Consider the following 121,896-nt stretch of genomic DNA (forward strand, 5'->3'; position numbering starts at 1 on the left):
TTGGAGCAGCAGAGCAAGCTTCAACATGAATATGACTATTTGAGTCTTAAGACCTCTTCTGCTGCTCTGTATCAGGAGTGGTGGCAGTGAAGCCCCCAAAATTGGTTTGCTGTATTGCCCTCTATGCACTACTACAGGCTAACAGGAGCGGATGTCGTTAAATCTAAGGATTTTTCATGTTATTGTTAGCTGATTCAAAGTTTGGGTCAGTTCGATTTTTGAAGCTTGCAAGGTTGTATTTATTTTATTAAAAATACTGTAAAAACAGCTATATTGTCAAATATCATCACAGTTTAAAAGTTGTATATTTAAATCTATTTTAAAATGTAATTGATTTCTGTGATGGCCAAGCATAAGTTTCGGCATCCATTATTCCAGTCTTCAGTAGCACATGATCTTATGAAGTTATGGGATCGTCTTGCCTGTGATGTTTTGCACATGCCACCACATGCCATAGTTATCTCTGTGATTTAAAGATTGTTGCAAATGTTCTTTTTGTAAGTGATTTAAAAATGATAATAATTGGGGCCATTATCTTTGTTGTTTGGAATAACGTTTCTGTTTCTGGGCAAACCTCTTATAAATGCCCTAAAGTTAACCATAATGGAAGATGGCTGCTGTAGCTTGTTGTAATTAACTTGTCCTGATAATGTCTGGTAACACTGAACCTATGCCAGTGAGCAGACCGCTCTCTCCTCTGATGGTGTCCACTAATGCTCCCGCTGTGGCGGTAACACTAACCTGGCTAACACAGCCTGAACCCCAGCGCCGGCCCGCTTTCTACTTCATCAATCCAAGGTGATTATTATCTTTCTCTATTTGTGAGTGTGAGAGGGAACAGGTTCACAATAGCTCCACCAGAAACGCTCTGTATGTGTGTGTGTGTTGAAGAGGTACAAAGGCTCCTTACCTCAGAGCATTGGCATTCCCTGAGCGAATAAGCAGGATACAGAAAGAGAGAGAGGGGGGGGTGCACAGTGGGGGTATTCATGGGCTTCGTCCCCACGGGAAGGAACCAAGGTCGAGTATTAGCCCCTATTAAAAAACAAAGCCAGATCTGCAAGGGGCTGGAACTCACTGCATAGAGAGAGAAAGAGAAAGGCAGAGTACTGGAAGACAGAGAGGAGAAGAACATTAAGGTTTAGGGCTTCAGAATTACCTCCTTAAACAATCCCAAGTTTTCTTGAAACCTCTTGAAACAATCATTCCTATTTGGTTGTGTTGTTCAGCACAAGATATGGCAAAATTGAATAGAAATTGATTTTTCTGCCAATAGCGGCACTGATTGGACTTGCAAAAAGATTGACAGTTACATTGGTTAATCCAATGTTGCCAAACCAAGGAAAGCCACAGGAAATGACACCATGACAATGCTGACACTGCAAGACCTTTACTGAGCTTTGTCGTCTATTTCATGCTTTTAAGAACCACAAAAACAATCAGGCACTGTAAATGTTAAACTGAAGAAACTGTGAAATGTTGCAACTAGCTGAAATTTATATATATATTCTAGGATGGTTTTAGTTTCAGTCAACTATAATAACTCTGGTCCAGTGTTGTCTGGACCGTAAAGTCTTCTTTGTTCCACAGAAAGTCATTAAAGTTTGGAACATCAAAAGTTGAGTAAATGATGACAGAGTTTTCAGTTTTGGGTGAACTGTCACTTTGTAGCCACATAATGAATTTTCCTTGGATTTCGTTATGAAGATGTACAGTGTCTTACTGAAACTGTTTGTTTCACCAAAAGGCTTTTTTTAGACAAATGAAGGCATGAGTTACTAGATAAAATACTATAAAAAACATATTTTTATCTCAATCCTGAAATATTTTACAACTACCTCCAGCTTTTCAAAAATGTTCCCATCTACTAGAAATGGAAAACATGTGTTTATATGTAATCACAGCCAACATCTCTTCTCCCGTGTAGCAGTTCACTTCTCCATGGCAACAGTAATTACCATTCATGTCTATATCGATGAAGTGAAAAGTGCCATTTCTGTAGAATTATGCACTTTTTATAGTGAGAAAAGATTCACTGTTTAGCTTGAGAATTAACAGTTTTCTCCTCAATCAGAGGTGGTGACAGTTACAGTTCTTCTCCCCTCTTGATTAAAAAGCGGAGGAAGAAAGTCTGGGCAACTTCACAACAATTGCAACCACAATGGCTCGTTACCTTCAGAACAAAACACTCCATACACATCCCATGAGGGTTTTTTTTTTTTTTTTTTTTGCAGATACTCACAGTAACGTGTAATAAATCAGGCCAGAAACTGGGAAAACAGTTGTTTAGCAGCCTCATTGAAAGTTAGATGTTGTCTTTAGTCTTGAGCTCTACAGCTTAAGTACCGGATGAAGCAATGTTATAGTCATTGCCCCTTCCCATCCCATCGCACCTGCACTTTCCTCTCAGGCAGGTTTCCTCCTCCTCTCACATCTGGTCCCCTCACCTCAGATTCCTGGCATGCATCGACATCCTACAGCCTGTCTTGCGTCAGGATCAAGTAACATAAATTAGCGTGTCCTCAGACAACCCATGTACATTTAGACTTGGGTGTCTCATGCTGGCAGGGACTTCAACTCTATCTGCCAGCACTCTGCTTGCAGCTGCATTGCACTTAGACTGTTTGTACGTACCAGCCTCACCCCCACCCACCCAAATCGAATTCCATTCATATCCCCCAAAATAACTCTGCTTAATTGCCCACTCTGTGCAACGATGAGAGGATTTATCCCTGAGATTGATTTTATGTGCAATGAGGCCGTCGGTTAAAAGAATCAATTGACTGATATCGTTGAAGCCCGCATTAGTAGGACAATTAGAGGTCTTGATGGGACACTCTATCCTTCTGTCTCTGCACGCTTGAACCCATCTTTTGTCATCAGCGTCACAACAACTTGATCGTATCACACAGTGTCTGCAGTTCATGTTTTGTTTTTTTTATAATTGTGATAAAAATTCTCTGGAGAAGCACATTAAATTTGCACTTTATTGCTGATTCTGGGTCGGCTTGTGAAGGACCAGATCGTGGGAATGTGGTATCAGACTGTGACTGGCTCTGCCCAGGCATGACTCTAGAGACCCAGTGTTTGTTTCATGGCATGTAACACTTGATGAGCAGCTCAGTGCTTTGCCAGATATGTAAGAGCAATCAGAAAGTCCATCATTTATAAAGTTCTACACATCCTCGCACCTTGGTTCTTTGTTTATTATATTTATGACTCTGTTTGAGTATGCTTTCAGCTGCCAGTAACAGTAGCAGCAAATTAATGCATGATTGTATTCTGCAGCGTCTACAAAGTCTGGACAAATATTTGTTGTCACAGATAAAAAAAAAAAAAACAGACACTTACAAAATGTAAAACTACAAAAAAAAAAAAAAAAAAAAAAAAAAGAATTCTAAGTGTAGATCCTACAATTTGTTTGAATGACTGGAAACACTAGTAACATACACTGTACTTTAAAATCTGTGTAAATGCATTATTTCTAGGTTTATATTGCCATTCACAAGGATACAATGATCAAAGGTGAGAATTAAGACATTTAAATTTCCAGAACAGATTTCAACTTTAAATAAATATTATGTTTATTTAAATTTGAAATCTGTTCTGAAATTTTAAATGTCTTAATAGTCTTAAATGTCTTAAAAAGCATTAAGCACAACTGTTTTAGACATTAATTCTAATAATAAATGTAATATAGTATTAAATGCAATAATAATATAATAATGAAATGGTTCTTGAGCAATATATCAGCATATTAAAATGGTTTTTGAAGGTTCATGTGACACTAAAGACTGGAGTTATGCTGCTGAAAATTCAGCTTTGCCTTCACAGAAATAAATTAAATTTTAAAATATTAAAATATTACTTTTTCTAATTCAAATACAATGTAAAATGTTTTGACTGTAAATCTTTCTCACCCCAAAGTTTTTAAAGATAGAAAGGTACATTATTTCACATTGATTAACTGCATATATAATATATCCTAACCACACATTTAATATCTTAAAAAAATATGTCATTAGAATTGAATTGAAAATCAAGCAAAGGCTAAAATTATTATTGTTTTATTTATTGTGCCTTTATCATTCAGTGCTAATCACTCTTCCTATTAGAAGTATAAATGTGGTGTAGAAACCTTGCTTTTAATGATCAAATTTGATATTTAATCTTTCATTTTGTTACAAAATTGGTTTTAAATTATTTATAAAATATGCATTTAAAAAGTCTTAAATTTCATTTCCTTAAACATAAATATACCCCAATAACTACCTGTCTAACCAGATGTGGGTCGTCTTTGTGCTCAAAGTCAACCCCAGAACACGCACGTATACTTGTTACTTTTTACCCCCACCCCCCTATTCTTTATATATTTCTTAAGCCTTCCTCATCCTGATGACTTTGCGGCACATCTTGCTTGCGATTGCAATTCATATCCAGAAATAAAAACTTCTTGGCAGAGCTTCAGACAAATACTGTGTGAATGTCCACTCTTGATTAGAGCGAGGCCGGGTGAGGGGATCAACTCTTGACAGGACGGCTGTTTGATATATTTACAGCGCAAGAAAAACAGAAGACTTTTGAGATGCATACTTTGGTGACGTTTTGAACAATTTGCCATGTTCTGTTAATTAATACATACAATACATTTCCTTTTCTAATAATTTTGTTTACAAGGCCATGACATGTCGAGGGGCTTGTAAGTGTTTTCAACTCCAGACAGATGTTTCTTATGGTCATTATTAGATAAACAAAGGCTTCCAGCCAAGGAAATCACCATAACCATATCTGTGAGATCTACTGTAACAGATGAGTTTTGCTGTATTTCTTTGTCTGAACACCCCGTTTAGTACAAGCTAGCCCGGCTGCAGTATATTTTACAGATCTTAAATCTTTTCATAAATCAAATGATTTCAAGTTATTGGTCATTTCTGACTATTTCATTAAGTCATGATGAAGAACTGCGTCCGGCCTTCTCTGTTCAGAACTTTAGCAGGAGAAAGAGAGGGAGTTGAGGGGTAGTTTGTGTGTGTTGTCTTTTTCTAATGCTGCAGACAGACTGGGGATGTCAGGTGCATGATGGGAAGTGGGTTCGCAGGGGACAGCAGCGTGGCGTAGGGCCAGAATCAATTGGCGGTGTAATGAGATGGCTTGGTGCCAGGTTTCCATGGAGCTCACTTTTCCTGTCCTTCACTGGAGGATTTGTAAATTAAATGGAGAGAGAAAGCTTGGGAGGGAGGCAGGAGAGAAAGGGAGAGAGGCAAACCGAAAGAAAAGGAGGGAGTGGGTGGCAGAGTAGCAGCAAAAGGGCACAATCAAAAGAGGGGGCACGGAGCTAGACAGAGAAAGGTGAAGCGATTTACAAAAAAGAAAGAGGGGATGCGAGACAGAGCCTTGGAATGCTGTAGCTCCAGAGAGTTCGGCACAGCACAATTCGCCAAAGATGACTGGGTTTCGTAATACGTAATGTCTTTCAGATATTTTTTGGGTTTTGATGCTGAACTCAAGCTTAGGATCTCAGAGATAGGGTGAAATTGGTGTAGGGATGAAAAGAATGTCTTTCCTTTCGATTTCTGTGCACCGCACTGATATGTGATTTTCATTTCTGCCCCCTTGAGCCAAGAATGTGATAAAGCGTAATGAAATCAATGCAGTGATATGCCTCTCTTTAATCTAGCAGAGAAACGATTATGCAAGAAATGGCTGATTAGCATTATAAAACATCATTTCTGTTGAGAGTAATTCATTTTGTGACTCTATTATGAATAGCCTTGCGCAAGAAGTTCTTCTTTCTTATCATTATCATAGCTACATTTTTGAATACAGTATGCTTCAAAACTGAAGGTTTTCTCATGAACAAAGGATTCTCGTCTTGTGCGGTTAATGAAACTTTGTTTGTATCTACAAAAGGCAACTCTTTTCATTTAGGTGAGTAATTCTTCCAGTCCGCGGGTGATTCGTTCCCAAAGATTCGTTCTTCAGTTTGACCATTTTGAATTTACCACCAGCTTTCCCGCAGGAGCCACAATGTTTTTTTGGCATACTGTTTATTAATTTACATCATAATTCATCTGTTTATCCAGACTTGGATAATCCTTTTTACTCTGATGAAAAATTTACAGCATGCATACTTTATGGGCCTTAAAGTCTTTAAGCTGGTAATTTATTTTAAATTAAACAAATTTGCAGAAGTAGGAGCTATCCTTGTCTTGATGCCCAGCGTTTCTGGATTGGGGGATTGGTGTGGACGTTGAGGGTGCTGGCTGGGCCCGTGAGCCTGAAGTATATTGACAGAGAATGTGAGGTCAGTTGGGGACACACAAGACTGTAACCCTCTGAGAACCAGAGAGAAAACGTCTGAGTCATGGTCTCAAATCAGTTTCAACCAATCCGGGAGGGTGTATGCGACAGTGGTGGAACAGAGTGGATTGTGTTGCAGTGGTTCACGGTTGGACGGGAACAAAGAGACTCTTCATGTCCTCTGAGTCTCACATGCATCATCTTGCATAAAGCTTGTTCTGGCTATACTGGGATAATATCCTCTTATTTCCCAAATACATTCTTAAGATGTGGAGCACAGATAACATGAAGCAAAGGAGAAGATGCTTAAACCGTACCGCTAATCAGAGCCAAATGACACTAATTGATCCACCGACGCTGTTTTCTCTTGACTGCAGACCACATTGTGATGAAAACATAAACCCCCACTTGGGAGCATTTTCTTTCCCACGAGATTAACAGTAATTAACTGGTATCACTGCTGGGCAGCAGGTGATGTCTCAGCCAGGGACAAAGGGCTGAATGGTCACGCTACAGTTTTGGATGTAATCGAGAGACAGTTTATTTAATATTTAACTTTTGTCAACAGTGTCATTTTATTAATAATTTATTTAAAATGCTGTGACTTCATCTAATGTAGAGGCCATGGTTGTGTAGTAGAGGCAGAAAAAAATAGTAAATGTGGTGGGTGATGTACTGTAGTGGGGTACAGAATCTGCTTCTATCTTGCATTTTTACATTATTATTTTTTTTTTTTTTTTAAATATTAAAAAAATCATTGTGTGTCACAAATCATGCTATTTGATTTAGTCACCTAGAAATGATGTAGAATCTGAAATGTATTTTTTTTAATTTTACATCAGAACTTTTCCAGTGTAAACCCTAGATTTTTTTTCAGAGTTTTAGACCTTAAAATCCCACTTGATACATTTCTGGTGCAGTTTCTAGCTCTGGCTTTATATCCGGCTGGTCAGGAGTGAGACAGAGAGACCGCTGGCACGTTTGTCTGGGATTTTGGTTAATGCAACGGATTGGTGGAGCAGTGCCGCAGCAGTGCGTGAGTAGAATATCAGAGACAGAGAGGGAGAAGCACAGAATTTGGAGGGGTGAGACATGGTGCCTTCATGGAGTCTGAAGGCATATGCTTATCACAGACAAGCTGCAGAATGTACACGACTCACCCTCTCTCCCTCTCTCCCTCCCACCTCCACGCTGAGAGTCGAGTAGAGTAAGAAGCACTGGAGGTATTGCTTACAGTAAGCACTCCGGGGGAAATGCCACAGCGTTTTCACATGGCTTCTCCCCATCCCCTGAGATATGGCACATACCTGCCAGGCATTCAGGTCTATTAGGATGTCAGCTTCAGTCTGCTGAGTAGAACCGGCATCTTAAAGTGTGAAAGCTTGAGATGATGGGACGGGGTTTAAAGTGCTGTGCTTGGCCTTATGCTAACATCAGTGCTGAAAACATATTCAACTGCTACCTCCTTTCACCACTGCTGCTGGTGTTTTTATATATATATATATATATATATATATATATATATATATGTATGTATATTTAGTTTTGTTGCACTGATTTATGTAAGTCTACATAGCTAAGTGCTATATGCAGACTGCTGAGCCTTAGAATATATACCACAATAAGACCCTCTATTCTTAGCGGGCAAACATTGATACTCTTTGCTGTCGCCCATGGCCCACTAGTAGTCAGCTGTTTTGCAATAAAAAAAAAAAAATCCAATTTCACTATAATATGTTGGGATAGATTGCTAGGAAGATATCAGACAAGACAAAAAAAAAAACAAAAAAAAACAAGGAAACAGTGGCTTTCAATCATGTACTGAAAGTGTCAGTGTTTGCCCGAAACGGCAAGTCCACCACGAAACAATTTCGCCCCAGCAAACAATGGCACAGGGCCAACGAGCTTTCAGAAGCTGTACTGAACTGCAGTTTGTATTTATTTTTGGTGCAGAGAAGTCTTCCAAGAAGTATATGTGTGTGTGTTTTTGCGAGGTGTGTGTGTGCTAGGGTGGGGGGGTTTGGTTGGGCGGGCGGGTGGTCTGTCAGTCGGGCGGTCTGGGAGATGGGAGCGTGAGGACTGCCGAGGAGTTGATACCTGGGTTGCTCCTCTACAGCTGGGGGAGAGAGAGAGGCAAGCGGAGGAGACGAGGTTAAGGGGTGACTTGGACTGGTACACAACTCCATTTTCCTTTTTGCTGAATTTCCACAGTGTTTTTTTTTTCTTTTCTATTTGCTTCATTCAAGCAGAGTGAGTGAAAGAGAGGGAGAGGGCTATAGATAGAGAGTGAAAGAGAAATCAAGCCAATTTTTTTAAAGACTCGATCTTGGCTTTCTTACAAACAGATGTTGTCTGTCATTTGGTCGTGAAGCAGGCACATAGATCGTACAATACTGAGGTTTTAATAACTTTCTTTCTCTTATTTATGGTTTTATTACAAGGAAAATCGATCTCTTATTAACATGGGAATTATTTTTTTCCCAATCCATTTGGTTTTTTAAATCATGTATTTTTTCCCTTGCTTAGTCTAATCCCTTTGCTTGTTTCTATTTTTTCCTATTTTCTTAGTTGCACATTTGTGTTTTGCACTTTCATGGGCCCCAGTGGACGTTCTCCATACGTTCTGCCAGTGCTGTAAGTACAGTGAATACCTTTTTGGAAACAGTAAACAGACAGGCGGTAAGCATTTGATTCTTTCTTTTTGGCATATTTGTTTACCACATTGATACACTATTTTTGTCTGTGCATAATATTTGCCATTTTTATCGTAATCGTAGCGAACAGTGTTGTTGCTCATGGAATGGTGCGCAGGTTGGTGAGGCCTGGGCATGTTGTTGTCTTATTCTATATAGTTGATCTAATATCAAATTCTTCCTCACTTTGGTTAAGAAACCTGACGTTTAAGAAACGTTTAATTCTCGCTCTTGCTGACCCTTTTTCAGCTGATTATGTGGAGTCTTTCAACTTCTTAGTTAAAGGATCTTGGCACCTACTTCAAAGTCAGTCTGTTCATTTGTGTTCAAGTAGTGGGAAACGGGAAGGGAACACGAACTGTCAGAAGGTCTTCACCGGAGGTGCGGTGCCAGTCCAACTGGACCACCAAATAATTTCACACTGAGCCACGTGTTATTAATGGCAATGGGTTTGGCTTTGCGGGCCAGACTTACTTCACACATCTTTATTATGCTCAGGACGGGCCTGAAACATTTCGATGCAGAAATCTTCCCAGTTTGAGAGAAATAGCATCTCAATGTGATGAGACAGTATACTAAATTTAAGCAATGTAGATAATTACTTTCATGCACAGGTCCTGTGAATGATGCAGCATTGAGGGTTTCAGCTTAAATTAGTTTTTAAATATGTAAACAGGGTTTTTAACTCTGTATTTCAATGCTTGATTTTCTTAAAAATATTATAAAAGCTTGACATCAAGCAGTTTTTAAAAGACGTATTTGAATTGTTGTAGAAAATTGTCAAGTAATCTGTATATACATCGCTGTGTGGTCAGCTGTATCAGGGGAAATACAGATGTTTGGCCTGTAGATGTACTGACAGCTCTTCGAGTTGATGCTGCTCAGCTGTTGTCCTCTGTGGATTGGGCTTAGCAAGCCCATGAAACGTAAGAAAGATGGTCTGATGGAACGAGAAGCTAGAAAAGAAAAGGTTTAGGCATGCTTTAGAGGTGGCATTCTCAATATAGTGTGTTTTGTTCATTATTTTTTTAAACTTCTCTTTTTCTTTTATTCAAGTTGAGCAGGTGCTTGAAGTGTCCTTAATGGTTTAGCATGGCTGTGTGCTTAAACGGCTTGACGACTGTACGTTTGCAATGCAATATTTTATTGCTTTGTGTATTCACCTTTACCTTTACTTTATTAAACATTTTGCCACGTGTTACAGTGGCAATGGAAAAACACTTTTTTAGGTAATTAAATAACTTAGTCATTTAATTATTAAACATGCCAAAGCCATGATCTATAGCTAAGGTAGATCTACAGCATAGTTCAAATTTTAAATAAAATCTTTAACGAATATAAAAATATTGTAAACGAGCTCTATAACAGCTAAACAATTTGTTCAAAGTAAATCAGTATTTTGTATTTTATATATTTATAAACTATGAGCGTTATCTAAGTCCTCTCTTAAAGAGAAAATATAATAATAATACCCTTATTCTCTTTAAAAGCAATTTATAAAAGGCATTTGAATGTGCATTTGCGATTCTATTGTTGTCATTTTCATATTTTCATTAAACAAGGCTTTTTACTTCTTGTTCGCATGCTGTTCTTGCACTGTTGACTTGTCTTTTAGATTCATGTCCCACATGTGAGCGGTGAAGACTTGTCAGGAGTCATTTACGAGAATATGGTCCAGATATCTCAGTGTGTGTTCGATTGTCCCAGATGATCTTGCCATTGTGGGGATATTTGCAATTGTATCCAATCATAATAGAAAATAAAGAAGCAGAGGCTTTTACTTTGGACCCATCAGTTTTCTTGATTGTTTGTTAGCTGAACCGTAAAACTGCAAATATGTCCTGCACCTCAGTGAATGAGCTGCTATTCCTATTTAAATATGCAGTAGTCTCAGTGTTGCAGTATGCAGCCTGTTTGTGGAAACAGTACCTTTCTATCATTGAAATATCTTTTATAATGGAATAGCTGAAGCTGATGGACGACTTCTGAACTTGTTTTTCTTCAGGAAGAGACCTGCCTGCTGACACAAACCCGTAGATCCGAACTTGTGGTGACTTTCCACACAAGCTGGTATCTATAGGTATCTGTCTGTGTGGCCTTCACACCTACTATTAAGGGCCCCGTTTTAAACCATCTCTTTAGGTACTGTAGGGTTTGTAGGAGTCTCATCAAAATTAACACAGTCGATTTTCTTTCTCTGATTGATAGAGGGTCAAAGCTGTTCATCTCTCTGGGTCTCTGCGGTGCCCCCAGGCTGAGGTAGTAGGTTGTATAGTTTAGAGGAACATCACAGGAGATAACTGTACAACCTCCTAGCTTTCCCTGAGATACACACGCTCCTGCCTCAGCACCCCGACAAACAATCTCACTATGAGCGACATTTTCCCACCTCTGCAGTTTTTCATACTAAGGAGATATAGAAATAAAAAGGAAATAAAAACCATGGCATAAACAAAACATCTCATTTTATTTCCTGTAAAATTATTGAGCTGAAAAGTTCTGTTAAACCAAAATGAGTCCCAGATGCACAAACTGACCAGGCACACAAAATACATTGCTGAAGTCCTGGTATAATAGTTGTGCTGACAGTCTTTATTTTCTCAGCAATCATATATATATAGTAGTACATATATATATATATATATAGTAGTACATATATATATATATATATATATATATATATATATATATATATATATATATATATATATATATATGTAATATAGATAGATAGATAGATAGATAGATAGATAGATAGATAGATAGATAGATAGATAGATAGATAGATAGATAGATAGATAGATAGATAGATAGATTCATTAACATTATAAATGTTTTTAATGTGATTTTATTTCAAACTGTAGTGTTAATCTTAAATTTCTAACTGATCTAACCATTAAAAATGACTTCTGTTGATGTCAGGTTTATTCAGTAATAATGTATTAATCATAATATTTATAATATATATGTATATTCTTTTTCAGTTTGAAAAAAGTAGCTAATTAGCTAAATTTGATGTTGAGCAAATTTACATTAAATTTACATTTACATAAACATTTTTATATAATTTTAAAAGCACTCTTAGTTATATTAGCTTCATGACTTAGTGTCACTTTTATATTCATGCATTATAAACTACAACCAATTTCATTTTTTTAATCATTTTTTTATTTTGCAAATTTTATTAAACTAGCAAAACCTTCAGCCATAATGTGCAGATCGTGTCTACATAAAAAATAAAAATAAAATAAAACAATATATATTTCAGTCTTCCTTTACTCCTAATTAAACTTAGAAACTGTCTTGATGCATCCTAAGGGTTTTCAAACTGTCCACAGTGTTATATTAATTACCCAGTACCCAGTTATTCAGAATCACTTTGAATTAAATGCATTTTTTTTCTTCACACTCTCCAAATTCATGTACAGTACAATGTACTTAAGGTACTTAACACAAATTTCTTGGTTGCATTTAATTAGAGAATCATGTTATTTTTGGAATATATTACACTTGAACCAAACTGTCCAATATACTGCTTCCTAAAAAAAAAAGTTTTGTTATCAGATTTTTGGTAAAGAAAATAAGGATCTTAGGGTAACAGCATTAAACCTGAACATATACATTTACTAGTAGAGGGGATTTTGATTAATCATAGTAACTCAAATCTTTTGATTCTTTTCACCAGGTTTGCTTAAATTTTAATTTAATATTGCACTAAATGCAGCAAATCAAATAACTATGTCCAAAAGACACTACAAAGTCTAATGTTTGTATTAACAGTCAAGTAGATATGTGATGCTTAAAAGCACACTTTAGATGATAGCAGCATTTTCTGGAGCGAGAATGAAGTACTGTACGTCACCTCTGAACCCAGAACAATGGAGGTTTCTATTCATTCCTGTGCTACTGCTAGACCCGTCATCGTCTTACACCAGTTAAAAAGACAGATCACACTGCGTCTCAATAAATTAGAATGTCGTGGAAAAGTTAATTTATTTCAATAATTCAACTAAAATTGTGAAACTTGTGTATTAAATCAATGCGTTGCATTCAGACTGAAGTAAAAAAAAAAAAAAAAACACCAATTCACTATTTCAACAAATTAGAATACTTCATAAGACCAATAAAAAAAAAAAGGTTTTAGTGAATTGTTGGCCTTCTGAGTATGTTCATTTACTGTACATGTACTCAATACTTGGTTGGGGCTCCTTTTGCTTTAAAGGGTTAGTTCACCCAAAAATCAAAATTATGTCATTAATAACTTACCCTCATGTTGTTCCAAACCCGTAAATACCTCCATTTATCTTCGGAACACAGTTTAAGATATTTTAGATTTAGTCCGAGAGCTCTCAGTCCCTCCATTGAAGCTGTGTGTACGGTATACTGTTCATGTCCAGAAAGGTAAGAAAAACATCATCAAAGTAGTCCATGTGACATCAGAGGGTCGGTTGGAATTTGTTGAAGCATCGAAAATACATTTTGGTCCAAAAATAGCAAAAACTACGACTTTATTCAGCATTGTCTTCTCTTCCTTGTCCGTTATAAGACAGTTCAAAACAAAGCAGTTTGTGATATCCGGTTCGCAAACAAATCATTCGATGTAACCGGATCTTCTTGAACCAGTTCACCAAATCGAACTGAATCGTTTAAAATGGTTCGCGTCTGCAATACGCATTGATCCACCAAGGACTTAAGCTGTTAACTTTTTTAATGTGACTGACACTCCTTCTGAGTTAAAATAAAACAATATCCCAGAGTAATTAATTTACTCAAACAGTACACTGACTGAACTGCTGTGAAGAGAGAACTGAAGTGAACACCGAGCAGAGCAAGATAACAGCAAAAGATTGACTCGTTCATGAGTAAACGGTTGCAGTGACATTGCACCCCAAATCATCAAAGACTGTGGAAACTTATCACTGGACTTCAGGCAGCTTGGGCTATGAGCTTCTCCACCCTTCTGGACCCAACTGTCAGATCAGCAGTCTTCCCCAGGATTGTGTAGCCTAGTGAACCAAACTGAGAGACCATTTTGAAGGCTCAAAAAACTGCTGGTGTTTTGAGTTGATTAGCTGAGTGGCATGTCACCCTATTCTTTTAATTTGTTGAGATGTGGGTTTTTGTTAAATGTAAGCCAAAATCATCAAAATTAAAAGAACCAAAGGCTTAAAATACTTCAGTCTGTGTGCATTGAATTGATTTAATTTTCCATGACATTCTAATTTATTGAGATGCACCTGTATGTATAGATAGCTAGATAGATTGCTAGATAGATAGATAGAACTTATTGCCTGGCGATTTCATGTGAACCCTCCCTCGCAGCCTCTACTGGAGTTCTAGAGCAGAAGGCTGCCCCCCAATGGTGCAGATTTTCACTGCCACACACACACACACACACACACAGTACTGAACACACTGGAACAGACAGCTGTACATTGCTCAGCATCTGATTCTAATACCCTTCCAGGGTTTAAGTATAATCTGAAAATGTAGTCTTTGATGTCGCTTTATTCCCCATCTTCCCATTAATATCTTTTTTCATATCTCCGCGGCGATACTACTGCAATAACGTGTCTCTTTTGAGAGTGCCTTTAGTTGGCCAGGAGGGTCTGTGTGCTGCATTATGTCAGCCTTGAAGCACAAATCCAAAGAATATCAGAGAAGGGAAGGAGTCAAGAGCACAGAGGTTTGTAGTTCCCTGCACCTCTCCTTGCTAATCGCTGCCAAAAGAGCTGTGACAAACAAACAACTCTTTCAGCTCACATTCACAAATCTTTGTTTACTCTTTCTTCTATTAAGAAAGCTCTCTTCACGGACATGCTGCCTCACTCTTGTGCTGACATTCTAAAATACACAGGTTTAACTTAATCAGAAATATTTGTGTCTTTTTCATCAGCGTAATATCATTTGGACTTTTGCATTTGGTAATTGTGAGACTATGCAAGGCTCTAAAGTACAGTATATGTTCTCAGGACAAAGAATACTTACGATATGATCATCTTAGTCTTACATGGTCTCCTATATTGATCTATTTCCTTTTTAAATTGAAAATTCTAAATTTTAAATAAAAAAATAAAAAAATTGTATTAAAGTTTATTATTATTAAGTTACTTTAGAAAATAGCCAGTAGACTTCAACGAACATTTGCAACTTGCTAGTCAGTGGTGAATGTTATTAGGGGGAGGGGCATTCTGAGAGAGAGCATTTGATTGGCCAAACATAAGTGTAGTGCTGGATGAGTCATCAATATTTGTACTTTTCACTAGAAGGAAAAGAGATTTAGGATTACACTAGCTTTGTAAACTCAAAGCTAACACATACAGACTAAATGCCACAAAACTCTCATTTTAATTTTATGGGGTCTTGATATACAATGCAATTATTCAAGTTGATAGTGAGTAATGAGTATTATTGTAGTCATAAGTATTATTAAATCAAGGGTTTATGTGGTTCCTATAGAAGTACACCTTCCCTCACTTAAAGTCCTCATTAGAACTTCAACCACAATGTTTGTTATGCAAGGTATGAAGCACTATAGTTACACTGCTTTGCTAATGGCCTTATATTTTACTTCTCTGGAGACATGTCTGCTAAACATAGCTGAAGTCATAATCTTACAGTGAGCACTTAGCAGTTTCTACAGCAGGAATGACTGGATTTGGTGTTTGAAATACTCTACAATTTTGCCGGGGTGGGCTCATAAACAGTGTTTGGATTGCCACGAGAAAAACAAAATGCCATATCCTCTTGAAGTACACAGTAGTCTGGTTGTTCCATAAAGCCCACACAGTGAACAAGTGCTGATCTCATTCAATATTTTTTTACAAGCAAACAATATAAAAAACTGTGACAGATTTCAAAAACTGAGATATATCTTAAATATCCATTGTAATGAGCAGACACAGTATATACTGTACATGCACACAATTACACAAGCACACTAAATACCTGTAAAATCATAGTATATTTGCTTTCTTTCACAGACTTCTTTGCATGGTTGCAGGGAGTAGCTGTGCCTTTACTTGACCTGCTCTTCAATCTCCTGACAGTCAATCAAACTCTTTTGTCACATGGAGTTGTCTTGAATGCATGTGTGCATGAACAGCTTTTCCCCCATGCATTTTATGTTTGTGTTACTCTTTATGCAGCAAATATGCTTTAATATGCTTTGCAAAGTCTTTAGCATGCATGTGTAATTGTGTGCACGTATAAATGCATGTGCGCGTGTCTGCTCACTATAGGCTCTAGGCAGCAGCCGGCGCAGTCAAAGCCGGTCTAATATTAGCACCTCACTGATAGCTAGCTGTATCTGGACGAAAGAGGGTGATAAATGAGGATAGCAGTGGTGGGGCCATGGAGCCGAGGGGGAAGTTTAAAAGGGATAGCATCTCCGTTTTACAGCCGAAAAGCCTACATGCATGTCCCGTCTGCATCATAAAGGATATAATGCTCAATCTACATGTGACACCTAGAGATTAGCCAGAGACTACGAGATCATGAAGCAAGTGAAGGATAGAGAGGAAGAGGGCAGTATGGTGTTGGTTTGCTTTCCCTCTGCTCCGGTCATTTATTTGATCCCATGCAATGTTGTCCGTCGCAAGCCTCCCTACCTGCTCGGCTTGTCCCTTCCCCATCGGCTCGGGCTCTTCTCCCCCCTCGCTCTGCCCAAGCCTGGGGGAGCCAGTGGAGATTAAATGTAGCCTCTATGAGCCAAACACATCATGTAGCTGTGTTTCTAGGGCCTCTCTCTCTCTCTGTCTTTCTCCCTCACTTTCATTCTCTTTTTAAAGGATAGTGTTTATGATGCTGGGCATGTGATAGAGAATGTCAGTGAATTCCAGAATGTCAGTGTCACTGGAAATACCAAATGTAGGAATATTTGACAAGTAAAAATGACCAAAAAAAAATAAAAATCAAAGAGCACACAATTTCTCTGTCTCCACCAACATCCTCCCCCCTTTGGGTTGATACTGAGGAGATGTGGGCCTCTGGCTTTAAATGATCACAGCTGTGCGAGCAAATTAATGGATGATATTTCTATGTTTTCCCGCCTTTCTACAACTTTTTTCAACATGGATTTATAAAGACGCAAAGCGGGACCAGGGGTGTCATGCTTCTACGTTTCCCCCCTCCTCTTTCCAATTTTGCATATATCTCAGTCTGCTCAACTCAGAGAGAGAGGAAGAGTGTGTATTTGTGTGTCCTGAGAGAGAGAGAGAGAGCGAGAGCGAGAGAGATGGCGAGGGAGGGAGAAAATGAAATGTAAGACAGATACGGAGAGTGAAAGAGAAGAAGGGGGTGTGGAGAGAGCAAGCTAGCGAGTGTAGAGAGCCTGTAACACGGTGCATTGATGCATTAGCTGTGTCTCAGACGTGCTCTTTCGGCAGGACATAGCCCAGGGTTTTTGGCTGCGGCAGGCTGCCTGTTTTCCAACATCCATTCGAGCCAGACCTGGAATAGGGATATACATGTGAGCGGAGTTGCCGTGTCTGAGCAGCGCTGGACGAGTGAGGTGAAGTGAATGAGTGAGAGTCCTGTGCAGTGTGTGTCTGTGTGTGTGTGTGTGGGTGTGTGTTCACCCCCTCCTCTCCTGAGATCCAGCAGACAGGCATGATTTGCTGGTGGTGTGGCCCTGGCTGCTGCTCGGACTGTCTCTCATCCTCAGTGCCATCACACCACCCCTCAGCTTTTTCTCATCGGCACGCTCTCCATCTCTGCGGCTTTTGTCGGCAAGCTGTAATAAGGACATAAGGACCTTTGCTTTAATATTACCATCCATTCATCTCTTCTCCTGTCCACCTCTCCTCTCTTTCATTCTTCCTCTTTCGTTTCACGCGAACAGCCCTCCAGTCAGCATGACTGTTTGACTATCCCTTTTTCTAGCCTATCAGATCTGCATGATTTTGTCAGCAGGGGCTAGCAACAAAAGTTGAAATCTGAGATTTCTCTGTCTTTCTTTCTCTTACCCACTTTCTTTGTTGAGCAGGCTGCGAGAGAACTGTGATCGGCTTCATACTCATCCTCATCCTCACACCAGGGTGAGTTTAAAACCATTTTCTGCTTCTCCCCACCCACAGCTGTAACATCTGTTAGTGTGTTCATTACCTTTGTCTGAAGCTGCTTGTATTGGGCTTGCCAGTTAGACGTAAGCAAAATTGTCTTGTATTATCTTGTATTAACGTATCATGATTTAGGTAGTGTTACAGTTCAGTGGTTTACGTTGGGGAAACTAGTAGTTCTGTAAGTCGCAGTGACTAGAAAGAGAGCTTTTTATGATTATCGTTGAATGCTTGTACAAACAGCTTAGCAATACAAGAGCTGGTGAAGAGTTTACCTGGAGCTAGGGGCAAGTGCTGTAATGTTCGATGTTAGAGACTGAGTTAGGGTGTTGGGGAAAGAGAATGAGAGAGAGAGCTTGCGGAGTGAGGGAGAGATGGGTCAATGTTGTGTCTAGCTGAAGGTTGCACTTGTTGTGTCACAGACAGACAGACAAACAAGTGTCGGGGGGATTGGGGATGCACAAAAGCTGTGAGTAGATGGGCCTCTTATAGCCATACACGTTTGATTTTTTTGTTTTTGTGGGACACATCAGTGTGCTCGAATCTTGTCACAGGTTGGCAGTCAGTCTGCAAATGTGCCTCTCACAATCCCTGAGACCCTAACTTGTGACGTTTTCCTGTTATGTGCACGGGTTAGGTTCTTGGGAGCTGAGAGGGGCACTCTCTCATCAGCCTGTCGGTGTTGGAAACGACAGACATTTTAGTCAACAGTGAAGCACAACTGTGAGAGGAGAGAGGAAGCAGCTAGCCATGTGTATAAAGGGACAGTGTGCACTGGAGGATGGGGGGGAGGGGGGCATTGAAGAAATGCCGGCATACAGGTCATGTGATGCACTAGTGGGTAGGATCAGCTGAGAATTAATTGTTAGAGGGATAAGGTTAGAAAGAGGAAATGATTCCTTTGTATTTCTTGAGTTTAATTTCAAAAACTGCCAGACCAGGGCCTTGAACACATGTTAAAGGGATAAAATGAAAACTATGTCTTAGTTTAGTCACCCTTATGTTGTCTGTATGATTTTTGAGTGGAACACAAAAGAGGATATTTTGAGAAATGTCTCTCCACACAGTGGAAGTCAATGGTAACCAAAACTGTACCAACATTCTTCAAAATATCTTCTTTTGTGTTCCACAATAAAACTTAATAAAGGCCTGGAATGATATGAGGGGGACTTATGTTTATGTGTGAACTATCCAACCAATATCTTACATTTATCCCGATTTAATTCCACATTTTTATTCATTTGAGAGCAGCACAAAGTACTATGGAGAGCGTCATGCTAAAGGCTCAGTACACTTGTGTTTGACCTCAGAGAGCCCTCAACTGCTCACTTTGTAGATGTGAACGTCATCTTTTTAATGTGTGCTGAGTCATATGTGAGTTTGTGTGTGTGTTCCCCTCATGTCCCTCATGCTATGTGATATGGCTTTAGCATGTAGCATGGCTACTGTGGTATGCAAGCGCTGACAAGGCCTTGCTTTTTTGGTTGTTGGCTAACCTAGATGTATATCCCTTAAGTCACTGGATCTTAAATATTTGCAACTGGAATACCACCAGAGATCCCTACTACCAATTAATTAAATTTGATGAGAAGCATTGTGTTATGAGCACAAATGTCGAGAGATGGGGTTGTCTAGAGTTCACCCATGCTCTTTCATGATTCGTTCCTCTTCCGTTGTGTGTTGGCGGAGCATTTGTCCAATCTTGTGGCACGTCTGACTGCTGTTTAAAATGACACTGCGGCAACATTACAACAAAGGAATGATGAAAACAAGCACCTTTAGAGTTTAAGACCTTTTTTGGCATTTAGAGAGACAATGAGAGGCTGCTTAATGAGATAATGGCTTGCCTATAGATCATGGATAATGCATTGCTGCATTTAAGGCATCAGCCACTGCATCGTACGTATAATGCATGGTGCCATCACACCCACATCCCTGTCTGTCTTTCTCTATCTACCCACCATTACACCCACAAGATCTCTCTCTACCTCTCTCTATCTATCTGTACCCACTGCCGCATTAAAAAAAAACTCTCATCACAAACCTTGTTGCTGCTATTGCAGACATCGAACACTTTGGAGTTTGAGGTGGGATATGTGATACTTTGTCTTGGTACAGGTCCAGGTATCTATGCTCTTGCTCTCTAAGAGGATTTGTCAGGTACATTCTGCTTAGATTGCTTGCTGAATTTCCGATGGAAATCATCAAGCTTTCGTACACATTTCTGAGGCTTTCCAAATGAAAATGAAAGGCTTGCAGTAGCCGGTCACCTTTATAGCATAGCATGGCTTAATATTGCTTTACCCCTGTCTCTGCAGTACTTTGCTCTGGAGTCTAGGCTGCAGCTCTATTGTTCACTCCTGTCTTTCTGCACTCACGTTGCACTCCACTGGCACTGGGACAGCCTCCCTGAGCCTGGCCCACTTTTAAGGTGGACCGGTAAATGTGAAGTAAGCCATACAGTCGAGTTTAAGGCGGACTGTGACAGGTTTACTGGCTTGGAACAAAGGCTGCCGCAGTGAGGAAGGTTGTGCAGGTGGAGTGTTAGATAGTGCCAGTGTGGGTGACGCCCATGGCTAAGCAACACCGGGCCGTCTCTTCCAGAACCATCCAGACAGGTCCATTTGATCTGCTGAGGCTTCATATCCATCGTCCCACCATAAGAGTGTCCGTAGATATCCTTCTGAAACGCTAAGGCCCCCCAGGTCTAAAATTAGTGCAAAGGCAGCCATTTTGATGGAAAGAGATTATTACTTATTATTGAACTGTGGAAGTTAAAAGTTGCATATGTGAGTTCGGTTGGTACAGTGACTGTTGCTACTACAACCACCCAACAACGATTACTCTGATTGTGTTTTCATGAAAAAGTGTCTGGACTCATGATGGTGCCCACGTTTGTTTGATTGTTTATCACAGGGTTCTTTTTTTTTTTTTTTTTTTTATCATGGCAAAATGGTGTGGAAAGCTCACTGTCTGCCAGAAGCAACAATATTTTCCATGCCCACAGGTGGTGTTGCTAAGTATTTGGTTGACATATAAATGGAAGGAGAGACTGATCCAAATTCTATCCTGAGACCTAAAATAATAGTTCTACAGTGCTCAATAATGTAATAGAGGTCGTGGCTGAATGCCTGCCTACTGAGCCGTCACATGGAGAAGGTATGTACAGTACTTGTCCATGCTCTCCATTGTTCTATTGGACTCTCTGGAGTCAGTGGGCAGACTGAATGTACATGTATAGTCAGTAGTGATGTGCAGGTCATCTCATAGCCCACGGACTCTACGGTTGGAAAAAAAACCTGACCCGAGCATCACTAATATTCAGTAGTGAAGGATGCATTTCAACTATTTCTACTAAGCACGCAATAGATGATCATGTGTGTGTCTGTCATACTTTCATCCACATTCGACATTCCTGAATACTTTTACCCCTTGGGACAAGGGTAGGCCACAGCTAATGCACTGCTGCTAAAGAGCACAGCTGTGTGTGTGTAGAGAGAGAGCGTGTGTGAACATAGTAATAATATATCAGCTATTCTGAATAACTGACCAATATTTGACCATTTTGACATTATCTGCATCAGCTTTCTGATAACCAGAAGTGGTACATTTACAATTAGTCATTTAGCAGATGATTTTATCTGTGTCAGTTCCAAAATCAACCAGTAGCCCTATCAAAAACATTTTCTATTTCAGTTATTTCATTGAATATTTGTTAAATACTGTGTACGGATTGTATGTCTTATTAAACATCAAGTTGTTTTATGCATATATCAGCATTATATTGACTACCCCTCCAGGTTTCAACATGGATCCATATGTTTTGACCACTAGTGTACCTGTATGATGGAGAATGGCTGCATCTAGTAGTGGCACAGGCTCAGCTGCTTACTTCCTTCATGATGAGCATCGAGTGAGCTTGCTATTTGCATGGCCATCTGCACAGACAGGCAGGCAGACTGGCTCCTCGGACCTCAGTACAGGTTAGAGCAGCTTAAGGATTACCAGCACAGGCATAGGAAGATTAATCAGCTCACAGGCCTAACCTAATTAAGCCAGCGGGGAAATGTCACCAGTGTATATCAACAAGCCTTTCTCTTTCTCTCAGCCCTGCCCAGCTCAGGAATGCACGGATAGGCCAGCCCTCTCGTCCTCTGTCCCGGACTATCCGTGGAGCTCACCGAGCAGAACAGTATTCCTTTCACTGCACCCAGGTCAGTTGGTTCATATGAAGACGGCCTGGAAATTCCCTTGGTTACAGTGGGAATATACTGTTGGGTCGGACCTGTTCTGGCTCATCTTATCCGGCCTTACTGAACTCAGTAGCCGCGCTGGCTAATGGTGTGAGATTACCTGTGTTACATTCGTATTCATTAACTTTTAGCTAGTAACGGAGTAAAACTTTTGAATAACTGATTAAACTAAAAGGGATGTAGAAAAGATCTGAAAAATTACTGGGACACAGAATTTAGTTTAGGAGCCTGGTGAGCCATGAATATTAATTAGGGGATGTACTGTAACATTCCAGCCGTATTAGGATCGCTGCTTTCCAATTGCACTTCTACTCAGCTGACAAGGTCGTTTTATGTGTCTGGCTGCAACAAAACATAAAATGACAAGCTCTTAAATTGTAATTATTGCTCTAAAAGTGGGTGGGGACAAATCTTGAAATGTCTAAAAATGGAAGAACATTAAACTGTAGCAGCTGTACTTAAGGTTGCCAAAATTATGCAGTTGTTTTGTGATCTCATCTGAAACTTTCTGAGTAATGTTATTAGTGGAATGCCTTATCATATCTGTTTAGTGATTATCATTGACTTAATCAATAAAACACTACCATTGAAAGGTCTGGGGTCGGTAAGATTTTTAAATGATTTTTTTTATTTAAAGAAGTTTCTTATTGCTCACCAAGACACATTTATTTTAATGAAAATAAAGTGAAACAGTAATATTATGACATTTAAAATAAAAAAATATATATATTTCAATATATTTTAAAATGTAATTTATTCCTGTCATTACTCCAGTCTTTAGTGTCACATGATCCTTCAGAATCATTCTCATATGCTCACTTACTACTCAAGAAACATTTCTCATTATTGTTATTTTTTTATGTATTTTTTTTTTGCACTCAATCAGAATTTCTAAGCATGATAATCAGTCTTCGCCTCTATGTACTGTACGCAAGTCTCTCAGTAAGCACACATGGTGACTGATTAATTTGTCATTAATAAACATTGTCTCTTTTGGCTGTGGCCCTGTTCCCTCGGGAGCCAGGAATTGTGTCGCTGTGGTGACTGTTGTCAGTGCGATTTGCATGACAGTGGTTGACATTTTTTTTCTCAGCGATTTGCCAGGGGCAGCTAGTGGCCAGGTCTCAGAGTGCCGAGAAAAGCATGGTGGCAGCTCCGTCTCTCACTCTGTCATCAACGGCAGCACTGCATGTGTGTGTGTGTGTGTGTGTGCTGCCATCAAATAAGCCACAAAGGAACATTCAAATCATGTTTCTCACACTTCCACAAGCACCTTGAGGAAATAATGGCCCCAGTGCTGTTAAGAGCAATGCTCATTGGTAACGGGTATTACCGATTGCCAGAGCTGTATCCTAAAGCCTCCCCAATTATATGGCACATGACATACAAAGCCTTCGTTCCCACTGGAAGTCTACGCATATTATAAATGTGTTCAACTGTCAAACTTATTAATTCTTTCCTGCAGTGCGATCGTGCCCACGTATTGTGATGTCTGGCACAGCATGAGACGCTTTCCGTTATTTTGTTGTTTCAGGACACAGTTCAGTCTCTCATATCTCAATCTCATTTGATGTTGAATTAGTTTGGCATCAGCTTCACATGACCTTATAGGATTGGAGCTGCCGTGCTGCTACGGCCAGAATATTGATAACAGATGTTCAAATGGCTTATCAGATCATTGCTTGCATGCCAAAGTGATCTCTCATTATTATTTGAGTTATTGTTATAATAAGCTGTTGTTTTTGTTTGTGTATTTGTATTTGTGTATTATTTCAGAGTTTATTAAAGATTAGCATGGGAGATTTTTGATTTATTGATGCTATATTGAAGCCGCATTGTTTAATAAAAGTATGTTTTTATATTTTTAAAATGCATTTTGTCAAAAATATATGGAGGAGGATTTTATTTTACATTGTATTAGATTTACATATATATAAATTTTCTATAGATGTTTGTGAAATTAAAACATAAAATAACATTTCATTTATATAGTAGCTTCATAAAGTAGCTTTTTTTTTTTTTTTTTTTTTGCTTGATTCATTTATTGTCAAGAGCCTTTTTGAATTTGCCTGAGCATGTTCAATTTTATTTAAATGTAGTTACTTTTTTTAATTAAAAGCGAAAAAGACATGCGCATTTTCAGCAATAGGATTGAGAGGGTGCTGTTGAAATGAACAGCAGCACAGGGAGAGATGGTGGGTGCTGATGGTGGGGGAAGACTGTCACTGTCTGTGTTTGTGACTGTTGACTAACCTGAACAGAGAGACAGAGGGCAGGCTGGGTGTGAGCCATCGGCCTCAGACTGTCCTTCCTGTCCTCTACTTAGAAAACATGTCAGACATGCATCCAGAGATCCCTGCTTTGGATGGACAGCACGTCTTCTCCTTTCCTCAACCTCCAGGACAACATAATACACAGTGCTGGCTTGTCCTGACGTTAAGAAAAACCAATGCATCCAAAAATACAGAGAGATAAAATAAAGGTCTTTAGAGGTTTGAACCTTAGACCACCTTTTCAAACACTGCTCTAATGACAAATTGAACATGCTTTTCACCTTAATGAATATTTTCTGTTTAGGCACATACAAAGAGTATTTGAAAACACTTTTGAAAATCCCTTCTTATTTTGCCCAGGAAAGCTCCAGCTCTTTGACATTAAGAAGGAAATGTTGTCACACTATACATATAGGCGTATTGGTTGCCATTAAACATCTTATTATTCGATTTTCAGTCTAATGTAACAAAACAAAAATAAACAAAAATGTGAAGGTTAAAATATAAAAATATCATAACATTTTTATGGGCAATAAATATTGACAGATTAATAAATTGTGTAAGTGCATAACACTTTAAAAACATGCCTAATTTTTTTTTACATTTCAATTTAAATCTGAAGCTATTGTATAGCTAAAACTTAGTTTTCACTTGTTGATCCAATAATATTACAATATGGTTATTCTACGAATTAAAATGTAGATTTTTAATTAGCATGGCAAAAATTAAGAAACTAGTTGGAAAACAATTTTTGGTTAAAAGAAATTATTTTGGAAACCAAAATGAAACAAAATCTCTGCTAGGATTAAAATGGGTAATTGTATTTTTAACTCCAGCTCTTAGTCGATTGGTAGACTGTACAACTCTGGTAGACTGCTATCCCCTTTTTGAATGGCTATATTCACAGTACTAATTCTGAAGCATTTTTATGTTTTTTTAAAGACATGAATCAGTGGTGGAGGTGTGTGTATGTGTTTGAGTGCAGTTGCAGGTCGCAGAGAAGATGTGTGTGAGGGGAATGGTGAGATGGCTCAGGGACTAAGCCTGCTCTTAGTCTGCCATCTCAGTCAGGAAAGCCTCTGTAGATTATCCTGGAGCTGACAGCAACCAAAATAGAATGAGCCTGGTTCTCTCTTTTTTTGTGTGTATGTGTGCACGCGCTGCCCTTTTTCTTAGTCTCTGTCTGTCAGTCTCTTTTTCTCCCACTCAGTTTCACTCCTGCTGTCACGTTTTATTCGCACTCCCTCCGAATCCTGTCCTCGCATGGCTTTTGGCCTACTTATTGAATTATCAAGCGTCAGTGTTTCTGGGTAAGTGAACGTGTGAATGCCGTTGTGTTTGCATGTGAACGAGTGAACACACCCCATTGATTTGCGAAGAAATCAGCTCCAAACCCTAAACCCACGATTGGCGCGGCGTTCCTTCCAGGGCTCAGCACAAATGTTTGTCTGCCTAATGGTTTTAAAAGCATCCAGCAACTGTCTTTATGTAATTGTCACCTCCATGATGTACCTTGTTTAGAATTGATCTCGAATAGCAAGCAATCCCAAGGCCACGTGTGTGTGAAAGCTGTTATTTTTCCAGGCCACCATGAGCGATAGCTCCCTGCGTTTGTCAGTTTAAGACCCGGAGTGATAATAAGCCCTTTGTCTGTAATTTACAGTCCTTTTGTTTTGAATATAATGTGCTTTTTTTAAAAATTGTTATGCATTGAAACCTTGTACGTTTTCAGATAATATGTGAATCTAACAGCCTTCATGTCAGACACGGACTTCAGGTCACAGAGTTTAGGCTCCGCAAGTTCAAGAAAACACTTCAACAATGCCGTAGCAAATGGCTGTTACATTATCAGACCCCAAGGAGGCTTTTCTGGGTAAACCTGCTGACCCCACGCAGGCACAACTGAATGTCTGACTGAATAAAAACCCCCGTAGGGCCTGGATGTGAGGGCCCGAGTCTCGCTCTCTCTCACCTTCCTAAAACACTTCCAGTTGCTGGCTCTCCTCTCTCTGCTGCGGCTCTGACATCGGTGTCAAATATCCTGACTTTGTCTTGATTGTATTAAATCTGCAAAACACAAATTAAAATCAATGTAAAAGAAATAATCGATGACATACTTTGGCTTTCTGCAGCTCCTTTGTTTTCTCGGCTCACCAGGATGAGTGAAGGCAGGTTAACGGGGACAGTGGGCCGAAAGCCATGGGGGAAGGGCTTTTTTCACGCAGGCTATAGCAAAACTATCCATTTCAAATTTCCTGCTTCATAATCATCATCTCCTTTGAGGGTATTTAAAGAAGCTTTGTAATACAGAACATGCCTGGACCCGAGAACATGTGTCAAGACAAATATTTTAGATGGTTAGAAGCATTATTCAACAAAAGTTGCAACCATTTCAAAGTTTACGATTTGAATAAAGTAACTCATTTCATTAATGATTAACTAAATGAAGCATTTGTACAATCATTTATTTGAATATATTCAGAAATTCTGAATTTACATTAGAAAGTTGTATAAATTAACAGCAATTCCAAAAGAAAACTGCCAGTTCACAATAGTTATCAATAGCTTATTTTCTAAATGTAATCATGCCGATGGACCACATCCACAGAGGCTTTCAAATGCATTCAGACGTTTAAAAACTGATGAATGTCTTTCTGTTTTGCAAAACATTTCACAAAAAGTTTGTTAGGTTGCTTGGACACTTTCATCCCTCCACGTTCAGTATACCTAAGCAATTATGATTTTGAAGACAGCATATTTATTTAAGCGATAATGAGGGTAATGGGCTGTTTTGCGTTTGTGCTGACTCGAGTTTTCAGTCTTTGTTTTAGTTTAATGTGTTCTGTTTGTTTGTGGTCAATTCCAGGGCACTTATGTTTTCTTTCAGCAGGGGTAATAAACCAATAATGCTGTCGGCCACATTGATTTAGTTTTAATATCCTCCGCTTCTCATTTTTCTTTACTAATCATTATTGATGTTGCTTTGATCTTCAGCGACGGGTTTGTTTTGTGAATCTACAGCACTCTGTACCTATTTCTAATTATTAATCGCTTTTATTAGCCACTTTAATAGCAAGGATATTTTCAGAGTGTTGCTATAGAAACTATACAAAAGTTATCTATATAACAGTTATCTGGGTTGATTTTCAGGTTGGGTTTTTTTAAGCATATTTGTGAGTGGAAGAATATACTTTGAGGAAACCGGTGGTCAACTATTTTTAAAAGTCTCAGATCTCTATAAACAAAGCTTGTATGTCTGTAAAAGTTCCTCCAGTACAACTTTAACAGTTTTTCTCCCTTTTCTCTCCTGCAGTACATAACAAATCATCAAAGCCGGGATTACAATTTCGTGAAGGAGCAGCTTTGACTTCTGGAAGACTTAAGCGTATTAGCTTTAAAACCAAGATGGGAGTTTCAAGTGATGTATGGCAGACTTCAAAGATGTTTTAATCTGTCAGTAGGCATGCACTTGCAGAGGCAATTTATATTAGGACACAGTGTTTCTTCTGCCTGCAATCAGTGGCTTCTTTGGCTAGACCCAGCCTGATGTTGATGTTAACCTTTTATTAAACAGCTGCACTTGTTTCCTCTGGCTTCATTTAGAGTCGTCTTTAGAGGTATGAAATATACTGATTATGACTCCCGAAATAGTTGGACAGTTAGGTCACACTTAAAAATTTACATTTTAGTTGCATTATATCAGTATATCAAACCAAAAATAGGAAAAAAAAAAAATGATATGATCAGTAAGTCATGGCAGCTTATGTTTTTACATTAAATCATCAACTTTTTATATGTTATATGAATTTATTATTTTTATCTTTTAAGTCGGTTTAATGTCATTTATGTTGAAATGACAACCAAGTTGATTATTCAAAAAAATGTAAGGCACCAACTAAACGTTTTTACAGTGAATATTGGTGTAAGTGTAAATGTGTAAATATCCACACCTACTGTATAAAATGAAATAATATGCAATTACCTAAATAGCAGAATTTATTTCTGGAGCTCTAGCATCATTGGTTTACAAATGCGACTTGGTCTCGCAAATGATTTCTGAGGACAGTTTTTTTTAAGGTTCATTTCATGCAGAAAATTTGAACATTCCTGCAAATAAATTCCTGTTTTCCTTTTTCTCGTCACTTTGTTGGCTGTCTTTTTATGGATTGTCAGACACTGTTCATATTAAACAATAGGAACTATTTCTAGATGTGTGCACACACACACACACAATTGAATTTACCCTTTTCCAAACACGTTTCTGTTGGGAATTTTCAAATATTGGCTTGTGCAAACCCTACAGGTATGCTGAAAGGAGAGCAGTGTTTTCCGAGAATATGGCCATGCCTGAGGTGAGGGTTTTTTTCCACTTTGAGATTATTCATCTGCTTTTTGATCTGTTTGTTTGTCATCAGCATGACTTCCTTAATGTTCTGAGGTTTATACTAAGAAAATATAGAGAAGACAAAGACAAAACATTTCTATATTGAAAAGTTTCTCATTTAAGCACTACAGTAAATCATTGTGAAAAGCACACTGTGAATCTGCTGCTCTGTTTTACCTGAAAGTGTTGCAAACTGTTGGATGTCACGCCTGCATGATTTTTGGAGCTGAATGTCACTGTGTGTTTGTCTAAGACAGTGATGTCACTCTCCCTCATTTAATGTGAAATGTTGCAGTGTGATTTCATTCAGGAAGACTCTGAATGTGTTTTCTTTGCTTGACTATAAATAGCAGATAACGTTTTTTTTCCGGTTCGATAAATAGGTTCTCTGGAATCGGATTCCAAGCCAAGCAACGCTTTCTTTTTAAACAAGCAAATATGCAGGACATGTATTACCATGTTGAATTAAGAGTGCCACTTTTCAATAGACTTGGAGCTCTGCCACGTCTACAAGAAAAAAATTCATTACTTTACAGTAAAACACGAGGCTCTGGATCACACATTTGACATAAAGTTTTTCTATAAATAACAGAAATGACTCATCTTAAGGAGTTTAAATTTCACTGCTGAAAAATAGTTAGGATTAATCTTGTGATTCTAATTATTATCAGTTTATTTTGAGAAAGGCAAGACAAATAGCATTTGTCTTAGTTCTATTAATTTATGTTGTATGAGCTTTGGGAGAAATTTCATACTAATTTCAGTGACAATTAATTTCCAGCAAACAAAGGCATCGGTTAAAGATACTTTCTGTCATTTATTTATAGATACAATTACTGTTTCTTTGAAAAAAAAAAAAAAGAAGAATTCCCAGATGTCTCAAACTGTCAACTGATCAGTCAAAAAATATATATATTTTTAAGCCACTTGTTGAGTGTACTTTTGTACAAATTGCACACATTTGTGTACATTTTGTTTTACTCAAATTTAGTTAGAAAATTTTAAATATTGCATTTAAATTGTAAATATTCAATTAACATTTCTGCATGCATTTGATATGATCTAATAGTCGTGGTATTGTTTATCTGTAAAACTGTATTGATTTAATAATTTCCCATAACAGAAATCCCCTTTTAAAAAATATCAGTCCTTGATTAGACTTTTCTGCTTCATAAAACCGTTTTCATACTGTTTGTTTCTCTTTAATTAGATCAAGATGCACAAGGAAAAATAAATGATTTTTTTGGTTTAATTAGTCTGAAAACTTTCCCCCCCCCATTCTTTCAAGTGCAGTTGTTTCAGTGCAAGGCTAATTTAGGGTTTATTTCAATTTTATACTTCAAATTCTTTTGAAAAGGTTTATCACACGTCATATGCAAACTAAGTATTTTCCTGCTGTGTCAATAGATGCTGTCCTCACCTGTAACTGTTCAAGGGCATTAGAGATCTGCTTGAGCTTACTGTACATTAACACACACACATACATACGATATAGCAGAGCTGTGTGTGGTGGCGGCGATGCGGCTTTGATCTGTTCATTTCCCTTGTCCTTTGTCACAAGCAGTCTGAGAGGCAGAGATTTGTGTGTGCTGAAGTACGAGGCTCCATTGAAGTGTTAAGAGTGCGCATCTTTCTTCCTCTTTTCTTCCTTCCTTCCCTACCGTCCTTTTTCGTATTATAAGAGTCTTTATTATGTGTGCAGAAAGTGAGGGGGGAAACGGGAGGGTGCGTGAAGGGGGCTCTCTCTATTAATATAGGAGGCAGGTTCCCACACGCGGAACAATGCGTAGTCAAGCGAGGCGGTATTGTCGGAGCGGCATAAACTACTACACCATGCTGGAAGTCATTAGAAGTGTTCGACCTGAAGCCGCGCTGCGCTGCGCAGACCGACCGACCGAGCGGTGTGTGACGTCACAGTACCGCGAGAGCGATTCGAACGCAGGAGCGTCTGCTCTTTACAGCTCTCACGGTCTTCAAGTCGAACACACCTAATGACTGAGGATCCGCAGAGATGCACGTCATGTGTTTCTCTGTCCACTCCTTAGTCACCGTCATACTGTTAATTCAGGTTGTTCTAAACACCCTGTGCGCCGCGGTCGTGAATGAAGCCGGCAGACATGCTGATAGAAAGACTTGCACGGAGTCAGAGGAAATTGCAGATTGTATCTGCCAAGTTCAAATGCACTTTCACCCCCCCGTCCCTCATCTTCCCTTCCTGCCATTCTTCTCGCCGCACAAACGGCCGTCAGCTAGGTATGCGTTCATTCATTGTGTGCGGCAGGGGGTCCATCACTTCAAACCGGCCCGTGTAAAATAGGGCTGCGAAGTCCCACGGAGTCCCCTGAGCCGTGAGCGGAGCAGACAGGCGTGACTGGACCGGCAGACATCAAAGAGGCTGAAGCCCTGCCCCACCATCCTGCCCTCTCAACCCGACCGGGATAGCCTTCATTAGGACAACGTTACATGGGGCAGAGACATCGAAGATGCCCGGGATAAAGAAAGGGGAAAATTTGTACTCATGCTAATATGGTTTTACACAATTTTCGAGACAAGTTTCAAATAAATGTCTCCGAAATTGTGGTAAGCTATAAGCATTAAGTAAACGGGGTTTTTTTTATAAGGCAAAAAAGTTAATTCATAAGTATCATTTTACAACTTTCACCAAACTTGCCTCGTCATAAAAAAGGTAAAATTTAACCTGATTAAAAAAAAAAAAAATGTTATGTTATGTTAAGGTAAAATATTTTCCATACAGCTTGAATTCATGCATGTGCATGTCATTATAAAAATAAAAGGTTTTACACTTATTTTTCAAGGTAAAGGTATTTTTTTGTTATTTTGTCCCCCCATAAATGGAACAGTTACGTAACATTTAGATGGCCTTTGTGTGTTGACATTAGCATCAGTTTCAAACATTAAAGAAAGTACAAGAAAAAAAAGTAGTTATAATAATAATAAAAAAGCAATTATTAAAGGGATTTAATATTTTCTATTTACTTATTTCATGAGTCATACATCAAAGTTATTTTCTGTTAAATTAATTTTCTTTTAATAGATCATAATATCATTGACAGATACAATATATGCTACATTATCTATTAGAGGTAAAACACTTGAAAAATGTGTAGGATCTTCACTCATAAATAACGAATAAATCAAGCAATACATTATATTATTTTAAATTATCTACATAATTCATCCATTAACATATTAAATATATTTTTGTCAACTCTTTACAATAAGATCCATTAGTTAACATTAATTAATTACCATTAACACTAATTACATTAATTACCATGGATTTTAATAATGTATTAGTAAAATGTTGATATTAATATAAAGTTTTCTTTGATGAATTGAATTGTTATTTTATTAACATTAACATTCTGAAAAGACTGAAATGTGAAAACATACTCCAATAATCTTCATTGACAACATAAAAATGACATGAAATTAAAATGCATAGGTAGTGGAACTTAAACTAGAACTTGATTCCATGAAGCTTTCTAACCACTTCACATGTCAAATATCAATGTTTCAACAGGTCCTTGTCTACTATAAGGCCTCTTTGGACTGGTCGAGAGAGATGTGGAAAGTCCCAGGGTCCCCCAGGGGATACCATCAGGTGAATAGGCTTTGAAACATCTCCATGGATGAGAGCATAGTGGGTGGTGCTCCCCCGAGAGGGACGGGAGCAGAGAGCCCCTGCTCTTATTCAGTTCTCTCCGGGTTTGCACACAGCTTCTCAAGTGGCCCATGAAAGCCCATTACCTCCTTGTGGGAGGGCTTAATTGAAGCTGAAATGCAGAGAAACAATGGTGCACAGAAACCGGAGTGAACGTAAGTATGAGTGCAGCACTTCCCTATGGTATTAATGGTGGCATAAATGACAATAAACTGCTTTGTAACACAGCGATATAGCCCTATATATCTGTCATGAGGCATCTGTGAAGGCCTGCCTCATTAAAGAGGCCATACACAAAGAAGCCAATCAGTCAGGAGGTACACGGGTGACTGCCACAGCTCACATCATTAGCCGTCCCACCGATGCCATGTGATACATTCTAGCTAGCACCTCAGTCACCGGCCATACCATAAAAGAGACGAGACCAACTATGGAAGAAGAGCTCAGACAAAAACACTTTGCAGAGACTGTGAGGCGAAACATTATTAGTTTATTCACTGTGCATGTGCTGAGATCACACAGCACAGAGGGAAAAGAGATGAAAGGAATATCCCAAGGATGACCATCATTGAATAAAGCGTAAAGTGCTTATTCTTTTCATTTTAAAGCAATTCTATTTCGAGGTTTTTTTAATTTATTTTTTATTTATTTTGTTGCGATGGTGAAATAAACTCTTGGCATAAAATGCAACGGCACTCACAAAGTTGAGTTCCTTGAAAAGCGCAAACTTTGTCAGTTTTATTTGCACTTTTTAAAACTTTTTCCTAACCAAAATGATTCAGCCAATGGCATGTGTGGCATTTACAGTTGTTGGGGGAAACCTGTTTGAAAATAATTATTTGTATAAATTCAATGCATTCCTTTCTTCTGTGAAATACAAAAGAACAACAAAAAAATAAAAATCAAAGTTATAAAAAATATTATTAGATTAAGTTTTATAAGAAAATACAATTTCGACTTCAGTTTTGCATGTTTAATTTGATGTTATTTGCATTCCTTTATAATTATTTGTGAAATGTTCTTCCAATCTCTAAGTGAAAATTGTTTATACACCAAATTTTTTACAGTGAAGATATTTCAAAAAATGTCTTGTTTTTTTTTTGTTAATACAAGAATGTCAGTGGGGTCCTTTGTCTTTTTTTCACTTTTGTGTGAACTGTCCCTATAAGCCAAAAGATAATGAATAAATTAATAAGTAAATTTTAATTGGCTCTAAATTAACAGCAAAAACATTCGATGCAGATGCAGTTTTTTTGCCTACAGGGGAGTGTGTTATACTGCATTACCCAGCCCTCCCTGCATCACAGACTGTTGCCGTGGAGATACAAACTGTGCCACTGCTGTATGAGCTGCATATGAACCCAGTTACTGCAGACAAAAAAAACCTGCAATCACACACACACTTCAGTGCAGCATGCTGCACTCATAGGACACTTATTCTGGGGTTTTATGCTATTTTTAATTAAACATTTTATTTTTCACTCAAGGCATACAGACATTTTTTATGGAATTTCCTGAATTTTATATGAAAGAAAGAGCACTATCTTTTTCAGTAGAGTTGTGCTGAAATCAGTGCAGTGATTGCTGATTACTGATTGCAGATTGTCTGTGTGTAAATCAGTTATGAATCGGGTAGGGTTGAGTGCAGGACAGAGTTAGCCATGGTAACATTCAGTAACTTTCTCCATATGAGTCTTGTTTCATATTATCAAAGCCCCCCATGCTCTGTCCCGTCCCCTTTAATTCCCTCCAAACATCGACCCCCCCACTTTCATTCTTTTTCCTTTTAAAACTTCCACACATGAACTCTGCTGCTTCCCCATATTTTATCAGTTCATCTTTGCTATACTCCCCAAACATTCTTATGGACCAGCTCTATATGTTTAACTGACATTCTTCACATATATCTGGGTTTGTTGCCTCGGGATAATAAATCTGCTGAAAACCTCCCTCAGAGTCAAATACCACAACAGTGAAGGTACCACTGAAATATAACACAAAGATTTTGGTCTAATGTATGTTATGGATCATTTGGATTAATAGCATAAAAAAATATTTTTTTTTTCCTAATAGAGGTTTCAATTTTATACCAAAAAATTTATTTCTAGGCTAGTGAGAGACTATGCTCAATGAAAGAGATAAAACAATTTATACATTTCAAGATGCAAATTGTTGTGGTAAATGTGGTATTAACAGAAATTATGTGTAATATCCAAAAACAATGACATGGAAAACTATATCACAGTAGGAGCATTTTAGCTAAATTTAGACTAAATTTATACATTCAGGGTATTTTCACTGTTTTTTATGTTTTAGAATATGTAGATTGATTTTATCTGACTGCTTTGATATAAAAATGTTTTGCCATATGGCAATATTTTATACTTATGCTATGTGACCAAAAGCTTCCATTGAAAATATAAACCTATGTAAGCTCAACCAAGTTTATGAATAAGAACATGTCTACAGGAGTGTTGTTTGGACATTTTGTACTTGGAATCGAAGCTTTAGACCAACAACCCTTAAGTTAATCATTCAGGCTTATAGTGAGATCTCACCAAGCATGATTTCTTTGTTAGTCAACAGCACAGTGATCGTGCACTTGTTCTGCTCAAGAAATGCAAGAAGAACACCTGTACCATGAAAAAAGGAGAGTTTCTCGCCAGAAAGAGCCTCACCTTGGATGTGTGATTTCATTGTGTGCAGTGAGGCAGTCAAATCTGAAGGCAATTACCATGGAGAGTGCACACTCCTGAACTAGCCAGCCTATGCAAGCATGCTGTGTCCCCTAATGAGGTGTGACCAGACTCATGAGTTGCCATGGAAACTCCCACCAAGCCACTGCAATGCCATCAAATCTGCTGTATGATAACTACTAACTGTCTGCAGTAATGGTTACACGCCTGGAGGAAAAGTTACGGGTTGATAGTTCAGCTGTGAAAACAGATAATGGAATATGATGCTTTAAATCTGACCTAAATGCAATAATGAGATATTTAACAGGGGACATTATGCATTTAATATATAACCATGAATACAAACAAAACATTAATCTCATAGAAAATGTATTATTTAAAGTGTTGACAGTTGATTTGGTTTGGTATGATGCAGAGGGTTTCAGATTCTTAGCAGTGTCGGAGATATTTACTGCTAGTATGTCTCTTGAAATTGCCAGGATAAACCAAGATAGGTCAAGATTTCTTGGGCAAGAATATTATTAATAAAACTCTAATCTTCATGGATTTATGTTGATAAAATAAATCATTTTACAGTTTGGCATGACCTCCTCTATTACCCTTTTAAGTGTTTTTTTTTTTTAACTGTTTCAAGATTAATAATGTGTTAAATTGAAAAGTCACTCCACCCTATTTTTTTTTTTATAATTCCCATAATAGCTGACAACTCAATACATTACATGCACAAAAATACTGTTGAAAGCAAAATCAATGGCACAATTTGTTACATAAATTTTCTTATTAGATGTTGCAACTTTCCTAAAAAATTGATTTCTGGGGCAGTAATAGATTATGCTCAATGACAGAAAACAACAGCTGTCAGTGGCATAGTACCCTTCTAAAACCGTACACCTTTGTACCTTATTTATACCCAAAAGGGTGCATATTAATGCCTTGAATATATGCACCTAAAGTGTATATATTAGTAGCTTATAAAAAGTTACTGTCACGTGTCAAAAGCTGTATTTTTTTTTTTTTAGTCTCAAATTATCCTAATTTGAGAATTATGTAAATAATTGTTTCACTTGATTGTTTTATAATGTTATTATTCCGACAAAATCAATGGAAATTTTGAAGTATTTAAAAATCCATGGAATACCTTTTTCACATGAAGCACAAAAATAAACTTTTTGATTTTGACAAACACATAATTTCCAGAACTGCATGACAGTTTTCCAGCTCCTGAATGAGACAGAACTATGTGGGAGGTATGTCATTCAGATGCATTCACTCGTCATTCAGTCCGCTGCATAGAAGATGCCCATCGGCCTTTGAGAGCAAAACAAAATGGCAGAACGGTGGGTGACAGGCTGTAGGTCCTGAGCGGCTCGTTCTGCATGCCGAGCACTGTCCGGTCACCGCTCAATCGTTTTGTCCACTAGTGTGGCACATTCCTTCCTCTTGGCCAGTCTTGTGTTCATTTCCAAGGAGCAGTCTTTTTCCCAGGTCCCTCTTGGCCTCCGAGCGAAGGATTTTGGCAGAGATCCACGTTGCACAAAAGGCCCGGGCATTCCAGCTGTCTGTCTCTAATCCCCAGTGTCAGCTCGTGTTAATGTTGCAGCGTGAAATCTGAAGGCGCAAAGCGGCGTAGGATATTAAAAAAAACATCGTCAGAATTCCTCTGGAAAGGCAACTAGTCTGCTGGTGGCATTAGCGAGGGCTGGTGCGTTGCCATCTTGGAGATGAGGGGTTCTGAGGCTTTTGCCTGCATTAGAAGTGTTTGCTGCAGTGGTTTAAGGTATCAAAGGAGAGGAAATTGATGAATGATATTCTCTGAGACTTGCTCCGGAGCAAGAAGAAAAGGGAACACAGGACTAAAGCAGCATTTCCATTTTTGTCTCTCTGCATCCTCAGCCTGGAACAACAGACAATAGGCGAATGACATGGCTCTGTGGATGGCTGATTGTCTCACATCCCTTCACCTCACACACTCCCCTCCTCCTGCTCTCTGAATCGCCACAAATGTCCAATACATTCTAGACTGAATCAACCTGTGTGCTCCTTAAATCACAGTGCAAGAATGTGCACTGTACAGCATTATAAGGTTTATCTGTTGTCTATACTTATTGTGTATTAATGATTTATGTATTTTGTCTTTTTATTGTTGTTTGTATTAAGTCAGTGCCGTGTGAATATATATATATATATATATATATATATATATATAATTGTATATTTATATAAAAAAGTAAAAAGATAAAATTACGAAATTATTTGAAATTATTTGAGTAGCCCCACCCACAGTGAAATCTTATAGGCTTATAAACCTCATAGGCTTTTAGAGGGAAGTTGTGGCCTAGTGGTTAGTGAGTTTGATTCCCAACTCTAAGGTTGTGGGTTCGAGTCTTGGACTGGTGACACCATGACTGAGGTGCCCAACCCCCAACTGCTCCCTGGGTGCTGCAGCATGAATTGCTGTCCACTTGTGTGTGTTTTTGGGTTAAATGCAGAGCACGATTTCTGAGTATGGGTCACCATACTTGTCTTTATGTCATGTCACTTTCACTTTTTTTTTTTATATATATAACTGCACATTATACTTTAAATAGCTCCTGAATGGCTGCATGTCATGAAGTGTGGAGCAGAGAAATTACTCATGGCTTAAAACTAAAAATTAGGTGTCCATTTCCATTCTCTAATCTTTTATTTTAATAAAACATCAAATAAATGATAAAATACAAATCTAATTAAAAAAAAATGTATTATGATTAATAATTATCACAAAATTGTAAAATGATATTAGATATTTATAGTTATTTCTCTAAAATAAGCTAGTGAGAAATCACGTCCCTCCTCTCTCACAGCAGACAGAACACTGGAGTGCAGCTGACTTGACATTTTGTTTTATTGGCTGTTCGTTGATAGTGGAGCTGTGTGCAGGATGATAAAAGAGGGCTGCTCAGGGTGGTCAGCTTGAGGCAGGTGGAGGGGAGTGTGGGGCGCTAATGACATGCAGGAGCAGGGCAGAGAGAGAGAGAGAGAGAGAGAGCGATTTCACCTGAGAGGTGGTAGAGATGCCGGTCTGCCGCTGACTGCTTTCTGATGACTTGTCAGTTTGGGAAGGACAGGCTGTTTGTCTGTGCAGTTGGGTGGGTCTCATTATCACATCAGTGTCATCTTTCTCTGTTTTCATGCAGCAGGCAGATCACACCACTCTGAGAGGATCAAACCTGACACACACTAGTGGCGTGTGTTGATACATGTACATTTTCTCTTTATTCATTTCCACTTTAAATCTTTTCATTGCCTGTTAATTTCCTCTTTATGCATTTCCCTGAACGTTCAGGGGACAGTGCAAGATGTGTCAGCAGGTATTCATGTGCATTAATTTGTCACATGATCAATAAGAAAGGGCTGTGAAATCCAGATTCTATACAATATCTACAAAGTTCCTTTATTTTTTGCATAACAGTAATAATATTTTGTTTCATGCCAAAGCATATATGTGCAGTTCTGTAAATTACAAAATGTATCAAGTTTGGATCAATTAAGATTTTTATTTTTATTTTATTTTCAACAGAAGTCTCTTAAAGGCTGCATTTATTTCATCAAAAATATGCCTCAGGGTAAGATATGCCAGTGGCTCAACTAATAATAACAGTAAGCTTTGATTCAAAATGCTAAAGATAATAAAAAATGTGAAACTTGATGTTGCACTACATTCAAATAAATGTAACCTTTTACTTGCGAAAATGCAAAAAAAAAAAAAAAAAAAAATACAGCAAAATAAACAGAAAGTCAGCTTTTCCTTTCCAAGAAATTTCCAAAATTTGTAATTTTGCCATCTTTGAGGTTTGAGGTGTGTTCACAGCAGGTTAACGCACACGGACAGATGTCAGTTGGAGGGAGACTTCCCAGCAGTCTCAGGCAGGACGAGGGGCGTCTCTGCTCCGTGAGCGAGATGGCGCGCAGCTTTATCATGTTTCCCTTCGGCTCCAGGTCTTTGTGTGGGATGTTAAGAGCCCGAGTCTAGAATGCCATACTGTGTTCTTAACAGTCAGCTATCTGTCTCTCTCATCTGTGGCCTAGATGCGAGCACCATTGCTACCTGTTCGAAAACAAGAAGAAAAGAGGGGGGAAGAGAGAGGCAGGGCACAAGGACAAAGCTGGGAGCGGAGCAGCAGAACACAGTGTCTGTTGTATATGGGTGCAGGCTTGGCACAAACAGTGGCTTTTCTGTAAAACTATCCCACTCCTCCCAGGCCTCTGACTGGGCTCTCAATACTGCCTTTGTCCTTTCACATCACCAGTGACATTGAGAAGCCAAATCTAGCAACACCTGGCCCCTCGCACCCTCTCTACCAAACTCAGTCCGATGCACAGCCCAGGTTCATGCCGTAAAGGACATATGGAGTTTATTTTGTTAACCAGCTGAGATGTGGGAATGGGATCAGCTCTGAAAAGCGATGTTTTTCCCTGAAAAAGACTCACTAATCTTGTTTTCCTTAAGCTATTTTTGCTGCCTCATCTTAAAGGCAGGATGTGCTGCATAATTGATGAGCAACTCTCTTTAAATCTATTAAAAGAAATGATTCCAGTATTGCTAAGGGAGTCCCAGTCTAAATCAAATATTTGATGCCGTCATTAGGTTGCTCGCTGAGACACTTTGCAGTTTGGCTGAAAGTATACTTGCATTTTGAATGTCTTGAATTAACCGTTTCCTTAAAAAACCTTTCCACAAACGAAATTCAATGACATTTTATCAGTGCCACTTTTTTTTTTTTTTTTACAACAAAGAGTGCCAAGAATGCCTAACATCAAGGCCAAGAACGTATTAAAGTCCAAGGTTGCTTGGAAGAAGAAGAAAATAATAATAATAATAATAATAAAATATCTTTTTATTCTGTACAGGGAAGAACGGCACAAGGGAATAGATACCTTTATTTTCTTTAAAAGGGCTATTTTCCCCCCGAAAGAGACTCAGTGGAATGTGGTGTAATGCCAGATGTTCAGCATTCCTGAAACTGTTGCATCAGTCTCTGCATGTAACATATTTAGGGAATGCCTACACTCCTAAACTCAATATAATGGATGAAAAATTGGAACACAGTCTGCACACAAACTGTATTCTCCTTGATTAACAAATTAATCTGGCCTAATAGCCTAATAAATTGCAACAGCTGCAGTGCGAATGTAAAGAATTTGCGATTGTAAATCTTTTAGAAAAATGTTCATCTAAAAATAAAATGATTAATAAAGCAATGAAACAAAATTCCTTTAAAATAGATTTGTTTTTTGTTTTTTGTTTTTACTTCATGTCCTCATCAGACTAGAATGGCTGCAGGAGGAAAAGGGAGAGTTAACTGCCGTTTTTGCTGTGCGATCCGATCTGTTGAACATGTAGGGAAGGAAAGATAAAAGGAAAGAGAAGCTGTTGGAGTCTGTCTACAGGAAGAGCCTGATTAGAGGTGAGCCTGCAGCAGGCACATTGGCTGAGGAAGCAGCCAATCACGAGGGCAAACCATCTCTCTGCATGTCACTTCACTCTTGTTGAAAACAGTGTGTCACTATCAACCATGCACTTGATTACAATATGAATTTACGTCTTGTATTTCATGTCATATGAAACATTACAGGTCACATACTCTCAGCGCATGTATTATTAATGGATTTAATGGCTCACTGGTGTTTCTTGAAATATGCATGTTCATGAACATTAATAAAGTTTGGGAATGTACTTGAATTCTGCAGGAATTAAAGACACAAGGGTCCCTGTATATCATGCAGTTTTTACAGGGTTTTCAGACATAATTAGGCAGTTATGAGCATTTCTTTAACTATGGTCACACATAACCAGGAATTGATTTTCTTTTATAACAGCTTTATTTATTTATTTATTTTTAATGTAAAGGTTACATTAAAACTTTGATACTTTTTTTACCATGAAAGCATTGTTTGTTTTATGCATTTAAATAATTAGATCTAAAAAAACATAATAAAATGATTTACTTATTTACTTATTTATTGTATAAATTGTAATAAAACCATTGTAACATTTTTATAAAAAAAGCAAAGCCTTTGTTGATTATATATTTTTTTTATTACACTTAATGTGTAGTAATTTAAATAATATTAATTAAAAAACAATTGTAGTATTTGTGTTAAATTATTCATATAAATGTGTACTTTTTTGTGTTACATACAGTATAATTACTAAACTAACATTAATGTAAATACAGTCACAATGGTCATATAATTTCTATCACAAGAAACAATTGTGTCCTTAATAAAGGGTTAATAAAGGATTCAAAGTTACTTTAGATTTATCGAGATACTATTCTAGTTTTTATTCATATTTAATATATTTTTTCATTTTTTTTTCTGTTTAATTATAAAGTTTTAGTAATTCTATGTTTTTGTCAGTTTTTATTAATTTTAATTTAGTTAGGTTTTAGCTTTAGTTATTTTAGTACATCAAAATAATGAGACAGTTTGCCTTTAAAAATAAATAAATAACTTAAATAAAATAAAAATTGTAAAATATATATATATGAATAATTGCTTTTTGGTTTTAGTTTACAATAATAACCCTTCCAGGATACTTAAAATACAAACTATGTAATTAATCAGAATATGTAAAACATTTTTAAAATGATGAAATGGGATGGAAATGACAATGTGGTCATGACTTTCAGAAACACAAACATGGCAGAAACCTCCTGTGATAACTGTATGTCCACTGTAGGACGTTGTTAGTTTACAAATTAAATAAACTGAGTCTGGGAAGTGCTTCAAAAGAGTTTCATGGTTTCTGAAAATAGCAAATGTCTGCTTGAACACTTAAACAACGTCACATAAAAAAATGCTTTTCTAGTCTGCGAGGATATTTTTGTCAATCCTTTCTAAGAGTTACATAATCTCTCTTTCATTTATTGTGTATAATGTTGTCCAGTGTCCCACTCTGCTTTGCCAAGAGGCCACCGAAAAGCGTTCCCTTCCAGCTTTGCCATCTCAGAGTGGGAGCTTTGCTTAGGGCCACAGTACACCCATTCATGTGGCAACCGAAAGTCTAGCCAGCAGACTGTGTCGGCCTGTATCACAATGCCGGAGTGAGCACACATGTCAGCTATCAGTCTCCTCTCTCTCAGGCTCAGAGTTGGCAGTGCTGAGCGCAAGGGTCAATTTGCTGCATTAATGCCATCGGAAGCTGGCGCACACTCATATGGCTCAGACCCCATTCACTCCCCGAACACTAAGCGGGCTCGACCCACCCCAGACGTGGCCTGCTCACTGCTTCAGCAAGTCGCTGGAATTAGGGGATCAGGGAAGGCAATTTGGTGTTTTCCTAAAACTCGGAAGTTGGCAATAAAGAGCTGATAAGAGGAGTACCGGAGATATTAGTGAGAGCGCCGGCGAAGCAGTATCCTCAAACACAGGTGTTGTTACTATAGATACACACTCCTGCTCACCTTACATATGACAGCCAAGGACACTGATGGAAATGGATAGTTATGAAAACATTATGAGTGTGGTTTTACCCACAGTTCATTTGGAATCGCATGACCTCTTCTGGAGGTTGAGACAGGCTACTCTTAAATAAAAAACTAAAAATCCAAGGAAAAGTGGAGCATATAGACTATATAAGAAATACACACACACACACACACACACATTTCACTAAATTACAACTTTTCTTGTAAATGGTGTAAAACCAATATGAAACCACAATGTAAACTTAATTGGGGTTTGTGTGTGTGTGTGTGTCTGTTTGAAACAAGATTTTCAACTTTTTTGTTTTTTCTCTTCACCCTCTATGTATCATGGACTCTCTCATATTTATCATTGGTCCCCTGTACCAGACCTGAGCTAAACCTGCTGAACAGACCACTTAACACCATCTGGTCCAGCTCTTGGACTACCGTAGCCATGTCAAATAAAAAAAATTAAAAAAAATGGATAAAACGCTTCAAACAGATGGTTTGCTTGTTAAGCTAGTTAAGAAGCCTAGAACACCAGCATACAAACATCTGATGTATCAGTATCGGTTTCCTCACAGCAATATTTATCAGTCACCTTCATTCATACAAACTGAGATGTTTCCAATGGCTCTGTCTTTCCAATCTCACTTTCATTTGTTCTCCTTTTCCCGCTCAATGCAAAAGGCTTTGTGTTGCAGGGAATCTGAAAATAAGCAGAATCGCAACGCGAATGCTACGCGGACTTCAGAACAATGGCAGAACATGCCACGAGGGTTAAAACAAATGTGTCTTTTATGAAGTGAGGGTGTCGTTTCTACAGTAGGGTGGGGGAGATGGAGCTCGGTGGATGAGGAAATGACAATATCCAGTCTGTCCCTGCAGGCAGCAGCAGCGGTGCTGAACCAGGCGCCTCCACGGCTGAGCACCGAGGAGCAGCGACTCAGAGGAAACATCCATCTTCACCTTCACTGAGAAGGGGAAATAATTATGTTTCCTATGTGTTGCTCATAATGATTCGGCAAAGGATGGAGGAAGCTAGTGAGGACTGTGGACATGTATGTCTTTAAACACTTTTATTCAGGGGAATAATTTCTAGTCTTTCATCAGTACTGGGGCACAGGCCACCATCAAAAAATTGTGTCCCAGTTTAGATACTGCTATATGGATATAATTATATAAATAGCTTTTGCAGTACAAAGTCGAGCTGCTTCACTGATTTTAAGGTGAATTTATTTTTGTTTTCTTTCTTATAAAGTGCCCTGATACTGATGTGGTGTGAGAAATCAAAAGAAACGTGTGAGTGAACTGACCATGTGAATTAAAGGCCACGTACACACTGCAGCTAAATGTAGTAAATTCACCTCACACAATCCTGTTTTGTACACACACATTTCAGTAATTCACGGGAGTGACGAGCGTTTTCCAAAACTGAATCAAGTAACAACCACATTTACAGAAATTTGACGCTGTGTACTGATCCAAACTAAACTGGTGGTTAATGATGTGTTGAAATGTGTATGAGAGTTGAGGTGTAAGAAATCACAGGGATTTCTGTACATCTTGACCCATTAGTACTGACAGATCTTGCTATACAAAAAATGCACCTTCCTACTTTATTAAAGGATTAGTTCACCTGAGACTGAAAATCCATCCATCTTCTATTCACCCTCGAAGCATGCTATGTGTGAGTGACTTTCTTCTTTCAGAATAACCCAATCAGAGTTATATTACAACTTGCTCCTTGCTCTTCCAAGTCTTTCAACGGGGTAGGCAGGTGTTTGTTGTCAACAGGTCAAAAGATGTGAAATAAAGTGCGCACATATGTAATAAAACGTCCCTCACAAGGCTTGGCGGGGAAAATGAAGGCAATCGGAAAAGTGGAAAAGTTCTGTTCAGTACGCACACAAAACTCTTATTTACTCTCGTATTTAGATGCGAGGTTGTCATTAATGAAACGGTACTGAACCGCAAACAAATTCTGACCTTTCTGCAAACCCAAATAGTATGGGTTTGAAAAGTGTGATTTATTGGCGAATGTGGCATCAATAGTTCTAATTCTAAACAGTGTTTAGTAAACACACACGACATGATTGCTCAAATATTAACTGAAAAAAAATGTATTCTCAAATCAGTATAGAGTAATCATTCCCAGACAAAGATTTATCAGTGATAAATGACTGGGTCTCATGCCCCAGTAAAAAGAGTCTATCATTTCCCCTGTATTTATCCACATTAAAAAATATTTTTGAATGCATCGATAATGCGTGTTGCACATTCTGGAAGAGAAACAGAATACACCAAAAAAAAAAACTGACAGACACAGCGCAAGTGTTGATTTTGTTCAATGTAATGTGCTATAAGAGGCTGAAAGTGGCTGGGGGTATTTTTGGCACCACTTTACATCCTCATACTGCGTGTTAAAGAGGTGCTAACTATACCTCCATTTGCCAGAAGTCCTCTGTAAATATTTACAATTAATAAATGAAATGAAAAAATCTGCCGCCAGCTCAATAAACACAAGGTGCCTAATACATGGGAAAGGCTTACAGAAGATTAATGTTCTCCTGAAAAAGTGTAAATAGCAAAGAGGCGTCCCTTTCGTCTGTTTGTTTGAGATGTCACGCCAACGGTCCAGAAAAGAGGATGGAACTGGTATCAGGAGAACAGGCTCTTGTTTGTCTTTCTCATGCTTGTCGGTGAGCTAAACGTCTGGACTCATTCGACTGAATCTAAAGGGGACGAGTGACAGGGCATTGTGGTGGCACTCGCCAGTGTTATTTTTGGAAGAAGCAGGTAAGGAACACGGGCGAAGTGACATCCGTGGTACCTGTCGGCACTTCAGACGGGATGTCGGGATGCCACGGCCTGATTCAGCAGCTGGGCTGGAGGTGGTAAGCCAGCTCAAATGTGCCCAATGTTTGTGGAGATTTGGCTAGTGCTGATGGAGACTAGGTGACACCTCTCCCAAGCTAAACATAGCAACCTGAGCGCGGCCACGTGTAACAGGAGACAGAGCAACCCTGTGTGTGTTTCAAAGCTTCGCCATATGTCTGAGAGGCCTGCAGAGGGAGAATCCCGAATTTGTGTGTCAACAAACCTGTTCATCTACGGCAGACGAATTAAAACTGATTTTGCCCCAGTGGCCTGTTCAGACACAGATGGTTGCCATGTCGCTGAGCTTTGTCCTGGCAAGCATTCACCAAATCGACAGGGGCGTTGGGAGTGAAAGCAGAATGAGAATTAAAGGGGGCCGTGTGGCACCTCCATTGTTTGGGAGTGTTAAGTTTTTTTTTATTAATGATATTTTCCGTAAGCTCACAGTTATCACTACTAAGGAGTCCTGTTGCTAGGAGAGGAACAGCACCATTCACTTTCATTGGCTGCGAGGACCTGCATGATTGGCCAATAAAAAATGACTAAGAGACTCGGACAGTGCTGGCTTTACAGACCCAATTATATGCAAAAATAAGTCTTTAGGGGCAAAACTATTTTTTATTTTATTTATTTTTTCCATGCACTGGTCAATTTTGAGATTTGGGGGGTTTGTTGGCTCTCAAAACAAGTCTTCTTTTAGACAAGAAAAGAAGACATCCAATACGTTACGTTAAAGCCGCTTACCACCAAATATTCCACCAGTTTTATTTTATTCCTGCCATGAAAAACTGGTGTAGAAACAAAGAAAGACTCAAAATGACAAGTTTAGAGAAATGACAATCAACACTGCATTTAAACCTTACATTCTGAAAGACTAAAATAGGATTTCTTGTTAAATATACTCCAGTAATATTTTACTGTTTATATATTCTGAAGGGTTTTACAGAAGGGTTTGATCATATCATTCCCCTGCTTTATATAATATATATATATATATATATATTTTTTTTTACTTTAGACAGTATTTTTTGATTAATGGAGTGATACAAATCAGTATCAAAAAAAAAAGTATCTCCTGTTTAAAATAGGAATTTTGAAACTGCCTTTATACAATGTCCAGATTTCTGATTAGTGCATATATAATTACATAAAGCATAATTTGCATATTTAATCATAACCTATAATATATAAAAAAAAAACTGTCTTAATGTGCTGTGATTAATCAGCTGCGAAATATGTTCACATGTGGTGTCTTGGATTGAAGGAGAGACTCTGACAGATTTGCCCAAATTTGACACAAGAAGGGGAGGGAAATATATGAAATAAAATCTTGGGTGTTTTGAATTTCAAAGCAAACCCATGGAAAAATGTTTTCTCCATCTCATATTCTCCCAAAATCAATGCCAAATCCTTTCAGACTTGCACTTAATGCCCCTTAGTTGGTGTTGTGACAGCAGAACTCCCAATCACAAGAATTTATATGAAAGGGTCAAGGAAGTTATATCTCTCTTAAGCGGAGAACAAATCACCTCCGGCAATAGACACAGAGGGAAGTCACGACCCGTGAGAAGAAGGGCCAAATCCCTGTCAGAAACACTGAAAGTCATTTCCATTAAGATTTGAGGATGTAAAAGAAAATAAACATTTTTCCGGAGCCACTTAAACTGATGTAAGACAGGTCCCCCATAAATAAGTGCTAAAATAATTTCATGGTAACTTCTCATGCCTGACATGTCCTTGACCTTCTTCTGCCACCTGCCATGTGACCTTTCACCTCTAGGAGCTTGCAGTTCAAGAGGCTCCTGGTGTTTTATGGCAGCTAACACTCAAACACAAGACACATACAAGCACTCAGGGACCATCAAGCTTGTGGAAAGTGTCAGAGAGTCTCAAAGAGTCTCAGCCTTTTTTTTCCATTATGAACATTTAAATATAATAATTAATACAAAATTATATGAAAATATTGGATTAAAAAATCATTAAAATAGTGTTCATACATATTTGATGCACTTTATGCTCTCAGTATTTAAAATGATTACAAATAAATTCAATAAAATGTAAATAAATTCAACTTCATTATCATATAATATTCAGGATTTGATCAAATCAAAGAAATCACAGACCGAGAGCACAGAGAGTAAGCGGCTGGTTCTAAGAAAATTAAATGGCCTAAAAACTGATGTGACGTGTGACATGTAGACAGAATTTGTGCCCTGCATTCATCTCATCCAGGTACACACACACACACACACACCCGGAGCAGTGGGTTTTTACAAATTTCTTCTATTTAAGATTTGTAAAAGTATTACAAATAAATTATTCATAATTATATATATATATATATATATATATATATATATATATATATATATATATATATATATATATATATATATATATATATATATATATATATATATATATATATATATTTTTTTTTTTTTGTAATTACTATTGTATACTGTATACATATAATATTTACATTAGAAATAATTAAATTCTTTGTACATTGAAATACCATTAAAAATCTTCAAAATTGTGTGATTAATGTTTGGTGAGCTTTTAGTAAAAACTTCTGTCAACATGCATTACACAAGTATTTAATAAATAAACAAAAATTAAGAGTTAAAAAAAGAAATTATAAAAAAAAATTACAACTTAATTAAACTACTCTTTTATGTAATATTTATAATTCGGTGCAAAGGTTACATCTCTCAATCCCTAAAAAGAAATATCTAACAGCTGTTTTTATAAATTTATACTTTTTATTTTTGTTATTTGTTTTAATTGTGACATTTGTTATGTCACAATCTGATGATGTTTATTCTCAGATCAAAACCATATTAAAACGTTTTCCCAAAACGAAAATGATGAAAGCTGAAGTCTTGAAACATGATCTGCACTCTAAGAAAGCTGTTTTGCTATTTCCTCTTTCCAAAAACAAAGTGGAACAAGAAAAGAAAAAAAGCATCATTTCAGACGAAGTGCTCCGGTCAGCTACACTGTTCATTTGTGAGAGGAAAACAGAGAGGTTTATGTGCTTTTAGACATGGACATTGATATTGCTATTTGCCGGTTTCACTGTTATTTTATTTTGCTTGCTTTTAAGTGATGCCATACTGTACATACTTTAATATGAAAATGCAATATGACTTGAAAGTCCTTAAAAAGCTTTAAATTATAGTGATGTAGAGCTTAGTTAAACGTGCAAATGTGTAGAGAGATATAATGCCAAAACAGGAGATACAGTAGAATTAAAGCAAAATGGCATTTGGTCTAAAAGATCTTTGGTCAAAGGAGACTAAAACAGGCTGAGGAACATCAGGGATACCTGTGGGTGTGCATGGAATGTGAGGAATGCATTAGTGATATAGTAAATGGAGATCTGCTGGTACTAGGGAGGCAGTATGTGGGCATTGAACAAAGCTCGTGGTGTGTCTTTAGTTTTCCTTCATGTAGCTCTGCGTCACTCTGCAATGACATTTTAGACACCGCTATACCCCAGTAATCATATTAGTACCTCAGGACTACTTATGAACACTGTAACTCTTGACACTGTCTACCTTTATTGTATCTTTTACTGCCACTTATGTGTATATAATGCTCTGTCCGTGTCTTTCTGTCTCTGGGCAGTGAAGTTACTCAAAAATCTCAGTGCTCTCCACGTACGTCTATGTCTTTTATGTCTTGTTATTGTCACTGTATGTCTGAGCCTCGTCACAAGCATTTCAATGCCCAGTTTTCCCCAGCATTAACTATGCAAATAACAAATAAATGCCTCTTGACTTGACTCTTAGAGAATTATGCCTTACTCATTAGAGAAAATGCAATGCGCCAAGATAGTGACAATTATCTAAGACAGCTAAGCAACAGCAGTATTATTATTATTCCTGGACATCAAGATGTTCATGACGTTCAAAGTAAATGGTTGCTAGTTGATCCTGAAAAATCTCAGACCTGAACTAGACAGCCTGAAAAATATCTTTGATGACCACAGACGAACAATTAAACAAGGAAAAGGAAAAGGAATGAAATGGGTCAATTGTAACCGTTGCTAAAGTGCTAATTGAAAATGGTGATTGAGAACAAATAATGTCATTAAAAGTTGATTTTCCAAGGCGAAGTGGATGTGATGTGGAAAATGTTAATATGAGATGTCAGTTTAGACAAACAGAATAACTGAAAAAGTTGTCAGGGTGTCATATGCGCCTATAGACTTCTGGAAGGGGGAACACCCTCGGAAAAAGAAAGGTGCAAGTCTACACAACGAAAACCGTAATGGAAGGAGAAACAGAAGATTTACATCAGAACCTGAGTAAACTTGCCTGTGTGGTCAAATGGAGCTGGCTTTTATTTATTTGTATTTTTCAGGAAGCATGAAACTAGATGATGGAGATAAATGAGAAAATTGGGCGAGAACAAGTGAAGAAATGGAAAGAACCATGCCTGCCTTTAATACGTACTTTAGTTGATTTTGCTACACAATTGATAGTGGACCTAATTTACGACTTTAGAAGAATGTAGCAAATGTACAGAAATAGTGGAAAAATACACAACAGGAAATAGTACAGATGTGAAATGTAGATTGAGAAGGGGAATATTTCACTTTACAAAACATTTTGAAAAATATTTGGATTTTGCATAGGAAGAGCGGAATAGAATATGAAGGTCCTGGAGAAAAACACGGGTGCTATTAAACTCATCAATAAGGAGACTGAAATGAAAAAGAAACGCAATATGAAACTTCAAAATCCAGTGTTGGTATTTAAAGGAGAATGGCAGAATAGCAGGATCCTTTCCCAAAGATAAAATGGCATAGTAAGACATATAAAACAGCAAACGTGATGATAAAACATGCCACTTATTCTGTTCAGAAGAAGACCTGATACCAAATAAGTGTAAGCACAAGCAAATAATGGGAGGACTGTCCAGAAACGAAAGGAGAGAAACGTAATGGAGAACAGTATAATTGGCAATTACATACTATATGGTGCAAAAAGGCCTTAAAAGGCTATATTGAGATTTCAATGGGAATGGTGGAGAAAATTATAGATCTAGAGCAGGATTAAACTGGGATAAGGAAAAAGTAAGATAACTGCAAATAATGGAAAAAAATATATAGAATTGTGGGAGAAAATATTAACCGAAAATGCCACTGAAACAGATCAAATGGTATTACAATTAAGACTTTGGGATGTACAGTAATAGGAAATATAGGAGAGAATATAAATGTAGTAATTACTGAGAAATTGTAAAAGGAGAATTTAAAAAAGAGTCACTGTGGTACGAGAATACGATATGAGAATAGATGGTTATATGCGTATTACCCAAAGCCTATAGTAGAGTAAGACATCCTAATATAGCTGGAAGAGTGTTTTGTGTAATACCTAAAGGAACACCAGAATAGTCCGAATATTATGAGACCTGAATACAGACTATCCTATAATCTTAGGGGATCCAGATGATCAAACAGTGAAGTACGCCCCCAGGAGTTTATGAAGAGTATTACATTATGAAGAAGACGATGATCAAAATGTTAAATAGTTATGAATGTTGGATGGTCTACAATAGATTATAATAGAAGAAGAAATTACCTTAATCGGGGAATTAACAGGTTATTAGCAAAAAGTATTACAACAAATTTACCCATTTTGGGGCGGAATATATGGAAATGTAATAATCGAGAACAAGGAAGATGTATGCCGCCTTACTCTTGGTACTGGATGGTAGCATAGTTACAATGTGCTGAAAAGAATGCAGGATACAGGCAGTGGTTGGAAAGATTTAGTGAAAAAGAATTACACAAGGATGGACTTTAGTGGGAAAGGATTGGAAAAAACAGTAACTACAGTGATAGATCTTGGACAAAAGGTATTGAATACATTAATGAAAGTCGTTAAATGGGTAATTATGGGAACTCTGGTAATAGAATCTAGCTTACTATTTTGGATGATAATAATGATTTTAGATAACCAAAGAACAAAAGGAACAATGAGAATAGTATTGACATGATAAAAACAGTATACAGAAAAATAATTTTGGGAGACATTACAATAATATGGATGTATAGAAGCAAAAAACTCCTGGAAATATTTAGTCACTTAGAAAAACTTGTATGGGTTGGTGAGAGTCAGTTTGGCATCATGTAGGCTATAGTTAGTTATTACTTACCGAAACATGGATGTGTGCAAATGATGATTACAGAAGAAGAGGTGCTAGTGGTTAGTAGTAGTCTATGTAATAGTAGAAGTCATTCAAAAAATGAAAAATTGTACTAAAAACAGATGGAATGTGATAACTTAAACCAAATGGATAATTGGAGCAATCATATTAGCTGTAAATGGTGTGGTTGGAACGAAGAGTATTACACCTTTGGTTATAACATACATGATGTTTTAGGAGCTCCAAAGAAATCTGGAAGTAGAGTTTCTGGTACAGAAGAGTAAAAGATGGCTAGAAAGAGACAAGAAATGTTAGAATATGAAAAAAATATAAATTGGTGTAATTTAAAAAAGGGAAATTAGTCATTTTAAATATAGTAAATGTATACTAAATGTAATTGTAAAGAATTATTGAAAAGCAAAAGTAGAAATTATTGAAATTACTAAAGTGTTTGTTAAAACGCTGAAATGTAATATGACGGGGTGAAAGAATGTAAATTGGACAAGAATAAAGTGATAAACCAGTTTTTGTATATGCTTTAGCTTTACACTTAAGGTACAATAAGAAATTTGTAAGAACTGAATAGAGAATGGGATGTTTTATCTTATAGACGGAGGCATTTCTGAATATGATGGAGGAGGAAGAGTCCCAAGAACTCCCCAGGAAAGTGACGGCCAAGGTCTTGCTGGAACACTAAATCTTGACCATAGGACAATGTAAAAAGTGTGAAGGTTATGGGAGAGGTCGTACCTTTTTCTGTGAGGATCCAAAGGGAGATTACATACTGTAGGAGCATGCCAACATGAAATAACCAACACACAGCTACTGAAGCAAAAATGAGGGCGGTACCTTACCATCGTAAAGCAGAGTACAAAAGATTGGCCCCAAAATGATATCGTGAGAGATCCAGTACTTAGAGAAGAGCTGGTGAAGCCAAAAAAAATGAACATTTTGGGTCAAAGAGTACATGAATGTTACTGAAAAACTGAAGCTGACTATAAAAGGTGATGTGTACATAGAATTACTGAAGTTTAACAAAAAGACCAATGCACTCGAAGTGTACATGCAAATGAAAGATTGATCAGTTTGATCTAGAAAATAGCCAATAGGGGGTGATTTGGATATGGATATTGCCATTTCCCTTTTTTAAAGTTATTTTATTTTGCTTGCTTTTAGGTGATGCCATTTATGCTTGAATATAACAATGCTTTGATCTGAAAGTACCTAAAAACCTTTAAATGATATTGATGTAGAGCTTAGATAAATGTGCATGACTTCCATACTGTGAAAAAAAATAAGTGTGAAAAGTAATATGCTGAACTTAATTTAACTAACCACAAAGGTTAACAAGAGGGTACACAGCAGTGAAGAGAAAGTGTTAAAACTACAAGTGGATGTACAATCGACAAAGAAGAAGGGGATAAGTGCGAGAAGAAGAAAACAGCCAAGTGGAGAGTGGAAGAATCTCCGGCAAATTAAACAAGAGACTGAAACTGAGAGACTCCTACAACAGGAAGACTGTCTCCTAGAGGAAATAGATGAGTCAAAGTGAACTGGCATCTCCCAAAAAGAAATATATAAAGGTCAGAGGAGTAAACCACTCTTCATCTGCCTGCATTAAGTGTGAAGGACACCTATCTCCAATATTGCTGTTTAGAGTTTGATAATAGAACTTGTAGTTTAGCTGATTTTTGTTTTATTTTTGCATTAACTGCTTTGTATTGTAACTAATAAAATAATATATTTTTATTGTTCCGATTGCCTCCCGTAAGACTTTATTTATATACAAACTGAGCCTCAAGAACAACCATAAGGGAGTCTTCTACATCATTTCTGAAGAACGTCAACCTGCGTGTGGGTGAGTACTTCATGGTTTAAGCTAGATTTGACTTTCCTCGCCCAACCTGAATAATTATAGGGTTAAAGGTGTAAGAAACAAGGACACAACAAGGAACAGAGCTAGCGCACCCACTGCTGGAGTTTCCTTTCAAATGTAGATTTCTTTGTCGTCTTGAAGATCCATCTGTCCTGGTTGTTCTTTATAATCATACAGTTATTTTGAAAACAATTATAATATAATTTCTGACAGTAAAAACTATGCACATTCAAATTAAACAGAAAACAAGACTGGGACATTTCTACTTTTTGAAAGGGTCTATTTTTGGACCTAGACCTTTCTGTCTGACCTTTTCTCTAAAGACACAGATCCATTACAACATTGACCTCTTGTAATTGTTTGTCTCATTGCAGCTCTGGCATTTTAAAACTTAATGGTCCTTATCTGTACACACTGGACAGCTATCATCAATTATCTTCTTGTTACAAACATCAAAGGGGCGTCTACACTATAGTGACATGTGCAGCATCGAAGGAAACCTGCACAAGAAGAATCAGGAAGATTTCAAGAATTTGAATTTTCTGATAAAAGAAACAAAGCAAACAGTTTGTCAGCTAATAAAAAGTACAATAATAAAAAAAAAACAATGTCAAATTAAAAAACTTTTTACTGTTAATATGTTTCTTACTTATAAATAAAATTATTTAAATGATATTTATTTACAGAAAAGTATTCATATCTGCTTAGACGTTGTTTTCCGTTAGGTTTTTCTCTTTTTCTGTATTTTTAATTACCTCGCTATAAAGAATTCTGTATTTAATTAACTGTATTAACAGAAAAGCACAATTAATAAAATGTTCATCTCATACTGTTATGTGAACTGTTAACTATATGTCTTCTTTTGTATAATACAGAAATAAGCCGAATGTGAATGAAGGAGCAGTGTATTGAGAAATGAGAGACATCTGCTGGTGGTTACGGGGAACTGCATTGTGAGTCAGTCCCATGGTAACATTCCATTTTCACGTCATACGTTTAATTATTTATTATTGCATTGTCAGGGACACATGCATAACTCATTTTAAGACTCAAATTAGTGAATGCTTTTTAAGGGACATATTTTAAAATAAAAATAGGGATACCAGTTAGCCTAAAAAAACTAACATATATTTATATTACACACTATATTACATTAGAAATAGATACATTGTAGTAGTCTTTGTTACCGTGCTTTTTAAATGAATAATATTTAATGAATATAAATATCTCACCTCTATAAACATGTCTAACTGTTGTTCAAATAAAGCCCACACATCAATAAACACAGGGCAGAGGGCCTAGAGGCTGAGGCAGGGAAATGATGCAAACTGGTTGCTCTAGGTTGCCTTATTTTCAAAAATGTATTTTATATCATATCATCTGTAGTTAGGAAAAAATTAAGTTGAGGTGGAGGGAAAGAAAACATTTGTTCTCGGGTGGTGTGGCATAGTAATTAAAATACTGTAAACCAAAAGTCTTGTGTGGAAAAAATAAACTATAACTAAAGTCTATAAAAGTTAAGGCTCAACAGGTAAAAGTAGGTTAAGGTGTAGATCATATACTACTTTTAATTAAGTACTATATTAATTTATTAATTAATTTACCAAAAGGATACCCGAAAAGAAGAAACTCCGCAAACCTCTCAGAAAATTCCTTCATCTTGTAAAAACACTTTTACCCCATTATCTGTCACTTTGTATTCTGGTAGGATTTTTGCTTTGCACTTCTTTCTTTTCCCACACTGGCTAAACCAAAGTCATTTAAAGCTAAACACCCTCTGGCTCAGCCTGCTACAGTAGCCACGCCCCCAAACTCGCGCGATTGGCTGCGCGGAGGTATGCGAATACAAAGAATACATGTAATACATACACACGTTTCATGAAAACAAAAAAAGGGGGAAAATATTCTATTTGGAACAATTCAACCACGAATGGAAATCGCTTCATTAGCAGCAACTTTAGACATCTTCCTTGAAGAAGAAAAAAAAAAAACATTTATCTTTGTATCTAGCACAAAACTATCATTAGACCCATAATATGTTTTAACCTTTATTGTTTTTACTTTACAGACCAAGCTTCTCTTCAAATAAAATAACATTAATAAATAATCAATCAACCAGTCATTTTATTTTCTTCCAAATAATTACATACAAATCTAAAATTACATGAAGGTGAGAAAATTACGAGAATTTTTTCCTCTTCTTCTTTTCATTTTGGAGTGAACTATGCAAGTACAGAAAATGCTATGGCTGTAAGTGGTACAAAGAGCTATCTACTATTGGAATCCATTCCCACCGCCACACAAAGCGAAAGGAGTCCAATTCAAGTTTTTCAACATTTATTTCAGCATAAGTGGCTCATAAAACATCTCAGACTGTACCACTTATAAGATTCTTGTCTTTAAAACCCTCAGTATGCAGGCAAGATCAAAAATTTAAACATGGCGGTGTCCAGCGTCACGGCTATGTCATAATTTTTACATCTTCTCGACTGAAAAAAAACAAATGGGTTTCAAACTGGACATGAGAAATATTGCCACAGATGGTTGCGAGTAAAGAATACAAACAAGACAAAATAAAACCAGTGGCTCAGGATTCACACAAGTGCTGCACTGGAACTTTTATAACATTATACAGTGGTAACTCACAATATGTCGATTCCAGTCTTTTTACAATAGTTTACGCTTCTTTTTACTCAAGTCAGTTTTCTGTGAGCGTGTGCGATCACATTGACATACTGCTACATACTTTACTCAGTGTCATAATAAGGCAATGTGGTACTGAAATGAACAATTTCACTAAAAACAGCCACATCTATCAAGTGAACAGTTTTGTTTCATTCCAATTATCAATGGGAGAGGGCATCATTAATAACGACCATAAGCATTTGAATGTAAACTGGCCGTTAACCTCATTTAAAATCCTTGAACATTAAAGAAGTGGGTAGACCATATCCATGTTCCTCAATAAAAGATATGAAAAATAAAGACGAAAAAAAAAAATACATTCATAAACAGAACTGTTAAGCCACACCCGCAATCCAGTTGAAAAAAATGAAACATGGTTTAAACAAATGTACCTCTTCACAATGGTTCGGGGAGGCGAGACGTCTGCTCTACCCTCTGCTTTTCTTAAGCTTGGCACAAGAGACTAGGATGAAGCCTTCTGGTCCACTCAGACAAGAGCTGTACTGGCTTTAATGCAATATGGAGCTACTGTACAGAACAATAGTCTCCGAATTAAACACACTGCGCTGCTTGTGGCAGTGTGACTGATATCGCTGGTACATCGACATTAACCCAGTTCCCTGAGAACGCTAAAGGAATAAAACCACAGCAGCACACAGGATATTCAATAATATTTGATAGATAAAATGCGTAGGATAAATCAAAGGAAAAAAGAAGACAGTGAAAATATGGACTAAGCATATGACTTATGACTCCAATAACTGTTACTGCCTTAATTTCGGTTATTCCTTTCTGGAAATAGTTGATAAAAGAACCAAAACATGGTTGTACATTTTCACATTTTCAAAAAGCAAAGGAAATTCAACGTGTTGCTGAGCAAGGAAATTAAAAAAAGGATGCAAAGTGTAAACAAGGTACCATGGACAAATGCAAGCCTACTGACATAAAGTCACACAAACCGAGCATATACAACGAAAATCTAATCCTGTGCAATTCACGGTCAACCGCTTTCCCTTTTCATCAGCATTCATTGGTGAGTTTTTTTCATCTGTGCACATGTGAGGTTTGCTTTTTAGATTTTTTTTTTTTTGTTGTGTACCTTTGTGTTTTCGCACATATGTACCCATATCGAGGTGCTTGTTTTGGCTTTAAGCAAATGTAATGCTCATGTGAGAGTTTGTTGCAAAATAAGGGTCTTTTCCTGGTTCAGCGAGTCTGTTGATCGGCTGACAAACTCCTTCACAGTTAATGCCTACAAAGTCCAATACCCACATATAATATATATATATATATATATATATATATAAAAAATAAGTTATTGCCCATCCGAAAAAAAGTGCATCTTATATTCAAAAATATCTTTCGCTCCATGATTTCCTCTCTTCTTCAGGATCCTGAAACCCAAATCCAGCATTTTCTAAGTGATCGGGGGGAAAGAGGAAAGGGGGCTTGATGGCTTGAAGGTGTGCCGGATGTGCACTTAAAAAAACATGAGGAGGAAGTGGAGTGGGAAGTGAAGGAGGAGGAGACAAAGAGTTGTCCAGTTATGCAATCACCATTGGAACGTCATCTGAAAAGCCACTAATCATTGGAGAGTCTTCATCATCGTCACCTAAAGAAGAAGAGAGGGAATAGAGAAATAATCTTAGCAGATGATATTCATAGTTTAATAAATATTGTACTAAAGAAAATGAGCTGAAATGAACTAAACATAATGAATGTGACCTGAACTAAGCTGAATTGAAATGAAATAAACACTTGTTTAACAAAGAGCTGACGTGAACTACACTGAAGTAAAGTAATTAATTATAACTTAACTGAAACTCAAGTGAAAATATAGCTGCAAGCAGCGATGGCGGGCTCAAGCCACCAATGCCATCGCCACCCCGGTGGCATCAGGTAAACTGTGCCCAGCGGGCACATGCATTCACAATATCCCTCTGGCAGTGAGGTTTTAAAGAATATGGCAGTTAAAGGGTTAATTCGAATCATCTAGACTTTAAAATCACATTCACAGAACAATATATATATATATATATATATATATATATATATATATATATATAAAACTTTAGTAACACTTTACAATAAGATTCCATTTATAAACATTGTGTTAACATGAACTATATTTATATATCATTCATTCATGTCAGTTAATATTCCAAACTTAAACATTAAAACATTGTTTTATTGTGATTTTTTTCCAAGCACATTTTACCAATTCCAAACCATATCAATCTTAATAACTACCATTACTTTTTATTTAATCATTTATGAGTGCTATACAATACTCCAGGAAAGCTGGAAGAGAAAAACAGGTCAAGAAGAACTGACAAAAGAATTGCAAAAGAATTAGGAATTAATGTGAAGATTAATTTTTAGTCAATTCTGCAAGACAGACTTTCAGGAAAGAAGGTGGAATAAAAATGAGCTCCTAAATCTTAATCCCGGATTCTGGAAGATATATTCCTCAAACCATCGGACAAGAGGAGGTGGTGCTGGTCCTTCACGAGTCACTCTAATCTGTTCATTAAGCCTATATATAAAGTCTTAATATATAGTATTTCACAATACTTCATGGTATTCTAATTAAATAATTTTTTGGGAATCTTAGATCTCTCAGAACCTGACACATTGTAATTCTGAGACTCCAGGAAAGTGGCAGTTCTGTAAAATGTTGGTGCTGGAGACTAAATGTTTCCTGATAGTTTCACACCTAATTCACTTAACACACACACACACACACACACACACACACATTAACCACAGTGACTGAGGGACAGAGTGACATCAGATGTATGATAGTTTTTTAATTTTCTATCATCCATATAATGTTGTATAGTCATGCAACTATGCATATTTCCTCAGAATGACTGGTCTTCTATGTGTAATTTTTTTTGAAGTGTTTAGAAGCTGCACTTTAAAAAAATAAAAGACATTTACTGGTTCCTTTTTTACTGTTATTTCAAAAAATCACCACGACAAAACCATTCAAGCTATCCAAAATTCATTCGCACCTGTTCTGTAAGATAAATTCTTTAAACAGTGGTAAAAGAGGATGTGGTGCTGAACCTTCAAGAGTCACTCAAAACGTATCTGTCCATAAAGCTTATAAAGAATTATTCTTAATATACAGTTCACAATACTTCAGCTTGTTATTCTAATTAAGTGAGGGTCATTTTATCAGTAAAATACATAAAATACATATTATTTTTCTTTGAAAGATTTCTATAAATGATTTAAATCATACTTGTTTTATAATAATTATTTAAAAGTATTCCTATAGCTCCATCTGGTGGCCATTATTGGTAGTAAGAATTGCAAGCTTGATTTATAAGTTATGATAGTTTTAATTTTATGCTGGCTCTTGAAAATGATAAAGCTATGAAGCTTACTGTGCTTCCTTCAAATGATGACTTCTACGTATATAAAAAATTATGAAGAGTTGGAATGAAAAATTTTAAAGATATAGTAAAATAACGATTGTATTTTTTTTTTTTGTTACTTTAATAAATCGCTATGGCCACACCATTTAAGGTATCCTAAACCCATTCGCAATTTAACATCTTCAGTATATTAGCTTCATGTTAAAAAAGTTTGGTGTGAACTACTTGTGTCTTCTTGGAGGAGTATGAATTCATTTACAGGCTGATTTTATCATAAATCCACAATACAATTTCTGAGTTCTGTATCAATCTGTGTTGTTGTTTGTTTATTTTTATTTTTTTATTTTTCATAGGAAGATAACTGACCCTTTACTCTCCTTTTTAATAAATGTGCTTATAAACCAAGAACAAACTTTTTATAGCTGTATTTATAAACTGCTTACTACTGACTATTAATATTGGGACAAGGCTTTATAAAGCATGAACTGAATATTTACTTTTTGAGTTTGAAATTATTATTTGCAGCACAAATAAGGTTTTTTAGGATTTTTAAAAATCCCTAAAACTGTCAGAAAAGGATAAGGCCTTTAAGATTTCTATGTGAGTGGCTAAATGTATTTGTTTTTATAACTATAATGCATAAACTATGAAATTATACAAAATGTATAAAAATGTACAACAGTTATTGTTTTCCAATGTTTTTTATTTATTTATTTAATTTTTTTAATTTTATTTTATTTACATTTAAAAAAATTGGCCTACTGCAATCATTCTAAACAGCTTGAATAAAACCTGTTAATATTTATTATAGACCACTGTAACTGTGTATAATCTAAAAAACAAGTTTATTATGAAAATAAAAGTGTACACCAGATAAATTGGACGATAAAGAAATTGCTAACAATAGTATAATAGAGCATGTTTTAGGTTTTTAGGCGTTTAGATGCAGAAATGGACAAATCAAATGTAAAATAAAATGTAATTGATTTAATTAAATATAGATTAATTGTTGTTAGAGCAAAATAATAAATAAATAAATAAATAAATAAATAAATACGTTCACACATTAAAAAAAGCAGCCAAGATGAATGAATTTAATTTTTTATATAGATTAAAATTGAAGACAGAAGCAGCTGGTATATGCGGTCACTTAATATTAAAATCCAGTAGATCCACTTCAGATTTATTTCTCAACAGTTTATGTTCACGTGGCTGTTTTCGTTTATATTCGCCAAGCTATTATGTGTTTTGAAATAATCTTGTCCGTGATGTGTTCGTTCGTACGACGAAAGCCAGAATCCTGCAGCTCAAGAGATATATGTTATTCTGCCAGTCGCGCTTTCAAATAGTCTTTCACACTTAAACGGGTCACAAACACCTGCATTTAGCTCTTGTTGTGTTACAATGGGTTTATTGTGTGCATTTGTGGTAATATTTTATTTAAAAAAGCTCTTAAACAAGAATAAATTCGTTTGTTTTGAGCTCGACACTGTACGCGCTGATCGGAGGCAGCCACAAATATTTCATTTTCACACAAACAGTTCAAAAACATCTGAATTTAGCTCTTGGTGTGTTCTAATTGGTTGATTGTGTGATATCGCTGTAATAATTTATTTTTAAAAGCTTTAAAACAGGAATAAATTAGTTTTTTCTGAGCTCTTTACTCCAGACGCTCGTGATCACAGCGGTGATTCATCTCTCCTATTTCTCACGTATCTCTGGCCAGAAATAATTTATCCATGAGTCCTGAACCGGTAATAATCAGATATGTTGGTTTAGCTTGTCAGTGTGAATTAAATCTAAGTATTTATTTGTATTTTTAACCGATTTAAAAGTGAAAGTAAAAGTCCGGGAATTGAACCTGTAGGGGCGCAATTTCTCTCAGACAATGGAAGTCTGAAGCACATACTCAAACAGAGGGACAGAGTGAGATGAGATGTCTGACAGTTTTTTAATTTTCTGTTATCCATACAGTGTTGTAAAGTCGTGAAACTATCCATATTTACTCAGAATGACTTTTTTTCTGTATGAAAAAAGGTTTTGAAGTGTTTGGAATCTAAAAATGTAGGACAATTAATAATTCCATTTTTACTGTCATTTAAAAAAATCACCACGACAAAACCGTTCAAGCTATCCAAAATCCATTGGCAATTTAAGTTGTTTAAAATGTTTTGGCATCATGTAGACAAAGTTTGGTGTGTATAGTGTTACTCTCCTCTGAGCAGTATGCATTAATTCACAGCTAAATGTAAAAAAAAAATCCACATTCAAATCAAAATAGCTGACTTCCTGTTGATCGTAGCTGATGACTGTGAATTAGAAAGTTGTCCGTCTTGATAAGAACAATTTTTGTACCGAGTTTGGTGTCTGTAGCTAAAACTAACCCCCCCACTTTTGACAAAAGGTGGTGCTATAGAGTGCCTCTTCCACGCCCTTTTAAAAGCTTTTTCCATTGTCTAGCTATCAAGAATACTGATATGTGTTTTGAGTTTCATGTAAATCTGAGGTTGTTATCTGCCTCAAAATCACCATAACAGAATATTCAAGTTTGACACGTTGCCATGGCAACAATATATAAGATATCAATATCCCCACAACAGATTTACATCGGCCATGTTTTGACATTATTCTGATGAAGTTTGAAGCAAATCGAGTAAAAATAAGATGCTGAATTCAAAGCATTTTGAAAATGACTCACTTCCTGCTGCCAGTTGGTGGCGCTATAACGTTGACTCTTAATAGTCACATATATACGATCGGTATCATACATCGAAAAAACCGATGAAGTTTGATCAAACTCAGGCAATGTATGTGGATGTTATTAGGCATTTCCTGTTTCTCACTTTTTGCCCTAATTTCAACGCCTCGCCACGGGCAAACCGTTCGAGATATCAAAAATCCCCTCGCAATTTTTCATCCCCAATGTCTTGAGATCATGTTCACCGAGTTTGGTGGCAAACAAGTAAAAAACCTATGACAAGTATATCAAATTCCAGAGCATGCTTTTTTTAAACAGCCATGAATAGCTGACTTCCTGTTGGGCGGAGCCTTTGACATAGAGCGCGAAAGTTGTTAAGCTCAATGAGATCTACAAGTGTACTGAGTTTCATATAAATATATGCAAGTGTGTGTGAGCTATGGTTCAAGATTTCTGACTGTGTTCCAGGGGGCGCTGTAGAGCCCCTGTGCCACGCCCGGGTCCCAGTCTCTGTGGCGTCCTAATGGCCGCAGATTCCAATGTGTGTGCCAATTTTCAAGAGTTTTTGAGCATGTTAAGGCCCCCAAAAACCCCCGGAAGGTTTAATAAAAAATAAAAAAAATAATAATAATAATAAGAAAAAGAATAATCCTTAGGGGAACAATAGGGCTCTTCGCCCCTTCGGGCTTGAGCCCTAATTAAAGAAACTGAACACAATACAACTAAACCAATCAAAACTATAAACAAACTAATGAACTAAATTCAAAAGTAACTAAATTTAAACAAACTTAACTGAATTAAACTAATGTCAAGTGAGCTAAACAGAAGTGAAATTAAGTGAACTAAAGTGATCTAAACTGAAATCAACTGAGCTGAATGTATATTGAACAAGTCAAATAAGCTAAAATGAATTTAAATTAAGTGAACTAAACTGAAGTGAACTTAACTGTCAACTGAGCAAAACAAACTGAACTAAAAGTAATTGAACTAAACCCAAGTGAGATGATCTGAATTGAGCTGAAGTGAAATAAAGTGAACTGAAGTCACTGATCTAAATCCAAGTGAACTTGAACTAAACTAAACAGAAGTGAACTTAAACTAAACTAAACAGAAGTGAACCTAACTGAAGTCATCTGAGCTAAAGTGAAGTAGAGTGAAATGAAATAAAACACACAGTGAAGTGAACTGAGCTCAATTGAATTGATCTAAATTGAAACCCAGACGTCATCTGAGCTAAACACAAGTAAACTGAACAAGAATTTAGTGAACTTAAGAAGTACTGAAGTCAACTGATCTGAAGACTACTGAACTAAACTGAAGTGAATTAATGACACTTCTCTGAAGTGTACTGAAGTAAAAAACAGATTTCATGAAAGGCAGGAGACGTACCCAGCTCATCTCCTGAGGAGAAAATGGCAGAGCCCAGACGAGAGTTGTAGTGGCTGTTAGTGAAAGCGGTGAAGCTGTGCTGGAGCCGACGGTGTCTGAGGTAAAGCACCACCAGGCCTCCACACACACCCACCAACAGCAGGAACAACACTGGAACCACCACCGCCGCCACGTCTTCTGATTTACCTGACTGAGATGAGGCATCACTAGGCCCTAAAAGACGTCGAATGCGTCAAAATCAATATCTGGCTCCACAAATGGCCATAGAAATACAGAAGCCAAATGTTTAATGTGTAAAAGCTCATGCCTGCTGCTTTGCCCAGCTCATCATATAACAGCACTGCCGCCTCTCCACACAGCTGGTTGTTGAGCAGGCAGCGCACCCGCACTGAGAACGTGTAGTTATGACCCACCATCAGGTTGCTGATCCTGAAGAACGTCTCCGTTGTGTTACCCAGACTCTTTGTGGAGTTAGTGACACTGTCATGCATGTACACCTCATAGCCCTGAAGAGTCAGACCATCATTAGAGATACAAAAGGAAATGGGGAAAAATGACAAAAAGGAAAGTCATTTCAGACATGGATAAACCTCTTGTTAAAAGATAATAAAACATTTTCTTTGTGCCGATGTGCACCAACACATCATGCACAATAAGACTAGAAATGCTCATTAACTGAGAAAATAGAGTCACATGTTGATTTCATGTTGACGTTAAGATTCTGGTTTCTAACCCTGCTCTCATTGAAGGTCCGGTCCTTCACAGCCACGCTCTTCCAGAAGAGAAACACATGATCCTGTTCTTCTAAGATCTTGAGGGCCTCAGGCGCAGGCAGAGGAACTTTGTGGGAAAAATATACATGCATAAATATACAATGCAGCAAGGAATTGTGCATATATTAGAACTACACTACCATTCAAAAGACCATATACCAAAACAAACAAAAAAAGGTTTAAATACAGGCCTGTGGCTCTTAATTTCAATAGCATTTGTATAAAAACTATATTCACTGAATGTAATTAAAAAATTGAGAATCGAATCAAATCGAAAGCTTGTGAATCGAAATCGAATTGTATCGGGACATCTGAATTAATACCCAGCCCTAATCAGTACAATGATTTTTCAAGAAAGTAATGTTTTATTCAGCATGGATGCATTAAATTGATCAAAAGTGACAGTAAAGACATGAATAATGTCATATCAGGTGCTTCACCGTGCACCACAATGTATGCTGGCCATCATGCCCTAAATTACGTTAAAAGGTTTAATTACAGTAAAACTAATATAAAAATTTTTTGTGTTATTCCTTATTTATAATACGTTTCAGGCAAGAGAAGAGACGGCTCTACCGGTGTTGAGTGTGTAGCTGGCCTCTTTGCTCATGTTGAGCAGCCTGATGGTGATGCTGTAGCGTCCTCCAGGCTCCAGGCCCTTCAGAGTGTACTCCACCGTGTTGTTTTGAGTCGACACCTTATAGTCCTGCTCCGTTTTACGAACTGTATCTCTCACGTGCACTGCATACGTCTGATATATACACACACAACACAGAGATGCTTGAAAAACCCCATCTTGACACATAAGTAATGTTTTTATTATTAAAAATGGACAGTCAAACACTTGGCTATGTGGTCATACCAAAGGACTGCTGGGAGAATCATACGGCGGCTGCCACTTCAGAGTGGCCTGTGTCTTATCCACTCGCACCTTGTGTAGATTTCGAGGTGGAAGTCGGTCGTCGGGGATCATCTTCACTACAGCGTAGTCAGATGGAGGCCCGAGGTAAGGAATGCTCACCCTCACCTGAGAAACAAACACATAAACCCTTCATTATGGTGCTAAAGTGGATCTCTAAAGTGAGGAGTATGAGGGTGTAGACGAACCAGGAAGAGGTACTGCTTGTCGCTGTCTACCATCACAGTCAGACTGGTGGAGGTGGTGTTCACCCTGTGAGGTCTGCGGTACAGATCCAGGAAGGATGTGGCGTAGAACACTCCATACATCTATAAAAACATAGACGGGTTACAATTTTGTCTTTCTAGACACAAAGGACCCATCAGGGAAATTTCAGCAAAATGTTGCTTGTCCAATGTCTATTTCAATTGCGTAATGATGTACAGTATAAAGCACAACTCACACAGTTGTCACCTTCACATCAAGATGCTTTTGCTTGGTCAACGCAGCAAATTTGGGTGATTAAACCCGATGCGAAATGTGCATGGGGTAATATTTTCCCCCTCACAGCAGATTCCCAAATGCATAGATTCCTATTGAAATTCTGTTTAACAATGGTAAATGTGACTGCACCTTTAGCTTTTAAAAATTAATGCTTTCCTTGATCTCATCCTGTAGTGTTCATTGTCTTTTATTTTCACACTTGTAAATAAAAAAGCGCAAAGTTTCTATGAATTCAAAGCAAATTTTTGTAAAAGGCTAGTTTATTTTGTAAAAGTGAGCAACTTAATGGACTCACTTTTCTTGTGACCAACTTAAACACAAAGGGAAATCAAAGGGAAATTTTGCAATGCAATGCAAGCAATGATAAATATGACTACACTTTAAATATTTCTAAGTTATAAAGCCAAGAACAATAAAGATAAAGATTTACTTTATTAGCAATCACACAAACACACAACGGACTCTGCTATTGTTTTACATTTACATACCTTTTTTTTTTTGGACTATAAGTCGCACCTGAGTATAAGTTGCATCAGTCCAAAAATACGTCATGACGAGGAAAAAAACATATATAAGTCGCACTGGACTATAAGCCACATTTATTTAGAACCAAGAACCAAGAGAAAACATTACCGTCTACAGCCGCGAGAGGGCGCACTATGTCTTCAGTGTAGACTACAGGAGCACTGAGAAGCATAGAGCGCCCTCTCGCGGCTGTAGACGGTAATGTTTTCTCTTGGTTAATTTCTCTTGGTTCATGTCAAATTAATTTGGATAAATAAGTCGCACCTGACAATAACTCCCAGGACCAGCTAAACTATGAACAAAAGTGTGACTTATAGACCAGAAAATACGGTATATAACCTGTGTTTGAATGGGCCTTTAGTCTCACCTCAGCTTGAGGGCCGGTCCAGCTGCACTCTACAGCGGTCTGGTTGAGCGCCAGGGCCTTCAGTGACGGCTGGGCAGGTCTGGTGCCTTTGGTCTGCTCGCGTATCAGAGCAGTAGGACTGTCTCCATCATCCGTGCGAGCCCAAACCGCCACCTCGTACACCGTCCCTGCTGTCAGGTTAGAGGCTGTACAGAAAACAGCACACGCATTTAATACAGCTCCAGAAATGCTGACGGATGTTTGATGACTGTGAAGTGTTTTACCTTTCAATGTCCCAGAAACAGTGAAATTCCAGCTCTCCTTCACATGTTCATCAAATACCCACGAAATGATGACAACATAGTGCTTCACCTGACACAGAGAGAGATCAGTATTATATTTAAATTAGGAGGAGGTCATAAACGCAACCCACACACAGAAAAAAAGCAAACCGACTGACCTGGACTTTATAATCACCGGTGATGGACAAAATCATGGAGTCTTCTGTGATGCTGGTGATCTCAACAGCAGGAGGAGAGAGAGCTGGAAGACACACACAAATATTAAGAAAACTGTTTACAACATTGATAATAAATGTTTCTTCAGAAGCAAGAAAAAAATCTTACCAACCCCAAACTGAATGGTAGTGTATGCACATTTCATATCACATGTTAAAATTCTTTTTTTTAATTTTTTTTTATTGAATCTTACTATCCATTATTTAGAATGCCTAATTTTATAAGCCGGAATGGCCTTATACTATGAGAAGGCCCTGTCTCATTATTATTAATGATACCACATTACTTTTCCAGTGATATTAAATTGCAGATACAAAATTATCTTTTTATATTTATGCTGTTAAGGGAGTTTAAATGACACTCAATAGGTTTCAACCATCCTGTAAGATCAAATCCTTGAGAGTAAGTGTCCAGCAGGGGGAGCTAGCGCTCCTCTGTGAATGTGTCTTTTGCGTTTAAATAATTTTTGATACCTTTTTGAGGAATTATGGATTTAATATCGGTCCAGTTTCCCAAGCCTCTGCTTGTGACAGCAGCCACCTGACAAATAATAGAAGGTTAGAAAAAGCTATGATCCCTAGAAGCATATGTGAAGCAACTTCATGCAGGTTTTTAGGGTGTCTCACCCTGAATCTGTAAAGCGAGCTGGGCTGCAGGTTCTGCACTTCTGCATTAGTGCTGGTGCTACGTTGGGAATACCACTCCGCACTGTCCTCTTCACTGTACTCCACCTGCACAACACACACACACGAGCTGGTTAGATATAAGTATGGGTTGATAAATGCTAGTAAATGAAGTACTCAAGGCTTTTCACTCACAATATACTCCCTGATGAGTCCATGTGCTTTATCAGGTGGGCTCCAGGAACACAGTACTGTCCCGTCCTCAGCGTTGTCAGAGCTCAGCTGCAGATTCTGCGGAGGGTCCGGCACTGCCACACAAACACAGTCGTCAGCATATCTCTTCCATATAAATCTGAGTTGTTCCATGAATCATTTTAGAGACTGTGCTGCTAAGACAGACTTACATCCTTCTGGTGTGCGTAGTGTGAGAACTTCATTGGTCTTGTATTGTTTGCTGAGACACTGAGTCAAAACTTTCACCTGGTAGGTGGTGTCCGGCTTCAACACGGTAAGAACAGCAGTGCTTTTATTGCTGTGTGTGTCTATGGACGTCCACTGCTGGTCACCCACCGGCCTGGAAAATACATACAGCTTTACATTACAGACTCATGTGGACTTGACACATTTACTGTTGTGTGTAGATCATGGGTTCCTTATATACAGTATAAATCTAGTATGGCAGATTAATTATAAAACAAATTAAATGTTTTGCTGCCAGGCCATCAGCCCTCCTATGTCCCATTTAATTAAATTTTACATATATATATATATATATATATATATATATATTTTTTTTTTTTTATGTCGTATTCTATTTTTGTAAATAATAATAATGGTTAATTGGTCTTTTTTAAATTCAAAGTAAAAAAATAAAACTTAAAACAAACAAACAAAAATAAAACAATAAAAACAAAACAAAAAATAATAATAAAGGTTAATTGGTCTGTGGTTTTTGGTACAAAGCTGAAGTGGTCCATCGCCTGAAAAAGTTAAAAAATAAATAAATAAATAAAGAACAATGGTCAAAGAGCAAACAAAGAGGTCTGTTATTATTATTTCTTATTTAAAATAAGCCACCTGAGAGAGCTTTAAATTTAATTTAAATATAAACACAACAAAAAATAAAACCAAACCAAGCCAAAACAAAATAAATAAATAAATAAATAAAAGCTAAGTGGTCTGTTTTTTTTTTTTTCACAGTTCAATTTGTCCGCCACTTGAAAAAGCATAGAAAACTCAATTTTTAATAAATTTAAAGCATGAATTAATACCTATAGTTGATGACAAAAGAGCAGGAGGATGCAGACATATTTTTGGGCCTTGACCATGTAAGTGTCACAGCTCCAGAAAAGTTGACACTCCACTGTAGATTCTGAATCTTGTAGACCCTCAAATCCACTGAGAAAAGGAAAAACGGTGAATCACCAAGAGGAGTCAGATTTCAACGGCAGATAGACCATGAACGCCCCTCGGTGTCTCACCAGTGCAGTTGTCCTCGTCACTCCGGTCAGAACAGTCTATGAAGCCATCACACCTCTCGCTGTTCAGCACACAGGCCTCGCCGTCCGCACAGAGAGTCCCATCCACACAGAGCAACGGACCGTGAGTGGCTGGAAAACAGGGAGTTCTGTTTAAATTGACAGTTTTGAGATTTGACAGTGTATGGTTGTCTTACAGGCACTTACGACAGTTGTCCTCATCAGACCCGTCCTGGCAGTGAGGCTGTCCATCACAGCGCTTCCAATCAGCAATACAGACTGGAGGTTTCAGGCACAGGAACTGATCTTTAGTACAGCTGCCCGATGGAGGAAGAGTTGCCACTGGAGTCACTGAGCCTTTGACTTGAAAGAGAGACAGAAACAGCAGAAACCAAAATGATAAAGTATAAAAAGCATTAATATTCGGTTTTTTTTTTTATTGAGGTGAGATCTGAAATCAGTTAAGAAATTCACATATTAATTACAATAAAAAAAAATAATAATAAATAAATATATTTAAAATAAAACGTGTGGTTGGAAACAATTTAAAAATTTACTTTATTTTTTTTATAAAAATAAATAAATACATAAAAGTAGTATGGAAACAACTGACATTCTTTTATTTCATTAATATTTTAATTCTATTTTTTATTTGTATTTTTTTAATGTCATCATTATTAAGTGATAACACTCAATAGTATTAAGTGAATTGCATAAACTGTGAAAATGATATTATCGATATCGATATTGCGATGTACGAATCCACAACATAGTCACATCGCAGTATGTGCGATGTAGGCTGTCATAGTTGATCCGTTATTCAGAGAGAGAGCGCGAGAGAGAGAGCGAGAGAGAGCGAGAGAGAGAGAGAGAGAGAGAGCGCGAGAGAGTGCGCGAGAGAGCGCGAAAGAGAGAGAGAGAGTGCCACGGCAGCACGCTCACTGTTTTCAAACATCATCTGATTTCATAACGCAATATATATCACAGAAAAATAAAATATCGCAATGTCATTTTTTCCCAATATTGTGCAGCCCTATGCCAAACATAATTAAAAATAAGAATTTAATTTGATTAAGCTTAATTTATTAATGCAAGAAACGTTTATTTAATTGTAGCTAAAGAATTATATCATCAATATATACATGTACATTTTTATATAATATTTTGTGATGCTAAATTTTACAAATGGCTACTTTATATATTTTTTTCAGGATTCTTTGAATAATAAAAGGTTCAAAAGAACATGTATACACAAACATATAGAGAGACAGAGAGTGAGAGCAAGAGACTCTTTCACAAGCCATATGTTTGACACCCCTAGTATCGACTAGGAAAAGAGAAGAGGAAGCACCTGTGGGACAGCCCACTTCATCGCTGCCATCAGGACAATCAGCGTAGCCATCGCACACCCAGCTGTCCACAATACACACGCCAGAACCACAGCGGAAACGATTAGGAGCACAGGTAGCTGGACCTGGATCAGGTGTGTGAGGAGCTCGGCCACCTGATCACAGACACAACAGAATTCATTCTAATTAAACCACTGAGCATTTTCTTTATAGGTTCTGACTGGGCAAGAACACAGTGTTCTTGACTGATTTGTGTACCTGAGCATTGGGATTCATCAGACCAGTCACCGCAGTCATTTTCTCCATCACACTTCCACCAGGCGGGCACACAACGGCCGTTCTTACACTCATACTGAAAGTAATGCGAGCAGCCTGGCTCATCGGTCGGGGACGCTGAAACAGAAAGCACGCAACTCATTAGTAAACACAAAAACAAGATAAACACCACTTCCTCAAAGTTGTCCCAAGTACGACTGGACTGGACCTTATTAATTGAATGCTCTGACTGAAAGTCTATAGTCTTGCACAAGCAAAATTCTGTCTAAAGAAGTTTAAGCTCCCGCTCACCACAGTTGGCCTCATCAGAGTAGTCGCCACAGTCGTCCATGCCGTCACACTTCCACTCCAGGGACACACACATTCCATTGGAACACTGGAAGCTGTAGCCATCACATGTTTTCTCAAACTCAGGGTTCGTTGCTGTGGAGGTGTAGAAGAACTAATCAAATTACAAAACATTGCATTTGTGCTCTACCCAAGGTCCACAATTAGGACTGTCAATCACGATAATTAATTAAATTAATTACACGATATGCCCATAAATCAATCAAATTAAGTTGAAAGTAAGTGCATATCAATTTTCGCGGAGAAGCTATTATGAATAAATTATGACACTATGAATTACATACAATATTGTAGCAGACAAGGACAGCATATGAGAAATAAGAAGCAATACACTGCAAAAAGTGGCGAATATTTTAAAAAACACAGAAATGTAATAATACATAAACTGCATTTCTATTTCTTTATTATCAGTAAGAGTTTTTATGAATGCTAAATAAGAGAAACTAAATAAGAAATGTATACTAAAATAATAAATATTCAATTGAACAAACATGAAAGTTGATGTTTCAAATGTTACAAAAGATTTCTATTTCTAATAAACACTTGAACTTTCTTTTCATTAAAGTATCTTGATAAAATCTATCACTGTTTTCACACGATGCTTAGACAGCAAATCCATTCACAATAATAACTTTACTGATAATAATGAGAAATATTTTTTGAGCAGCAAATCGGCATATTAGAATGATTTCTGAAGAATTATGCGACACTGAAGACTGGAGTAATGGCTGCTGAAAATTTAGCTTTGCATCACAGAAATTAATTACATTTTATAATATAATAAAATAGAAAATTATTTGAAATTGTAATATCAAACAAATACAGCACTAGTGAGAATAAGAGAATTCTTTCTAAAAATTATTATATAACAAAACTCGTAAATAGTATATTTAAATTAGATTAAATAATTTCTCAAGGAATATCTTAAGGAATTAAAATTCAGGTAAATGGTCATAATTAAATTTGTACATTTATTTCTACATATTTGTATTTATTAATATAATTATTTGCACTTAATTTACATGGACAGTCCTAGTCAGAAACACATAATGGGCCTTTTGGCAAATTTTTGGACTCACAGCAGCCAGCATATGTCGGGTCCTCATCAGATCCATCGGTGCAGTGCCGGGTACCATCACACACCAGAGACTGGAAGAGACACTGTTCTCGGTTTCTGCACACAAACTCCATATAGTGTGCACAGAGTGGACCTGGAAAAACAGATCCGTTTTATTTCTCTAGTTCTAATTGCAACACAGCAAACAATACCATTTATTTAAGAAAGCAATACCGCAGTTTTGCTCATCAGCGCCTCCTGGACAGTCCTCCACACCATTGCAGTGAGCACTAGCGGGCAGACAGGTGCCATTAGAACACAAGAGGCCGTTGCACTTCTCTCTACCTGAAGGACAAAACCGAAAGTTACACAAAATTATGCATGAGTGAGCAACATGATGAGAGGAACTGATACTGATGCATTTGGTCTTCCACAGAAAAAAAGAAAATCCAATGGTTGACACTGGCATGAGGGTGAGTAAGGCAGTGTTTGAGACTGACCACACTGGGCAGGGTCCTCGTCTGAGCCATCCTGACAGTCGTCATCTCCGTCACACACCCAGCGCTGAGGAATGCAGTGACCCGTCTGACACTGGAAACTACTGCTCTCACACGTGTGGTGACCCACTTTATGTGACAGAACGAAGAAGAGAGAGACATTGAGGATGTAGATGTGATGTATTTCACTGCGTATTTCTTCTAAATTTGTCTCTTTTCTCTCACCAGTACAGTTGGTCTCGTCTGACCAGTCCCTGCAGTCGTTGTCCCCATCACAGCGCCATGCGTCCCGGATGCACACACCTTTTGCACAGGTGAACTCTCCTGGGCCACACTTGTGAGACACTAATAGAAAGCAGATACAATATAAGCACTGCATTTATGTTAGTTTACAAACAGAATATCCACATTTTCTTCAATGCAGAAGTAAGCCTATGGGGGAAACATCCGGTTCATTAGCCGCTACAGGTAAATAACGAGGAGAATAACAAAGTGCAGTACACGGTAAAACTGTTTGCACTAAAAACCAGTGTGTTCATAATAAATTCTAGTGGTCGACCGATATTGGTTTTTTTGACAGCCGATGCTGATACCGATATCTTGGAAAGCGGGCGAATATTTAAGACATTTTAAATATGAATTTAAAATGTCTTAAATTCATATTTAAGAGATTTTAAATAATTTTACAATGGATTAAAAAATTAATGTGTAAAATAAACATACTTATACTTTAGATGACAAAATATTTTTCACAAATAAATAATTAATTAATACAAATATTTTAACAAAATTAAGTAAACACTGTAACCAACAAGGCACTCAGTATCCTGGGAAGTTTGTGTGGATTCAGAATCATATTTTTCAAATAAAACCAGGGTAACACTCATTTTACATACAGCGCACATAAAAAATGACGTGAATATGACAGTGGGCAAATACATAAAGCGCAGCATAATTTGAAATCATACGTTAAAGGTTTAAAGCATTCAATTCACATGGACCGACCATCACACAGAGAACGTGTGATACAAATTCACACTTCACAAGATCTCACAGCTAAATTCATCTAAGATTGCAAGGTTTGTGTAATTAAAAGTTCATTAGCCATTCACTGATTTGTTTAAATTATGTACATTTTTTGCTTAATGCTGACGGCATATAATGTTTAGCTTTCTATTACTAATAATATAAAAGCAATCGTTATTATACCCGTTGTATTCTTGTTAATTCCTTTTGTTTAACCGTTCTATCTGATTATTAGACAGGCTTCTATCTGTATTAGACAGAACTGTTAACAACGACAGTAAACAAGAGTGATAGTGTGAGCACTGTGTGCTAAGGTGCTGAGGTTATTAGTGCCTTCAAAATAAAAGTCTGACACGCTATCAAAATAAAAGAACACATCAGCCAAGCAGAAAAACGTATCGACTGATACCAATATTTGAAAAATGCCAAATATATAACGTTTAGCTTAAATTATTAATTTGAATAAACAGTGTTCATAAACCGCTGCTGAGGTAGTATTCTCAAGTGAAGCGAATTGAGGCTTGGACCCAGTGCTTCTTACGTCATCACTAAACAACCAACTGTAGGTCAACCACTAATTAAGACAACACATTAAAATAATATAATAAGACACATCATCTTTCAATAACAAGCAGTAAACTGTTTTGTTCAGCTAAAAATAGCTTGACAGAGTTGACGCAGAGTGGATTCAGATTAGACTGGAAGCCAGAGAATTTACAAATGTCCCTTTTTTTTACGACAAGAAAGAGGTGGATAGCTTAAATAAAAAGGTGATTACTTTTCAATTCAAGTAAGACCCATAGTTAAACAGATGAAAGGTTTAATGCAAAATGTAAATCTTGTAAAAAAATTATTAAAGCATGTTTTAACACGGTTTACAATAAATTAACAGGAAAAAAATATTCATTAACAAATTGTATTTATATACAGCATTATAATACTTTATACATATAAACAGCATTAATAAAAAAAAGTGTGCAAATATGAATCATTTGATCAGATCTGAACTGTTTCATGGAAAGAAAAAGTTTTAACTGATTGAAACCTGCTTGCTACTAAGTTTAATTCAGAGCATTAATAATTCAGATGATTATCTATATACTATTGTTGTATTTATTAATATTTTTAATTATCTTTTATATTTTTTATTTTATTTAGTTTTATCAATTTTGTCATGTGCTTTTATCATTTTCACCTTTTAAATAATTTTTATAATTGTACAAAAATAATATATTTCTATTCATTTTTGGTTTATTTTTTTATCTCACTTTATTCAATTTAGCTCTTCAATTTCAACTTATTTCAGTTAGTTGCCAAGGCCAAAAGTGAATTAAATCTGAATATTTATAATTCAGAAAAACTATAAAAAAAAACATCACCAAATTGATTTATTTTTATTTTTTATTATTTGCAGTGGCAAGATGGGGCATGGTCTTTAAACTGGTCTGTAATTTATTCTTTAGGAAAGTTTAAATTAAATTAAATTAAATTAAATTAAATTAAATTAAATTAAATTAAATTAAATTAAATTAAATTAAATTAAATTAAAATGCATTTAGCAGACACTTTTATCCAAAGTGACTTACAGTGCATCCAGGCTATCAATTTTTACATATATCATATCAAATATGAATTAAATAGCGAATTAAAATATTGCAATGCTGCTTAATTTTATAAATCACCCACAAAATCATCTCAGATAGTGTATAGTGACTATTTGACATATAGCTCTAAATACAAACACATACCACAATGCTCCTCGTCGCTGTTATCGCCACAGTCATCCTCATGGTCACACTTGAAGGACTGTGGAATGCAGGAACCCGAGGCCACGCAACGGAACTGGATCACAGAGTCACAGGAAGTGGTGGCTGCAGAGAGAGACAGATATGAAGCACAGAACATACACATTTCTCTCGTTTTATATGAGCCAGGGCATATGACGTGACTCACGGCAATCCTGTTCATCGCTCATGTCGCCGCAGTCGTTGTCACTGTCACACTTCCAGATGCTGCTGATGCATTTCCCATTAGCACAGCGGTGCTGGTTTGGCAGGCAGGTGTGTTCTGATGGGCAGAAAGAGTCAATAAAAGCAAAAATCCATTTCAACTTCATAAAAATGTTTAATCAGTATTTGGAGCTATTGATATGTGACACTTTTATGTCTGTCAGACCTGTTTTAATGCATGTATAATTGTGGAGCTGGTATCCACTGGGACACTGGCACTGATGCTCTCCTGAGGGTAGGATGGTGGAGGAAACTCCATCGGGGCAAACACAGTGATGCTTGTTTTCAGGCTGGGGAAGACACAGAAGACTGCACGGCTGATCCACACAAGCATTCTGACCTACAGGAGAGAAGAAAAAAACTTAAAAGAATATTTCTGTATCCCATGTAAACCAGTGGGACCACTGTATAAAGATGAGCCCATGAAATTATTATTGATAGTTTTGTGGTTTTATTGCTTGTCTGTTAGCATTTATGATAGTTTACTCCTAGAAATACTACTGAAAAATATCCCTAAAAGTTGCACACACAAAAAAAAAAATACATACAAAGTATATTTCTCTATTCTTGTTTAAACAGACTAAATATTGATGACACCAGTATTATTTTAGTATCACTGATGTACTATTATAGTTTGTTGACATTTAGAATTTTATTTTTATATTTTGTGTTTTCATTTAGTTAAAGGTTTAGTGATTTTTTTTTTTTTTTTTTTTTTTTTAGGATATAGTTTTAGTTTCAATTCAGTTTGAATTATTTTAGTACTTCAAATTAAACTAAATTAAAATTATGGTGCCTTGGCAGCTAGCAACAATTAAAATAAAAAACATTAAGTTTAAGTGTTTTTATTTTAACTTATTTTATTGTATTTCCGTTGATGCTTATTTTATTTTAAGTATTAAAAGAGTTTTTATATTTTTAGTTTTAATGAAAATAACTCCAATAACTTACAATAAAAAGCAAGAACTACAAAGATAACAAGGAAACAACTAATAATAATAATAATAATAATAATTCTAAAATTAGAAATTTCTAAAATTTCTAATATTCATTTATTTTGCATTCATAAACGCTATGAGCTGACAAGTGAGATTTTGTGGGACTGTTACATAAAGCAAAGGCAACTGGCCATTAAATTAAATCAATAAATAAAGCCCTGCCACCACTATCCCTCTCATGATCTTTAAAGGTGTATTTCCCATGTTTCAGAGCGACTGTCTTTCCTCAAGGACTGACCTCTGTTTTTTCCCTTGTAGAAAATCTTGAGATCCATCACTCCTGTCAGTCTGCCCACAAGCATCTCAACGTCTGGTGAGCCTGATTTAGGTGCTTTGAAGATTCCCAATCTAGACCAGTCATCCCAGTACAGGTCATTCTACATCAACAAAGGGTTTATGATCATTAAAGACAGTTTAATATCAATTGCATCGTTCCCAGAAGTGATTATATTGGGCTTACCTTGAAAACAGCAATGGCATAAGGATGAGGCAGGCCCTCCTTTATCACAGTACGGCGCCCTCCATTAAAGTCTGCTCTTTCAATGCGGTCTCCATACGCTTCAGTCCAGTACAGCCATGACTCATCGGTTGTTATGCCGTTGGGCCAGTGAACTGCCTCAGACACAATGCAGGCAATGTTGGAGCCGTCCATCCAGCTACGGTAGATGCCTGCTGTGTGATTGCCCCAGTCTGTCCAAAACATCAAGCTAAAAAAGACAGCACATGCAACTTAGTGGTTAGGGTGAAGGGAGCATGCGGATTGATTTATGGGAACACGCTACCTCTCCTGTGGCATGGTCGTCAGGGCTCGAGGCTGCTCCAACACTGAAGAATTGACCAGAGTGCGTCTCAAGTCTCCATCAGAGTTGGACACCTGGAAGAGAGACAATGTGAAGATGAATGCAGGAACAAACACCTGTAATTGATGTTGCTGTAGTTGTTTTAAGCTGCGATTACCTCGATTTTCTGAGCACCAGCATCCACCCAATAAAGCAACCGGCTGATGGGGTCGAATGAGAGCGCCTCCACGTTTTGTAGGTCCTTTTGGACAATCACTTCCTGTCCAGAGCTGCCATTTAAACACAATCTCTACAACACAAAAGTAGATAAAAAAACTTATTAAATTAATAAAAATAAAAAAAACTAACTTTTTTAAAAAGTTTATATATATATCAGTATATATCATATGAATAAGTTTATATATATATATATATATATATATATATATATATATATATATATATATATATATATATATATATATATATCAGTGTGGCTATATATATTACGTAGGGATGCACCAATATTTATATTTTGATAGCAAAAAGCTGCTGATTATTTTTGTAATGAACGGTGACTAAAATATCCAATATATTCTATAGTATTTATAGAACAACAAATATTAAACCAAACTAAACAACAAAGTTACTAATAACTAGTTTAAAATAATTAGTTGCTGAAGCTTTAGCAATTATTTTTAATGTGAACTAATAAACATCAACAATACATACACAAATTTACCCGACACAATAAAGGACAAAAAGGGTTCAAATAAGCAGCATATTCTAGAAAACCAAAGAATGTGTAGGATTTGGATTTATTCAGGACAAAAAAGGACAACCCATGAAACTCATCATCCATGTAACGGCAAGAAGATCAAATTAATTTACATTTTCTGCAGCACTGTGAATTTTGAAGGGGATGTGTTTATTAGAGATATGAAATGTTATAATTGTTTGTGTGTTGTTAGCTCAAGCACATTGTGTTTTTCCATACTTGTGACTTTGATGAGACCAATTTCAATGCTTTCACATACGTTTTCATGTCACTGTACATATGGTACCGATCCCTAGTTTAATGTGAGTGGACGTTTATTCACCTGTATGGTGTCCAGTGAAACATCAGCCCAGTATAGACAGTTCTTCTCATAATCAAAATCCAGAGCCACAGCGTCGTTTAGACCTGAGAGTGGAAGCGGCTGGTCTGTTCCTGAGGCCAGGTCATAGCGGTGGATGGAGCTCCTCACCGAATACAAGATAAACTCATTACTCTCTAAAAAAAAAAAAAAAAAAAAGTGGGTAATAAGTCAATAAGTAAGAGGTGAAATAAAGACTCTCATAATCTAGAGAAATACATGACATATTATATCTGAACACTCCAATGAAAGCATTTAATTTCAAAGCTACTGACAGTAAAAGAGAATTGTTCCTTTTTCTGTTTCAGTGCAAATCCTAAAAGAAAACTGATGGCACCGCTGAGAGTCACATCACTTCCTTCTCCTGCTGGATCAGATCTCAGCTTCTGAAAGGGCTGCTTATTTACTCCCAGCGTCCTCTAGACAGAGAGGCACGGCAATCAACACGGCCACTGAAGCGCAGTCAAGTGGCTGAGCGCCACAATGCCAGAGAGAAGAAGCAGTCTAGACAGCGACGGCTCTTAAAGGAACACTCCACCGTTTTTTGAAATAGGGCTTATTCACATTATTTCCTACATTTAGATAGGTGGGCAAATGCATTTTTGTGTCAGTGCATGCATTGTTTTAGTTTGACTGGGTCGGCGTTAGCTTCCCCATAATATAGTCCCAAGCCAATATCTGCCTAGGAAATCGCCTAGTGTTAATCTGGATCGCTATTTGTACTCGTTGTGAATACGCAGTCCACAAGAAGTAATTAGGTGGGTTTTTTTTATTTTTTTGATCACTTTTACTCAGGCCATGCTAGCTGGCAACAAAGGATTCCATTCATTGTGCTAAGCTAAGCTAACGCCGACCCAGTCAAACTAAAACAATGCATGCACTGACACAAAAATGCATTTGCCCACCTAGCTAAATGTAGGAAATAATGTGAATAAGCCCTATTTCAAAAAACGGTGGAGTGTTCCTTTAAGAACAGCTCGGTGGGGAGACGGGCTTTGATCACACTCCAACAATCCTCATTTGATTTTCAAATCCCATCCACATCACTGTATTCAGTATAGGTTAAATCTCCATCAGGTGTCAGTGAATCAGTCAATCATGTCATCGCAGCATGGTCATTAACTATCTCATCTTATATAATGGACTTTTTTGGTCGTGTAAATTTCCTGACTATCGTTTTTGATACATATACAGTACATTTAAATTTGAGGCCGTGTTATGAACTTTGACTCCACAACTTCATGTTGCTTCCCGTAGGATTGTGTGGTGAGCTGGGAGAAGATGATTGTGTAAGCTGAGGAGGAGGATCTTACTGTACCTCCCACAGGACAAGGCAGCATTTCTCCATCCAGCCGAGCTTCAACATCTCCCCCACTGCAGCTGTCTCCAGAAACCTTCCTGTACCTAAAGTGTCAGACGACACACCTTAACATCAGTGGATAGCACTTACTAAACTTCACAGTTAACTTCTCTTCTTGAAGAACTTTGTATATGTAATAATGTATTTGTAATAATGACCAATAACCAATACATAGCTGATATTATGCTTTTATATGCTTTTTATATGCCAATACTTTTATATGCTACTTCTATGTTATGTTAATTCTGAATGTTGGTTTTACATGCTTTTACTATTAAATGAACTGTAGGAAACTGAATGAATGACCACTACATAAATAAAAAATATGGATACCTGCAGTAATGATGCACTATATTGAGCAAAATAATCACAAAATATCTATTTCAGTTTTCTGAAACATGGTAGTGTATGCAATCAATAGTGTTTTTGGAAGGATCAATAACCTCATTCTCACCCTTTGCTGCGGCGGTAAGTGGTGCCCACTGGACAGGGTACTGGTGGGGCATAAAGGTTTCCAGAAAACTCAGGATCAGGCATGCACACCTCGAGAGACAGATCCTCACTCAGCTTAAACCCATAGTCACTGCAAACACACGAAGATGACACAATAAAGCTTTGGAAAATGACTGGTATTCAAGGGAAGACAATGGCAACATAAGAAAAACATAGATAGAGTGGGTTTTGGCTCGTACCACTCATAGTCCTGTCGAGTGCAGGAGCAATTGGTTAGAGACACAGGCCGGTCAAAGTCCTCGCCGTTGAAGCAGGTGGCATGAGGAGAGCGGCGCTTGTACACCATCTCTCTGCCGAGCAGACAGTCATTTCCCCTCTCGTCAGAAGGAGACCAGCGTTTATAGTCGCCCTCCGTGCACGGCACACCTACAGTAAGCGCACATAACATCAGATGCGCAGCTAGAGAACGGACAGGTAAGACATTGCTAAACAGTTGCTAAGCATTTTGGGATGGCTCCTAAGAGAGTGCCATCTGAATGCTTCAGGGGAGCTGTTTTGGAGTCCTAAGTGCTTGCTAGTGTGTCACCAGTTGGTTTCTAGAGTATTCAGGGTGGTTTCTAGGGATTTTGCTCTGTGTGGTGCACCAATTAAAAGCACATTGTTCTCTTACCAAGCACATCACTAGCGTTGACCTGCAAAATGAGCCAGCTGTGTGTCTGGTCTGCGTAAGAGCCGAAGATAGTGAAGATGGTGCTCTTTTCACCCGGTTCGGTCAGCAGCTGGTACACATATACCTCCTGCTCTGAGAACTGGAACTCTTTCCAGGTTTCCCCTTCATTAGTACTGAACCTGAGCCAGCAAAAGACAAGACACAGCTATCAGTAACCTCCTGATAGCGACATTAGATCCTTAAAGGGTTACTGACTTGAGTGTTTTGGTGGAGCCACCCTGCGCGATAGCCATCAGGATCCCTCCATGGTCTCCCCAGGTGTAGAAATGAGGACCAGCCAGGGCCTAAAGAACATGCATATCCATTACATGGAACAGCAAATGCTACTACACTTCTCATAAAAGACAGGTAATATAATAAGCGCTATTGTAATGGCTAGCAGCATAATTCGTTTTTTTTTTTTTTTTGTCTAGTGGTAAAGTTCTTATTTAGTATGTAAAGGGAAACCGGTTCTGGATTAACATATAATTTCCCACCAAAATTATAAATAAATAAATAAATCCCAAGCAAAATGATGATTATGCTTTATGTTAAAAAAAAGAGCTGATTTTTTATTTTGGTTCAAAAGAAAAAAAGCCAATTCATGATTACAGCTGAAAAAATTAAACAATCATTAACTGAACGAAAGAAAAAGAATAAACAAAAGCACAAAAAATGTCAAGATTTAGACATGTGAATTAATTTCTTGATTTCTGTGTTCTACGCAAACCCAAATTTTACCTAAATAACCTTTGGTAAAATTGCATAGAGATGCAACAGGTTCTCACCTCTCTCCATCTGACCCCTGCACTGCTGGATACATACACATTGGGCTTATTGGCCAGATTCTTTCCCACAGATCCTGTGCAGAAGTAGACAGAGAGTGTGTGTGAGAAAGAGAGAGAGAGAGAGAGAGAGAGAGGGAAGTCAATATTTACACTGCATCGGGTGTCATGTATCATAGGCCTCGATTACAACTGATATCAGATGACCATCTGACAATAGTACAGTGTTAAAAAGGTGAAATGGGGTATTTATGTTTCACGATGTAAACCACAGGAGAGATATTCACAAGCTTATCTGACCACTTCATATTTGTTCTGTCGATAATAATGTGTCAGCTTACTCAAGATTCAGACCGCAAGAGACAAAACAGCAGAAAATTAGCACAAAGAGGAAGAAACCCAGCAAAAAGCAAGAAACAAAGTGTTCCTGTCTCATTTTAGTCTCACCACTATGACAAGAAGTCCAGACAAGCATGTTGTCAGTCACCTTCTATTCCCCCCCCCCCGAAATAATTTTTTTTGCTGTCATGTGTTTTGTTGCCGCGTCACCGCAGCTGGTCTTGTCATTAATTAATCTGAGTGGTAATGACTTCATTTACATTCATCTCCTTAAAAGAGATATGCAGCACTTAACACGTGTTTTGCAATAAGAACAATGTTGAGGTGGTGTGGCTGCCCTCGGCTGGCTAAGTCTATGAGTGCGAGGGTGTGTTTGTATGTGATAATTAGCCAGTGGGTGAAGTACAAATAATTAGCACATCTGCGCCGAAGTGATAGCAGCCGAATAGGCCAGACATTTTCACAAGCCTCCTGCGCCTCTCATCTTCATGCATGCACATTATCTAATAAGCATTTAATTAAAGGCCTGTCCGTGGCTGGAAGAAAGAGAGAGGGATACCAGAGGGAGGAAGTGTCTTCCAAACCTTGCAAAGAGAGCAAAATCAATGTTTTCCGCCAGCCGTGAACTCAAGAAGGCAGGCTCATGCACTTGCTCCCTATCATTACAGTGTGTACTGTGTTCTCTGAAGGGAACTACATGCACTCGGTTAACAGAAAGCAACAAAAACAGGAAGATGCAGGACAAGCAGTTAAAGTGCTCATATTTCCTCTCTCACGCACATATGAGAGGAGCAGAGAGCAGGTCATGTGGCCCACCTGTTGCCATGATGAGGCCAGGTGCAGACTCTTTAGACAGAATAGGGATCCTGCGCAGCTGGATATTCAGCAGCTGACTCCACCGCTGGGCCAAGTGCAGGGAACAGCCACTGTCCAGCTGAGAGACCGAGAGAGAAAGAAAGAAAGACATTGTGACTATGGTAATAATACAGATAAAAAGAGCAGTTCAATGGAAACAGTTCAAACAGTTCAATGGAAGCACGAAAAAAACAACCTTACTTCCTCCCCACGATCGCAAACTCAGCACTCTTTTTTTGCAAACACGAAAGCACTGCTTCATGAGCACATGCTTGGCAACACGAATACAAAAAAGAAAGTGGAGATTCTACACTCATGGTAGGGAGGAGCACAATATATGGGTCTCATAACAGCTATCTGCTAACAGTAAAAGTATACTTTTATAACTTAATCTTGGTTATTTAATTGTTAATACTAATTTCCTCTATTTTAAGCTGGAGATCACTTTTGCCATCCTCTAATGCTCTTTTTAAAAACACTAAAAATAATTTTTATAAGAATTTATAAACGCTTTTAACTGTAATCTTTAGCAGATCTCAAATGAATATCCATTCTTTATACTGTACATTGTGTTTCGATGTTTAAATAATTTGCAGTATTTAAAATTAAAAATAAAACATGTTAAATATACTAACATTTTATGATTATTACAATTTATTTTAGTTTTAGTAATTTCGAATTAAATTGTTTCTAATCAGTCAAAATAAATAAATAAATAAATAAATAAACTAGACAACATAATACAATGTATTGTATAGACAAAATAAAATTACATTTTATCTAATATTTATCAGTTATCGACCATGAATCTAAAAGAAACTAATGGCTATATCGACTAGCTATTTTATGTACTGGCTATATCGAGTAGTTACAATACATATATATATATATATATATATACATCTGTAGTACTAATAAATGTCAGCAATGATTTATCATGAATATTATATTTTGTTGTAGTGGCATTTTGAGTAGTAGCCTGTGGTCTGAATGGTTAGAAGGGGATAAGAAATGTATGCCGAAAAGCAAACACTGAGTTTCAGGGGAGAAAATTAGCTAAACTCTGTATATAAGGAGTGTCCACACTAAATATGTGATCCAAAAAAAAAAAACACTGCATAAGAGCTAAAATAAATGTACCAAAATAAAGCTTTTATATGCTGGATTATTATTAAATTAACAGGACATCTAAATGGGACAGCCACCAAAAACAAAACTTTTCCCCCAGAGTATTTAACTGATTTATCTACTACTCAAGTAGCCAAAATGACCAACATCCCTAATACCTGGCAGTCTATGGTTCCTCCAAGGCTGTCGGCCGCAGGTGGCTGCAGAAGCTCCCAGGTTCCTCCTTTATCAAACGTGATGACTGACCGCATGTTGTCCTCAGTGACCGATCCATTAATCAGAGTGGCCACAAACACACCCCTCAGCCCCTCGACCCGGTGGAGATCTGCAAACGGCTCGTTGGCGAAGTACCTTTCAAATAAACAAACACACAAATCTGTTTCCATATGCAATTCAAATCTGCCAAGAGAGGGGTTCTATGAAAATGCCAATGGCACGCGAGCCAAGCACATCTGATCTGCATCCCGCACTGCAGTAATTGCGTCTCTGCTCTCAAGCGGCCGTGCTGAGCTCAGTGGTTTGGCGGTGGGTGAGAACCTGCTCTGCCACAGAAAAAAACAACAGCATGTCCTTGGGAAGCTGTGCAGGAATGATAGATTGCTTTCCTACTGACAGTGTGAGCGGAGGGACCGGTGGGCGAAGACATAGTTCTTGAATTAAAGTGACGAGACCTCACTAACCTGCTTATGGGTTGAGCACAGATGAGGGAACATCACTATACCAAGAGGAGTTCAAGTAAAGGTGACGAGACCAAGAGCTGTGTAAGACCGGGGGGCTTAATGTGAATTATTGAAGTGGGACATGTTCCTAGCTTAACATGGTTGTTGGCTCTCAGACAACATTTATGTCAAAATTTTGGGTTTGGGGCTTCTACAATAATTTGTAATAACATGATTTCCTTTGGATTTTAGGAATTAGTTTAAAATTGTAAAACAGAAACCTTCAATTTTAGCAATTATGTTAACAGTTTTTATAAAATAAATTCTGTATTAATTAGTGGTGGGCCGTTATCGGCGTTAACGTGCTGCGTTAACGTGAGACTCAGGCAATAAAAAAAATATTGCCGTTAATCTATACTCAAAGTTGGGTTGAGAGCTTGGTCAATACTACGCGAGCTATGATGACTTTCACCTATGTCGAGAGCGCATTATTGTAGCGCAAAAGTACGTTAATATAATGCGCGAGTGCAAATCTCTCTGCTCGCGCGTGGGAACTGGGCGCGCGCTCTCAGATACATGTTGCTCTCGTAAGAATTTTCAATGGGCTCGCTTAAAACGTGTTCATACACACTTACTTTAAGCAAAGAGGAGAGATTCGCGATTGCACTGAAAACGTTTTAAGTGCACCACCTGTCTTGAGAAACCCGTTCTCAAAGACTTAACGTTACTTTTAGTCATTTTTTTATTTGGGTAACATACATATTCTGAATGCCTTCGGCAGAATTCAAATGAGCCATTTTAAACTAGATTAATCTAAATTCCAAGATTACAGTGAGATTAATGTAGATTAAAAAAAAATTATCTATGCCCACCACTAGTATTAATCTATTCATGCATTTTCAAATTTATACTAATGTTCAAATGTTTGGGGTCAGTATGTTTTTTTGTAATAAGGTGTTTCTCTCTCTCTCTCTCACACACACACACACACACACACACTAGGGTGACCACCCGTCCCGCGTTATTAGCAGGTGGTCACCCTAACACACAAACACACACACTGTGTTATTCATCTGTACCTGATAAGGGTGTTGCTTCCGGAGCCATCAGGGCTGAAGTACAACACGTTCTCTAGGGACAGAGAGAAGGCCAGGCCCTGTGTGTCGGAGATGTACAGGTGTGTAACGCTATTATTGTGGTTCACGCATACGAACACCTGGTCCTCCGAAGCATCTGCTATGTAGTACTCCTGCAGAGAGAAGAGAGCAGGGAATCACATAAAACAGGTTAACAACATGAAGCTATAAAAAATCATGACCATAAACATATTGCTGACGGCACTCACCGTGATGGGGTGGCGGGTGTTAAACTGAGCTGCTCTCATTGGCTGCCGGTTGTAAGAAACCCACAGCTGGACAGACTGAGACTCACGGCTCCCAAACAATGTCTGTGGAAACACATTCATAACGAGTTTAACTAAAACAAAGAAATCTAACTGGATATCACATATTACAATTTGTTAAAATTAGAGACTGAATTATTATAGTTAACCAAAACTGAAAGTTAACTTAAACTGAAACCAAAACAAAAAACACTTGATGTACTAAAATAAGTAAAAAAAAAAAAAAACCTGAAAATGACAAACAACTAACCTTTAACTACAATTTAAATGAGAACAGAATATCTAAAAATAAAAACAATAAATACATCAATGATACTTAAATAATACTGATTAGAGATGAATCGATAATGTCTTCTTATGAACTTTTAATGTAACAGATTATTTTAATTTATATCTAAAAACATTTCAGCTTTGACAGTAACAACTATATGATCAATAGACTACAACAAAAAACTATGCATTTTGATTATTTTATTAATACAATAAAATATTTTAATCATTTGGCATAATTTGTGTAATCATAATATATTATTATTATTATAAACAAAAGTAATTCATGCATTTAATTAATAACAATAAGAGAAAATTGTTAAATGCTTTACTTGTATTAATTGTTGTTATTTATGGCCTATTTCAGATGTTTTGGTATCTGAATGTTTGAATAGTTTTATTATTTATATTTAACTCTTTAAAAAAAATATTAATATTTTATATTTGTACTTATAATAAAAATACAATTTTGTACATGTGAATATGTCAAATCAATTGTATAAAAAAAACTGAATATAGGTTAAAAAAGGTTAACCAGGTTTATATGTCTATATCTAGTTTAAATGCAGCTACTTTGAGAGACACATCACACCAGTTGGTTTGTTTTACTTTCACTTGGAACATGGTTCAGCAAAATAATTACAATTAAACATAAGAGAATCATAAAGATTTTAAAAAGGAAACGGATTCCTTCAGTTACCGTAAACAGAGGCATAATATCTCTATAAATGGGGCTCACACATTGTCATATTCTATATATCTCTATTAATGGGGTCTGAATGGCAGACAATATCAGCCTGGGGGGATATGCCCAGCCAGCACTGTATTCATTGGGGTCCTGTACCTGATAACACTTAATAAGTCTAACTGGGTATTCGGAAGAGGAAAAAACAGCATATCTCATTTGTTCTTCTAAAACTGCTGGTTTTCAAAGATAAAAGAGAAGGGAAGCTGGTGCTAGCCGTACTAATCTAGACTGTGTCCCACCAACATAGATGTGCCTCTGTCTAGAACTGTCTGCGTCATTAAGGGATGAATGTTTTCACTCTTTTCTTCCCAAGTCTCTCTTTCTCTTTCACTTTCTCCCTTCAGGAAATCAAAGCTTCAATCAATTCTTAAGACCAGGCTGTTCAATCAGCCTTTCCCTTCTACGACAAGCTGTCACTTAAATCAAGTCGTAAGTGAGTAAGAGTTACTTACTTCAGGTTCACAAAGCCTCACAAAAGCAGATTAATTAAGTCTCAATATAATAATCAGATTACGTACAACCAAACTAAACATGTATCTGATGAACTCATGAAATCCTTCATTCAATGCGCACTACATAAATACCTCATGAGAAATGAGTGAATTTAAATGATGAAAAACGCATTGAAATCTCATCTGACTATTCACACTGACAAGCAATTCCAAAATCCACTTCTTTATAAACTGCTTTTTCTAAATCGTTTTCTTGCTGTGCCAACAAGTACACAGATTACAAATCAGATTTTTTAGCTATAATATCAGTACTTGAAAAAACACTGAAACAGATTCTCATTGTTTCAACAGAATAAGGTGTATTGCTTTCCTTGATCAGACTGCGGGTCAAAGAGGCTTGCAAGGTGGGAGTGGTAACAGGCGAAAATACTAACAAACAGCCAGAGAAACAGGGATTTATTGGGTCAGTGTAAGAACAGCAGGAAGACAGCCTGTCAGATAAAAGTGTATTTTAACGCAATCATCCTTCCTGAATAACAAGTTTAACTTCTTCCTTGCTCAAAGGCACAGCGCTTTCTGTCTCGTCTCTCCGCACTGCCTTGTTTTTAGTCACACCATTCATGGTATTGATTTATCTCGCTGTTAACGGCTGTCTCCAGGAACAGACTGCAGTGTTGTGGAAGCAGCCAAAACACAATCTGGCTTCAGAGAGCAAAGATAAGGAAGATCTCTCGAAACAGACGCTGTTGCCGGGAGAGCTTAAGAGAGCAAAGTGTGTAATACAGTAACAACAATCAAATCACAAAGCTGCAACAACCAGATCCAGACGCCGATGCTTAGATATGCCACCATAATAACAGAACAATACCATGTTTTTGTGAAACCAATAGACATTCACACAATTATTGGATAAGGTTATTTTAAATTATTAATAAACATTATAAATGATTGAATATTTTATATTATATATTAATATAATTTAAAATAACGTATGTAGTATGTTTAAAAATGAAAATCTGCTATATAGTTTACTAAATAATTGAATATATAAAAATATTATATATTTTACTATTATATAATATATTATATAGTTTTTTTATATTTGTTAAAAAATTAAAATCTATCCAGTTACATTTTTTTAAATTGAGTGAAAGAATTTTTTTATATATATATATTATTCTATTTGCAATTTAGTTACAATTACAAAATTACATTTCTAGGTCTGGATATCATTAAAAATATTGTTAATACCATCGCATATTAATATAGGTATTGAAGAAATGGAAATGGTAAAACAATAAAATACAACGGTAATAAAACTAATTCTAGTAATACTATATCATCTTTAGCATTTGATATATATAAAACATTTTTAAAACATGGTACTGCCAAAGTTTAATTTAAAGTGGCATTGTGGTGGTTTTTGAATTTGCAATTAAATTCAAGATGCAATCTCATTTGATCACTGAGATTTCCATTTGCACCTGACACATAGATCTACTCTCCAATTTTAGTCATCACACTATCATTAAGCAAGCAAACTGTCAACTCTCATTCAGCTGCCATAGTATCCAAGTGTCCCTGACTACAAGCTTGACAGCAAATTTGCCTATAAGAAGCCTTCTATTCTTACATGCCAACATGAATGGGATCGTTTTTTGGCACAGCCGGCCTAATGAATATCTGGCTTTGGAGTCACTTTGCTGTCTTTGTGGATGAGCCATTTATCTCTGGAACAACAGAAATACTGTGCTGGCAGCCACTCCCATCGCTTAGTCTGCAATACAGATCAGACTTTTAAGCATGTGTGAGAATGTGTAGTGTGTTGAAGGAACACAGTGTGAGAAGTTCTTCATTGTTCAAACTGAGGACCTTTTCCAAGCAACCCAACTGAATCTATGGGGTCACAGCAGAAAGTTTGCAATAAAAAGATAATTGCATCAATAAAACTTTCTATTGCACTTAACTATTATTAGATTCTTTCTTTGTTTTTAAATCGGTTCTTTAATCAATCTGTGAACAGACTTGCAATCTTTGAGTTTTGATGGTTAGCGTCGGTAAACCTTGGTTAAACTTGAAGGAATAGTTCACCCAAAAATGTAAATTTGCTGAAAATGTTATCATCCCTAAGAACATCCAAGATGAAGATGAGTTTGTTTCTTCATCAGAAAGGATTTTTTTTTTTAAATGTAGCATTACATCACTTGCTCACAAGTGGATCCTCTGCAGTGAATGGGTGCCGTTAAAATGAGAGACAAATCATATAAGAATCATATAAGAAACAAATCATTAAGGCATTTTAACTTTAAACCACTGCTAACAACTAAAATGAGAGTCTTTAATGATGCTTTAAAGTGCCCCTATTATTCAATTTTTATGGTTCCTAATATTGTTTTGGGAGGCTCCAAAAGGTTTACATGCATGCAAGGTCAAAAAGCGCTTTCATCTTCTCAAAATATGCATTTAATATAACCTCATTTTCCGTTGATTCTCAAACGATTTGTTCAAAGCAGTTCTAAGATTCAGGCTTTCTAAACCTACTTCTAAACCTTCCATAAGCCTACTCTGCTCTGATTGGTCAGATGGCCCAGTCTGTTGTGATTGGTCTTTCGCATACAGCACGTGTCGGAATATGATTGTGGGATATGCCCACTGCCATAGGTCCGTATTTTGAACGCTTGATATGAATTATAATCATAAATTATTTATCATCTGTAGAGTTGTGATTCAGTGAAGCCAGCTGGTCCAAAGACTGAGCCGCTGCGGAGAAAGTGTATAATCCAATTTGGTCTAAACATGTGACAAGCTGCATATTAAGGCCTTTAAAAACTGGTAAGACAGTTTATAGTTTAGTTTTGCATGATTAGTTTAAAGCGGCTCAGCACGTCCTGTCATATGCTCTGACAGAAAGGCTGTGTGTGCCGCTGACAGAGACACTACTCATGCTGTTTAGTGTGTTTGAGATGTGCTGTCTTCCTGAATCCATAAATTACATTTCACAGATACATTCTCCATCTGTAAATGTTAGAAAGCCACTGAAATATTAAAAATGTTCTGTCAAATTCTGACTAAAATATACATTTCCCAGACATATTTGAAGTTGTACAAGAGATGTGACGTAAAATTTTAAACCTACAAGTAAGTCTATTTTTATGATAGTTTGGTGAATTTAACTTCTTGTTTAAAAGCCTTATTTTTGTTTTTATATTGCAATGCTAGAATGAAATGTGATTTTAACTCTTTTTTCTTTTTTTTTGGACATAACACAAAGTTTTGCATGGTTACATTCACTTTGTTTTCATAGGCTTTAATATGTATTGTTTTGTTGGACAACATTTCCCCATATCGCCCAGCCCTAGTTTTAATAGCGTTAATTTTAAGCATTGATTCTTTGCAGCCTGATCTTTCTGAAGTGAAAATAAAACGAATGTACTTTCACAGAATATTCTTGACATAAGGTTAACCACATAAAGGGGCATTTTAATGGATTTGTTTCTTCAAACAAGTAGCTCATTGCTTCACAAGGTATTAATTGGAGTCGATGACTGTGATATTTTTAATGGCTGTTTGGACTCTCAATCTGAACGGCACCGATTCACTGCAGAAGATCCACTTGTGAGCAAGTGATGTGATGAAACATTTCTCAAATCGATTCTGATGAGCAAAAAAACTCATCTACATCTTGAATTGTTTGACAGTGATTGAATTTACGGCAAATTTTTTATTTTTGGTTGAACTATTCCTTTAATCCATCCTGTATTTCAGTATTATAGACATCACGTGCAGCAGTCTAACAACTAACTCATTGAACCAATCAAAGCAGTAATCAAGTTAACATCTCATTCACTTACTGACAGGATGTCCATTGAAAATTTACATTTACAAGAGTTTTCTTGTAATGTCTGGTATTTTACTTAAATGTATTACTTTGAGACCAATTTAATGCCTGCTGATATGCCAAGGTCATGTTTAAAATCTCTTTTTGTCCCTCCTAAAGTAACTTCCTTTATCAAAAATTTCAGATTACACCCAAAACCAGGATATCACTAAAGCAGCTTGCAGGGCGACAGGGAGGTGAGGACTAAGAAGAGAAAAGGTTTAATTATTACTAAGGATCTCTACGACATTATGGATAAATCCCTGAGATGTGAGGACCTTGGTTTCCACAGCTTTAATTAGTCTTAGAAGCTTCTCAATGCCAAAGGCTCTTGTGATAGATTCATTATGGTAATCCTATTAGCAAGGCGGCAGAAAGAGTGAGTCAGAGAGAGACACACTGACTAAAAGAATAAAGGGTGACAGACTGGGAAAAAAAGGAAGAAAACAAACTGACAAGAGACTTTGGATTTATTCCAAAACTTAGTCAATAGCCTTATGGTGTATTCACACCAAACACAAATGTAATTATTTGCACGAGTAGATTACAAACAAAGTCAATGCAAAGACACGAATAGAGGCAAATTCACACCAGGTGACGCAAATGATGCAAAATGCACGACGCGAGATATTCACATCAAAAATCTCAACTTTACTGCCCACTATTTACATAGGCAGCATCGTAACTTACAGTCAATCTAACAAATGACACATTTTGAATGTTACACAAGCAGCAAATCACAAATACACAAAGACTAGATGTTAGTGTAGCAAAAATTTATAAAATAAATTTATGTTGAAGCTTGTTTCACTTTTTACTTGTTCAACATTGAAAACTTAAAGGTTTAATTTAACAAAAACCAGGCTGGGCTTAACCTGTTTATCTTAAGAGAATGCATAATTATAGGTTTAACTGGCCTAGGATGGTTTGCTTGTTTTGGCTGGTCTTTTGATTTTTTTGCAGGTGAGGCAGAGAGACCATTTTTTTCAGCAGGGGCAGCTTAATGCCACCTTAAAAGACTGCTTCTGTTGACAGATCTTTACGTTTTGGAGCAAACGCTTCATTCTGTAAGTGAGTGAGCGAGAGACAGAAAGAAAGAGGGGGTAGCTCCAGGGGTCCGTCTGGCCAGCAGGGTCAGGTCCAGGCCACACACAGTCATCAACCAAGGCTCGCAACTAGCCTGTCACTTTCTCTCTCCTCAAGAGTAGAGATATTTTACAACCATCCCAGCCAGGCAAATTCCACAGAGCTGTTTGCTCTGACCCGTTTACTATTTGTCTGTCTTGTCATAGACCTCCTTTGGATAATTTGTTTAATGTGCTAGTAGACAACCAACTTGCACTGCAAAGAGTTGAATGGTCTAACCATAATAACCACTAATTATGCTGCTGTAAATCCATCCACTCAATAAGCGAAGTATCCAAATCCTTTAAAAAAAGAATCCACTGAAACTGTGGCGCACCAGAACACAGGGAGCAAATTTCCCAGAGGTGCTGGTGGAAAATTTAGAAAAATCACTCAAAGAGAGAGCATATTGCATTCTATGCCTTTCTTCAACACCAAAAACACAAATGAAATGAGATTCAGATGACCTTCAGGATCATATAAATACATATTTCCGCTAAAAGCGAGAATTCGGTCATCATTTACACACAGTGTCATTCCAAACCATACCATTTGTTTTCTGTGCATTGCCATAGAAGATTGTAACATTGTCCAAAATATAGTCTTTTAAGTTCCACAGAAGAAAAAAACGTTATACAGGGTTGGAATGACATGAGGGTGAGTAAATGATGTCAGAATTTTCATTTATGTGTTACCTACCTCTTTAATGCACAAACAAGAACAAAAATGTTAAACCTGTTTCACTGTATTACAGCAGCATAGTGTTAAAGAAAGGACCATATGGCAGCACTGGGCAGCAGAACGCATGTAAGTGGTGCATGAGTGGTTAGAAGCACCCCAGGGAAACCAAGCCACAACTTCATTAACAGAACATAGATCAGAGCTGTCAAGCATGCAGCTCCTCCAGCACGGTGTCCAGGGCCGCAGCAGTGCCATCCGTGCAGCACCGCTCATAAACAACCCTCACAATTCCCACAGAGTCTTTGGCTTTCTGAAGCCGCAGAGAAATTGCACATTTCGTCCCACTTTAATGGGTGACTTGGTCGGGTTCTGTTATACGCAAACCTGGCAGTGCCATGTGTGACCTGCCAGATGCATCATCTAGTTCTGAACATTTGGTGTGGATGAGGTTAGTGAGATGCCAGCTGATGTGGGACGGAAATGATTAACAACTGAATACACTCAAGGGTAAGAGAAACACACTGAAATATAACACTAGCTGTGGTCAGCATAGACTTGTAGTCTAGACAGTCATTGTTTCAGCAACCAAAACTATGCAACACTTCGTGGAGGCATATCAAATGAAAATTATTATGTTCCTATCTTGACTGATGAACTGTGGTGCAGGGCTGGGTAAAACTACCTACCTCAAAATACAAAACAGATTGTAATACATGTCAAAACACTGTAGGATCATAATGGTCTCTAGTCAAAACTGTGAAACAATATTAGTATTACACTTCAATAAAAAGGCAAAAATAATTAAATGGTAAAGAAAGTGTGAATCTGCGTAATCAGCTTAATAAATACAAATAAAAATGCACCAAATAATTCTGATATAACATTTATATGAAAATGTAGCAATCATCAAGCAACATCAAGCATGTGGCAGTGCATTCTGGGTTTGTGCTCTCTGTGTAGGATACGCACTATGCTGCCTAAGATTCTGGCCAAAATTTGGCCCCTTAGGATGCGACATAACTAAATCGCCTAACTTCTGGAACAGTCATCATCCTGGAAGCCTTTAGTATTACCTTCCAGGCAGCTCACTAGGTTTTGGAAAAGAGCAAGAATGTAGCGGTAACATGTTGTATAACTTTGAACACTGAGGTGTGTATTTTCAGTTTTCTGCCTCTGCTCTGTTCACAGTCTGATATTTAGCAGATGCTTTCATTCAAAGCAACTTACAGAACAATTATTACAGGTTGTCCCTCATGGGACAATTATTATGATTTTGCAGGATTCAAACCTGCAACCATTTGGTTACCAGCCCAGATGATTAAGGTCCACCCCTTATACATGTCTAAATTACCTTCTTGCCACAAAGTTCAGAAGTTCACTGATTGATAAACAAACCAGCAATCCTCCACACTTGACTCCAGGGCTTTAAATAAGCCTGTTATCACTGCCACTTCATCTTGAGCTGGATTGTTCCTCCAGCTCTTCAGAGGAGTGTTTACACTCACAGGAGAGGCATTCAGGGAGTTTGGCACAAATCTGACTCTCAGCACTCTGCACATTTTCAGTTTTTTAACTCTAGCTCAGTGCTACTTATTCTTCCCATATTTTGTATGAAGTTTCCAATTATCCTATAAAAGCTTGCAGCTTTGCTCTGGTTGCAGTGCACTCTTACTCTTTTGGTAGTGGCAAACATGTACTTGTCCCGAAGCTGGAAGCTGTCCACCTTCTCCAGGATAACTTGGCGGTTTTGCTCGTCCTGGAAGAAGTCTGTGCTGCTGAGGATGCTGGAGTCTCCTTGGGGCTCGTGGCGCTGGACAAACACTGTGGTGGGATTGTCATATGGCTCTACACCCCTATGGCAACAGAAAGACACACATACTTGAACATATCTGCAGATGCAAGCAGCATGTAGTGGACTCCTGAAAGCCCCCCTCCACATTTTAATTTTTTTTATTTTTTAAGTTTAGCATAAATGTATATTACACTTTATGTTTACATGGCAAACATAACAACCAATAACATATTTTATGAGTTAAGTTTCAACGTCTCCTCAAAAAATATTAAGCAGCACAACTGTTATCAACACTGATAAGAAGATATGTGTATTGAGCACCAAATCAGCATATTAGAATGGTTTCTGAAGGATCATGTGACACTGAAGACTGGAGTAATAGCTACTGAAAATTTATCTTTGCCGTTACAGGAATAAATTATTTCTTATTTTAAATTGCAATAATATTTCACAATATTATTGACTTTAATACATATTTTTTATTTAATAAATGCAAATTTAACATAGCATAACATTAGGTTATGTGGTCGACCGACATATCGATATATCGGCCAATATTTGGCATTTTTTAAATATCGCATTGGCCGATAGGTTTTCTGTTTGGCCGATGTGTTCGTTGTGTGATTTTAATATATTTTTTTAATTTAATAAATGCAAATTTAACAAAGCATAACATTAGGTTATGTGGTCGACCGACATATCGATATATCGGCCAATATTTTGCATTTTTTAAATATCGGCATTGGCTGATACGTTTTTCTGTTTGGCCGATGTGTTCCTGGTGTGACTTTAATTTTATTTTATTTTTATTTTTTTATAAATGCAAATTTAACATAGCATAACATTAGGTTATGTGGTCGACCAACATATCGATATATCGGCCAATATTTGGCATTTTTTAAATATCGCATTGGCCGATAGGTTTTCTGTTTGGCCGATGTGTTCGTTGTGTGATTTTAATATATTTTTTTAATTTAATAAATGCAAATTTAACAAAGCATAACATTAGGTTATGTGGTCGACCAACATATCGATATATCGGCCAATATTTTGCATTTTTTAAATATCGCATTGGCCGATAGGTTTTCTGTTTGGCCGATGTGTTCGTTGTGTGGTTTTAATATATTTTTTTAATTTAATAAATGCAAATTTAACAAAGCATAACATTAGGTTATGTGGTCGACCGACATATCGATATATCGGCCAATATTTGGCATTTTTTAAATATCGCATTGGCCGATAGGTTTTCTGTTTGGCCGATGTGTTCGTTGTGTGATTTTAATATATTTTTTTAATTTAATAAATGCAAATTTAACAAAGCATAACATTAGGTTATGTGGTCGACCGACATATCGATATATCGGCCAATATTTTGCATTTTTTAAATATCGGCATTGGCCGATACGTTTTTCTGTTTGGCCGATGTGTTCGTGGTGTGATTTTTATTTTGACTGTGTGCCGGACTTTTATTTTGACTGTGATGAAAACAAAGAGTTCAGAAAAGAGTTCAGCTTCACTGGAGACGCAATTGAGTAACTTTAAACTTGTGATTAAAATTATGCTGCGCTTCATGCTTTTGCCCAATGTCACATTCATGTCATATTTACTGTGTGCTCTATGTAAAATATGTGTTACCTATCCAGAATACTGAGTGCCCTGTTGGTTACAGTGTTTATGTTACACTGAGCCAAACAGGCAAACAAATTTCCTCATCTGTCTCCTGCACGATGCTACTGATAAATTATTCAAGGTGAGGGTGGGAGATCAAGATTACAGACAGGGAGAAACGGGCAACAGTTTAAGATAAACGGACGGGAGAGTCTCTCTCTCTACTCCGGACAAACGGCCTCACTTTACTTCCCCTGTAAACATACAGAGGTGCTGATTGTTGAGACTGGCTCTTAAATCAACAAGCTAGAGGATAAAGGGATTATCTCGCAGAGGAACAAACACACAAACCTCACGGTTTGCCTTCTCTATTTCACAACTGGAAGTTTAACACTTTGAGCAGCGGGGTTTACTGCAGGGGCTTACTGCTCTGAAGCTCCGCCTTTAGCTTGTCTATATTCTATTTGAATATTAAAATGAATTAAATTAATATTGAATTTTAAAATGTAATTTATTCCTGTAATTAGTGGACGGCTGATATATCGCCAATGCCGATATTTGGCATTTTTTTCAAATATTGGCATCGTCCAATAAGTTTTTCCATTGACCGACTTTTATTTTGGAGGCACTAAGGACGGCATTGCCTGCACACACACAGCGCTCACATTCTATTTATTTAATGTTTGTTGTTGCATTTAACAGTTCTGTGTAATACGGACAGACGACTGATTTTAATATTATTAGCTAAGATCTGCCGATTTGCTGCTCAAGAAACATTTATTCTTATTATCAATGTTAAAAAAGTTGTGCTGCTTAATATTTTTGTTGAAAAATACAAAAGAAATAAATATCTATTGGAGATTATTATTATTATTTACGTTTGATTTAAGTCTGATTTAATTAAACAAAACAAAAAGGAATCTAAATGTACAAATAGAGCAAATGACTGTGACAATTTAAATTAAAAAAAAATATATATATAATTATCAGTCCATAACCAATACAGTACTGAAACATCATGCATCCCTAAAAGAGATTCAACATCTGTTAAATGATCTGTCAATCCAGAAAAGATAGAGCTGTTTGAAATGTACAGGTTCTTCAGAGAATCCTGAGCAAGGCTCAGTGTGAGAGAGCTCTTAAGAGCAAAGAATAGAATGGTTATCACTGCAGAAATGGTGTAGTCGGCCTCCGAGCTCCCAAGTCATTTGTGTTGGGCCATCGCAGTGGGTCGCTGATGTTACCCCACAGGCACTGACTGACACACCAGCCGATGAAATGGGCCAAGGCTGACAGACACAATCAATTATTAATACGACTGCAGTATGAGCCACATCAGAGAAACATCCACTACCGACTGTTTCACTGTCAAGCTGCCTGTCTGGACAGCAGCCCACGTGCTTGTGAACACTGACCTCTTCCTTATATATCTCAGACTGTTATGTTGCAATAATGTGCAAAACAAATCTGTTCTGGCATCAAGACACTGTAGACATTGTAGCGCTAAAGTAAAAAAAAAAAAAAAACACTGTAATCATGTCTGTGATGAATTACAGTCATAACATTCTAATTAGCTCCAATCTTCGGGTCGGATCATATCCTGGAGCATGATGTTTATGGAACGGGCCAGCAATAAACGTCACTCTGTTATTTGCTTCTTGCTTTCGATGTGAGTCCCTGATTGTGGAAACACTAAGTGTTGGCTGCAACCCAGAGAAAGAGTTTCCCATTCCTACATAAACTTGTGAATTGAGAGAGGCATCACAGAGCGCTCAACCCTCTTCGAATTACAAACACTGATGCAAAAAATCTTCCTGATCATTTTGCATGTTTACTGTAAGAATGAGCTGCAAACTCCCTGTTCTCTTAGACAGCAATGAGTCATGTATGAAAAGCTCCATGCAAAATATGATGTGACAAAAAATAGCAATGTAGCATGGAATACCTTTCTGGACATGGACAGTATACCATACACACAGTTTCAAAAGAGGGACTGAGAGCTCTCGGACTAAATCTAAAATATCTTAAACTGTGTTCCAAAGATAAACTGAGGTCTCAAGGGTTTGGAATGACATTAGGGTGAGTTATTAATGACATAATTTCGATTTTTGGGTGAACTATCCCCTTAACTGGAAAAGGGAGCTTGTTTCTAGAAAAGCTAATATGTTTATAGCACTGAAAGATTTAGTTAAATTATTAGCAGAGACAAAATTCCAAAACAGATTTCCTATTGGACACATTCACAGAGCGATTTGCATCAACACTCTCAAACTGCCTAATCTTACCAGAAGTAGGACTTCACATGCTCCTGAATTAACACCCACGTCTCACCAAAGTCATCTGATTTCCACAGCTGCCAAAAAAGAAAAAAGAAATAGATCAGTTTAAATAAAGAAGTTCCTGTTATAACATTTAATGATTCAACATTTATCATGAACCAGTGCTTATTAAAAAATGACAGCAGATTACCTCACATCAAATCATGCAGCTTAGTGCAAAATAAAAAAAAGGGCAAATCTCTACAAACAGCTAAAGGCCTAAAATGACACACAATATACAGATAAAAAGCCCAGTACTTCATACCTGTTTATTGGGGTGAGAGCTATCATAACCAAGGACCAGGTTAGGCTTCTTACTGTGCAGCAGTAAGTCTGTGGGTGTGAATGGGATGGAGAAACCTTGAACAGTATTGCAGAAGTCAAAGGTGTTCCACAGGTAACTGTTTGTGGTATCAGTAAATAGATACTGCAAGGGAAAAATTGAGAAAACAAAGACCACTTAAAAAAGGGTACATACAGCAAAAACTGTCATCATTTACTCAATCTAATATTAAAAGTCCTATATTATTATCTTAAAATGAGATGAAAACATAAAAAGACATGCAAAGTGGTGCCCAGTGGATGGTGGTTTATAATGACAAGCTCCAAAAAACACCATACAAGTAGTCCATATGACTATACGTTGAAGATTTGCAATGTATAATGACCCGATTATCAGCCTGTTTGTCTTAAAGACTTGGAGCACACAAGTCATACGGACTGCTTTTATGATGCTTTTAACTGCCATTATAAATCACCAATCACAAAAAGTGCAGCATCAACATTATGTCAAACATCTTCCTTTGTTTTCAACAACTTGAAGGTAAATATATGATGACAGAATGTAATTTTTGGGGTGAAGTTGCTATATCACAGCTATTTATTACAAGCTGTTGGCTCTATGAGAACATCAAAGCATTTAATTATAGTAAAAAAAAACATATTTGTAACAATTAATTATTCAGATTATGCATTTTTGCCATTCTAATGTGCCTTCATTCTCTTTGATCTTTCGTTTAAGCTTTTGCTAAAGATTTTGTCTTCTCCATGGCCTGGTTTTGGAAGCAGGGCACTACCCTTTCCAGATTCTGAAGAAATGAGAACTGGAACTGAAACAGAAATGCTTGCTTATAATATATGTGCAATTATAATATTGCAGATATTATATATTTCCGTTCAGATTACTAGAAGGACTACGTTTGAACCACTATGGATGATGAGTTCGCTCTGCCGCCTTGTTATTATTTTGTCTTTACTTTATTTGTAACGCCAAGAAAGAGTTAATCTCTCATGAATGAGAAGAGCGAGTTGCCTTGTAGCAGCCATTAAATGTTTGGGACACCAACTCCTTGTTTTCTATCTCTTTCATTTCATGAATTTAATGAGTTATCCGAGTAAAAGCTTTACAACTTCTTCACTGACTCTAATCCTCTTTTGCGTGCGCGCACGTGCGTGCATGCGTGTGTGTGCTGAAGTGAAATAGCTGGGCAGTTTGCTAGCCGAATTATAATAGGCCGCCTAATAAAAATAATAATAGTTATTATTATAATTTAATACATTAATAGGAGAATGAGCCTAATATCGTCTTGACTATTGACAGAGACATCTGCCATAGTCAATATCTCTGACTATCGACGATACACGATTCTATCATCTATCGGCACAACCCTACTTCACAAGCCACATGATTTCCTCAAATTCATTATAAATATAAAGCAATAAATATTAATATTAATTATTATTATTATTAAACTAACATAATAAGAAATGGTATGGAGAGTAATAACTGTTGATTTATTGATGTTAACATTTATATAAAATTCTAACTACATTCTACAATAATCTAGGTCTATGTTAATATTAATAATATTGTGAATAATAATAGTCAATAGTAACTCCTTACAAAATCCATTCACACTTGCAAGCCAAAGCCCCTATAAAGCGATCAATCAAACAATCAGGCCCAGTATGTCTTGAAGGACTAAAATAATTAATTATGAGTGCTTCACACAGTTATTCATATGAGATTATGTCAGGATTATTAATTTAGCACAAATGCATTAAAATTCTCAACAGCAAACCACAAAAGCTCGCTGCCAATGTCTCTGTTAATTATCCCATCTGTAACAATCAAGATTTAGAGTTCTTCTCCATTCGCGGACCAACAGTACAAATTACACTCGTAATGCTTTAGTTTCAATCCTTCAGCAGCAGCAGGTGGCAGCCACATCATTGACTCCAGATGAATGGTCACCGTCTGCTGCCGTCAGCCCCTGCAATAACGCAATGCAGCGTCCCACAGTGGTTCTTCCACATCTGCAGTTCCCCACTCCAACGCCCATAAGCTTCTGCACCTCACAGAGATTGAGTGTAGAAGCCCGTTATAGTGGGTGTCTAGGGCAGTGACTAAGGATGTAGCTTGTGTTTTTGTCCAACATTTGGAGTTTCTCTCTGTGAGTGTATAAGCAACTGGATTTGTGGAAGGTCACAGCTGCGGATGGCTGAGAAGCAGTCAGTGTCACCGCGGTCTTGCTTGACCTCGGTTTAAGCTCAAAAAACAAAACAGCTCATTGTCACACTGATAGTTCAGCTGATGTCTCTCACACACTTACTCGTTTGTTGTCGGCGGGGCTGTGGTAAAACTGTGAGATGACCTGTTTCTTGCCCTCCTGGTCTTCAGACAGTTTAAATTTCTCTGACATGTGGGTAAAGGTGGTCCCATAGTCATAAGACACGTACACCTGTTAAATAAACAACACAATGTCAAACTTCAACCTGATACACAGCTGAAATTGGAGATTTGTTCCAAAAACCTAGTAAGCGGCCTTGTTGTTTACTGTCTACACAGGCAGCTGCCTTTTAAGTCAACACAAACCTTTTAATATTATATGAAACAGATTTGGTACTTTCTTAATAGGGAGGAACTCCTAATGTCTCAAAAACAATGCTTCTTAAATTAACTCCACATAAGAACTCTCTTCAAAATTGATTCCTGTTTGATGTTAGCATGCTGCTAAGCTAAAAGCATGATACACTAAGCAACTAATTGTGTCTCAAAAATAACACTCCTTGCATGAGGAGTATGAGACTCTTCATATAACTGAATCCAACAGATTTTGATGTTAGCATGTTGCTAAGCTAACAGCTTGATAATGTAATAAGTAACTTATTATTTAGCAGATTAAGACTTTGCATACAATTGATTCCAACTGAGTTTTCTAGGATAGCATGATGTCGTCAAAAAATAAAATAAACAGTACAGTTTCCTGGGTACAATAGCAATTTTGAATTCAACTATGTTTTTTAATACATTTCAGTGTGGGTTGAATTATAATTATTATTTAACTTATGGTCACTTTTTTTGCATATTAATCCAAGACAAATTTCCCTTCAAGGATAATAAAGTGTATAATTGATGTGTCCACCATCTTGGATGCAAAATTTGACAGACTGCATTCTGGGATCGTCTTCTCCAAAGAGGATACATGTAAAGCCTGGCTCACACTAAAGGATTTTTTGCCCGATTTAGCCCTGATTTCCCCCTCCTGAGAATCGGAGCAAACATCTTGTCGATCACCTCAATCGGTCCCGATGTTCGGCGTGGAATATCTGGTAATGTGAGGTGTTCACCGATCGAATCTTGCACCTCCCGATCTGCTCGCACACAAATCGGGGCAGCCCTGATTAATATCAAACATGTTGGATATTTAGGATTTAAATCGGGATGATGATGGCTATATGAATACGTCAGTACTTTCACAGCCAATGCGCAAAACAGCTGATGTACGGCTCCATTGGATAGTGGAGACAGAGGAAACTGTTTCTTGACATTTTGTAGGAACACGACAGTCTGTATAATGTGTCAAAAATGCATCACAACCGTAAGGAGAAAGAGAAGCACTGGAGTAAAAACCGCCTCAGTTTTGAATGCACTGGGTGAGTGCAGAAAGCTGCTAGCATGCTAGCTAACATATGTAAACAAATATCAGTGACAAACTGCTGCATGAGATCACGTGACGCGCTCCTTCTGGTTTGATAATCTTAATGATATCTTGTAGTGTGTATTGCGCCGCGATGTTCAAATCTTGTAGTGTGTGCATGTGTAAGATTTGAGGGAAGATAATCTGCGAAGATTCTCCTAATGTGTGTGCTGAAGCCAGATTTCATAATCGGTTAGGATTTTAAAAATCCTGTAGTGTGAGCCAGGCTTAAGTCTGCTAGAATTTACCTCAAAGAATTTAAGTGATCAAAACTAGGCAGTTATTCTTTTGAAAAAACACTGGTTTTGGAACAGACTGTTTCTGTAATACACTGATCTGTAATCTCTTGCCATTTCCAATGACAAAAAGTTTTTGTACTTGGATGTCTTTTGATTTGCTTTGTCTTGCATTTCCCAAAGAACACCTGTTACCATGACCGTAGCCAGCTAAGAGGTCACCAAGGTCCAGAACTCTGTACATTTTTCATGTTCGGAAATAAAATGTGTTCTTTGAATGACAAATTTGTTATTTAAAACTCCTATTATGATTGTCTGCATATTTAGACAGTTTGCAAGGATGTTTAGCGTCCGTGGTATGAAAATGATTGCTGCCATACACTGGAGAAGTGAACGAGGCTTGAGAGAGTTGAGAGTGAGGGTGCAGGCGCATGTGGCCAAATCCAGTTATTACAAGCATGTCTGAACTCGTCTTTTCTACTTGATTTGACACTTTAAAAAGTTAAGAAAGGGAGAAGTTGTAGTTTAGGTTTATAGATATATTTATCTATTTTTATTTATTTGTTTAAATGTAGTTTTCATAGCAATATCTGGCAACACTGATCACTGGCACTGTAATGCACTACACACAGTTGAGCAGGTAACAGCTCCAGTGCACAAAAACGTATGACCGCACCACTTTTGTTCTCACATTTGCATTAGATAATTTTTTACGCAAAAGCCGTGCAATTATTAAAAACTTTGCAATTACAGCCACACAGATGGAGAAGTAACATTAAAGGGTGCAAGAGAGTCTTTCCAGGCAGTGCAGCGAGTTGGAACGGGTAGAATTTAAGAAGATTAGACTGAAAGTGTAGGGAACTGAAGAACAGAAGGAGGCCTTTCATCTGTATGACTCAGAGAGCACTACAAAGCAAATCTAGCTGGTCAATATGTTCTCTGTATCTTACAGTGAATAGTCATATCATATTCATATACATATATTCATATACAATGTTGGAAGTCAAAGTTCTGAAATGATCCATGGAAAAAAAATGATATACTCACAGAGCTGGTCTTGGGATCTGTGGCACCGACGCTGTCTCTCGCTAACGCTACAATGACGTTGCTCTTCTCCCCGGCCCAATGGACGACCATTTGATTATGAGAGTCATTCAGGTTGGCCTGTGAATACAAAATACACTGAATACACTGTAGCTGCCATTTATTTTCCTGTGGTCAGACAAGTATCTAGGTTTCCACAGCACAAATCAATCCGTCATGGCATAACACTGTTTTACAGCTGGCTCAGAGTTGATTTTCAAAGACATTTCTCTGTTTCTGCTTCACTCACTGGGTCATTTTCCACCAGAGTTCAATTGCAGTTGTAATTTTAGCTAAAATGCATCTGTATTTGACAGCCTGGAGTTTGTGGTAGAGACTGCAGGTGTGTCTCTTGCATGTAAGGATGTCAGTCTTTGAGAAAACGAACACAACCACAGATACACGCAAACAGAGCAGAGCTAAGCTACACTATAGAGGCAGGAAAACTGAAACTACGGGTTGCGGCGTCCCAATCTAATCTGTTGAATAAAGAAATGCATGTCATCTTTTCATGTCCACCCCTGTTCTCTTTCAACTAGGAACAGCCTGTCCCATTTTTAATTCAAACTTCTGCATGAGGACCATAGAATCATGGGTTCTCCTTCAATATCTCCATTTAGTCATAAAAGAGAACTTGCAAAAGGTTGTTTTTATAAAGAAATAAAAGCTAAGACCACTTCTTCTCCTGTCCTATCGTTGTTCACTGGCAAACAACAGACTTTCTTACTTAACCTCAAATGGGTCATATGATGCAATTTCATGGTTTCCTTTAACTTTGGAGTGTTAAAAGCTGTTCGTGCATACAGAAGTTCCGTAAAGTCTCGAACACAAGGAGATACTCTTTATAGAGTTAAGACTTGTCAAAGCCCTTCTGAAACACCTAGTATTTATTATCACCATCACAATAAATATCAGAAACTATTGTGAAACATTTTTAAGCTCATATCGCCCATCCCTATTGATTGGTCTTCCAAAGAGGACACAACTAGAAATCGGTGGTTAAGTTTTATTTACAACACTGTTCCAGAAATGTACAACCCAAATATTTCCAAAGGGACATTTTCCTAAACTTGGTTAGGGGTGTAACATTTCCGTCACACGCTTGAGGAATTCAGCCAATCACAAAACACAAAATTTCTGGCCAATCAGAGCACACGGAGCTTTTCAGAACGATGAGCTTTGTAATAATCGAGGCGTTTCAAAACTCGGGGAATAGAGGAGCAACAATACTGTACAGAATGTGGAAAATAATGGTGTTTTTTTTTTACCTTAAACTTTACACCAAATACACAAAATATTTTTTTGTTTCTTTAGCAATGTCTTATGATCTCTTTAACTTGTTAAACCACTTTTTGTTTGAAAGGTTGCATTTAACAAAAGAAAACTTCTTCCACTTGTTATACCATTTTAAATATTATAGGATTGGTAAAAGGCATATTGATGTTCTTTTAGGAATGTTTTTTTTTTTTTTTTTTTTGTCATGTGCAAGACTTTTTGCCTCAAGCTACCTCACCTTCAATGCATTCATATTTTCATTCGCCATAACATGTCAGTAAATCTCCCTGTTTTGTAGGCCTGCTTGGCAAGCAGCATGTTAGTACAAAGTAGAGACTATAGGAGACTGAAAGAGCTGTTAAGAAAACCTCAAAACACTTTTATTTGAAATATTACAGCTGTATAATCCATAGCTTTTCTAAATTTGTTTAATAAAGTATGTGTCACACGCAAAATGTGACAGTTTTACATTCATGTGACCTGCCTGACGTGTTTTTGACTATTCAAAGTAGAAGTAAATTTAATCACATCCTATGTGCCTTTAGCCAAACAACCAGTTAGTCCTGTCCCTAACTCGCACTGTTACTGTAAATGTTGCTGTTTCAGGCTGTGTGAGAGTTTATGGAAGACTAGAAGTGCCTCTTAAAAATAAAGTCAATTGATTCATTCAAAAATAAAAATGGCAATAATTCACATTTGAAATATTTAAAACTGCTGTATTTAAATGTTAAATACAACAATAAAATAATATATGAATATTTTAAAATGCGACATTTTAAGTGCATATTTTTAAAGAATTTTTGTATTAATCCATCCAAGGTTTTTTTTTTTTTTTTTTTTATCAATGGAGTTAAAAATTCCACTGGACAGTTCACTGACAAGTAATTTGAACAAACCAATAAACCTTCAAGTGAATTGGCATTATGAAAAATGTCAATGTGTACTTCACATCAACTGATTTATGGTTGACTGTAGTTTTCTAACAGCTGATTAATCTGTAAAAACATTTCCCCACCATCTCATCAGGAGCTTTTCCCACCACCTTGCCAACATACACTTTGAAAGTGCAAATGGTTGCAACCCAATCCGTCTCAGCCTGGCAAACTCTTGGGTCTGCTTATTCAAAGAGAGTTAAAGGCCTGTCTGCAATTTTTGGTTATCCTGGAAATTGACTTTCTGATCATCTAACAGGGCCCTCATTTATACTGGCACCTTAATATGCTGAATGCATCGACTGTAATACAAGTGCAAATAACTTCACGTTTATTATCGCTTGTCTTGTTGAAAGCACAATAAAGACTGAGAAACAGTGAAAAAAATATATTTTTTCTGTTTCTTATGTATTATTCAGTAGGGAAAGAATGAGAAAGTGTGAGCACTAGAGCACCTTGGCCCATCGCTGTAAGAAATGCATGGCTTGAAACCATGACATCATCTCTGCAGCACTAACATTTGGGCCAACAATTTGCCTACCCGTTCCCTTCTGGCAACCAACCATACAAGCCTCTCAAAAAAACAATCTGGGTGAACCACACATTTAATATCACTGTGGCCTAACCAAAGGAAAACCGAGCAGTCATTATGCAGTTAAATGCTTAAAGTACAGTTAAAAGCCTGTTTTATTATTGCAGTATGGATAAGTACCACATGGGACCATTACAGGGATGTGTTATACTACCATGTAATAAACATACTTGAATATCCATTAGCAAGCCACATAGTAAAAGGAAATGATCATTATCTTTTGATATTCACATAAAGCATTAATAAATCATCTTAAACCAATAACTGCTGACAAGATTAATACTGAGTTCATCTAGGCTATAATTTTCTTGTTGATGTTTGTTTTAAATTGTGTCTTAGGGGAACGATAAAGATTATATGAGTCATCTGTGTTGATTTGGTTTCACCTTGAGCTTAATGCAAGAGGAGAACTTCAGAAAAATCTAAACAAAACCGGCAGGCTGTTCAGACAAGTAATATTCCAAGGAATGCTCATAAACATGTACACCCCCATTATTTAAACTTTCATATCACAGAAAACAAAACTAAAATAGTCTGCAAGTAAGGCTACTTAAATATCATGTTTGAACAGGAAAGCTAATGTGATCCAGTCATTTTCTATAGTTTTCTGAAAAAATGAAAGAGAACTTAATGCAAATTTCTTTCGCAGTAACTGTTATACATACTGTACAACACCAAGTAACCGGTTATAAAGATTCGGTCTTAACTAAACACCACATTTTTCAAGTAGTACAAGGACAAAGAGAAACTAAATGAGGATGAATGGATGTAATTACCAAATTAGATCAAAAACTGATTTCACATGACTTCGAGACTCGTGAAATAAGTCCATGCTTTTCCTGAGAAAGGTGAGGCAATGTCAAGGCAACTCATTTAGATTCCGGCTACGGTTATGACTCTGCATTACATATTTTACATACTAGAACAAAAGTGCACTTGTTTGCCAGAAGTCTACTTAACGTAGTTTAATATATAAGGGGAAAGAAGGCATCAAGATCCAAGCTTCATGAAATTTAATTTACAAGAAAAATTGTTTTGAATGTATAATATATTACTAAGAATTAAATATTGCTTCATTAGGACTGCCAGTTCAAACTGTGAAATATTTCCCATTAAATAGTCTCTCCAAAAGCAATAAATATATAAGCAAATGTGTCAAATTGAAACAAAAAATAGAGGGGAATTTTTTTTGTTTGTTTTCTCAGTAAAAACACTTATTGCTATGAAGTCCGCCAAGGCATTTGCCTTCAAGTGCTGCTCTTGGGGGTCTGGCGCTGAACTGAATATTTATGATAATGACTCTGTCACAGCTCTCCAAACTTGAGGAGTAATTGAGTGTCACGACAAATCTGCAAAGACAACAAAAACAATCCTTTAAAACTGTGTATATACTTGTCCTGGCAGTGCTGAGGACTCTTCTAGGATACTTGATCACAACAGACAAAAAGAGTGGATTGATGCCTGTTAAATCTTACCTAACACTGCTCCCAGTATCTGTTAAAAACAATGCATAAACCAAAAGGTCTGAAAGAGGGAAGGAAGGAAGCTAGGGCCCAGATTGGAGATCTTAATTGGATCATCTAAGGGGGTAATGTACCTCATAGCAACTGCAATGGACATCCAGGACACTAATAACACTTCATAGAGGATTTCCTGTCCTCTCTACCGGGTGAAAGTCTAATCTTAGTGGCCGCCCACTGCTGCAGCTGCATATGCATTACAGAAAAATTACATGATGGTATACCTTCCTTATAATTTTTTTGACAGTTTGAGTAATTTTCTTTTGTACATCACTATATCACTGACAAAAATACTGCAAGTCACCGCTCAGATATATTTACAAGTATGTATGATCCAAATAACTCAAATGCAAATAACTAAAAATCTGATCAATTCCTTTTTCAAATGTTTTTAGGTTCACAGTGATAATCTTCAACAAATCCAGAGTCATACCATCTACCTCTACTTTTGGATTGTATTGCCACAAGTGAGCCACAACAAAACACACCTTGAATCACAACATCACCTGCTGCATTAGACAAGTCTGTTTGAGCCAATGTGAGGTCAGCCAGCTCTTGCCAAAACCACAATACCTGTATTTACACTACCACCCACAATCTTGTGTCTGTGGACATACCGCAATGACTGTTTTTTAGACAAAATTCAGTGGTTTGACTACTTCAAGATGTCTACGGCACAATGGATCTGTGGTAAAGCAGAACTAAGAACTGCTGCATGGCTGACTTAACAAATATCTTGAAGCAAAACACTTGTGGGGTTAAGGTTTAGCTGGATATTTTCCCAGCAAGACTGTGCAACCAGTTATGCCTCTCTGTTTTGTTAATGCTTGCATAACCAACGCTGCTTCCTGACCGTAAACAAACAAAGAAACACTGTCATACATTTAACAGGAACCCAGATGAGCCCAGTCCATTTCTAATTCCCAAGAGACTGCAATAAGGCATAAACCCTTCAGTGTAAAAACAAACATTTAGATATGCATATTTATATATAGGGAGAATGTGGTTAATTTTCAGCAGCAATGAAATTTTAAGTAAAAAAAAATATATATTTTTTTGCATTTTACCTATTTATTTGTATATAGGTAAAATGCAAAATAGTTAAAACCCCAAATAAATAGGTAAAATGCATTTTTTTTTTTTACTTAAAATTAAAAAAAATAATAATAATAATAATTAAAAGCACAAAAAGCTGTTTAGAGGAAGGTTACATTGTGACAAGTTACCCCACATGGCATGACAACGTGTTAAAAGAGCATTTTTGTTTTAATCCCATAAAATTCCTTTCAATAATTATTACATACCCACTGAATTAATGTTTTTTTTCTTATTCTATAAGGAATATTCAGTAAGGCATCAGAGACCGAAATAATAGAGAAAACGGTAATGTATGCTTAATAAAACTTAAAATCAATTATAACTGATTTAAAATAATACATAATGTCTCATTCAACAATACTTCATAGAGAGAGAGAGAGAGAGAGAGAGAGAATGAAAAGAGAAAGAGAAAGGGAGAGAGAAAGGGAGATTGTTACTTGCGTTTTTTTACATAATACATCCTAAGAAAAAAAAATTTGTTTTAGTATCGAATATCTTTATTGTCATATCAGGTAAGAGAGAAAGGTGATCCTGTTTATTGTGTAGGTAACGATGAAACCTTTCCATGACACATTCACTCAAGTCAGTTATAATAAAAAAATATCTATTTATAATATTTATAATTTGCGAGATGAAGGGGAGATCGAGAACATTTCGTCTGACAAACAGGCCAATTAACTTACACTTCTAGGTGACTGCGTGCGAACCAAAGGTGAATGATACACAACTATTGGGAACACTGAATTTAATATTTATGAGGTTATGAAAACTCTTGAGGGTGTTTTTGCCCTTATTATCCAAGCAATCACAACCAACGAATGCAAGTTAAACCTCGCTTACCCTTCCATAAACCTTTGGCACGGGTGATCCAGCAGCATTCCGCCGAACGCGATGCTGGTGCGCGGATGATGAAGCCTCCCTGACTTCCCTCTCCAGACGCACGACGCAACTTTCTGCGTGCTGCAGGTGTGCACGCACCAGGGAGAAACCCCTGTCCTGTGGTAGAATGAATCTCTGGTCATGGTGTAGTCGAAGCGTGGAGGAGATCGCGCCGGGAACGAGTAACAAAAACAGATATATGGCACAGCGACTGAGCGCCAGCATCTTGCGTGTCTGCCTTGACGCCATGTTTGTGTATGTTGAATGTAATGTGTGACAGTGCGCCTCTAGCGGTCAACCGCGGTCACACTTATTACCATGGATACAGATGGCAAGTGATGGCACATGATGCTTTGTTTTGTTTCACACACTGAAAAAAATAATTCATTGAATTTACAAAAAAAAAAAATATATTGTGGTAAGTGGTTGCAATAAATTTATTTTAGCTACATTTAAATAAACTAATTTAGCTGATTCACTTTCAGCAAAATGTGTTTATTTAAATGTAGCTAAAATAAATTGATTGCAACCACTTACCATACATTTTTTTAGTAAATTCAATGAATAACTTCTTTTTTTCAGTGCAGAAACTGTAGATTGGTGAGAACAAAATAAGACAGGTCTGAGGGAAAGTTTCACAGAAAGAAAGCTTTATATTAGTAGCATCCCTAAATCTCTGGCAAATAATAATAATAGAAGGAAATCATGATAATAATTCTTAATTGCTTTTTGAAAGGAAAATAAATGTAAAAGTGACATGACATGCAGCCAAATATGGCGACCCATACTCAGAATTTGTGCTCTGCATTTAACCCATCCAAAGTGCACACACACAACAGCGAACACACACCAGTGGGCATCATTTATGCTGCAGCACCCTGGGAGCAGTTGGGGGTTCAGTGCCTTGCTCAAAGACACCTCAGTCATGGTATTGCTGGCCCAAGACTTGAACACACAATCTTAAGGTTAGAATTTAAACTCTCTAACCACTAGGCCACGACTTGCCTTGACTTTGCTTTGATTCCAGTTTATACATATGATTCCAGTATATATATATATATATATATATATATATGTATATATATATATATATATATATATATATATATATATATATATATATATATATATATATATATATATATATATATATATATATATATATATATATATATATATATATATATATCATACCTGTCAAGTATCCCGTTTTGGCCGGGAAAGTCACATATTTTACCCTTCTTTCCCGTCGTCCTCCCGTATTAGTATTTTCCCGTAAATCTCCCGTATTTTAATTTTAATTTTTTTTATTTTAACCTGCGTTATTAATAAAATATTAATAAAAAAAACATTCCCAATCTGAGCTCTGTCACTAGTCTAGCGATAACTGCCACCTGTAGTAGCCTGTCGCGAGGAGTGTGTGAGGTCAGATGACATGAGTTATAACGCGGGAAAAAGAACAACAAAAGAAAAAACCGAGACGGATGATGGATGCTACGATAGAGAGTGAAGGCACACCTGCCAAAGAACCAAACCCCATTTGTAAATACCAGGATAAATGGGACAGCGAATTTACTTTTTTAAATAATGCAAAGTCTGCAACAAATTTGTACATCAACTCACTAAAAGAGTAAAAGAAAAGTTATGTGAAATAAAAAGAAAAACTGTAAAAGAAAAGCAATATGAAATGAAAAGAATGTGTTGAATGAAAATAAAATGTAAATGTAAAGACAAGCAATGTTAAATGAACAGAAAATATGCAAATAAGCCTTTAAATAAATGCTCTTCATATATACCCTTTTGTGTTTTCATTTGGGCTATAACACCTTTCTTAAAATGTAAGGGATACTGGAGCTTTGTTGGGATAATTTGAAAATTTCCCTTATTTTCAAAACCAAAATTTGACAGGTATGATTTGGAAGAAGCCTGCAGACAAATGAAAATGTAAACTAGCCACAAGTTATTGTTTTCCCCTTTTGTATTTAATAAATCCTGTGTTTGGTACTTCCTGTCTGCATCTGAGTTCATCCCAACCCCTCCACACAACAGAATGAACCGACCACTTAAGAACTCAGCAGACGGGAGGGTTGCCCTCCCATATTCGTCAGAAGGCGAGTGGATCCTTCACAATTATGCCCAGCTGTGGGAGAAGTTCTCCCAGGAGGAGCCGCAGGTTTCACCCCAAAGGTCCCCACCATCGACCCAGCTGCCAGTGATCCCAGAAGGTCATCTCCTGGCTGTTACTACACTGGGGGAACAGGCAGATCCCTCCCAGAGTCCTGAGGCGCCTTCCACAGCCATCAGTCTCCCCAGGAAGCGAGTGAGACTATTTTCGTGGGAGTCAGCTTCGGAATCGTCGGCGTCAGAGTCTGCCCTGCCTGAGACCATACTCCCCCAACCCATCTCTGACCCAGGTATGACCTCTTCACCGCGGCCAAGGAGGAAGAGGAAGAAGGGGTCTTCCGGTCCTGCGTCTCTGTCTCCTCCTGACCCGGCAAGGCTGCCCGAGCCAGCAGCGTTGAGCGCTGGCATGTCCGAGCCAGCAGCGGTGACCCTTGACCCCGAACCGGCGACAAAGAGAACTGTTTCCAAGTCCGCAGTCGTGAGGGCGGAGGAGAGAGCCGCGGCCGACTCTGCAACAGAAGCATTCCTACAGTCTGTCTCATCTCGTAAGGAGATGCCTGTTGTAATCGCTGCCAATACTGTCTAATTATTTGTCTCGTCTTGTTCAGATCCTTCAAGTCCCTACCAGTCCTGTCTTGTCCCCAGACCCTGTCCCCAGAGATCCTGAGCCAGCTGCAGTTAGCGCAGTTCCTGACCCAGTTTCCGTCTCCACTGATGTTGCCCCTTGTCCGGCTGATGTTGTTGAGTGTCCAGCTGTTGTCTCCCCATGTCCTGTGACTTCTCCTGTCATGTCCTCTGTCAGTTGTCCTGAGACCACTCCCCACCCCTCACCACCCAGACCTGCCAGGACCCCTCGACCTTCGTCCCGTCCTTCTAAGACTCCTAACCCACCCACCCTGGTCTGTCCTCCATGAACTTTGTTGTCCCGCCTCCTCACCCTCCCTGTTTGTTTGTTTTTTTTTTTATTTGTCACCCTAACCCTGCCGTTGTGTATTCATGTTTGCCTTTGTGTTTTGTCATGTCTTGTTGGGTTTTTTCTCTGTCCCAGTCAGTCATGTCCCACGTTTGATGTTCTCTTGAGGAGCGTCTGGAAGCCACTCCTTGAGGGAGGGGTTCTGTCATGATTCTGCCTTCATGTCCTGACTTTTCTCTAGTCTTGAGGCAGGATCATGACAGACCCGTGTTTTGTGTACAAGCACATGGCCTTGTCTTTGGGACATGTGCTTGTGTTGTCTCGTTCCCTTGCCCCGCCCCCCTTGTCATCCTAGTCTTGTCGTGATAGCCTTATCTGTGCCACCTGTTGTGTCTTAATTAGTTCCCCTATTTAGATCCCCTAGTGTGCTCTGCCTTTCGTCGGTTCATTGTTCCACATATATGATTGTTTACCATATCGTAAGTGTCTCTATATGTTTCTTTATCCTAGAAGAAGACGTTGTGAGTCCTGTGTTTGTGTATCTGAAGTTAGTGTTTTTGTGTTAAGAGTCTTTGTATCTTGAATCTGAAGAAGCATTTTGAGGTAACAAAGTAGCTGTTTTTTCCCTCAATAAATAAAATAAATCTCTCTCTCTCTCTCTCTCTCTCTCTCTCTCTCTCTCTCTCTCTCTCTATATATATATATATATATATATATATATATTGTTCATTTTGATATATTTTTAAGCTGTTTTGGTAATAGAGATGACAGCTTTTTTAAATGAAATGTTACAAATTTCCAAAAAGTGTTTAAATGAGCCCTGTATGTTATATTTATTATAAATGATGTTTAGTGATGTATGTTCTTATCAGAGTGGACTTTTTACACCCCAGGATATTTGCGATGGTTATTATTTTTCAGTGTGATTTATGGTGAATTGTATAAAAAAATAAAATAAAAAATCCTGTGGTAGGTTTGATCCTCAAACACCACTGTATCAATTATGATATTAATGTATGCAACCAACAACAATCAAATAAAAAACACAAAAACATACCGTCCTATGTAAATTCGTAGATAATGACAAGTGAGATTTCAGTGATATTTTGACCACTGAAGTAGGAACTGCCCCCGGTTTTAATTTCAGAAATCTGGTCACCTTACTCTATCTACCTAGAAAGATAGGCCTAGATAATTATAAGACTTGCATTTATATGAAATTTAAATATTTAAATTCATAAAATACATTTATACATTTTGTTTCATATGGTGGGCAACATGTATTTCTTTTCTACTTAAATTGTGAATTGTTTAACAATTGTTTAATCTGGGTCTTTTAGTTAAGCTACAGTTTACTCTTGTCATTGAATGATAGGCTCCTGGGATTCATTATGATCCCAGTCTGATTCACGAAAATCATCTTAAGAAATATGTTAGAAAAATAAGTTAAGAAATTTCCTAAGATAAATTCCAATAAGTTCTAAAGAAATGCGATTCTTGTAAAAAAAAAATCTGATGAAGAAAATGACATGCATTATCGAATCAGTGCTGGTTCTTGCTGAAGACTCGTTGATAAACTCGTAATGATCACAATAAACGCACATGTTTTTGAATAAAGAGCCTGTCACGAGACGAAGTGTGCGCGCGCTGCATGTGTGCTTAATACCGCCAAAGATTATTCATTTATTTGTTGGCTTAACTCCCTGTCTGACTTGTTTTGTAAAAAAAAAAAATTTGTGGAAATGTAAGAAAATTGCATACTTTTTCCCCTTACGTTAGAAGGAGAACATGGCAGTTAAGAATATTTTTTTCTTAAGAATGCTTCGTGAATCCGGCGCGAGCGGCGTGAAAAAAAAAAGGGCGCGCGGGTTATCGTGACGTCACAGAAAGAATTAGATTTCGTAGAACTTATAAGTCCAAGAAATCATTTTGTGGGTTTAGTAGCAGTGGTGAGTGAAACTGAGCAGTTATTTTCAGCGATTGTTATCGATTTTGACAACAATGTTTCAGCGACCTTGTCGAGTTCATCCGTTGATGGAGAGTCAGGTATGTGATCTCAGCACCCCCCAAACCCCAGCAGCAGCACAGAGGAACAATATCGCCATTCACCAACCCTACCCCTAAACCTAACCCTCACAGGAAACTTTGTGCATTTTTACTTTCTCAAAAAATCTCATTCTGTATGATTTATATGCATTTTGAAAAATAGGGACAAGGGTTATGTCCTCATAAGTCACCCTCTCCTTGTAATACCTGTGTCATACCCATGTCATTATACAGAGTTGTGTCCTGATATGACACAGAAACAAGAGCACTCTCTCTCGCTCACTCTCACACACACACACACACACTCTCTCTCACTCACTCACTCTCTCTCTCTCTCTCTCTCTCTCTCACACACACACACACTCTCTCTATCTCTCACACACACGCTCAAGCTAGGGTTAAATGAGTGAGAACTTTTTTCAAGAAAATATTTAGCTTTACAGACAACTACAACAAGGGAGGAGACAACGTAGGAGAGATGCACAAAGGAAACAAAGGGAAATAGAGAAACTGAAAGACAAGATCATCGGTTAGAAACGAAGATATGAAATGGTGAAGAAATGAAGTTAAAATGTTAAGTTAAAATGTTGTCTATAATATTTTTCTAACTCTGATTTCAGTTCTTATGAAATGAGTCATTTGTATATGTTATGTATGTCACTGGTGATTTGTTGTGTCACTGGTGTTACTGTTTTTTTTTTCTTTCACATTAAATCAAATCTGTCATATGTGGCATAATGATCATTTTAAATTCATTGAATTCTGCTGCACTTAAGAGTTAAGCTTTAAATGATTGTATTATTGCTTGTTTAAAACCTTTTTTTCAAATATTTTCATTGTTATAGCAAATACATGGTTGTGCAATTGAACTAACATCATTCAGTCACACTTTTAACAAACCTGATTAAAATAAATAAAACATAATCACCGTGTTAGTTAGATCATCATTAATTTTCTGTACCTCTGACTGCATGTGCTGAAAAAAATAAATAAAAAATATTTCATAACACCTTTAATATCGCTAAAGAAGTAAGGTAACACCAGTGACAAAAAAAATGGTGTATGCGGTCTTTAAATACATGCACACAAAAAATAAAAAATCATTAAGCTGTAATTTATGTGTACTCATAAAGTCAAAGGGTAATCTAATAATGTGGTCTAAGTTTAAATGTTAGAAAAAGAAATACATTTTAAGAGATCTTGCCATACCAAATGTGGACGTTTCTGTAGAATGACCCAATAATCACAATAAACGCGCATGTTTTTGAATAAAGAGCCTGTCACGAGTGTGCTTTATACCGCCAAAGATTGTTCATTTATTTGTTGGCTTAATTTAAAAATGAACTCCCTTTCTGACTTGTTTTGTAAAAAAATAAAAATTCGTGGAAATGCAATAAATTGCATGCTTTTTTCCCCTTACGTTAGAAGGAGAACATGGCAGTTAAGAATATTTTTTTCTTAAGAATGCTTCGTGAATCCGGCGCGAGCGGCGTGAAAAAAAAAAAAAAAAAAAAAAAAAAAAAGGGCGCGCAGGTTATCGTGACGTCACAGAAAGAATTCGATTTCGTAGAACTTATAAGTCCAAGAAATCATTTTGTGGGTTTAGTAGCAGTGGTGAGTGAAACTGAGCAGTTATTTTCAGCGATTGTTATCGATTTTGACAACAATGTTTCATCGACCTTGTCGAGTTCATCCGTTGACGGAGAGTCAGGTGTGTGATCTCAGCACCCCCCCAAACCCCAGCAGCAGCACAGAGGAACAACATCCTCATGAGAGCACCGCTGATGCTGCTGAGGGAAACGACCAGGAGAGGAATGTGGTGGAGAAAGGGAAGAAGAAAAAGAAGTGGTGGAGGTTGTCTTCTTTGTTTGGAGCTGTGAAGAAACATCTGAAGGGCAGCTCGAACCCAGTTCAGGGTGAAGTAGAGCTGCAGCAAGAGCAAGAGCAGAGTGAGGGAGTGAAGAACCAGAACCAGTGTAAAGACAGATGCAGTGATGGTAAATCAATGATCAACTCAATAAGAATATGTTACACAGTTTACTGAAGCTCTGTACTTTACATCAAATGCCATCAGTTATCCCTGGATATCCATTTTTAGTAAATTAATCTAGAGGATAGATTATAATAGCTTTCTTATTTAGTCTTCAATACCCTTTTCCTATCTTTTAATGTTTCCTCAATGTAGATAAGTCAAATCAGGGGGATCTTAAATAAAAAAAAATCACATAAGCACAATAATAAATAAAGAAATTTGAAGACTGATCAAGGGCAAGATCCAGGATATGTTTAAAAATAATTCTATGAGATTATATATGAATTAAAATTGAATAATACAAATATTTGAACTTTTAGGTTAACTGCAGTTGTTTCATCTTTTAACAGACTACACTGTCGGACACAACCTCGTGAGTGATCAGCTGTGTGAAGGTGGATTTGACGCTGAGGCGACACATTTGAAGGATGACCCTGAAGTAAGTAAAAGATGAATGAAAACTTGCCTAGCTAGCAAATACATTTAGTCCTGTCTTATCTTCATCATTTGGTTATATAATTATATTGTTAGCAAGGCCTCTCAGTGTATCTTTTTGTCCTGGTTGGATTTAAATTAAGTCAAACTACAAACTACATTTGGAAAAGAACTTTCACCTTACCGTTGTAAAAACTGTCTCTCTTTTAGCTTGGATCTCCACACCGTCTTCCAGAAGAGAAGGACCTCAACATCCTGGCAAATAGAGGCCCAGATAGCCACGGATGTGATCTCAACACCCCCCCAAACCCCAGCAGCAGCACAGAGGAACAACATCCTCATGAGAGCACTGCTGATGCTGCTGAGGGAAACGACCAGGAGAGGAAGGTGATGGAGAAAGGGAAGAAGAAAAAAAAGTGGTGGAGGGTGGCCTCTTTCTACGGAGCTGTGAAGAAACATCTGAAGCGCAGCTCGAACCCAGTTCAGGGTGAAGTAGAGCTGCAGCAAGAGCAAGAACAGCAGAGAGAGAAAGTGAAGAACCAGAAAGAACAGAAAGCCAGATGCAGTGATGGTAAATGACATGAGTATGACCAGTCATCATTCATACCTACACATCCATTACTAGGACATTCATTAATTAATCAATTGAATCATTCTAGTTTTAAATGATAGATTATAATAGCTTTTAAGTATCTTGTTCGGTCTCTAATTGGTCTTATTTTTAAGGTTTCCTCAATGAAGAATTTATAAAATGTGATAAATCTCAAATTTTAAATAAATAAAATCTACATCAACACATATAAATCAACTTGAAAATGGATTAAGGTCATGATCAGATCTTTCATCCAGGAAATAAAAATAGGAATAGTTTTTTTAATTTTATATGCACATAGTTTAGGGATGACAAATAATAACATGAACATATTCAATGTAGTCTCTACTGATGTAAATGTTCTCATGTGTTATCTAAGATTTTTATATAAAATCAAATGGAATAATAACTATAACAAATGTTTAAAACTGCAGTTGTTTTATCTTGTAACAGACTTCATTTCCAGCCACTACCAGCTGGGTGATCTGCTGGGTGAAGGTGGATTTGGTTCTGTGTATGAGGCGAGACGTTTGGAGGATGACCTTAAAGTAAGTGAAAACTTGATGAAAACGCATCTAGCGAAGTGATTTTGCCCCGTCTCATCTTTATACTCCTGTGATGTCATGCTATTGTTTGCAAGGCCTCTCAGTGTATCTTTTTGTCCTGGTTGAACTTAAATTCAATTCAACTTTACAGAACTTGTCTGTATATATTTAATGGTGGCCTCTTCACAAGTTAATTGTTGTTTGTTTTCTTGATCAGGTGGCGGTCAAATATGTTAATAAGACCGAAACCTACAGGCAAAGTTTATACATTGTAAGTAAGATGCACTCTCTCTGTTCTCTTCTCACTAACTAGTAGGAAAACTGGACTAAGTCGTTATTTGGAAAACAACTTCTATCTTACCAACGTCTTTCTTTTAGCCTGGATATCAGCAACTTGTTCCACTGGAGATTGCCCTCACAATCCTGGCTAATAAAGGCCCCAGAGTGCCAGAGATCATCCAGCTGCTGGACTGGAAGGACTACAATGACCATTTCGTCATGATCCTTGAATGTCCCTCTCCTTGCGAGACTTTGGAAGACTTTGTGGGGCGTCAGGGTGGACGTCTCAACGAGAGCTTAGCACGGCGAGTCATGATGCAGGTGACTAAAGCTGCGAACGTGTGCTGCCAGCGCCAAGTGTTCCACCGTGACATCAAACCGAACAACCTTCTCATCAACAACCAGACACTTGAAGTCAAACTAATTGACTTTGGGTGTGGGGACATTCTGAGGACAACTGTCTACATGTCATACTCTGGTATGTACTGTATCTAAAAGCTACAACTCTAGTGACGATTATATTATGAGTTGACCAGGCGTGAGTCACCAAAACAACAAGAAGCACCCGATATATATACAGTAGAATTACGACACTGTTACAGTCATGGATCTCGTCACTGTTGTGAACCGAACTTGCGCATCTAACAAAATCTTTTTCTTCCAGGCACAGCAACATACGTCCCTCCTGAGTTTCACATAAAGGGAAAGTACCACGGCAAGCCTGCGACGGTTTGGTCACTGGGGGTTCTGTTATTTAAAATAGTGGCCGGATATTATCCAAGTTTCTTAGATCTGCACATGCTCAAACTGCATCTCTGGTCCAAAACTGGTCTGTCAAATGGTAAGAGTTCAGTTATCATTTTAAACATACAAAACATGGACAAGTGGCTTTCTGAAAGATGGCGTTAGAAATTGCATGAAGTTTTCTTGATTTCTGATGCCTGAACTCAGATCGTACAGCTAATATGATCATTAAATTAAAGCAGGTGTTAAGTTTAAGGTAATATTCAGATGTCCCTCTCATCTTTCTGCACAGAATGCTGCAGATTGCTCCGCGCTCTCCTGCAAATAAAGCCAAAGAACCGAATTCAGCTGGAGGAAATCCTTTCCCACAAGTGGTTTACGGTACTAAACCTAAGATCACCTTAAAATAATTTGACGTTTAACATTTTTCTTTTCAATTTTCAAATCAAGTTTTCTCGCTTTGCTTTTATTGTTAGATTTAATAAGTTGTATTGTTTACCTTATAAAATGTCATTCGTAGTGTTTTTACTCATGTAATAATACTGTATTTGTTTCTGTTTTGTTTCAGGTCACCACATAAGACCACCTGAGAAGTTGTTGTATCTTCAGCTCTCCAATGGTTCCTGCAATAGTTGCAGCAGTATCAGAGGCCCAGTCTACCACATCTGTCGCCTGCAGTCCAAAACATCCCCGAAAAGCTGTTTTAAACTACAATATATATTAAGTTAATGTGTTATTGTCATGTTAACGCTTTAGGAGTAGTGGGATGTTGATCAGTACTGGCTTGGGATGGGTGTCATCACGTGTCTCAACCCATGAGAGCATTTGTGGTGGGCCTAAGACTGCAGCAGCTCACATGAAGTGCTCAGGACTTCATAAGTGGGAAACCCAAAGTTTCTGTTAACACGTAAAGGCAGCAGAGAAGCACTCTCGCTCAGCACAGTGGAGTGCATCGATTTGTTTTGAGTCTTTTGGGAAGCGGTAAAACACGGCCCTCTCACAATACACAGAAATCTGCTG

The 121,896-nt window shown here is 37.3% G+C and overlaps 3 protein-coding genes across 3 annotated transcripts; 2 read left to right on the top strand and 1 right to left on the bottom strand.

Annotated features, from left to right (window-relative positions):
* Positions 1-56,032: 56,032 nt before the first annotated feature.
* On the bottom strand, positions 56,033-111,446 carry LOC113058419 (sortilin-related receptor-like). The gene is made up of 48 exons (XM_026226313.1): positions 111,128-111,446; positions 104,835-104,951; positions 102,184-102,312; positions 99,837-99,998; positions 99,539-99,606; positions 95,526-95,706; positions 86,644-86,745; positions 86,378-86,547; positions 84,798-84,990; positions 83,473-83,590; positions 82,321-82,394; positions 81,749-81,837; positions 81,494-81,672; positions 81,063-81,249; positions 80,825-80,953; positions 80,329-80,414; positions 78,975-79,147; positions 78,053-78,184; positions 77,878-77,969; positions 77,556-77,802; positions 77,334-77,472; positions 76,264-76,437; positions 76,042-76,155; positions 75,837-75,959; positions 73,288-73,407; positions 73,066-73,191; positions 72,800-72,910; positions 72,588-72,719; positions 71,452-71,583; positions 71,143-71,277; positions 70,887-71,039; positions 69,743-69,898; positions 69,539-69,667; positions 69,329-69,455; positions 68,462-68,631; positions 68,253-68,365; positions 68,061-68,165; positions 67,908-67,974; positions 67,377-67,459; positions 67,201-67,288; positions 66,938-67,122; positions 65,751-65,870; positions 65,506-65,670; positions 65,220-65,394; positions 64,604-64,710; positions 64,178-64,376; positions 63,871-64,083; positions 56,033-58,009 (listed from the first exon to the last, which is right to left on the bottom strand). The coding sequence occupies exons 1-48, from the start codon at positions 111,413-111,415 to the stop codon at positions 57,942-57,944; spliced, it is 6,645 nt and encodes a 2,214-aa protein (XP_026082098.1). The 5' UTR covers positions 111,416-111,446; the 3' UTR covers positions 56,033-57,941.
* Positions 111,447-113,216: 1,770 nt separating this feature from the next.
* On the top strand, positions 113,217-114,067 carry LOC113058900 (lysine-rich arabinogalactan protein 19-like). Its single transcript, XM_026227166.1, has 2 exons — positions 113,217-113,821; positions 113,899-114,067. Exons 1-2 carry the CDS (start codon positions 113,217-113,219, stop codon positions 114,065-114,067), a joined length of 774 nt encoding a protein of 257 aa, XP_026082951.1.
* Positions 114,068-117,682: 3,615 nt separating this feature from the next.
* LOC113058901 (serine/threonine-protein kinase pim-2-like) lies at positions 117,683-121,525 on the top strand. The gene is made up of 9 exons (XM_026227167.1): positions 117,683-118,246; positions 118,632-118,720; positions 118,927-119,287; positions 119,762-119,856; positions 120,071-120,124; positions 120,232-120,610; positions 120,797-120,973; positions 121,169-121,257; positions 121,445-121,525. The coding sequence occupies exons 1-9, from the start codon at positions 117,916-117,918 to the stop codon at positions 121,454-121,456; spliced, it is 1,587 nt and encodes a 528-aa protein (XP_026082952.1). The 5' UTR covers positions 117,683-117,915; the 3' UTR covers positions 121,457-121,525.
* The last annotated feature ends 371 nt before the right edge of the window (positions 121,526-121,896 follow it).

Source organism: Carassius auratus, chromosome 40, assembly GCF_003368295.1.
Source record: "Carassius auratus strain Wakin chromosome 40, ASM336829v1, whole genome shotgun sequence".
Classification (NCBI taxonomy): Eukaryota; Metazoa; Chordata; class Actinopteri; order Cypriniformes; family Cyprinidae; genus Carassius; species Carassius auratus.

Bases quoted from the DNA above. Each gene is read 5' to 3' on its own strand.
- LOC113058419 (XM_026226313.1), bottom strand. From the start codon at position 111,415: ATGGCGTCAAGGCAGACACGCAAGATGCTGGCGCTCAGTCGCTGTGCC. The intron at 77,803-77,877 runs GTAGCGTGTTCC...TGTCTTTTTTAG, and splicing joins ACGACCATGCCACAGGAGAG to CTTGATGTTTTGGACAGACT. The intron at 68,632-69,328 runs GTATTAATTCAT...TGTATTTTCCAG, and splicing joins TCTTTTGTCATCAACTATAG to GCCGGTGGGTGACCAGCAGT.
- LOC113058900 (XM_026227166.1), top strand. From the start codon at position 113,217: ATGAACCGACCACTTAAGAACTCAGCAGACGGGAGGGTTGCCCTCCCA. The intron at 113,822-113,898 runs GTCTGTCTCATC...CGTCTTGTTCAG, and splicing joins GCAACAGAAGCATTCCTACA to ATCCTTCAAGTCCCTACCAG.
- LOC113058901 (XM_026227167.1), top strand. From the start codon at position 117,916: ATGTTTCATCGACCTTGTCGAGTTCATCCGTTGACGGAGAGTCAGGTG. The intron at 120,125-120,231 runs GTAAGTAAGATG...TCTTTCTTTTAG, and splicing joins ACAGGCAAAGTTTATACATT to CCTGGATATCAGCAACTTGT. The intron at 120,974-121,168 runs GTAAGAGTTCAG...CTTTCTGCACAG, and splicing joins CAAAACTGGTCTGTCAAATG to AATGCTGCAGATTGCTCCGC.